The 144,179-nt window shown below is 43.6% G+C and overlaps 2 protein-coding genes and 1 long non-coding RNA gene across 4 annotated transcripts; 1 reads left to right on the top strand and 2 right to left on the bottom strand.

Annotated features, from left to right (window-relative positions):
* Nucleotides 1–148: 148 nt before the first annotated feature.
* CRTAC1 (cartilage acidic protein 1) lies at nucleotides 149–47,254 on the bottom strand. Of its 2 annotated transcripts, XM_020812020.3 has the most exons (16): nucleotides 46,366–47,248; nucleotides 39,366–39,568; nucleotides 26,979–27,175; nucleotides 22,569–22,699; nucleotides 21,776–21,932; nucleotides 20,744–20,878; nucleotides 19,981–20,126; nucleotides 19,070–19,206; nucleotides 18,307–18,389; nucleotides 17,522–17,622; nucleotides 17,217–17,385; nucleotides 16,112–16,260; nucleotides 8,532–8,574; nucleotides 8,146–8,289; nucleotides 883–1,008; nucleotides 149–497 (listed from the first exon to the last, which is right to left on the bottom strand). In XM_020812020.3, the coding sequence occupies exons 1-16, from the start codon at nucleotides 46,420–46,422 to the stop codon at nucleotides 367–369; spliced, it is 2,109 nt and encodes a 702-aa protein (XP_020667679.3). In that variant the 5' UTR covers nucleotides 46,423–47,248; the 3' UTR covers nucleotides 149–366. The 2 variants fall into 2 exon arrangements, with proteins under 2 accessions (XP_020667679.3, XP_020667680.3); XM_020812021.3 differs by lacking the exons at nucleotides 149–497; nucleotides 883–1,008 and adding an exon at nucleotides 6,770–7,442 and having other exon boundaries at nucleotides 46,366–47,254.
* A 45,922-nt stretch (nucleotides 47,255–93,176) lies between these two features.
* LOC140705990 (uncharacterized) lies at nucleotides 93,177–95,468 on the bottom strand. The gene is made up of 2 exons (XR_012085660.2): nucleotides 95,276–95,468; nucleotides 93,177–94,634 (listed from the first exon to the last, which is right to left on the bottom strand). It is a non-coding gene; the product is annotated as an uncharacterized LOC140705990 (long non-coding RNA).
* An 88-nt stretch (nucleotides 95,469–95,556) lies between these two features.
* On the top strand, nucleotides 95,557–137,092 carry R3HCC1L (R3H domain and coiled-coil containing 1 like). Its single transcript, XM_078389402.1, has 7 exons — nucleotides 95,557–117,589; nucleotides 118,105–119,954; nucleotides 129,885–130,060; nucleotides 130,517–130,587; nucleotides 131,005–131,100; nucleotides 132,331–132,471; nucleotides 136,514–137,092. Exons 1-7 carry the CDS (start codon nucleotides 117,553–117,555, stop codon nucleotides 136,567–136,569), a joined length of 2,427 nt encoding a protein of 808 aa, XP_078245528.1. The 5' UTR covers nucleotides 95,557–117,552; the 3' UTR covers nucleotides 136,570–137,092.
* Nucleotides 137,093–144,179: the final 7,087 nt, after the last annotated feature.

Raw genomic sequence — 144,179 nt, 5'->3', positions numbered from 1 at the left:
AGGTTGCTTCATCTACTCTTTAAGCTTAGAAAGATAACTCAGCAACATGTCAGAGAACTCTAAATCATGCTGCGTTGTCAGGAAGGAGAGAAAAAAAACTACACAATAGGAGATAGTTTCAACCATAAAATCTTCAAAATATATCATGGAATGAACAAGTAAGAGTTTTATTTTGGATTCAGGTCAGAAAGGTGCAAAGAAGAAGATCCCAGTTTTTCAAACAGACTCTGGCAGCAATCATCAGGGCAAGGCGGAATCCTGGTACTGTTTACGTCCCATATATGAGCTGGTACATACAGACCAGTGTCTACTATGCACTCTAGAGGTAAGCTAATGTTCACTATGAAGCAGGAAAACAGCCACTGATCAGTCCTGCAGGCAGCGTCGTCCATCTGGTCCCAAAGAGAAGCCTTGCTGGCAGTGGCAATGGAAAGAGCCTAGCTCATTGTGGCAGATTTGATCGCATGGGGCTGGTCTCTCTCTACACTCATCCACATCTGAAAAACAGAAGAAGGGAAAACAGTATATCACCCAGTGAGAGCAGCAGGTAGGGACTTAAGATGTTTCCATCCCAGCAAAAGAAACTAAATCTCTTCCAAATCATTTCTCTTCCTTAATGATTTTTTTTAAAAGTATGCCTAGCAATACCTCTCCCGCCTTACGTACTGTTCTCTGGAACAAATGGTCACTCTTGCCCAGTTCCATTACCATGCAAGAAGCAGTTACCAACCTGCTCCATCATATGTGTCAACCAAGGGAAATACATGGAGATGATATGGATTTTCACATTGAGGAAGTGCTTAGCTACTTAATCCAACTCTTCTCTTGCAGAGTTTCAGGAACACCAATTCCTGCCCTACTTAACAGATAGTGGCTACTTACCCAGACACTTATTGGCATCACGGCGATCAGTCATGAAACCAGGGGGGCAGTTGCAGGAATGCCCACCTTGAGTGTTGACACAGATGTGGCTGCAGCTATGCAGGCCAGAGGCACATTCGTCTATGTCTGGGCAAAGAGGAGGAAAGGTTAGATAATCACAATGAGCAGAAGGCAAGATCTTACAAAGAGGCATATGGCCACCTTCAGTCTATGGTCTGCAATGGCCACACTGCCCCATGTGGGAAATCTGGTTAGATTGCCAGTCCTGCCTTGAAAAACTAAGACAGTAATAATACATACTCACCTAATTTAGGTAGCATACCCCTACCAATTCTAGCCCCCCCCCAATTCCCTTTCTTTGAGCAGAGTGAAAATGGCAGTCTTGCTTATTCCTTCCAAAAGTTATGGCTACGCATGATACCACAAGACTTCTACTTGTTAGTCTCACTCCTATTGCAATAGTTGGATTTTTACTTTCCCTCCCTCCCATCTTACCACCTCTCCTAGTGCAGACCCTGTAGTTCAGGGGTTGGGAATCTGTGTGGCCTTCCAGTTAAGGGTGGACTACAGCTCCCATTGGCCATGCTGACTTGCACTGATAAAAGTTTGGGTGGGGCAGGACAACATCTGTACCTCTACTGTGTAATTTTTTTTTACATTCCCTATGCTGGGTGTTGAAGCTTACAATTAGGGACATGAATTTGGATTTCACTGAACAATGCCATATTCAGATAGTTCCAAATATATCTGAATCCAAATTTGATAGTTCTGAATACCTGTAATAATAATTCTAAATATTTAAATTCACATTTACTTCTATAAATTAGAAAGCAAAAGGCTAGGTTTCTGCTTGTAGGAGGTGAAAGTGAACTATTTCTCAGCCATCCTAGATTGATTTCTTGAGAAATGAAATTTAAAGGCAGTTTGGCAGCAAGGGTATTGGGGCAATGCCTCCTGACGGGGGTTGCCATGGGTTTCCCAAGGTTGTGGGGAGCTGGAGTGAGAGCAAATATCTACTACCCACTGCTTAATTTGGGGGGTCCAAGAGGGTTGCTAGAATGAACTCCTCCTTATTTCATAAGGAGGAAAACCTGTAGTGGAGTAGGTCCTTTAGCTTGTTGGTCAGAACCACCACTTCAAGCTGGAGAAAATGCTGTTCTCCCTCTGTGGAATTGCCCATCAACCTAGCTTGTCCCTTCTGTGTGCCCTCCATCATGCCAGCCAAGCCCAGGAACATTGGGATCTCCTGGCTAAGAATGGCTGTCTCCTCACTAAGGACCTGTGTTGCACTCCCAAAGCTTCAGAGGACATAACACAACTCGAACATCATGTCCCACTCTTCTCTGCCCAGAGGAGCAGCCGTAATAATAGAAGTCTCTAGTGCCAGATCAGGGAGTGTCCTTTGCTTCTCCAGCACTCATTCAAGGAGGCAAAAAGTGGAATTCCATCAAGTTGTTACACTCTGGATTAGGTGAGGCAGTGCCCACTCCCCAGTGCATGCTGTCCTCTGCTTCCCCAAAACTGCTGGCATTTCCTGCTGATACTCTCATTGTTCTGGATTCAATCAGTTCAGTCATTTCCTAATACCAAGGCACTGCTGACTGTTGGTGTACACTTGGCAAAATCACTGGGAAGGTGTCAGAGGAGACAGGGAAATTCATTTAAAATGTTTTGCCGGTATGTGTATTTTCAAAGGGGGAAATAATGATAATGTGGTACTCCTAATAACGGAATTCCAGATATCTGAAAATTCCAAATTTTAAAATTCTGAATCCAAAGTGCTGTAATTTGGAATTCGAAATCTGAGATTTGGTGCTGACAAACCAGTAGGCAACCGGGAACTGTTCTGATTCTGTTTCTGCCCTCTAGAGGGCACTGGCACCATACTTGATCGTTGTTGCCATCTCTTTTGGAGTGTAGAAGAAACAAACCAGAGCTTGGTTGCGACTCTAATGCCAGGTTCTGCTCTTAACTCTAGCTGGTCAAGGGGCATGCCTCCTTATTTTTCATTTATGATGTTCCCCTTCAACCTGCAAAAAACTACTGGCCAGATGTTTGCAAATACTTTATCTGTAGGCATTGCTACATTTCTGCCAGGATGAAGTAAACCCCCTTTCTCACGAACAGCTCTGTTATCTCAAAGTATGTAGACAGTGCCATCCAGACATGTAGCCTATGCACACATGCACCACCCACATACACACTTACATTATGTGATAAACATATGCAACACCTTTTTTGAAGCCATACATGCATTCATACTTGTGGCTCATAGTTCTGTGGCACACACATACACACCATACTTGTACAGCACACACACATACTTGCTATATAGTATTTTCTTATTTGGTTCTTGGAGAAGCTATTCATGAGTACAGATACAGTCCACTTCTCACCTGGTAAGACTTCACTGCATGTGTTATCCAACAGGAATTATATGGATAGGAACACAGATAGGAAAAGATCAGAGAGGATGAGAATCTTCACTGTTTGTACTGATGGGAGCAAAGTGCATCCTATATGTCCCTTTTGAAAACTACCCTATAGACACACTGAATTTCCCTGAAGAAATGGAATGTGGACCTTGGCATTGGGGGTAGGTATAATGTAGAGGTTGCTTGTCCAATTTTTATCAAAGCAACAAGAAATAATGGGTTAAACCAAATCATTTGTCCCAATTAGAGTAAATCAGCTGAACGAACAAATGAGACTCTGGTAAGTCAACACATATGTAAGTCTTATTGGTTCAATGAATTTATTCTGTTTCACCAGCAATTGGAATTTAGTCTATCTAATGTGTTTATCCATAACTTGGAAAAATTGTTTTTGTGGAATTTTGGCCTTGCTGGCTGTAGGATTATGGGAACTATAGTCAAAAAGAATCCCTCCCCACAACCTCTGATTTTAGCATCAGTGTAAACATTCATTTTCCTCTTGGCGAAGTGGGCTTAGAAGCACAGGGTAACTAACTTTGTTCACACTGTATGAACCTATCTGTTCCTTTTGTACAGCTTAACCAGCTGTAGAGAGAAAGCACCTCTGGTTCTCAGGATACAGGTTTCACTACAGGGTGAAGATGATTCCGTTTTCCAGCAGGATGTGAGGAGGTTGCAGATGATGTCAAAAACATGAGATAATGTTTACAGAAATGGAAAGTTATAAGGAATGAAATCCTCTAGAGCCATCTTTTTCAACCTGGTGGCTGTGCTGTCAATGGATGATAAGAACTGTAGACCAGCAGAGCTAGAGGTTACCTAGGTTGAAGAAGGCTAATAGAGAGGTACACCAAAGGAGGTTGCAACATTTTGATTTGACTCTGTGTCATACTGTGTTTCAGCTAAAAGTCTAACAGAGCAAACAAATCTGCTCTCCACTAAAATACAATGGCTAAATATAAGATGCTGTTTTATAAGTATCCATGGAATGAAATCCTGCCACGATCTCTAGAAGAGGTAGACACAATGGCCTTAGGGAAAAGGGAACCAGACAGCACGAGAATCATCACTGTGTGTCTCAGAAATAGCCAGCTTTCATCTGGAAAGAATGGTTCCTTCTTTAAAGTTCTGAGTTTCTTCTCCTTACTTATCATCAGAAAATGTTTTATTTTAGTTTTTAAATGATGGACTCTCTCTCTCTCTCTCATCCCCCCAATCTTGGAATTAATCAGAATCCTGGACCAAGCCCCCCCCCCTTAGGAGAATAGCTCAGCTTTTTAAATTGTATTTTCAAATCTATTTCAGACCCTATCGTGCTCCAATTGTTTCACTAGTAATGTGGTACAATCCAGTCCTCCTTCAAGGCACCTATTTCTCAGTCAGCCCACAGCTGTCTTCCCAATCACCTTCTTTCCTGAAACTATGCTCGTTGCTACTCCAGTAACATGGACAGGGAAGACAGGGAGATCTAACTCCCTCCCCAACTTTTTCCGGCATACTGCCATAGGTGCATGTCTGAGTGAAGGCACACTAGGCACACTGGGAAATATTACTTCCCAGAACCAATGGCATGGATGGATAGCTCTGGGAAAATCACATTCCCAGTGCTCCTGATATGGCACACAGTGTGCCTGACATAGAGAGGGAAGAACAGATATCCCTTTCCTTCTCTGCACTGTGGAAGCACAAAAAGGTAAGGATGAGGGGAAGGACTTTGAAATATCATGAGTGAATGGGAAAGAGGCTTTAAAGGAGAGTTTAAGTCACTTTCTGGCTTGGATTTTATCTAAACCAAAGGGGAAACTCCAAGATTGTAACACCTTGCATTACAATATAAGCACAGTACTTTTTAGGTCAAATCTCAGATTACCTCTGCCAGTATAGCCACTGGTCATGCCAGGTAAAGTATTTTGAAAAATGTAGCCCAAAAGGTAACTCTAGATATGAGCCCATTTGGATTCGTATTCCAAGCTCACTGCTACTAAATTTACTTATATGTTTATTATAAGTTTATTATATTCCCCATGGGAAAATCTGTTAGGTCCTTTCTCTAAACTCAGGGACCAACAGATCATATTTGGGTTTGGAATCAACTCTCAATGTTTGGTCGCTGCAGAAATTTAACTTGTATTTCACCTGTCTTTTCTTAAAAGTTTGCCAGAAATCATATGCTTGAGCCTCCAGGGTTCCCTTCACTTTACATGTTACACAGTAGCCATTTTTTCATTGTTGTCCAACACAATTTTGGAAGGGAAATGCATGCCTGCCAACACAACATGGAAAAAATGGCTAATTGTAACTCCTTGATATACACCCATTGTGAATTTACAAACAAGCATGTCTCTTCAAAGTTATCTCCTTCATTCAGTACTAAACTTATGGCCATATTGGGAATGTACTTGTAATGTGATGTATACAGCACTTCTGACCATGAGTTCCCAAGTATCTCTGGTGTGGAGCATTTTTTTTACTCCTACTGTGTGCTTGTAATGCACCATGATGACTTTCTGAATCATGTGGTTAAGTGTTATATTAAAACTAATTGGATATCAAAGGAATTGTTCTAGTCCACCCCGTGGTCTCTAAAGCACATGATTCCACTTTTGCAAGGAGTGGTGAAAAGCAAATAAGCAAAATGCAGACATCTTACAAAACGGAGCGTTCTCTAATCAGTAATGCCATCAAAGCTGGACTTTTACTCAGAAGTCTAGAGCCCAGATAGAAAATAGAGCAAGCGAGCCACCAAAGAGGGCAGGACTAGCTTACTATATTTGGAAGGTAAGCTATATATCTTCCCTCCAAAGAGACAAGGACTCCTAAGACCATTTGTCCAGAGTTGAAAACCACCAAATTTTTCAGGTATGAGTACTAAGCAAAGTAAGTGATAGTAGACATTTTAAATAACATTCATCTTGGCGATGGACAAACAAGGTGGAAGGTGACTCTAGAGCCAAAGATGGACAGAACCAGTGCAATAGTCTTCCTTTCATTCTGGTTGGTCAGGAATGAGCAGGAGATGTTCGGTCCTACTGTCACAGAGCACAGGCCAATAGAACTCTCATCCTGCACAATTCTAACCAACCAGAGAGAAGAGGGCAGTTTCTGATAGCAGTGGAATGAAGTGGGGTGGTGGTGGTGAAATATAAAGTATCACTTCAGTAATGTTGGAGGTAGCAGTGGACAATGGAAATCATAGTCACGTGCATACATAAGCAGACAACCTGCCTGCTCCTGATGCACTACTACCTTCCTGGGTAGTTGTTTCATGGAAATATTCTCAACTCTCTGTCCTCCTAGTGCTCTGGATAATCATTGCTCCTATAAAGTTACAAGTCTTTTCCCTAAAGAAAACTGGCACCCAGCTTGGCTTGCTTCATTTCAACCCACACGAACACAAGCTGTTGTCCCTCCACAACCCCATCTATAGTCCAAGCATAGCTGCAAGCAGGTGCTTATAGACAGTGTACAGTTTATTGGGTGTGTGGGAGGGTGATTCTCCAGCTGAAAGACAGAGGGGGTTCAAACAGCAGACACATACTGGTAAAACAAGATCAGAGATGAATCCTGGTCCAGTCAGGCTGGAGGAAAAGTGGAAGGAAGGAAAGCACAGGCCAAACCAGCAGGCACAGGGTAGCTGAATTGATTTCAACCAAGCAAGCAATTATCAGTGGGAGCCACCATCTTGGTCAAAGGTGAGCTCCCAGGAACGTGGCAGACACAATGAGAAGACAAAGCATTGGTGGAACTTCTGTCCTGTTTGTTTTCTCAGAAAACATGCAAGGGATGTGTGACTAGTAACAGTGTCATCAATCAGACTGTGTAGTGCCCTTCACAAAGATGGTTGCCCCTGGGCTATGTAGTGCCCTTTCCAAAGATGGCTGCCTCCCACCTCAGTCCATGTTCCCAGGCACCACTATGAGAAGTTTGCATGAGAGGAAGTGGAGGGAAGGAGTACAGGGAAGGCCAGTTCATCCATAAAGGCTGCTTCTTATTTTATTGGCAAGGATTAAAGTGCATAGGAGTGAAAGCAGAGTCCGAGGCAAAGTGGGAGGAGAGGGGTGGAGGGCAGAATGGGGCCCAACCAGCTCCCTGAAGAAGGATATCCTCCAAAAAAGGCCACTTGAGCTGCACAGAAAGGGAAAGAAGAGAGAGGCAGAGAGAAAAAGAAGATAAGTTATGTACTGGCAATTGACAAGACAGAGTTCTTCAGCAAAAATGTCTGAGAAAATATTTCTGGGAACTGGAGAAATGGAATAACAGTATGTTTGCATATTCCACACACATAGCCCACTTTGTTACAACATTGTGTGTCTCCTTGTGTACATTAAAATAATATATATACTTAGGATTCTGGGGGAGGGGGGCAATGCCTGTCTCGTGCTTCTGCCTCCAAATAACCTTTCCTTCTTCTCCAACTTTTGCTCTCCTGTCACTGCTTTGCAGCTGTTTGATATTAATGATTTAAATGTTTGCAGACCCAAATCTGATGTAAGATACCTTTTCTGATCCAGAGATATATTGTTTCTCTTCTCATCTACTGCTGTATCCTTCTCGTATATAAACCTGTGGCTAAATTCAGGACCTCACTAGCTACTTTTCATTTATTTTACCCTTGCTCTTCCCTCTCATTTGATGATGTAAATACACCCATACCCAAAGATATTCCCTGCCCCATTAAAGCTAAACTTTCCCTTGTGTGACCCAGGAAGTGCATGCACTCCAACACATAAGAAGTACATGCATTTTCATTAGTTGATATTATGGAGCAACCCCAAACTCAACCTCTGTGAGGAATTAAGGTCTTTGCTATGCCCAACCCATCACTCACCAACACAAGCTGTGCCATCCTCATTGGGCTCAAAGCCCCGGCTGCAGCGCTTGTTGCTGCGGCAACGGTATCCACCATATGTGTTGATGCAGACGGGCCTGCCCCTTGGACAGACAAAGGGAAATTCTGCACACTCATCCATATCTAAAGAGAGAGAGAGAGAGAGCTCAACAAAGGTTCAGAAAAGCTCAGAAGAACACAGAATCTAATGACAAATAGATTACTAGCACCACAGTTGGTGTGGTGTTTTATCCTCAGAATAGAGCCATTGCTATGGTCACTGAACATCAGAAAGCTGACATTCTACTACAGTATGCCCTGTTGGGAGCAGAGGAAAATTGCACCCCTGCTACCATTCACTGATCTGCCCCTACTAGATGACTCACCAACACATCGCCCATTCTCGTGCTGAGAGAATCCTTGGCCACACTGTGAAATAAAGGAAAACATTTTGTCATATGCGCTCAATTTCCTCTCAGGCTTGTCTCTTCCCTTTGTGTATTCTGCTCTGAGATGCTGTTTCAGAGAGTTGAGCACTCTGCATGGCTGCAGTTTCTGTGTAACAGCTAATATGTACCTCCCAGTTTTGAGTATCTTTGTTATAGAATCAATTCTGAAAAGTGTACAGGAAGTTTCTTCATCCCATCTTTACTAGCCTTCCACAAGCAGATGAAGACCTTTATCTTCAGGCAGGCTTTTCCTCAGTGACTGACTCGTCAGCCTGGGAAAGCAGCCCATCTAGGAGAAGGAAAACTCCCATTTCAAACCTCCACTGCCTTGTGGCTATATCCACTGATGGAAAAGGCTTCAGGAGTTAACCTCGAGGCAAAATCCGGAGCCGGAGTCCCGGAGGCAGTTTGTGCCATTCTGCCAACTCCTGCGATGTCGCTGGAACCAATTGTATTGGCTCTTGCCTTTCCATTTGACTACTTCAGCGACGTGGAGAGATTTGCTGCTTGAGTAACAGCCTATCCTCCATATTTTTCTTCCTAGGCTTTGTGCTCTGGAGAGGACACTCCAGCTTCTCATACAGTGTGGAAAGAACATGGAAAGGGATTGCCACTCTCGAATTGGCCTTCTCAGCCACACTAGATGCTGTTCCAAGTCCTCCATACAGAGCACGTTACCATACTCTCTCGAGACTGAAGGATGCCTAACATGGGGTCTGTCTAGGAGACAATAAACAGGATGGCTTATACTTTGTTGCTTCTAAAACTATTTTTTGTAATACTTCTACATAACATTTTAATATAATGTTATTAACTCTTCTTTAATATTTGGATAATTTGCTATTTTTAGCTTTTAATATTGTGTTTCTAATGACATAAGCTGCCACAGGTCATTTTTAGAAGGAAGGCAGTGTAAAAATATTTTAAATAAATTTATGTTTCATTATTTGAAAGCTACCAGGAATTTGGGCAGGACATTCAGCATTCAAAAGATCCCACTATTTCTCTAATCATTTTCCAAGGCCTTAGTTTATCTGCCCCTGTGCACCTGTTTCTTCTCAGTATTTTGTGGTGAGTAAATTCACTGCTTTACAATCAATGCATCAACGAAAAAAGATATGTGTTCCAAAATTCTAAGATCATTGATTAAAAAGACTGCATGTTTTCTTGGAACTCCATAATGTTTGGCCAGTATTTGTATCTGTCCTTCCTAACCATTTCATCACAACCGCGACTATATATGAACAACATCCAAAATCTTACACAATTTATCTTAATATATCATGCAAAAATGTGGTGGTAACATTCAAAGTGCAGATGTTTATCATAATAGTGTTGACCTATATTAATAAACTAGTTCTAGCAGTTTACCTCTCCATCAGGTGCAAAATTATTTGGGTCAGTTGTAAAACTAAGAGGTGTTAATTGCCTTTTCAACTTCACCTCCAGTTGCTTGGAAAATCCCTCCCTCTCCCCTCACTGGGAGGGTTATAGTTAACCTAGAAAAAGCCAGAAAACCAGGGAGGAGGGCAGCCAATGACACATCATTTCTGCAGTTTTCAAAGTGGCAAGCCACATTAATCCATGAGAGCATGTCAGACAAGAAAAAAACAAAATGAAAGCATAACTATATGAATATTTGCCATGCATTCTCCCTGTTATGTCTGAAGTTGTGGACCCTGTCCACAAAAGCTCACATTAAAATAGTCTTTAAAGTGCCACAATGTTTTTGTCTTCTTTATCTTTTTTTGCTTTGTTTTGTTTCTTGTTTGATATACTAGCATTTCTGGCAATCAAGGCATGCTGGTGATTACAATCACACACACACACACACACACACACACACACACACACACACACACACACACACACACACACACACACACACACACACACACACACACACACACACACACACACACACACAGAGAGAGAGAGAGAGAGAGAGAGATCCTGCAGCAAATCTGTTACAGAAATGAAGCAAACACAAGTGCCCCAATGCTGCAGGACTAAATGGACACATACGAATCTCATGGCCAAGGGTAAAAGGCTATAGTGACATTGTGCCACTTGTCTCTCAGGAAAACAGAAAGGCAAGGGAAGATCAGGCTAGTTCTGAGAGAAGGAGCAGTTGAAGAGAACTTGTTCCCTACACTACCAGAAAGAAACCTGTGCTCCAGTTGCCAGTTACCCTGTGACTGCAGAAGTGATGGGAAACACACCCTGAGCAATGCCATCAGCGAGAGGAATGGAGCTGTTCAGTTTCATCACATCTATTGAAGACCAACATTAATAGAAATACACTAGGTGCTTTGCCCTAAGATTGTCAAACCATCTCCCTACTCTAGTTTCCTTCTCTTCCCCTTTCTCTTCTATGTCTTTTAAGTTTGGAAGTAGAACCTCTCTTTCTCTCTCCCTCTATTGTTGAGTAATACTTTGGGTGACAATATTTGCTTGAAAACTGGGGCAGAATTACAGTATAATATAATGAACACAATTTGTTATCCTTTTTGGAACTAGTGGGGCATGTTGTCGCAGACTTAAACACCCCTTCCCCCAATTTCCCTGCCCTCCTTTCTTCCAGTTATTGCTAATTAACTACTCTTATATCATTCCTTACTTGCTAATAAGTGTATTCTCTGCTCTTTCTGCCTATGGACGTGCTATTCAGTCTCCTAAAATGCTAGAGCATTTGACAGTGTAACCTCTTCTGTTTCTACTGAGAGTGACATTGATGGCTGTGATAGAATTATAGTAATACTGCACCTGAACCACACAGATCCAGGCCCAGGTGTTCTGCTACGGCACCCCTGTGCAGGTGGCCTTCCCCATTCACTTCAATGGAAAGGGAAATTTTACACATGTAAAATGGAGGCATATACAGAAACTTTGGCCCTAAGGAACATTAATCATTAGCTTTCCTTTATAATACTGTGTATAGATGTAGTTACTGATTTGGGCTATAGAATCAGAAGTTGATTTAGAAAAATACAAGCTACTTCCCAGGCTCTACTTTTTACATCTCTGCAATAATCTGTGCTACTTTAGTTATGTCAGGATATTTAAGTAACTGAAAGTCTCAAAGCTCAAAACTGGTCATTTTGAAATTTCATGCTCGTATCCACCTTTACTGGATCTCTACCTCAACAATGTTTACTTGTATATAAACCTGTGGCTAATCATTTCACTTTATGTGCCCGAGGAAGTGGACTGTAATCTACAAAAGCTCTCAGTGAAAAATTGATTCAACTTTAAGGTGCTATAACAGTTTTGTTATATTTTTGTTTTGTGTTCACCACACATTGAACTAAAGAAGTATGTGGGGTGCTCCATGTGAGTCAAAGACTCTGTATATATGTTAGAATACCCACATCAGATTTATCAATATATGTCAAAGGAAAGTAATCAGTCACATCAAATTACACATTTGCCAAATGAGCTTCATTTTCATGGGGCAACACCAAATCTTTCTAATGTTTGCAACATTTTCCATTGAACATTACTGAGGTTTCACAACTCATTGTTCATAGAGTGCAGAGGCTATATAATTAAAATAACTTCTTTTCACTTTTTTGGCAATGCCGTTTGTAAATGTTTCCAACTTTTTATTGCTGAACTCCACTGTTGACAGAAGAAGCACTAGAACAGTAGAAGGACAGACAAATTCTGTACTTTGTAATAGACAGCAGTGCTAGAACGAAACCCAGCAATAATGTTGTAGTCAGAGTTGAAAAAGCAGTGCTGCAGAACTTTTTGGCTCTGACAGCTTGGCCATTCTTTTCCTCCCATCACTGCATCTCTAATGCTGAATGTCACTATGCTGGCAGAAGCACATTCAGTAATGACATCACTTCGGTCATTATCTAACACCAAGGCCCCTTTTCAAGTATTTTATGGTTTCTCATCAGTTTTAACACAGTACATGGAGGCCCAAAGTAGATAAACTGCATCATTACATGAGGACAGCTTTGAAGGAGGTTCAGAAGATGAGGGACTGGTTGGGACCTTATTGACTCCGTCTGTCTGTCCTTGCTTTAAAAATATTTTGATTGTACCCACACCCTTCCTAGAAATATCCTGCAGCTACATATACATGACACACAGTAACATTCAGAGCTCAGTATCTGACCAAGCTGAACACATGGGCATCATTTATTTTAAAATTACACATGGACTGAGTTTGTGGTTGCATGCCTCTCATTTCTTTCCAAACCATCTTAAGTATCATAGTCTTTTTCACTGGCTTTTCTCATTTTTTTATTCTCCCATTTTTGTTTTCATGTACCTAATGAATGTCTTCCTTCTGTCTTTTATAAGCTCTGCAGACAGGAACCTTAATTTTACATTTTTGCAATTTATATACTTGCTAGTACACAGAGAAATGTTTAGGAATACAAGATTTTGAGAGTGGAGAACAGATAAAATCATACCTGCTTTTTTCACCTAGATTTTCTGCCATGATATATAATACTAGAAGGCTGCTAGTTCCAAACCTGAGAATTTTATAACTAATTGGGAGAAAGGGACATGCCACTCTAAAAATGGGGAAAGCATCCCCTTAGTTCTTCTAATTCCTATCCAAGGTACTTGCCATGCATGCCAAGAGCTTGAGAAGGGCAATGGTCTCTCTTTCTCTGCCTTGTGTTTTCTCAGGATTTGGTTTCTGCTACCTCACAGCCTTCTCCATCTTAGACTTACTCATAACCATAGAGCTTATTGATAGACTCACACATTCTAACTGACCTCTGTGTTCTCTTCCCTTTGATCTGTTCCTTGCGCTCTTTCTGTATACTCAGCTGCCATCAATGTTGTCTAAGATCAACTATCCCTGTTATTTTTTAAAAACTGCAATTTCCTATGAATTTACAAGCATATATACTTCTACACACACACACACACACACACACACACACACACACACACACACACACACACACACAAAGATAGAGATTGCTCATACTAAAGTATGATTCAGCTACTCATCTTGTCAACCTTTCCTCTGTACAGGAAATGTGTACATTTATCTCTCTCTCTCCCCCCACTCTTTCCCCCCTCTCCCACCTCAACTGTAATCCGTATGTTTTAATTGCTCCTGACTACCAAACATTCATGGGCTCATTGTAGTAGGGTTTGGTTGGGGATGGGGGTGACCCTTTTTGTTTTCTTGTGTGGGAGTTGCATTCCTGCCAGCTTGGGATTCTGTTATCTTGTTTTCAGTGGCACTGTTTTGTCTCTCTCTTTTTAGTATGGGGGTGTATTGAGTTGATGATTATTAGAAAAAATGATGCCTCTTGACATTTCTTATGCAGGAAATACAGCGCAACCTGACTATTAGCTTTACTAAGACATTCCTGGAAAAGGCCCTGATGCTGGGAAAGTGTGAGGGCAAGAGGAGAAGGGTACGACAGAGGACGAGATGGTTGGACAGTGTCACCAAAGCTACCAACATGAATTTGACCAAACTCCAGGAGGCAGTGGAAAACAGGAGGGCCTGGCGTGCTCTGGTCCATGGGATCATGAAGAGTCGGACATGACTTAATGACTAAACAACAAAACTAAGACAACAAAAGGCTAAGTCTGTATGTTTCTTTTCTTCATAAAGAAAAGAGAAAGAAATGTGGTCAGAAATAATAAAAGAGAGTTTGTGGAGGGGTGTCCATCCAAATCACATGGGTGTCAGGGGGGTACTTGCTTCCCATAGACTCCTGAATAAATTTATTTAGTTTAATCTACACAGACAGTGTTACATCCAGCTGGGCCTGTTCTGTGGAACCATCAGAGTTTTTTTTTTTCCACACAAAAACCACACAGTTCTTAAAAATGTCTTGTGGCAAAATTGAGAATTTAAATTCCTGTGAACTGGGACAGGGGAGGAAGAAGGAGAGATACATATTATACTGAGCAATATTTAAGCCTGTCTCCACATTTGTCCCGGTATTTTGAAAAACATTTTCTTGCAGCTGTTCAGAACGTTTACCTTTTTGTCTTTTGGAGTCCTCTCCCTCCCTTTTCAATAAACCATGAAAATCTTTTCAGGCAGCTGTTTGGATCTTTGACTGAGTGGGTTAATGGTACTAAAACCAATCCTTGCCTTAACCATCTCCTGGGATTTTTGCAATGTTTGTGTGTGGGACTGGCGGCAGCTACCTTGCAAGGCTGATGTGCTAGGTCTCAGTGAGTAGTCTTGGAAATTTTTCTTTTGTGTTGAACTCCCTGGAGCACCTCTAAGCCTAGGAGACAAGACAAGGGAATGTATACAATTCCAGTCAAACTTCCATAGTCTTCACCGCATCTGACTCTTTCTGGGTGCTCCCACTTGAGCAGGAGCAGGAGCAATGTGGCTGAGTGGCTGTAAAGATGCAAACATTGTTTTCTGTTAGCTGCTGTAGCTGATTTTGAAAATGTATGTCTGGGTTCCTAGAACCGCAAACCTGACCAAGCATTACCATTTGTCTCTGCCAAAACTACTCTCTACAGACCCCACTGCTGAAGTTTAGAGTACAGTGGTGCCTCAACTTACGACCATCCTGATTTGTGACCAAATCGAGTTATGACCAGCCACGGTCGCAAAATTTTGCTTTGATTTGTGACCAGAGCATTGAGATACAGTATGATCAGAAAAAAGGTGAGGGAAAAGGCAGGGAATTTAAACTACTAGCCGTTGGTCGGCGAAGAGACTGTTCCTTTGTAGCTCCTTCGCCCCAGCAGTTAGAGAGTGTGCATTGTGAGAGAGGCTTTGGACTGCCTGGTACTGCTTTTATTTTTGCTTTTTGACTTTCTTTTTAAAAACAAAGATACTGCCTGTTCTGGGTGAGTACTGGGGTTTTGCAGCATGGGTTTGGGCTGGGGGGTTATGTTTCTGTGCTTCGATGGGTCTTGGAGTGGGTTTCTTAATGGGTTTTAGTGGATTTTTTCTCCTTAATCACAATTCTGATGGGTCTTGCAGTGTGTTTTGTAGTCCCTGCTGGAATGGGTTTGTTTGATTCGGGGGGGGGGGTTATGTTTCTGTGCTTTGATGGGTCTTGCAGTATGTTTTTTAGTGTGTTTTTAGTGGGGTGGGGGGGTTCGGCCGGAACAGATTAATCGCGTTTCAATGTATTCCTATGGGAAATGGTGCTTTGAGTTACAAACAACTTGAGTTACGACCATCATTCCAGAATGGATTAAGTTTGCAACTCAAGGCACCATTGTATGGAGATCCTTTTCTTGACAAGTCTAATAAAGTTGCCAGTATTGCGATAATAGCAATTATACTTTTTAATACATAGCCAGTGTGTTTGTTCATGGGGGGGGGGTTTGCCTTCTCTCCATCACTCCACAAATTTTTTTGTTATAGTGTTCTGCATTAATGTGGTCATATTTCAAGTTTTGGGGATTTATATTCACTGGGGACTTTTAAATGTTAAGGATCAAACACACAGCAGTGCCTCATGCTTGCAAACCATTATGTTGTTGCCCCCTCCAAAATTCTTGCAGACCCCTTTGTTTAAATGGGTGGCTAGCAAACTAGGACTGACCTCAAGAGGAAGCATAACAGGGGATGACCCTGGAGTGTCCTGAGGATAGGGGATTTCCAGCACAGAATTGGTCTCAGTGTTCACAACAGCGCGGCTGACGAATTTGCCATCTGGCCAGGTCACCTCCAGGCTGCTAGGCTCATCCTGTCCTGCAAGGAAGAAAGGCAAGGAAGAGCTGATCTTAGGCAAGGCAAGGATTGCAGTTACTCAGTCGTTTTGCCAAATACTAGCCTAAGCTTCCCTCTCCTGCTTCCCACTATTAAAAATCTGTCTTAATAGAGCTGAAGGAGTTTCAGATGTGATGCCATGTTCTTCTGTCGCCCACTCTGTGCCAGCATGAGCCAAACTCCCAGGGATAAGTCCATCCCGACTTCCTAAACCACATCGCTTCTCTCCTCACAGCCCACTCAAACCTGGGCATGCCCCACTAAGCTAAGCCACCTCAAGGTTGTGGAAGAGTAATGAGGTGTGCAGCTATAGCAGCACCTTTTTTAGTAACAGCTGGAGGGGGCAACCAGGGTCCCTCTGCAATGCATGCTTTTTTCTCTAGGAATGAAAACTACTGAAGGCACCCCTGATAAACATTATTATATAAGGAAAGATGAACAGAATTCCCAAATACTTTGAAAGACAATGTCTCAAAACTGAGCATATACAGTATACTGTATGCTTGGTTTAAAATATTGTTGGTTTGTAGAATTTCAAGAATCCACGAATCCACAGATTCAATCAAATAAAGAGAGCAAAACGTTTTGGATGAAAAAGAGTCAAATTTGAGTTAATGAGATATCAGAATCAAAGTTTTGTGTGTTGCTTGCAATGAACTCTCCAGTGACTGGCAGGCAAACTTTGAAGAAAGGTGTTTACAACTTCCAGAATCCCCAGTTACCAAGCTGGTTGCAGGATTCTCGGGGTCCAGGAGAAAAGAACATAACATTTCTAAGATCTGGTAGGTCATGGGAGACTGTGACAGACAAGAGAAGGCCCACAAAATCTGGGAGCTGTGTTTTATTGGAATGGTTTAGAGGATGGTTGGGACAAGAAAATACCTGGGAGAAGATGCTATTCTGCTTTTCAAGCCCTACTTCCCTTCCTTTGCACTCACCCAGGCCAAAATGGGCCACAGGTTCCATCTCACACAAGTACCCAGACCCTCCATCAATGATACGCAGATGGGCACCACTGTACCGCGTGAACAATACGACTTTAGCACCACGAGCAAATGCCCCAAAGCGTGTACGTGGAATCACTCGCAGCCAGTTGTTGCCAGCACCCTGTGGAGACAGACAGACTCAGCCAGGCATAAGGTGGGCATGAAGCTGAAGAAAATTAGATGGAGGGGACCATGCTTGCAGATATATGAGTTGGGATTGATACACATTATGTGGAAGAGTACTCTTTTGAACTTACTTCATTGACTTTGAAGACAGAGAGAGGCTGTGCCATGGACTCGCCATGTGACAGGATCAGATCCAGCCTGCCATCACCATCAAAATCCACCACTGCACCACCTAGAATGACACAACTGCAGTAGGTCAAAGTCTCCTTCAACATCTTGGTCCTGATAGGACCATATTCCCCCACTAAAGTCATTACTGGCATAACATGCAGAATGAGACAGTCGAGGAGTATGATCTTTTTTTCATTTTTATCTCCACTCTGACTTGCCTACAGCAGCCTTTGGCTGTCTCGCCATGTGGCAGTTTACACCACAGGCTGCTGCTGTTTCTGGAGCTGAATTCTTTATCACTCACAGCATCTTTCACCCTTTCTACCACTGGTGCTCAACAGTTCAGCCTCTGAGCTGCAGACGGGCATTATAGACAAAGACCTTCTTTCCTTGCGTTGGTGGTATAGTTGTTAGCAAATTGGACTGGGAGTTGGGAGATTCAGGTTCAAGTGCCCACAGCACCATGAAACTCACTGGGTTCCTTCCTTCCTCTTTTTTTTTTAATGAGAGAGATACCTTATGGAAAACAGATGGAGTAGCTGCATAACGCCTTTCAGTCGTTAGCCATAGGAGTCCTCTGTTCAAAAGCTTCCTGGCAGAGAACAGGTCATCAGTTGAAAGTTACATTTGGCCCAAGTTCTAACCCTCCATCTGCTTCAGTGATTTCATCTCTAACACATCAGTTCTCCTCTTGTTAAGCGAAGCCATGAAATCACACTCCATAACAGGCACCTCAGGCACTTACCTGTGCCACGCCCTTCAGGCTCTGTAGCATCACCAGGATTCAGTTCCTCAATGGCTGGGTCCGCATGTTCTCGACGGGTGACCCTGAAGCAGAAAGGGGCTATAGGAGGGACGAGTGGATGCCCTCTGTTCCTACGCAAGTTCCCTCAGTGGGGTTGTCCTCTTAATGGAAGAGACACTGCCCTCCATGTCCACACATGGAGCTTTCTTTTGCCCATGCACACCTTTCCAAGAAGGGGCCCTGCCTGCCTGCAGAATGACAGGTCTTTGTGTGGACTCCCCAGTGTTGCCACATGCTGCTACTATCACTTTATTAGCCTGAGAAATGTAAGTGGCTCTGCTTAATGAGCCATTGATTGCCTACAATTAATGGGAACCGTGCATAAGTGCTAATTAGTAAAAGCCAAAACCTCCAGGGATGTGGTCTCGACAGAACAGACTGCCTGTGGCAGAAGCAATGCTGGAAGGGGTTCCATCATAGAAATATCAGCTGGCTGAAGAAGGGACAGACCTGAAGAGGACACCCCCCCCAAACCACTTCATTCCTGCAGACTACAGCACAGGGGAGTAAATGGCATTATATTCTAAGTCAAGGATCCAATCCTCCCTCCACCCATACTCCCAGGGAGACATGCAGGACTTCCCAAATATATGGTGGATTTACCCAGACTCTGATGTGGGTAGCCCTTGCTGCAGTGCCCAGGGCCTAGAAGGGTGGGGAGCCCACTGCCCCAGTCTCTGGTGGCCACGTGGCTCTCACCCACCGGAAGAGGCGGTTGGCGGACGAGCCGCGATAGGCGATGTTGTTGAAGAAGACCTCCAATTCCTGGTCATTGTCAAAGTCTGCAGCGATGACGGTGCGGACAGGTGATGGCATGGACAGTTTGGGCGTGGCAATGTCCTGGGGGAAGGACGGGGATTAGTGGGGCAGGCCTTGGGCAGGAGCAGGGCCAAGAGGAAGTTCAGGTCTGGAATTGGGATTAGCTAGTATAAGTATTTGTGGAGCTTGGCTGAGAAGAGGCGGAAGGTGAAAACAGTGCTTCAGGGTGCGACAGGCCACAGAGTACACTCTTTTGCAAGGGCAGCTCTTGGGGTGGCTGGGATACAGAACAAAGTGAGGAAAAGCCTGTCAGATCTATACTGCAAAAATAATATGGAACATTCTAGAGCTGTGGGCTTGAATTAGAAGACAATAATTTTGAACAAGGAAAATGCGGCAACCCATCTGGAGATAAGAGACAGACAGGTCTCTTTGGTGACAGAATTAGATCTATGCATCCAGCAGTCTTCCACAGGGCAAAAACAAAAGAAACGAAAGCTTATTAATTACCAGTAAAGCCGCCTTAAGAAGTGCAGAAGATTTGATTATCTTACAGCAAGGTTTCACATCTTCACTCATTCCAAATTAGCTTGTTTGGCAATTGGTCATGGAAAGATGAAAAAAAAGGAGCTTCGTTTACATGCTCATGGTACGAACAGGGCAGCTTTGGAGAATGCACCTCTGGATCTATGTTGTTTTCGCACATGTGGATTGCAAAGCTGTAACCTCCTCTGTTTCTGCCCTGAGGTTACCACACACAACTGCTGGACCCCTACAGGCCACTCCCTTTCTCATAGCCCAGCATATCCTGGCAGTATGCTACTTTGGGTCCTACCACCTTGCACTGGCACTTACCCGGAAGCGGGTGCGGCCACCTGCAGTCATCTGCAGGTAAAGCCGGTGTGGTCCATTCCAGTTGCCATAGATTATATCAACTTTACCATCACGGTTAAAATCTGCCACTGCTACACCACGGCCATGCTGGTAGGGATCATCCAAGCCTGCACAGGATAGTGAAACAGGTGTTTGTGTGAGCCTGATGTATTGAACTGAGCCTTCCCTTTTGCTGATGTGGGACTCGAAGGAACTGGGCTTCATGAACTGGCAGAGGAGACTAGAGGGTTGTTGCATAGCTTTCTTTGCACAAACCAAGTGCAGCTATCAGGGCAAAGCAGGTATTAGAGAGAGACCTGCCAAGTGTGAGGGATCCCAGAGATAGCTAGTTGAGATAGCAGCATTTATAGAACGGCTGGAGAACTATTGCAGCACCCCTCTCCCTCCCATTCTGCCTCTTTTCCTCCTCTAGCCATACTCTTTCTGTTTTCTGGCTGATGGAAAACAAGTGGTCCCAAAAAGAATAGGTGTCGTCATCAGCACTTCAGTGATGGATATCATCCTGACACTTTGTTAAATTCCAGTGATCAGCCAGACACTGAACTACCAATGGCAGAGCCTGCGTGCATTGATACTCTCCCCCTCCCTCTCCCCCCCCCCCACGCAGGCAGGGATGGAAAACCCTCAGGATCCCACTTGGAGTAACACGTGCCCAGCAGCTACATGGCAATTTTTCTCCTCCCATCCATCGTTTCAGTCATCCTTACCTGGACCACATACTCACCAGTGCTGGGAGCTACATCTATGAAGGTACCATCACCCTGGTTCTGGAAGAGGAAGTTGGCGCCATTCTCATTGTCACAAAAGATGTCAGAGGCTGCTTCACTGAGGATGGGCCCCACAACTACGCCCCGACCTCCTGAAAAGAGGAACAGTGAAAGCTGCAGAACCAACTCATCAGCGGCTTCTAGTGAGGGCAGGGACAGTACCTGGGATGGCTTTTGGGTCACTGTTTTAGAGCAAATGATACCTCCACCAGGTTGTTTAGCTTCCCAATTCCCTCCTTTCTCTCCCCACGGTTAGCTGAGCTGGAATGACCCTAAATTTCACAGTGTCATTAGGGCTTACTCTATCAGCAGTCAAGTTAACTCAATTATTACAAAATGGGTTAATGACAATTCAATGCCATATAGACTGAGAGCAAGACTAAGACCACCAGGTGTCCTCACAGTGCTTGTGGGACTAAACATAGAGACAGATTCAGTATTAGCATGGGATAAGTCCCTTTTACCAAAAGTCTGGTGTCTGACAACTGCAATTCAACTAACGGCTACCCTTTTATTTTTCTCAATGCCCTGGGTCTTCTTAGTCCAGGATACAAGATTTAAAAAAAACAACAACACAATGTGTAAAGTTACCATACATGGCACCTGCCAGTGGAAGGAGCAATGGGTTTGTGGTGGCCGCTCTTTTGTTTTTGCCTCAGTGCACCATACTGATGAAACACCTGGAGTATTTTGAGAGGGATTCAAAATGGTGGATGTAGGAAGTTGCCAACTAAAGGAGTTTGACCACATTTTGTATTGCTTGAGGGGAAATAATCTTACCCTTCTGCTATTCTACAACATCAGCCCCTACACAAACTTTAGGGGAGCACCCTCTTTAGTGGAACCATGAAGAGGAATGTCAATCCTGGATTTGAGCTTCATTAGCAGTTTCCTCATTAGCAGGCACTCAGATAAGCCCTGCTTGATACCTTCACCCCCACCCCTTGCAGTGGGATGGCCTCCAGAGCAACAACCCTTCACCTTCACACCTGTGAATTTGTTGACTCCAGCTTCAGCAGCCACATCATTCAGTGCCACGATGCCACGTTCTGGGTCACTGGCAGCAGTGTCCATCTCGATGAGGGCATGTGGGCCAACTCTCCCATTGGCATAGTTAGCTATGTAGATGGCATAGCGGCCTGATCCCTGTAGGAAGGAAATGAGGTGTGTGCTAGTAAATAGCCTCCCCGCTCAGTATGTGGGCTGCCAGAAGCAGGGCTTGGACTGAGGTGCGTCTGGGAAAGGAAACTCAGTGGCAGATAGCAGACTGTAAAACCAGCATAGCTCAGACTGGTTTTTTTAACTCCCCCCCCCCCCGGCTTGCCATGGGCTTTCTTTCCCAAGAAAGATACCCATCATTTATGCCCCTGGCTTGCCTCAGACTTGTTTGCCAACCACTACCCTGCCCCCATTGTTCTCCCATGGCATCCTGATTTAGCAATAATCGTTTGAAAACAAACCACGCAAGGTAGAAGGAGAAGAAAGCGCAGGTGACAGGGGCATAAATCACCCAGACAGGTGGTGTTTATCAGCAGCACGGCACCCGCCTGGCACGGCAGCCCCTGATGGGAGTCCTGACAGCTGTGGGGGAGGGGTAGACTATGTCCACTGAGGAGTCTGGTGGACAGCGAGGCCCTCCAAACCTCTTTTCTTTCCTCATATTCTTTGCTTTGGTGACGTCTCTTTAGTTCCCAACTAGACACCTTCCTCAAGTCAGGCAGAAACCCACTGTCCTGAGATAACAGCCCTAGTTGCCCCATCCCCTCCAATGTAGGCACTCACCGTCCTGTCCACACATGCAACAGAGCGTCCAGCAAATCGACTTGCCACACCCCGATTCACCTCATCGCTCAGGATGTCCTCCCAACGTCCGCTGCGAAACTTGAACAGTTTATCTGTATAGGTGGCTACACCTGGGCGAAAGGGTGATATGCCATCAGGGACTTCACAGCAATGTATTGGAAAATAACCCTAACCATGTCTTTGGGCAGCGGTCCCTCACTAAGTCTCAAAGAACTGTAGGTGGCTGAGTGCAGGGATGTGGCATAAACCCGTTCCTAAGAAGCAACTTCATTCATTCATTCATATACAGTATATATAAGCACTACGGCACCCATGCTGGATCACGGGATCTAGTCTTGCTAGATCAGATAGCATATCAGATCTAGGAGATCTATATCAGATCCTTCTGTGTTGCCACTCTCTGGCACTCTCCTATATACATCTGGATGCCCAAGTTTGGGGACCACTGCTTTAGGAGATAGATGGACTTCAGCTCCCAGAAATCCTGGCCAGCAGAGATTATGGTCCAAGTTTTAGTCCAAGAAAATCTGGAGGCCCAAGGTTGGGGACCACTGTCATAAAGAATTCAAGGTGACTTTCAGTATTAAGAGAAACAAAGTTAAACGCTAAATAATAAATTGCTACAATATTTTAAAAGTGTTAAATGGATATATTAAAACTCATAAATAAGAGCAATATTAAAAGCTCAAGTAAAATAATAGAATAAAATTATCCCTTTAAAAAATCCCGTTGGTCAACCAGTCATTTAAAGGAAAGCCTGCCTGAAGAGAAAGGTCTTGGTTCACTTATGGAAGGACAGTAAAAAGGAGGCCAACCTGGCCTACCATAGAAGAGAGTTTCAGAGCCAGGGAGTGGCAACACAGAAGGCTCTCTTACGTGTCCCCACCAAATGTGCCTATGAGGATGGTGGGACCAGGAGAAAGGCCTTTCCTTATGATCTTAGCACCCAGGTAAGCTCACAAAAGGAGATGACGTATTTAGAAAGCCATTTAAAGCTTTATAGGTAAAACCAGCACTTTGAATTGTGCCCAGAAAGAAACTGGTAGCAGTGGGGGTGCCAAAGAGGGGTGTTTTGATCCCTGTAACCAGTCACAGTTAACAATCTGGCTGCAGCTCTTTGGACCAGCTGGAGTTTCCAAACGCTTTCCAAAGGCAGCCATATGTAGAGCACATTATAGTAATCCAGCTGTGATGCAACTAGGGCATGTGTCACCATGGCTAGATCAGACCTCTCAAGCAACAGGCACAACTGGCAACCTAGTTTAACTGTCCATAGGAACTCCTGGCCACTGCTGGAACCTGGGCATTCAAGGTTAGAGATGAATCCAGGAGCGCCCCTTAGGCTGTGCACCTGTGTTTTCAGAGGGAAAGTAACCCCATCCAGCACAGGCTGACTCCCTGTTCCTTGATCTGTCTTTTGGCTAACCAGGAGCACCTCTGTCTTGTCTTGATTAAGTTTCAATTCATTTACTCTCATCCAGTCCATTACTAGCAGCAGACCATGATCTAGAATTGGTATAGCTTCCTCGGGTTTAGACAGCAAGGAGAGATAAGAGTTGGACGTCATCTGCACACTGGTGACACCAAACCCCAAAACTCCAGACAACCTCTCCCAGCGGTTTCATGTAGATGTTAAATACTGTAGGGCAGCCATTCTCAACGGGTGTCATATGGCCCCCTGGGGGTCCCTGGCACATTTCTTTTATATTGTGTTTATGGCCATAGACCAAAAAAGGTTGAGAAAGGCTGGCACAGGGAACAAAACAGAACCCTGAGGGACACAACAGTTCAACAGCCAGGATGCTGAATGATATTTCCCCCAGCACCACCCTCTGAGTTCTTCCTTCCAGGAAGGGCAGGAGCCACTGTAGAAGTCCCATCCCAGAGAGACAGTCTAGAAGGATACCATGGTCAATGGCATCGAAAGCCACTGAGAGGTCCAGCAGAACTTACAGGGACACACTCTAGGGCTTCAACAGAATTACTCGCTAAGGTGACAAGAAATTCCCCAAGAGATATCAGGAAACCATTTTGATGCATCAGCCGCCTGGGGCAGACCATATCATAGAATTACAGTATAGAAAAGTGAAGTTGGAAGGGCTGTATAAGGCCATCAAGTCCAACCCCCTGCTCAATGCAGGAATACAATCAAAGCATATTTGCCAGATGATTATCCAAGTTTTTCTTGAATGCCCCCAGTGTTGAAACACTCATCAACTCCTGAGGTAACTGGTTCCACTGTCATACTGCTCTAATAGATAACATTTGGGACAGACCCATGGTCATCATGTAGGACATGAAGTCCTGAGCCACTTCTGACAAAGCTGCCTGGGCATGGATGTTGAAGTCCCCTGGCACAACAATTTGAAACTACTCCAACCCAACCCACTAGACCAGCTCAGCTAGCTCAGGAAGGGAGACTGCTGAGCAGCGGGGTGGGCAGCATCCACATAGAACAACCTAAATGTATGTGCTTCCAGCTTGTAACCTCACTGCTTTCTCACTTGGATGCAGTCCACACTGCTGACAGGCACCTGTTTGTTATCAACGCTTCCTTTAGCCCTTCTCCTATGCTGAATCGCTAGCCAGCACTGCAGGACTGTGACCGGGACTCACTCTACTACGATGAATGCAGCAAACCCAGAAAAGCTTAAGGGCTGGTAAGGGAGGCCCAGAAGAATGAACTCATTAAGGTAAAATGTGCCAGAGCAGTGCGGAGCCATGTACATCATAAAGGGAAAAGGGAAAATCAATGGCAGGCACTGGCTAGGTCCCGACGCCAGAAGTAATGTGAATGGCTGATTTAGGGAGCAGGAGCCTTTGGCAGCTGCAGAGCAGTAATTAGGTGTGTCAGGAAGACAGATAAGTGGAGCCAAGAGCAGGTCAATGGTGCAGGTGAGCGGTCTAGCCCAACTCAGGATGGATGCATGGGCGGTGGGGATACAGCACCCTTTTCTAAGCGGGTTGCCCCAGGACCCATAAATGGTGGTTTACAGTAAAGGTATTTAGGTATGGTGGGGAAAAAAGCAATTGCTACTTCCAGAGACATCCCAATCTCCACAATTCTAGGCCACAAATCCAGCATGCAACCCAGACAGCAAGTGATAATGATTGGTATATGGCCAGAGATCATTAAGCTGCATTCCCCAATGATTCCCACATGTACCTGCGAAATCACCCAAGGAAAGAATTCTATTAGCTAGAGAGCAATTCTGTTCTGTCTCTATAAAGAAGGGATTAAACTCTGGGACGAGGCTTCTGGTATAGACCTTTGAGCTAGTGACACATCTTCTTTGTTCATAAGGCCTTAGCCTTGGAATTAAAGCACCTTCCCAAAGGAAAAAAATAGTTTGGAAAAGTTACTTTTTGGACTACAACTCCCAGAATACCTGCAGATTTGGGGAGTTGTGTTTTTTAAAAGTAGCTTTCCTGAACTTTGGGGAAGTATGATACCTGTATCCATAGATGATGGAAAAGAGTGGGAGAACATGAGGAAAGTGGTGGTGGTGGTAATCATTACTTTCTACCTTGTTTATCCTAATCCTGTTTGCCTCAGAGAATGTCTCCTTGCCCCCATGGGCATGTATCCTTCCCAGGAGTTCCACAGTTCCCTGTGCTGCAGTCCTCCTGGCAACTAGAGATGTGGCAAAGCCCTGAGTCAGCAGCCATGTCCTTCTCCCTCCCCCCCCCTCCCCTAAGCATCCCTTCTGCTGCCAGAGAATCGACAAAATCACTCAACTGGGAAATTAACTGTAGCCTTGGAACATCCCATCCTGGTAGCCAGTGAAGGTCAAAGAATAAGAATCAGTGGTTCAGGGCTAACTGGTAAAGAAGCCCCAAAGCAAACCAGGTGACAGTACAGAGCCTTTGCTGTTGGCACATCATACAAGAAAGGAGCCCAAGAGGGGAGGCCATTGGTCATTCCCTCCGCCCTATGACCCTTTGTGCCTCACTCTCAGGCTTTTTGGCAGGGTATTGTAGGTGGCATACATAAATGCTGAGAACAACTTGATGTTGGTCAGATTGTTACAACAGGATGATTTTTCAGAGGGATAGCAGAGTTGCAGAAACCCTTTAAAAATCCAGTGTTTGCCCTTCAATGAATACATTTGAGCTGGTGGCTCAGACCTTTAAGTTTGATGAAGATCTGGGAAATCTATGTCCCTGCAAATGTTGACTCCATTTGCCATCAATCCCAGATATCCTGGCCAATGCTGATGAATTATGGGAGTAGTCATTCATTAAAATCTCACAGTCCATGGGTTTTCAAACCCTGTTTTAATGGGTATTGTAAGATGGAAGTAAGGTTCACAGGGTAACATGTGAACAGTATGATATCTCAGTTTGGCTTTGGGTGGCAAGTTGAATGTTGGTGGCTTTGATACATACCAGAAAAGGCATTATTAGTGTTGAGAAAGTAGATCTCTTCCCGGCCATCTCCATCAATGTCACAGGCTGTCACACCAATTGCATTGCCTTGGCGATCCCGCAATGCATAGTAAGGGGAGCTACGCTCATTCACTGCAAGATTCACCAGCCGACCCCGCACTTTGTCATATTTCAGCACCAGATTGGGACCATTGTACCTGGAGGAGCAGAGACAAGGAAATATGTTATGGCATAGTTCAGGGCACCGTTCCTTCCTATCATGTATTTTCCAGAGCTACCTTTTAAGGGCTGTAATCTCTAAACCTTTCCCAGACAGTATGGGGATTACAGAAACTGTGCCCCAAGAAAGTAACTTTATTAAATCCCGGTCTTTTCCACAAAAGTGCTCTCCTTCATTTCTACTTGTGTACATTTTTAAATGAAGTAGCAAAGAGAATTTCCTCTATCTGTTGTTCTTGGAGTGGAGGGAGAGCTCTTAAACAGAAGGAAGTACTTGAAGTCAAATAGAGAAGAAATATTTTGAGTACTTATACCTTCGCTGCATTTGTATTCTACTCTCACATCTTCAACGTCTGAGTGGGAGCTGAACCTACTATTTCACATTAAGCACTATAACTACCAAAAAAAAAATCATATATAGAAACATGGTATCATGGATTTTCTAAGTCAGACAGAGATTAAGATTGATTCCTACAATGGAACACAATCCCTAATATGAGTCAGAGAAGAGCTTACAGTGCCGCTTGTACATTCATCCTGTCTAACCCCCTGCAACCCCAATATTAAGAAGTCAGTTCTTGATAAGATGGCCACTGCTCCATTGCAAAAAAGAAGGACTGTCACCCAAAAGAAGGACATGGAAGATGAGGAACACCATGAAGATCGACATTCCTCACAAAAAAGGAGGACATTTTTATCTTAAATGTGCATGTGCTAATTTCAACTAATATATGCAAATATAAATCACAATTAGATATTGTTACTAAAATTGAAGTGGAAATACATTACTGCTCACCATATAGTACAGGATTGTGATGGGGTAAACACTTTGGAGCAAAGGACTGAGATAAATATGGGGTGCAAATTAAATAAATAAAGCATAGTGTCTAATAATTCTCTGAAATACCCTGTGCCTTAATTTTTCAGCAGCTTATTGAAAATGAATATACATAGAAAGAAAATGAACAGAAATCACTGCATTTTTGTTGAAATATCTGGCTAGAAAACAACCAGTTAAGGAGAACGGTCTGACGGGTAGTTTCAAAAGATTCATACCTGGGCCTGACCACACACTTGATGTTCATCTAAGAGTAGACTTGCCATGCCATATCTTGCCTGCCATTCATCAACAGTTATATCAGTGTGTGTTATTTGCTTCTTCTTTTTACAAAATGACCCAACAACCAAAACATTTTACTTTAAAAAAAATGAGAGAGGACTGATTAGATACATTTACTATCAAAGCCTCTACTTTCCCTGTTCAGCCAGGGAAACTCATGGGTGTGTGTGTGTAGCGTGGTCACTTGTGTGTGTGTGTTTAGTCGTTTAGTCGTGTCCGACTCTTCGTGACCCCATGGACCAGAGCACGCCAGGCCCTCCTGTCTTCTACTGCCTCCCGGAGTTGTGTCAGGTTCATGTTGGTTGCTTCGCAGACACTGTCCAGCCATCTCATCCTTGGTCGTCCCCTTCTCCTCTTGCCATCACACCTTCCTAACATCAAGGTTTTTTCCAAGGACTCTTTTCTTCTCATGAGATGGCCAAAGTACTGGAGCCTCAGCTTCAGGATCTGTCCTTCAAGTGAGCATTCAGGGTTGATTTCCTTTAGAACTGATAGGTTTGTTCTCCTTGCAGTCCAGGGGATTCTCAAGAGCCTCCTCCAGCACCACAATTCAAAGGCATCAATTCTTCGGCGGTCTGCTTTCTTTATGGTCCAGCTCTCACTTCCATACATCACGACAGGAAAAACCATAGCTTTGACTATTCGGACTTTTGTTGGCAAGGTGATGTCTCTGCTTTTCAAGATGCTGTCAAGATTAGTCATCGCTTTCCTCCCGAGAAGAAGGCGCCTTTTAATTTCAGGGCTGCTGTCTCCATCTGCAGTGATCATGGAGCCCAGGAAGATAAAATTTGACACTGCCTCCATATCTTCCCCTTCTATTTCCCAGGAGGTGATGGGACCAGTGGCCATGATCTTAGTTTTTTTGATGTTGAGTTTCAGACCGTTTTTTGCACTCTCCTCTTTCACTCTCATTACAAGGTTCTTTAATTCCTCCTCACTTTCTGCCATCAGAGTGGTATCATCTGCATATCGGAGGTTGTTGATATTTCTTCCGGCAATCTTAATTCCGGCTTGGGTTTCTTCCAGTCCAGCCTTCCGCATGATGTATTCTGCATATAAGTTAAATAAGCTGGGGGACAATATACAGCCTTGCCGTACTCCTTTCCCAATTTTGAACCACTCAGTTGTTCCATGACCAGTTCTAACTGTTGCTTCCTGTCCCACATATAGGTTTCTCAGGAGACAGATAAAGTGGTCAGGCACTCCCATTTCTTTAAGAACTTGCCATAGTTTGCTGTGGTCCACACAGTCAAAGGCTTTCGCATAGTCAATGAGTGGTCACTTGTACATCACAAGAATGGAGGCTCTAGTTCTAGAGAACTAGATTAATCCCAGTCAAAACTTGGGAATGTTACTTTTTTAGACTTCAGCTATCCAGCTGAATTCTGGGAGTTGTAGTCCACAAGAGTTAACTTTTCCAAGCTCTAATCTCTCTCAAAACATCCCAAGGGACATTCCACAAAAACAGTATGCCTGATTATGAGAGTCAGGATTACATAAAGTATAGAGGAAGCTTTGTTTTGTTTTTCATTTCTGATCTGATCATAGGGAAATGCTGCAGACTTTGAAAGAAAAGAAACCTTTATCGTTTCAGGCAGCAAGCCAAACTGTAATTTTGAGTGTTTAGTCTAGCAGTATCTTAGCCTTTCACTTTGTTTCATTGTGCAACTTATACTAAATCTTCCTCCTCTATCCATCTTATTCTCAATAAACTTGATTCATTGGAATAGATATGGCTAAGGAATAAAGATTTGGAAGCAAGCTGGGAGGCAGACTTCTATTTCTAATTCTTTCCTTTCTCTCTGAAGGTCTCTGAAATAATGGGAAGAACAAATAGGTCTCCCCAGCTAGTAAAAGTCAATTGGTAAATATCTCAGTGATGTTGGTTTGTCACACTGATCATCTGTTGCCAAAGATCTAGGTGCCTGCAAGACTCAGATTCAAGTCTGTGGGATTGGTCCGGACCACTTGGAGTTGGCAGTGAAAGTGAGTGGCAGGTCCTTTTAGTACAGGGATGGCAAAGGTTTAAATCTTTCGGGGTATCAGGACAAGGGTACTGCCTTACTCAGCATCTGCTCCTTTTACAAATAACTAATTGCTTCCTTTCAACTAAGGCCTTCAAGCATCAAAGTTACCGAATTCTGATTGCTTGATCAAGAGATTATCTTTTAAACATCAATCCATGTTAACATTTACACAATGCAAAATTGCAGAAATGCCTGAGCAGTTTCATCTGGCAGCTAATGATGTGTGGCTCTAACATGGCTTGCATGGGGTTTGCTAAGAATGAAAATACATAGTTTAGAGGAAAAATTAATACAGTAGAGGAGAACAAGGTCAGGAAGGGAGGTCCTTGCAGCTAAGAATAATTACAAAACTTAATCAAACCTTGAGGACAATATTAAAAAGTCAAAGAGAAAAAATGGTATTCAAGGTAATGCATCTGTATCCAAATAGAATCAGAACTGAGGTTTGATCACAGTTTTAAAAAGTGACCTTTTTGGGTGATACATCCCCAAATCCTATAGATAACATGGCTATACTGGCTGGGGATTCAATGAGACATCCTTCAAAAAACATAACTTCATAGCTTTGAAATACTGTGACAGGATTTGTTAAAATCCCAGAAAGACTGATAGAATGTGGATTTTGAAAACCTTATGATTTACACAATGGGGCAACTACCCACCTATCATGATAGCCTGACCATGTCAAGTGTTCACAGCACTGTGACTGTCAGATTTGCCCACTTCCTCATCTATAATCACAACACAACGGAGGTAAATGCTCCTTTGTATGGGTAAACAATTTTATAGAGTCTTATTTCTGTACTGTATTTTTGTGGTTTTGTGGAAATGCACCACATTAAAAAAAAAAACCAAACACAGTATCAGCAAGGCTGAAGTAGAGGTCATGTTTGGAAAGCCTGCTGCTCCTGATCCAGAGTTTCCAGATCTGAGCAGGTAGTTTGCTGGAGAAGATGCTTTGTTCTCTTTTCTTATGAGCCAGACTTGGATTCCAAAAAATCCTGAAAGCAGATTAACATGCTCTTAAAGTACCTTCAAGACTAACAGGCTTTACCTGCCATAAGGTTTTTTTAGACTGAAGGAGGGGGGGGGCTGCAGTCCACAAAAGCTGATGTCAAATAAGTCTTCAAGGCACAAGAAGGCACTTTGTTGGTTTTGTTGTGACAAATTAACTATCGGTGGCCTCTCTGGAAAAAGTAGATCAAAGCCATGAAGTCTGACCAGGGAGCTCAGCATGTGGATGTTGCTGCTTTGGCTTGCATGGTTCCAGAGTTTCTTTTAAGGAGGACAATAGCATTTCTCTTGGCTAAGGGCTTTTCCAACAGGGCTGAGACAAGGCTTTTTCTGCTGCCCGGATAAATGTGCCAACTCTAGAGATAAAGTTAGTGCCTGCAGCTTTAAGAGCTCCAGGGCACCGAAACAGTATCGAAAGAGTAGATTGTTTTATTCCTAATGCTAGTCAAGTTAGAGCAGAGGACTGCAGGCTGCTGCATACTTTTCCATGCTGCTCTTGGCTCTTATAACTACAGTTCAGAGTTTGGCAAAGTCATTTTTATCACTACTCCCAGAATTCCTGGTCAACATGGCCATCCTGACTGGGGATTCTGGGGGGTAAGAGTCCGTAAAATAACTTTCCCATGCTGTATTATCATTATAGTCTGCATCAAAGCAAGCGACCCTGAGCTGCAACAGCATTCCTTGTACAATATAGGTGCATGTATTTTGAGAATATGTAAAGGTGTTCTTTCTCCCCCTTTCCTCAATTATGGAACTTTTCTAATGTTCCTAATACATAAGAGCTTATAGCACTGCTTCTCATCTTAGGGCGCTCTGCTTGACTTGACTCAGCAAGAGCCATGCCCTGGCTTTTGATAAACAAGTTACACAAGCATCAGTCCTACAGTTATGAAACATCCCGTCTCTGTTTGTAGTTATAACTTGGCATGGAAGTGAGGCAGAAAATTGCCTGGACTGCCCCCCCCTCCCATTCCAGTGGAGTGGTTATCTCCAAGCTACCAAGAAAATTTCCACAGTTTTCCCCCACCAACCTGGCCCTTCAGATGTCCAGTCTCAGGCCAGAAGGGTCAATGGCTTGTGTGTGTGTCTTGGGATTAGGAGCTAAATATTCTAGTGTTGCATGGTTCATGTCTTCATTGTGTGTTGGAAAAACGCATGTGTGTTGGAAAAACACATGTAGCATTGTTATAGCGGCTTTAAGCATGAATACTACAGGAGTTTATTTATTTATTTATTTGATTTATATCCCGCCCATCTGGTCTGGTCGACCAGTTGGGAATGGTGTCTTAGCCTAGGACTCAGGAGACCTGAGTGTAAATCCCCACATGGCCACTGAAACATACTGGGGGGTAAACCATTTCTTGAACCTTTCACATGCCTTGAAAACCCTATTAAGGTTGTTGTAAGTCAGAAGTAACTTGTTGGCTCCGAACAACAATAACTATAGAAATAATTTTGCAAGACTGGTGGGTGCAAGAAAGTCACTATGGAAGAGCTTGGAAAAGTTGTTTTTGTGCAAGAGCTCCTAAGGTCTTCCAGACACCATGGCCTAAGCTGTGCTAAGTGAGGGATTCTGGAAATCATAGTCCAAAAAGTGTGACTTTTCCAAAGTCTGGGCTGCAGTTATTGTGGGTCCCAAACTATATCTGAACTGTCGTTATCACGTGCCTTCAAGTCAGAACAGACTTATAGTGACCCTAATAGGGCTTTCAAGGTAAGTGAGAAATTTGAGGAGTGGTTTTACCAATTCTGTGAGTTCCAAGGGCTGGGTAAGGATTCAAACTCAAGCCTCCGGAGTCCTGTTCCATCGCTCTGTCCACTACACTGGGTATCTAAATGTGACTTGGGAGTGTGGAAAAGGCAGACAATATGATTCTGAGGCTGCCGTAGCTGAAACAAACGTTCTAGGAAACAGGACCCAACTGCTGTATTCAGCACTGTTCAAGACACTGCCTAAGAACTGGGGTGTTACTAATGTTTCACTTGTAATAAGAACATTGACAAATTGGTGACAGTCTAGGAAAGAGTGATGGAGTTGCAGGGTCTGGATGGAATGCAAGTCCATGAAGAAAGGTCAGGAGAATTATGGGACAAGGATGGATGGATGGGTGGATTTAGATGAAACTCAAGAACAGGTGAATGAGCAAGTTTGCTCAGTATTGATACAAAAATGCCCCTTCGCTTGAAGATTAGGTAGCAGGGATGAGTTGAACCTTATTGTTTCTTACTGGGCAACTATATTATATGCCGACCATTCCTAAACTACCACAATTCAGATGTGTTAGACTGCAACTCCCATTATCGTCAGCCAGTGTACTGCTATAGATGGCACTATAAAGAAGTCTACCAATCCCTGCAACCCATGATTTGTAGCAACGTTTGTGCCATCAGGCCCACATTCTGCAAAATAATATCTAGTCGATGCTTTAATGTGGGATGGGGAATGTATGATCTTCCAGATGGTGTTGGGACTTCAGTTCTCATCAGCTGTAACTAATGCAACTGATGGTGAAGCCTGATGAGGATTGCCATTGACATTAGGAAAGAAAAAAAAACAATGCTCTACTCTAGTTTAATGAATGTTCATATTACTAGCAATGGAACTTGTAGATCCTCACAGCCTCTGTCTCTCACATGAGATGTGGGGCCCAGCTTTCTGTCTCATGGTGTTAATGCATTGGTTCTAGCAACTTTCTCCAGAAAGCCCAGAGTGTTCTTTTTTCCAGCAGAGAGTTTTGACACCAGAACATCCTCCCCAGCTTAGTGGCCTCAAGAGGTTCAGACTATAAATGCCATCACTCTTAGCCACTGGCTGCTGTAGCTGGGATTGATGGGAGTTAGGGTACAAAAAGACCAGGACATGATTTAGAAAATAGGTGACGGTCTATATTTGACAACACAAGAACAGCCATTGCAGTGTCTGCCATTTCTCTCACTACCTATAGCATATCCGGATTGTGGGTTATGTGTACCTCTGAGCATGAACTGTTCTTGTATGTGCATATATATCACATATCGTTGCTTGTGTGCCCTCTCTCCCAACAATACACCCAGGTACCTAGTCCTGGTTGTGCACAGATGGGCATTCCCTATGTGCCCCAAATTGCCCAATGTATGTTCTACACCCCACCTCTGAAGATAAAAATATGCTTCTCCAATTTGACTCAGAGTCAATGTCAGTTAGGTCTCAAGATGGGCTCTTTAAGCTGCTGGGTAGGTTTTGACTCCATCCTCTTTCACTCCCACCCTTTCTTTTGGAAGGATCTGCACATTGGGAACACAGGGAGCACACAGCGGAATGCCTTGCTCACTCCTGTGCCCTTTCCAAACCATGAATACTGCCAATAATGAGCTAGGGCACTCCTTCGCTTTACAGCCAATTAACACAATGTCAAGGTGCACATTGAGGCCTGTCAGCACAGTGAGAGAATGTGGAGAGGGAAAAGCTGCTATTCCTTTCAAAAGCATCCAGGTGGTAGCCTGGGCTAGAGTGCTTCATCAGAATGTTTTCCTCAGGTCACATAGGGTCACCAGGTCTTAGACTTTGGCCCTGAGACTCGGGTTTCGGAATCCATTCTTGGGGTCTCAGATTTTAGCCTGAAATGACAGGAAATAGAAAGCTGCTGATCTGACCATTTTCATCTGCTTGGGGGTATTGGTTCATCACGATACACTGCAGATCACACACAGGTATACTAATAGGTCCCTTTGAAGTACTGTTTCATAGGCCCACAAATTCATCATTGTGTCTTCACTTTGTCTATCTGTCTCACACACACACACACACACAAACACACACACACACCATTTTGCAATGGTTGTTGAAGTGACTTGTCTCCCTATAACACTGTGTAACACATCCTTAGGTCTCAGGTTTTGGCCCTGAAATTTCAGAGGGTGTGGAGCTGCTGACCTGGCAACCCTACACAGATTTTGGCTTGCCTTTTGCTTCCCTGAGATCAGGGTTGTTGGAGCAGGGCGATGTGCTACTCTAGGTACTGCTGGATTGCAGCTCCCACCAGCTCCAAGAAGCATAGCAGATGGTGAAGAATAATGGTTGAATCAGCCCAATCACCTTTGTAAAGCCACATGTATCCCATCCCTGCTCTAAATATCTCCTTCACTCTGTCTGTAGCTGAGATGCTGAGCCCAAACAACTGCTGAGAAAGGAGGGAGATCTCAACAGTTTGGATTCTGAAGGTGGCAGCCACTTTGTAAGGATTTGGGTAGAAGCTCTAGCCTGAGAGAATGCATGAAAAAAATTACATTTTGGACTACAACTTCCATAATCCCACAGGCAGCATGGTCAATGGCCATGGTGAGGGTGTGGTTATTTAGAACCTACACGCCAACAAGGAAAAAAAAAGTAAAGTTTCCAGGCTCTAGACCAGTGGTTCCCCACCACCGGTTCCCAGATTTTTTTGGACAACATCTCCTAGAAATCCTGGCTAGCACAGCTAGTGATGAAGGCTTCTGGGAGTTTTACTCCAAGAACCACTGCTCTAGATTGAAAAGGCAGATTGAAGAAGGACAACATCCACAAGTCTGAATAGTGGATGCAACTATGAAGATGGCAACAGAGTTGCAAAGGAAAAAGTGACTTCTGGAAGGAGCAGAGATGTCCAGCGCTCCGTCTTGCCCGGTAACTTTCGATTCCTTTCAGTCGGTGACACCCGACGCTGTGGACAAGGTGCTTGATCGCTGCCGGGCCACCACCTCCTCCCTTGACCCTTGCCCAGCCTGGCTAATCAAAGCAGCCAGGCTGATAACAAAAGAATGGGCCACAGCAATAATAAATGGGTCTTTCCTTGAGGGAAGATTTCCATCTGCCCTCAAGGAGACACTCATTAGGCCCATAAGAAAGAAACCTAATTTGGCGGCGGATGAAATTGGCAATTATACGCCCGTTGCCAATGTTTCTTTCACGAGCAAAGTGGTTGAGAGGGTGGTGGCTGACCAGCTTCAGGCCCACTTGGATGAAACAGACACCCTGGATCAGTTTCAGTTGTAAATAAATAAATAAATAAATAAATAAATAAATAAATAAATAAATAAATAAATAAATAAATAAATAGTGCTAGCTTAATAGGAATACAATCAGCTTCACCCAGGCTGTTCCAAGGGTTGCTAATCCTCAAGCCACAGAGGACGGAGAAGAGAAAGGGCTTGCTTAGACTGCAAAGATGTTTGACAGATCAGGGAATGCAGTTCAACATTAGGACAGGTAATCTGGAACATTCAGCATGAGATCGCTCCTCTTCTTTCTGATGTTCAGTCTGTGAGTGCAGTTGCTTATGTAGGCAAAACAGCAAGAGCTGGGACAACCCAAGATATTTTGCTGCCTGAAGCAAAAGTCACAATGGCATCTCCTACTCTGTCCCACATACAAAAGTTGCCTTTTGTGGGAACTGTACCTTCTTTAAGACTGCCCATGAGAGAAGCTGTGTTTCGTTGTATGGGTATACTATGTATATACTGCACTTTCAATAACAATAATTTTTTTTTATTTGATTTGATATATATACATTAAAAACATGCCCCTTAGGAAAAATTGTTGTGTGTTTCAGTAACACCAAGATTGGTTCAGGGAGAATGAATAATGTTAAGTGGCCATGAAATGCTGCCTATGGGGCAGGAATGGGGGTGAGAGCAGAACCGGAACAAGATGGAAATAAGGTGGCTCGAATCAGGCCCCACAGCAAGCTATGGTACAACATTTTTTTGCCATCCACACTGTCTGTTAATGAATATCTAGGACTATTTTAAATGCAATGACATAGATCTATACTATACTATATATATATATATATAGCTGCTTGGACTGCACTGAAAAGCAAAGGAGCTCTCCACCGAGCAAAACATATTACCCAAAAAAGAAGAAGAAAAGAATAGAGCTGTTCATTCTTGGAATGTATCCATAATGGACAAAGAATTCTGCAGTCAGTACTGAATAAGTAGGCAAGTACAGTTGTGCCCCGCCTAACGATTGCCTCGCTTAACGAGGAAATTGCTTTATGATGAGGTTTTGCGATCGCAATTGAGATCGCAAAATGATGGTCTAAATGGGGGAATTTCGCTTAGCGATGATGATTTATGACGATCAAAAACAGCTGATCGTTGGGTTTCAAAATGGCCACTGGCTGAAGAAAATGCCCCCCCCGCTGTGCTTAGGAATGGATTCCTCGCTGCACAGGCATGGAAAATGGCCGCCCCTATGGAGGATCTTCACTGGATGGTGAGTTTTCAGCCTATTAGAGTGCATTAAACCACTGGTTCTTAACCTTGGGTTACTCAGGAGTTTTGGACTGCAACTCCCAGAAGCCTTCACCACCAACTGTGTTGGCTGGGGTTTCTGGGAGTTGCAGTTCAAAAACATCCGAGTAACAAAGGTTAAGAACCACTGCATTAAATGGGTTTTAATGCGTTTCAACACTGGCCATGTGACCACGGAAAGATTGTCTTCGGACAAACGCTGGCTCTATGGCTTGAAGAGCGGGATGAGCACCGCCCCCTAGAGTCGGACACGACTGGACAAAAATTGTCAAGAGGAACCTTTACCTTTTACCTTTAATGGGCTTCTTTATTTCGTTTGACGATGTTTTCGCTCTACAGTGATTTTGCTGGAACGAATTAACATTGTCAGGCGAGGCACCACTGTAACATGTTTTAGGTTAGAGAGATCTGTGAGTTGATTCACTCCAGAAGCAACTCAGGAATGAGCATCCAGAACAGCTAAATACAGCTGTTTAATTGTTAACCATGACGTCATAGATACAATTGATGAAAGATATTGCGGCGTGTTTTGTAGCAATCCACAATGTCACTACGGACAGCCAAAGTGCCTATCAACCCAGTGGAGATGAAACAGAAAATTTCATTACTCCTTAAGCTGGAGGCAGTTCTTGGACTACATTTCATAGAATTCCCTGGCCAGCAATGTCTCCTCTCCATGCTGGTAAGGGGATTGAGGGAGATACAGTCCCAGAAAGGACAGTTCTCAAGCTCTGACAGGGAGTCTTACATCCCAAGTTTTACAACCAGGTTTATTCCTCTGTTTTGCTTTGCTAGGGATGAGGAAAACAGAATGCGTAACAAGGATTGCAGGGTGGCGGAGGCTATAAAGAGTTGAGATTTCTTGGAGAAACGAACTTGGCTGAGGATGTGAATGTGATCCAGCTCTCCTGAAATTGCTAGACATAAAAAGTTCTCAGTGGATATATGCTCGTTGCAGCTTAGTGCAATTCAGAAATGTTTTATGGGCAGGACAAGCTATGCAAGTTCTGGCCAAGTATAAAGGGACAGCTCCTTCTAGCATCCATTTACTAGGTCACGACTTGAGAATGGCCAAGGTGGGGGGAACAAGAGTGGGCTCAAGTGGCTGGCAGCAGAAACCGTTTGTCAGAGGAGTGACTTAGGGAGACAGTTAAGTTGTAAGCTTTGAGCACGATGGTGCTGAAGAGATGTTTACTGAGAATGAACATTCCTATCTCCCTCTGAGTCTTTGCACTCCCATTACTTTTGGTTTATTATGGAGGCTACACTCTGGCCACAGCAAGTTGTAACATACAAACACCTACTTCCTTTCCTGTAAAATAACTCAGAAAGACACTTGTTTTCTTTCACCAACTGTACCCCTCCCCCTGGCAAATCCTACCTCTAGACTGGTACTTCGAAATACTCAACAAAGATGGAAAATCCCTGGCCCATAGCCTATAGAGGGTCCTATTGCAGCCCCTTGTCTTTTTGTACTAGGGACCCACTAACATGGGGTAAAGGTGTTGCCCTGCCCATGATGTCCATGGCATGGCCCTACCCTCTGGCATTATGTAGCCCACAGAGGGCTCTAAGAGGGAATCTGCTCCTCCCCATAAAAGCTTCCCTCCCCACCCTTAGATTACAGCATCTAACTAGTTGATTTCCCACCCAAATAAAACACCCTCTTTGCAGGCAATTATTCCATTTCCCATATAGCTGGCAATACCCAGTATTGTCCATAGTACCCACCCAGCTACGACAATCTCGAAGTCTCCGTCCTGGTCCACATCAGTCACAGCCACACCATAATTGAGCTGAGTTGGGTTGCTGTCATAGTCAGGGGGGAGGATTCGATCCGTCACCGCTGTGAACATGGGTTCACTACGTTGGGATCCTTCACCAGGCCAAGCCAGAACCAAGCTCCACAACAGCAGCCATCGCAGCCTTGGCACCTATAAACAGAGAGGCATGGGGCTATGTCAGTCATGATATTCTCCCCCATCTGTCTTAGCATCTGGAGAATTCCTCCATTTCCATACATGAATCCTGCGTCCCATTCCTTTCTCCATATCAATTCCTGATGAGATATTCCCATATGTGATAGGGCTCTGTGGGGGAAGATCCTTTCAACTCTTTTCATTTAGGTATAGAAGAGAATAGAGTTTGGAAAGGTTGTTATATTGGGTTATGTAATCCCCTCCTCTCAAAAAAGGAATATCCCAGGTCTTGGAAGAGAACACTTCTAATTTGGGTCTGGTCTCAGATGCCATAAGCATTTCAGAATTTCCCCAGATCTCCATCTGTGACAGATTGTAGATCTAGAAAAAAAAAATCTCTGCCTTTTGTCCATTTCACTGTTACTTACCTATACAAATAGTTTTTGGCAATGATCTGATACAGCCCAGACCTATGGCCAGGCTGGGCCATAGTCTGTTGGGTTTTGAGAGTTGAGGCTTGCAGGAATGTGAGATCTGTGGCAGGTTTGAACTGGTGCCCAAAGCAAAAATGAACAGACCCTAAGGCTGATGCAAAATATCGAGGTTTTGTGACCCAAAGTGAATTCAGCTGTCTCACAGAATTTACATTGGGATGCAAAACCAGTCTTAGAGCTCCATGTTCCAGCAGAATTAAAACAAAAGGACACTGGATTAGACCTCATATTTACCCTTCACTTCTCAGAACTTTGATAGGGAGGGGGAGGAGATCCCTAGCAGACAGTCCTTCAAGCAGAACGACCCCTCTTTCCCCTTTGACTACATCAAATGGAAGCAGATGACTCCTTCCCTGAGCTGGAAGGCAGGAGGGGAGAGCAGCTATAAAACAGCATTAGACAACTAGAGCACAGCTTTTGTTCATTTTGAAGCTCTGTCATCACAATAGAAGATAGCATCTGTAGCCTTTTGGGTTGTGATCATGAAGTAAAATAGACACTAGCAGAAAGCCAACATACAAAATTAAGCAGGGGCAGGATAGATAGGGATTTAGAATATTTAGGAAAGTGAATAGACCATCCCTACCCTGACACTATCAGTGGGACGAGACTGCACCACTCTCACTGCAATATTGTTATAAGGATTCCAGGTCTGCTGATCTAAAATCACCATGCTAGCTAGATTCAGAGCTCAGAAAAATTACTCTTCTTGGACTATAACCCCATGAATTCCCAGTCAGCATGATCAACTCTGGCTGGTGGCTTCTGGGAGCTATAGTCCAAACCCTGTACCTTTCATAAGCATTGACTAGATTGAAGCAAGAGTCCTTCCAATTCAACCTTCTGCTTCCAGAGGTAGCCAGCCATATGCTGTGAGACCACCGCAAGCATGGCATTATGTTAACACCTATGCCCTGTAGTTTGAATCCATCAATCAGAGGTACACTGTACTTAATCAAGGCAGCTCCATATGGAGTATCAAAGTAGGTAAACATTATTATTTCGTTTCACTTTATCCTTAAGACAAAGAAGGTGTTGAGCTGGCAGTGGACTTCTTAAACAGCTGCCACAAGAAGGACATGAGACAAAGACACATTGCAGTCTTTGTAAAGTATCCACACTTTTTACTGTATACATCCAGACCTCCAGTTAAGTGAGTAAGGATATTCTACATTAACGCTGACTAAAGGCTTTGAACAACCCAAGATATTTTGCCACCTGAGACAAACAACATGAGTGCTGTCCACCTCCGGTTCTACATGAAGTAATAAACTGAATAGGAACTGAATCTTGCTTCAGCAGTTAAATTTGTAATTGGATAAGGCTCTCTGCTAGACCTGAGGACATCAGGCTAGTTCAGGAGATGGAGGACAGGCTCACGTATCTCTATTCTCCCAGAAAAAGGAAATATCTGGATAGCTGCTCTACAACATCTGCTGCCTGAGCTGGCTGCCTTACTTGACCTAATGATGTGGCCAGATCAGTCAGAGCCGTCAAGGTTAGTCCTTTCAGCAGGAGACCGCAACCACAAGAATGCACACTGAACCTTCCTATCGGATAATCCATCAGACATTTACCACAAGGAGAGGAAGGGCAAACAAGGCACTCTGCAGCAGAGGACCTCTTTCTAGTCCAAAGTCTAGTTTGGCAAATCTTTCAGATCAGGTCAGGTCCACCTTCATACAGTTGAAGGTACACTGTTTACAATGAGATTAGATAGCCCATATAACTTGTTAAGACCCCCCCCCCACACAACCCATTTATACACACCACCGTGATGGTCAAAGTCTAGAGGCAAAGCTGGCAAAGACCAACAGGAGAAGCTAACCTCCATGGTAGCAATGGGACTGTGTTCTCCATCACATTGGGGGGCTGTGTTCTCCTGAAGGCAGCAAAAGAGCTCAGGAGTTGCCAGGCTGGCTTCAGGGTGGGCACAGCTCTCTCCATCAAAGGAGAATTGCTGGGATTGGGCACTGTGACACCCGCCCTCCAGCCTGAAGCAACCACCTAAAGGTGGGGCCAGCCTCAGCAAAGGAGGCACTTCATTATTCTGTTAGCGCTTACACATGGGAACTCTTACATTTTATATTAGGCAGCATCTCTTTTTTCCTGAGACTGTCAGCTTAGAATATTCTTATCATCAGTACTATAGGTTAGAATCAATACTGTCTTTAAAGTCTCTGGGGAAGAGTGGAGGGGGAGTGAATCCCACACTCTCATCATGCTTTATCTATCTTGATAGTATGAATAAATGGTAGTCAGAGCACATTATGGCGTATGTGATCTGTCTTGTGAACATTCTTGCAGAGAAACTCTTGTTAGCTCTGCTATTGGCCTTCTGAGATTGCCCAAGCCTCTTGTAGCAGGACCTTGAGTTCTCAACTCCAACAAACAGATCTACTGCTAACTTTTCAATCCACCCCATTAAGGCTCTGTTGTGGTATATCCAAGGAATCATTTCTGCAAGGTTCCAGTCTGTTCCACAACAATTTATCCCATTTGACTCCAAGAAGATACAACGGTGTACTAGCAGCCTTGGAAGTATCTCAATGACCCATACTGGTTACATGTATACGGCACCAGAATCAGATGCATCCCCAATTTATTCTCCTCCTGGCATAACGCCACCCAGACACTGCTAGCTTTAAAACTGGCCTGAATCACCATATGCTCAGAATTACTCTCTGTAGGTAGAATCGGTGGTGTTTATTCAATTCATCATGTTTTATGGTAGAGCTGGGGGCAATGTGGATTTTGCCATATAGCCAGAAGGGCTGTATAACGGACACCACTGAGCTAAAAGCTTCACTGAGATTACTGCATTCCTGATAATGTAGAAGGGGAGCTTCTGTTTCAGATGACTGTGCTCACAGTCATGATGCACCCTGCTAGGGACCATCCTGTTCCATCCTGTTTTGGAAACAAAACAGAACTTGAAACAGCTAACTTTTGGACTACAATTTCCAAAATCTTTAGTCATGGTGACTGCAGAATTATGGGATCTGTATTCCCCCACCCCCCCAAAAAACACCACTTCTTAAGATTTGCTCATCTCTAGCCCCTTATCTTGGAAACAGTCTCCAGAGGATATTTGTCAGGCAATAGATTCCTCTAGGTCTGGGGATTATGCAGAAAGTGCAAGAATAGAATGCATCTTCCATGTGTTCTGCCACAGCAAAGCAATCCATCAACGAGAGCAAGCAGTTTGGTTGCCAGTATCATCTTCCAGTTTAGACCCAGATTAACTTGTCATTATACAAGCTTCCACAAAGAGAGAATGGTAACAGGTGCCTGGTGACAAAGATGGTATATTCCAGCACTGGGCTCTCAGTGTTTGGCTGAGGCTAATTAAACTCATACATCAGTGAGCATTCCTAGATAGATCATTAGGGAAATGGTCATTTATTAAGATGCCTTTCTAAACACACATACACATTCAGAGCTAACACCTGTGCATAGGCAGTTAAGCAGACAGATACACGGCTGAGCCTTGTAACCTTTGTTTTTCTACCTGGAGACTCTCAGCTTTCCCAACAGAACTTGGATGACCTGACTTCTACACTCCTGCCACTATTATGTCTACTCCAAGTTTGCTTAACATATGATAATGGCATCACGGAGGAAATTTTTCCATGTAGAAATTTTGTGTGGTGATGGAAACTGGTGTGGCCCATACACATGGGGTTCCCTTTCCCATAATGTGGATGAATCATTAAGCTACTACTGGATAGCAGCTGAGGAAAATCACACAACAAAAAACAAAAACACATGTGTATTGAAATTACAAATTGCAACTTACATCTCTCCTGCCCTGAAATTCCTATATGAAAACCACTATTTGGCAAGAATCGTGCAAAGGGAAAGACAGAAAGAATATTTATTACTTCATTTGTCTAACTGATTATCTTGAAACTCAGAGAAGGAGCAAAATTGGTAACAGAAGACAAAAGTTAATGATTCAGGGTATTAGGTAGTTGCTTCTATTTCTGGCATCCCATTCTCTATTTCTTTGGCCACATGCAGCAGAAGCCTGGCCCCTCTGAGCCGCCTGGCCTCTGTAGGCTGGTGAGAGGAAAGAGAACAAAAATCTGCCATGAGTTTGGACAGAATAAAGGAACATTTCCAAAAGCAGAGAGTGTCTTTTCCATGCTTGGGCTGGCCATGTATAAAACTTCATCTGCTCATAATGGGATTGTTTGACCTTTTTCTGTGTCTCTTCTGGTCAATGGGGAATAGAAAGTGGACCAGACATTCCCAGGCTCCGAATCCACTTTGTTTTTGCATCAGATTAAGCTCAGAACCAAGTCAGGCAGTATGGCAAATGCCCGCTCAGACTCTACAGTACAGATTTGCTTTTCAAGATGCCCTTGGCAGCTGGCGAAAAACAGCAGCAACCATTGGTCGCCATCTTTTTCCAGAGATAGGCATTGATGGAGGTTCCCTCCATGACTTTGTGTCCTACACACTACTACTACTTATTGCAACAGTCAGCCACATCTTAGGCAAAGAATCCATTGTGGAGGAGGATGCTCATTCTGCCCTGCACTGCAGCCAATTTGCCCCAAGCAGCAAGCTGGGTGGTAGATGGATCCCTTTCCTCCATATGTTGTGTAATGTGCCTGAGTCCAGTTTTTGCGAATCAAAAGTTATCATGGTGATAAGATGTCAGGTCCCAAGCAGCTGAAAACCATTTTAAAGCAGTGGCCCTGGTTCACACATTTGTGCAAAGAGTAAGGCCCCGGGGCTTGGGCAATGTTAGCAGCCATGTTTTTCTATGTCCTTCATGTGCCTGAAGGGTGTGGTTGATTACGCTGCAACATGTACCCATCTACGCAGCAACAGTGAAAACAGATACATATAGTTCTGCCTCAAGGGGCAGATATTGCTAGAGTTTTAAAGGGAATTAGCGGGTCCATTTGGGGAACAAGAGGCTTCCTCTATATGCAGGGCTACAATAATCCCTGAGCTTGGAAATGTATCTTTATTGAACTTTAGCACCCAGGAACTGGGGTGTCCTGGGAAGCTACTGTTCAAAAGGTCACTTTTTCAAGCTTTGGAAACACAGCTTCGATAACAGCCCTTGTGGTACCACCATTTCCAACATAAGATGCATCCCTCTAAGCAACCTCACAGGGGGATTTCTTCTGCACTAATGAGGACTAGTGACACTACTAGCTCTCAGTGCCATATCCAAATGCATTCTCATTTCTTGCTCAGTGACATCACAACAGTGCAGCCAATGAACTGCAGTAATATCAAAATAAGCTGGAAATATCCTCCGATGTAGAGCCACCATATTATCTTCCAAAGTAACGCTATGGCAAGCAGTGCAGGTGCAAAGGGATCCAGCAAGTCAGGATCACGGGATCATCACATGAGGGTTTGAATCCTGCTCACACCTCTCAGGTTTACTTCTGGCTCTGGTTCTATGCATCCCTCCACCTACCACCCAACCCCGCAGAGTTCCTACTGAGAAAAAAAAGCTACTGTCCTGGGCCGCACTGCCGTCTTTCTTCAGCCCACAAACATCAGCCCTTCACCTGCATTAATGCTGCAGGATGTTGGGTCTCTCTTCCCTGCAAAAAAACTCACAGGGCTCCGAACCACAGGGCTTTGTGGCAGCAGCTACAGGACCCACTGAGTTCTACTTTTAACTTGGTGCCACTGTGTTTGTGCCCCACTGCAGGGGGGGGCAGCCAGCACAAAGCTGGGGCACAGCCAGAAGCACCAGCAGCAGCGGGTGCAGTCTGGAGACCGGCAGTCACCTAAACAGCAAACAGACCTTGGTACCCTTGGGATGCCTCTGCTTGCTGCTGACTGCCGTGGGGTGAGCCCTCAGAGGTGGTGGTGGTGGTGGGGACAGGCGCCTTCCTCAGGCGAGAGAGAGCTGGAAGACAGCGGCGATGGGCAGAGCGCCACTGTCCAGCGGAGAGGCGCCCTCCACAACTCCCTCCCGGCCCCTATTTCTCAGCACAATCCAAGCGCAGCAGGGTGCTCCCTCGGCTCCCGCTTCCTTCCAGCATCCTTCTCCTTCCCCATTTCTTCCGGTCCCCAAGCATCCTCGCACCGCCCCTCCCCGCTCGCTTCACCATCCTAACCCGCGCTTTCTTCTCCATCTGCACAAGTTCCGCCTGCCTGGATCTCAAGATGTCACTTAGGAAGAGGAAGAAGAGGGCAAGTCGTCCTCCTGGGTCCGGGTCCCCTCTCCGTCTCCTTCGCCAACTTTCCGTCTCCACCCAAAAGTCTCCACTTCTTTGGGAAACTTTGCCGCGTCGGACGTTCGCAGTTCGACGGGGGGGGGGGTCAGCTTTTACTCACCGGGCAGGTAGGATGCCAGGGGAGCTCCATGCCTGCCAGCTGGCCGCCACGCAGCATCCCGGGCTGGCCGGCGACCGGGCCGCTCAGATCCCGTGCGGACGCCCGGGGCTGCTGGCGCGGCTGCTCGTTCCGATCTTGGCGTCCTCTCCTTCTCTCTCTGTCTCTGCGTGTAAGTAGTAGCCGCGTGGAAGCCGCTCTCTCCAGCCCGGGCAAGTCCGGCGAAGCGAGCGCCTCTTTAAGTAAAGCCTTGTGTCCCAGAGGCGGCCAATCAGTGCAGCCTGAGCAGAACCGGGCACCCAATGGCAAAGCCGGGAGGTGGAGCCCCCCTGGCACTGATTTACTACCTGGAATTGCAGGGGAAGCGCGGCCAGGCAGCGCCGATCAATACGGAGCCAAACTGTGACGGGCGGGGATGTTGGGCGTGTATCAGAGAAGGGTGTGCAGGAGAAGAAGAAGAATGAGGAGGAGGAGGAGGAGAAGAGCGCCAGCAGGCTTCAAGAGCACGGCCGGTAACCTTCACGAGGAAACAGACTTTTCTCTGGCCAGGAGGGGGTCCACCACTCGATCAAGCCTAGCCAGCTGCCCGGGCGACACGGCGAAGGCACAAAGGAGAAGCGAGCGCAGGGCACGACGATCCGTCTCTCCCCACCCCAACACACCCACCCGGCCAAGACCCACACGACCGCCCCGCTTCTCCTGCGCCTCCCAGCTCACTAACTGATCCAGGAGCCGGGCAGGCGATAAGCACCCGTTCCGTCCTGGTCTTGTTTTCTGTGGCGTGGAGAGCAGCGCCGGCAGCGCCGGGAAGAAGAGGAAAGCGCCCCGTCTGTCCGGCGGGAGGAGGAGCGGAAGGCCACCGCCTCGGGGGTCGTGGGAGCGCGGTGGGCGTGAGACCGAGGGAGCCAGAGGCAGGCCCGAATGGGTCCGCGAATCGCGGTGGTCGCCTTGGGGGCGCAGCAGTAGCTCCTCCCCCTCTCCATCCAGGCACCACCCCCGCCCTTCCTCACTCGCCCCTGTGCCCAAAATCCCCCCCCCCGGGTAGGCGCCCCACATTTGTCTCGTTGCCTCATCGCCGGTGGAGGATGCGACGAGGGGGTAAAGGTGGGCGTCAACCCGGAAGATTTTTGGCACAAGGGAAAGCGGGAAGAGTCTTTGGCGGGGGGGGGGAACCTCAGAAACACCGCGCCTTCACCCCCCCATCCCTTAAGGCAACCACTCCCGCCTCCCACGAGAGCTTGACCTGGCGCGTTGACTGCTCCACCAGCCTGATTCGAGGCGGGGAGAGGACGGGCAGGGATACCACTCCGATCCTTTCTGTCTAGGAAATGGGAGAGTATTGTGTGGGTGTGGAAGATGGAGCAAAGTTGGCCAGCGGGTTCTAGCAGGAGCCCCCCCCCTTCCCTGCTTGATTGACCGTTATATCTCTTCCCCCCCCCCCCCGTCCCCTCATATTCTGCCTCTGGCTGGTCAAAATCTTTCTTTAGGGAAAGGATGGGTTGCCAGCATCAAACTCTATGTGAAATCCACTTCACTGGCCCAACAGGGCATCGCAGCTGGGACATGGGGTACCTTCTCTGGGCATACCTGTTTGGGGCAGTTCTGTACCAGCCATGTTCATGGTGTCATATGGGACGAGCCATCTTGAAGGTTATAGGGAAATTTGCTCTCTCTCTCTCTCTCTCTCTCTCTCTCTCTCTCTCTCTCTCTCTCTCTCTCTCTCTCTCTCTGTGTGTGTGTGTGTGTGTGTGTTTAGGAAGAGACTTACAGAAAACCTCTGACTTATAAGGATTCATTTTATAAACCCTTGCTTTTGCAACTGTTCCAATATTAGCTTATTCCTCTCCTTCGAAATTCACTTATATGACCACACAGACAGTTGTAAACATGAGCATTTAGATTACCAAGCATATGATAGCAAGAGGGCAGATGAGGGGTGGAAGTTGGAGGGGAATGCCCACCTGGCAAGCTAAACAGAGAAGGCTGAGGCAGGAAAAGAGGGAAAATAGCATCAGTCTCATTTATTTGTTATTGTTACGTGCCATCAAGTCACATCCCACTTATAATGATCATAATCTGGTTTTGAAGACAAGTGAGTTATTTAAGGAGTAGTGTCAAGTCCCCATTGCCTGAGTTCATTTATAAAGCATGGAAATTCTCACGGAACGAAACGCCTGTTTTAGCACTGAGCTTAATGGGAAAATAGAATTTGACTTGCAGCAGGTCACTTTACTGCTGTTGTCAGGGAACCAGTTAGGCGGTAAGTGTTAGGCTGCTGTATTCAGGAGCCATCCCAACTGGATGTAGACAGGTCACTCTTTGTGGTGTAGCAGCTGGAGGGTAGGGCACTCGCACTTGGGAGGTGCAAATTCAAATCTCCACTGAACTGTGCTGGAGGCATTCAACAGAAGATTGGACAGCCATCTGCTTTGATTTGAATTCCTGCACTGAGCAGGGACTTGACCTCGAAGGCCTTATAGGCCCATTCTAACTCCATTATTTTATGACTCTACAATTCTGGATGACCTTTGGCCGAGTCATTCTTCCTCCCAGCCTGACCAATAACAATGTTACTGTGAAGATAAAATAAGGAGAAAGAAAGTCATGTATGCTACCTCGAGCTACCTGGAGGAAAAACACAGATACAAATGTATAACAACAACAACGATGATGACAATGACAATGGATGATGATGATGATGATGATGGAGCAGCCTGACTAGGATATCCACTAGTCTTAGAAGACTTTATAGTTGTATAAAGTAACAAAGATGTTACTTTGACTTATGATAGTGAATAAATAAATGGGACTTGTTAGTCAACACTGACATAAATCTTACTGATTTCAGTTAGTCTGTACCAGTTGGCATCACACTTGGATTTAACTTTGAAATTTTACTTTGTTCTTATTGTTCTATGATTTTCCCCACCAGCAAATCTGGTGGAAAATGTGTGCGTTGCAGACTACCAAAGATGCAATATATTTAAAATATAATGATGCAAAGATGGGGGTTTTGTAACCAAGAGTTCTTGGACTGCTTGGCTTGGTGCAGATTTGGGCAGGAGGACCACTAAACTCACATTTTGCAGTGGAACGAGCACATTTCCCTTTCCCCAGTATCTACGGGACAGATTTATGGGTTGATACATCCCAGTATCTTTGGATTGCCTCCTACAACTGATTAAGATGACATTTCTCAACCTAGGTTCTAGGAATTGTTTCCTAGGGCCAAATACAGTCATGATTCTTGGAGATAGTCCTGGATTTCTCCAATTTTTGACTGAAATATATGATGCCGAAGAGTGTAGCAGCTGTAGATTAACCTTGAATTTTTTTCTGCTGTTGGCTCGCACTTTGGGGAGGAGAATCGGAGGCATTCCAGAACATTTCCAGTGTAGTTGTTCCTGCTGTATGGGAACAAGATTAGTGGCCCAAATCACCTGCCAAATAGGTGAAGTTTTATAATGCCTTTCTTATCCAGATGGCAGCTGTAAGACCCACAGGAGCAAGGCAAAACCTAGGAGAGAAAGAGATATAACCAATGGAACATTTCAAAGTAAGCATTTAGATTACTTTGACAACTTTGCAAAGATGCAGATTATAGCTAGTATATGGTTTTATGTATGGTTTTATGTCCATCTTTTCCAACTTTCATGTAAGAGCAAAAGTGGAGGAATGCCTCTGGGGAGGAAGAATACAAAGCGCAGAAGACAAGGATATGGAAGAATGTGACACAGAGAAACAGAATTATAAAGAGATATACTTTGGAGTTACAGAATCAATAGCAGGTCCCATCCATGACTGGAGTCACTGAAATAAGCCAGGAGTCCAAAGCCCTCTCCACAGAGAGCAGTTCTGAGCCACTGGCTCACAGACAACAGACCCAAGCTATCTCCATGGATGGTCTCTCTGAGCTGCTGGAAAAGGGGCAGCAAACAGCAGAAAATGTATATATGAAGGATACTGCAAATGGAAGGATTCCTGCCACTTCCTAGAGGAGGAGGAGATGTGTGGTTGAAATAGTGGACTGCTTACTGATGGGGCAGATGTGCAACTTACAGACATGACAGAACATCTTGAGGGTGTGCTTTCTCCCTGATGTGAAAATCCATCACCTGATAGAGAAGTTGCTAAGACTCATCAAGTACAATGACCACCATCTCTTCCTTCTGATACATGTGGGGACAAATGATGCTATAGACATGGCCTTCAGCATGTTTCAACTGACTGTGAGTTTCTGGGTAGGAAGGACCTTGGGCATAGGTGGTTTTTTTCTATCCTTCCTTCAACAGTTATGGCCCAGGAAAAGAGAGAAAAATGCTGAAAGTTAGCAACTGGTCTGAAATCCTGTTGCTCAGCTTAGTACGTCATAGAGTAGGACCATTAAATTAGTGGGATTCAGCAAGCCAACTCTCCATAAGTTCCATTAATTCAATAGCACTACTCTGGTACAATTTATACACTAAGGAACAGGATTTCAGCCATGGTATTGTCAAGAAAGGTTTGGCTTCTTGGACCACCAATGAGTAGAGCATAGGAAACAATCAATATGAGCTCCAGCTCTTAATATGGGAAGGCAAATACGATGTAACTGGTGTTACTGAAACCTAATGGGATGATACTCATGACTGGAATGTAGTGGTAGAAGGGTATAACTTATTTTAAAGGAAAAGCCTAAACAGGAAGTGAGAGATTGATCACTAAAGAAGAGTACAAATGTAGCAAATATTTGTAGAGATAACATTAAGAAGGCTAAAGGTGAATAGGAGCTCAGACCTGCAAAGGAGATTAGAAACAAAAAGGGGAAGCTATTCAAAAAGCAAGAGGAAGAACAAGGAAACAGTCAGTCTTCTGTGTGGAGTAGGTAGAAAAATACTAATGACCAACAGAGAGAAGGCAGAACTGCTGAATATCACCATTGTCTCTATCTTCTCCCAAAAGAAAAGCAGTGCTCAACCTCATGCACGTAGAATAAATTGGAAGGCAGGGGGCTGTTGCCAAAGAGAGGTAAAGAAGTGATACAGGAACATCTAGCTACCTTAAATGAATTCAGATCTCTTGAGCCAGAGGAACTGCATCCAAGGTTACTAAAGGAACTTGCAGATACAGTTGAAGAGCACCTGCCTATAATGTTTAAGAATTTTTGGAAAACAGGTGTGGACCTGAAAGGCTGGAAGTGAGCAAATGTCATCATCACCTTCAAATCGTTGGGGGTGAAGATAAGAAGGTCCAAGCAACTACTGACTGGTCAGCTTTTTCTGGAACAGATATTGAGCTTATTGGGGGTAATGATAACCTCCTACTTTTCTAATGTCATTAGGATAATGAAGTTGCTAAGTTGTGCTTTTGTTCCAGTCACATGTAACTTGAGAAACTGTGTTAAAATGGTTTGTGCATTGTAATCTCTCCCTCCTGCCGCCCCCCACCCCATGTATCTGTGTAGGGGAAAAGCAAGCATTCTCTAATGTTTCAAGTATAGTACAAGTGCTGAATATTTGCATCACAGGGATATTGATCAGGTGGGCAACATGTGAGTGTTTGAATAAATGCAGTGGAAATTGTAATATATCATGTATCTCTAAAGCAAACAGGTATTGGAAACCTTTATGTGAAATGTACCTACTGCCCTTCTCTATACTCCAGTTTCATTTCCAAATCAGTCCAGGCCACAGCAGTGTCAGTCCTTGCCAATGCTAATTTGCATGAATTTGTTTCTGCTCTTGCATTGCATATTATGCAAATTTACAATAAGCTGTGCCTAGCAGTGATTCTGCCCAGAAAAACAGTTCCTTCATTTTAATCACAGACACAATTACTGGTCTTAAAAAAAACACAATAATTTCCCACGAGATGATCCATTCTGATACTTGATCAAAGCAGATGACCAGTGAGGCAGGGGAAATGGCTATGTTAAGTCTGGTGCAAAGAAAATACTAACATGTTTTGTGTACCTTAAAGATTAAAGACTAGGGTATTCATGTTCATGGATTAGAGTTAGTCCACTTCATCAGAAACATGAAAACAGAGGGGAAAAAAGTAGGCAGTGATATCAAGGAGCAATGAAATGAGATTTCATTACCATTTGATTCCACTGTTTACATGCTTTACTATATTGACATTGCTTTCACTCTCTCTGTATTTTTACATGAAGACCAAGTGAGAACATTTCATATATGCAATAAAGAAGACACTAATCCAGAAAAAACACCCAAGAATCTTAGTCTTGAAGATGTCTGAAAATCCTTTGTGAATGAGTTCTGTATATATTTTTAATTTACTAATGTTTATAAACCTGCAACATTGTATTTCCCCAAAGGAAAACTATACAGATTTGATTTGAGTGGATTGTCGCCTGGGCAGAATGTACATGGAATGCTCACATCCTTGGAAGTGGCTCTTGACAAGGTTGGAGAAAACTGAAGCAAACATGAAAACTATACTCAAGCAGAAGTACTGTTATAATTTATATCCAATAGGTGGCCAAACGTAAACACTTAACTTCTCATGTTTTCTATGCGTATAACCTGAATTGCAAACCTAATGGCCCATTCTGTTTTAGCAGAGCTGCTACAGAAGGGAATAGTTTCCCAATATGTCAAGACAGCTGCATTTAGGGAACAAATTTATGAGCTCCTTTCTCTCAGCTAAGTATATTAAAGCACAAGCACAGTGATGGCTCTTCTTTCTCTTGGGAAAATTAGAGCAGCTTCATATAAGATGAGGCTTTCTAGAGAGAAATAGAAGTTGTGATATGTTCACAAAATTTTTCCCCAGGTTCTGCAGCCCTGCATCTCATCATGGGAGCCCCCGTCATGTCCCCAACAACACGTTAATCCAGATATCCTGACTCTCCATGTCCATATGCCTGGGCCATGAAGGGCAGTCACATTTCTAGCTGCTCATTCCTCAGTTTACTCAGGGTTTGCCACACTTACAATGGTTAAAAGGAAAGCAATTGTTGCCAGCTACATGACATAAAGCTAAAGAATTGGAAGCCTGGCCTTTTTTTGTGAGCACTTGATGTATTTTGATCACCTGATAGGGGCTACTATTATTTTGTGATGGTTCTGCCCACACTGCTTTGGTTTGGTTTCTGTCATGTGTGATTGCCCGTATCATTGTTTTTAAATACCTTTGCTATCAAATACAGAGCTGCATCAGATCTGTGCTGGTTCCTACCCTCCCCCTTTGGCTTCTGATGACTCTAAACTGAAAAAGACACCTTTTCCCACCTGCTGTCCCTGACTGCTTACAGATGCACCCGTAGCCAGCATGGTGTTGGGGTTTTGTGTTTTTGATCCAAGGTAGTGGAGGGGGTGTGAAGAGAAAGACAGACATCAAATATTTTGAGTATTAGAGGGTAAATGTCAGGAATGCACTAACGCAGGGGACTGGCAGGGGTAGGCAGGTAGGCAATGACACATTGGCATGAAAGCATTTGCTAGAAAAGCTGCAGCAGCAATGTTTCCACTTCTTGATAGAGAGAGGGAAAGAGAGAGAGAGAGAGAGAGAGGGCCTGGGGCACTCTCCTCTTTTTAAAATAATCTCTCCATTTCCTGGTTTTGGGAGGAAAGAAGAAGCTGTAGCAGCTCCTCAGAGTTTTTGGAGCAAGGGGAGAGTGTCTCTGGCAGGAGGGCATTAAAAGAGAGGCGGGGTGAGGAAAAGAAGGGAGCAAATCAAACAAAATCCCATCCAAAAAGAAAGCAAAGGCTGAGGGTGGGGAGAGGGAAGGGATGCTAAGACTGTGGTTTCAAGCATTTCCAGTTGTAATATGAATTCAACATGGTGTCATCTGTTCGTACTTTTTTTAAGGGAAGCGGTTCCGTTGGGAAGAGGCCAGTGTTGATAGAGTAATGATCCAGGTGAAATTGTTCATGATTGAAAGGTACAGTGTGGACTCCTGCAACAAGATAATGAAACATCTCCATGTAAACAGCCAAAGTGATTTCAGTTGCAGAAACTGCCAGTGGTATGGTTTAGAAAGCTCCCAATCAACCCAAATAAACCTGTGATATTTTGCAGTATAATCAAGTCCTCAAGCTGTCTGTCCAGATCTGCCCAAGTTTATTATGTCTGTTAAGATCTCAATCGCTCCTTTCAGAAGGCCATGGGAAAGGGGATGAGTTGGCTACTATTGGTTGGAAATAGTGATGGACCATTTGGATTTCATTAAGAACTACCCTAAATCCTCCACCCCATAATTTGGGAGTTGTCTGATCTTCATCTCAGACTCCATGACTCTTGCTTACCAAATCAGAAATAAATTTTACACGTTCCTGTGCCAGATTATTATAGAAATCAGACAGTGGTTATGTGTCACTTCAAACCCTAGTACTAATTTTAAAGATACTTGAACAAAAGAGGGGGCATCCTGTCTCCAAGAATCCCTCTTTTGCCCTTTGTAAATTACTCCACTCCTGGCATTACCTATCACATTTCTGAGTCTGGCTGGCTGAGGTTTGGGGGGGGGGAGGGGGCAGGGAATGATGGACGATGCCCTGGATGCCTCCTGCTCAGGTTATGTCCGCACATTCTCAGTGCAGAAGAATAAACAGTGCTAATGATATTGGCAGCTTATACTAAATTGGGAGGTGTCAAAACAGCAGAGGGAACAGGTTGATGACAGGGAAAGTTGCAAATGTGGGAGGGGCAGTATGTGATTTGGCAAGGCACAGAGCTGTGTGTGTGTGTGTGTGTGTGTGCGCGCGCGCGTGCGTGCCTGCGTGCCTGCAGTCCAGGTAGCAGCAAACAATAGGCAGGATATTAGACAGGAGCTGATAGTGAGAAACAGCAATGAAAGGACATGTACGTATATGTGTGTGTCTGTGTGTCTCTTTTTGTGTTTGGTGTGTTCATGTTTTGTGCTCCACCTTCAGTCCAAATGTGACAAACAAGTACGTATAAATACTACATACATTGTCACTGTAAGAAGCTTTGCATCCTCTAAGAAATCACACAGACATACAGACACCCCTCATGAAATGGCAGATCTGAGCAAGGACCTCTCAAAGACAGACAGGTTATTTCTCTCACATCATCACAGCTACTGTGAAGTTTAAACTTATGTTAAAAAATGCAGGCGTGGTTGGTTTTTTTAAAAAAATAACTGCCTTCAGTTATTTTTTTTAAAAGTACAGTATTTCAAAATGGTTTGATCGAAATGTCTAATGTTTATCACAAAGATTTGCTTTCTCTGTCCTGCCAGACTTAATAGTGTGAAGATACCCAGAGACAGGCTTCAAACTGGGCAGTTCTATGGAACCAAGAGGACGTTCAGACAGCTTGAGCTGAAAAACAACCAGCAATGTACAAAGCTGAAGTTGGTCAGTAGTTCCCAAGTCCTTGTGAAAAATTTCAAAACGCTGCCCAATCAGTAAACTCATCAAGAGCTAACACTTAAGAATAAGTCACACAAGAGTCTGGATGGGCACAAGTTCTTCTGACACCATGGTGTAGTGGTTAAAATTGCAGGGAAAGCCTCTACTCACAATCTGAGTTTGATCCCCAATGGGTTTTATGTGAGCAGCTCAAGGTTGACTTAGCCTTTTGTCCTTCCGAGGTGGGTAAAATGAGCACCCAGATCACTCAGCGGGGCGAGTTATTGTTTGCATAATTAAGTTGTAAATTGCCCAGAGATTGCTCCAAGCACTATGAGGTAGTATATAAGCTGAAACAACAACACATTTCAGCAATTGAGGGGGAAATCGCTTGCCAAAGTTCTCCCTTCTCGAACACTATTATAAACTCAGGAGTTCCATCTGTTATTCATGCCCCCAGTTCAACTCAAGCTCCCTTACCTTTTACCCTTCCTGCCCCTTTTTTTCGGTAACATCCCTCTCCAGTGTTCCCTTGGTGGGTTATACCCCAGAGACCTATTTGGACTCTTCCTGTCGCCAGGACATTGCTCAAAATGTGAATTATTCATTCTCACTAAAAGCCCTTTTTGCTGCCTTGCTGTTCTCAAGCATTTGCTATTGCAGTGTAACCCGAGCTACTGCCACACGGTCCCCTTCAATGCGGTCACCTCCCCACCTGCTGCTCACATACTACATGAGGTAGGGAGGGGGGATGCTGGGGATTTCAGACCAGGCACCAAAGTACCCATTTGCCCAGTCTACCTCGCAGGAATATGAGATGGGAAAAGTAAACGCACTGGCAGGGACGACATTCTCCCTTCACAAACCCAAGACATATCGTTGACGTTTCTCTTATAGTAGACATGACGGGTCCCATCCTGAGGGAACTTTTTCAAAGCAATTGGAATGTCTTATCTTGTGGATAAAGAGAAGAGCAATAACCAATGTATAGTTAGCCCCTGCACAGATACCATCATGTTATACCAGGCCTGCGATGTCAGCAGCTAGAACATGACAAAACAGGATCCAGCATTTTGGAATATTTTCTGCTACAGGCCACCTCTCAGTTGAAGCTAGACTCAAACAATTAACTTTCTTCATGTGGTGAATGCCTATTGGAATCCAAGAAATATTAATGAGGAAGAATAGGCGATGGTAGAAGGATAAAGGACAGCAGAATTAATCTACCAATACCCACTTTATAATGTCTGTTTCCAGTTTCTGGTGCAGGAATGGGGAATTATTTCAATTCTGGGAGCTGGATTGCTTTTTTGGACCCGGCTAGTGGAAATGGCAATGCCACTGGTTTGGGCTCCTGCTTCATCAATGAGTTTGTTGATACTGAAATATTCAGACGGGAAGGCAAGGTGAGATGATGCTTGAGACAGTAGATGCCAGACACTGGAATCCCAGGGCTAACTCATGCTTCTGAAACAGAACTGGTATAGGGCAGTGGGTATTCCCCCTATGATACAATCTGTGATAGGCCCCAAAGAGAAAACTTTTGTCATACAGCTAACCCAGGGAGGATTAAATGCCAATAGAATGGCATATACATTGACACCCTGTACCATAACTGCCATTCCCCACATTTGGTACCTGATGCCTAGATGCACCAAGGAATCTTGGCCAAAGAAATTTGTGTTGGGATCAGGGACAGATGGTATCATATTTGGGAGGGCTGGCAGCCTTTGAAAAGTACACTTTGACTGGGTGGAAATATGTTTTCAAAGGTGCAAACTGAGCCTGCATTTTCAGCAGTTTTCTAAATGCAGGTCTCACTGGAAAGCAATGTCCGCAGCCTCCTTTGAAATGTTAGCATTACCTGTAGCAATTAAATCAGAAATGCAGAGCTGCAGGTAGGTTCCAAAAATTATTGTAGAATGGCATGATCAGGAGACATACAAACAGTGGAGAGAGCAGGAAGGGAGGGACCTGACCAGCTTCCCCCTACTGACCCTCATGAAAGATTGATTAGCACCAAATGGATCTTGCTGATTAATCAGTCCCAATCATTGTATATCAGGAGTGTTTGGGTTCCAAATGGATGTCACCTGATATCACAGCCCCTCCCAGTCAGAGCCGGTGCACACTGATAAGGAACATCTTTCTACCATGCTATGGATTAAAAGGAGCAATTCGGCTTGGGCAGTGCCAAACTCTCGGCAGAGTATTGTAACCAACCAAGCTCCCCCCCCCCCCGCCACCTAGAGAATCTAAAGCTCTGTTCCTTACAATTTGCAAGGGAAAGAAGGCTCTGGATTAATTTGCAGTCAAACACCAAGCATTGAGTTGTTGCTGCTTCTGCTGTGTGCCAACTTATGGTGACATTGTGAATGAGTTGCCTCCCAAATGTTCTATGATCAACAGTCCAGCAAACTCGAGGCCATGGATTACTTCAATGAATCAATCCATCTTGTATCTGATCTTGCTCTTTTTCTGCTGCCTTTAACTTTTCCTAGTATTATTGTCTTTTCCAGAGAGCCTTCTTATGACATGTCCAAACTATGGCAGCTCATTTTTGTTTCTAGGGAGAGAGAGTTCAGGCTTGATTTGATCTACAACTCGCTTGTTTATCTTTCTGGTGGCCCATGGTATCTGCAAAGCTCTCCTCCAGCATCGTATTTCAAACAAATTGAGAGTTCCCCCCCCCCCAATCAACTTTCTTCATTAGGGAGTTTTCACATCCATACACAGTAACAGGGAATATAATAATGTGGGTGTCTTGGACTTTGTCTTCAGTGAATCATCCTTACAGTGGGGCCAAAATAATAGTCTCCAGAAAAACTGGAATAAATCCGCAGTGGCTTATGTCAGAACACACAATAACAAGTCATACAAAAGTTCAAAATGGCATCTAACTGGTACTTTTCTGCTCCAATTTTTACAAATACACTGCCATTTCGGACAGTAGAGAACTGCCTCCTTTCCCTTCCACTTCTCTGCCTGCCCCTTCCCCGTTTCCTCCACTTGTCGCTCCCTTGGCCCTCCCTTCACCACCATTGTGTCTTCAAATGTGTTTTCCTTTGCGCTTCCATGTGCACATGCAGAGGACCAGTTCCTTTTCTTTCTTTTTATAAAAAAACCTATATTTAAAATCACACAACTGAGGATGTGCATAAAAACCTCTTTTTTAAATAATAAAAGTGGGAGGAGGAGCAGGGCATGATGTCCCTGTCATATGACCTTGTTCCCAGCTCCCCCACCCCGACATGCCCACAACCACCACAGGATGCCAGATGAGAAGAAAGAAAAAAGCGCTGAAATTTGGTGACATGTTACAAGTGAGGTTTCACCTGTTCGCAGCTAATCCACAGCAGATACATTCTTCCAGGTTTATTACAAGAAGGTAGTTCTAGCCTGGATTATTTTTTCCCCTAGTTTCTTCATAGCTTCCTTTTAAAAAAACATCTGATTAGCACTGAGAATGAGTGCATTACCTAAAATATTTTGCTATCTGAGGTGAATGACAAAATGCGTTCTTGCAAACGTTTCTGTTTTTGGACTGCAACTTCCAGAATCTCTAGGAAGAGGAGGAAATGTCCAAATAGTAATACAGAACCTAACAACACAGGAGGATGACTCATATTTCCACACAGGTTGCCTCCATTTCCCTTGAAGAGAACAAGCTAACTGAAATTTACAGGGAACATACAGCTCTGTTCTCCAACAACTTTCTGCCACTCCCCGTCTCCCAGGATCTGCCACCTGAACAAACAGGTTCTTCTGTCTAATACAGAGTTGCCCAGGCTTGTTCCAGTGTCTCAGCCAAATTGCCTGTGTAGCTGGAAGATGAGCAATCCCACATTTCTTTGTTGCCTCCCCACCATCTCGCTTTCCACATCTGGTCACCTACAAAGTCCTACAAAGTGTTGTGATGACTGTCACTTCAAATGCTCTGGAAAAAAGTTGGTTCCAGGACATTATTATTATCTTTCCTAGAGCTTTGGAAAGTTGTTGTTGTTGTTCTTTAATTAAAGTTCTAGTCAGCAAAACCAGTGAAAGTGAGTATGTTTACTGGGGGTTCTGAGAACTGTGGTCAAAAATAACTTTTTCAAGTTGTGATTTCTCCAGCCCAGCTGTAGAAGAGGTTTGTTTGGAAACAGAAAACCTGAATCCAGAGAAGCTAAGCACATCCTTTTGTGTTGTTCCACACAGCTGCTCTTCCCGTCTGCTCATGTGCCAGGAGCTCTGTGGTTAACCCTTTCTGCAGCAAGGTCAAAAGCACAATTTGAATTTACTTGGCAGCATCACGTTTGCATCCATCCAGACGCTCTGGGGATGTACCAAGCGTGATGTTACTTGGAGACGCTGACAAGTGAGCCTTGCTCACGGATTCTGTTCAAGCTCTGCCCAGTTGGTACCAACCCCAGGAGTCTCAACAGGTAGCTCTTGGCTGAAGAGAAAAATGGAGCTAAACCATAGGCATAGCTTGCACTAGAAGGAGATGAATAGCTCTTTATATCTAAAGTGAATTTTTAAAAATGCCACAGTAAACATCTTATGCTCTAATGAAATTCTCCTGTAATGGGAACAGAATGCTGGTCTTCTTCAAAAGCCAATTTCCAGCAATGGTAACCCCAGTTTCACAGGAAGGCTTGGTCTATGTCACCGAAAACTCTCTCTACATAACACGATTATTTAAAGTGGCTCCGCCTAACATTTAGTCTTGTAGCAATAGTCTTGTGACAAAGATCTGTTCTACCTTCTCTTCCTTTGTCAAATGCCATGATCATTAATGTGGTAACCACGATAAAAATTGGATATATCTTTTGGTTAAAACAAATACCTGGCATTAGTGAAACCTACATCCTCTCCACAATCCTTGGTTGTAATTAGTTTTAATTGTCCTCTTGCTGCACATGGACTAGCTTGCCACTGCCAAATCAGAACCCTTTTTTTACAATAAAAGATTTGTGTTAACAGGAAAAAGAGAAAGAGGATATTGCAGGTGCAGGATTTAAAATTCAGCCACAAGATCTGAGATATCTGGAAACAAAGGTCTGAGCTCAAGTTTGAAACAATGGGATTTATTGCCCCAGAAAGCCAAAAGCAGTTATATTGGCTTGGCAGTGAGAATGGTATCCTGCTCAACTACTGTGTGTTATCATAGGACTTCCTGTATATATATGAGTCTGGGATACTGGCAGATAAAATAGGACTGTGAGCTATCTAAAATTTTTCAACAGTTCAGCAGGGAAAAACACCAAATTCAACTGCCTGAAGATCTTCCCCCCCCCCCCGAAAAGGAAGGGAGTTATGTAAGTCCATGCTTCATGTACAAGTGCTCTGATCTGACGTATGTTCTGCTATTAAGTCAGTTCTTTAAAAACCCAGCCTAAACCAAAGTTAATCTAAAACAAAAGTCAAGATCTTCACCAGGAACTCCAAACTTCATTTACCTCCCTAAAATAATCATATAAATTTGGATAATTTATTTCTTTCACATATAACTGGCTAATATGAGATGTAGCTCTATAGAGTATCTTTCCTGACTTCTCCCCCTCAATCCCCCTTTCCCCCCAGGGCTAAGGAGCAGTGTACCAACTGCAGGTGCATGGGTAAAGGAGAGCCGGTAGGGATGCATGGGTATGAGCAACATGACCGGTGATGCTGAGAGAGATGGAAGGCACAGACTTCATTTCTCTGCAAAAGAGAGCCAAAATTTCCTGCAGATTTTTTTTGGTACAGTAATTATCCTCTTTAATTTTTATTGCATTCTGCATTAATATTACAATTGATTCAATTGCTTCAGTACTTATAATGTATTGTGTTGTTATTGTATAGAATGATTGCTTTTATTTCTATCCCAGTTTTCTCCCACAATTGGGACCCAAGACAGCATATAAAATTGTTTCGTTATTTTGTACACTGCCTTGTAGGTTCCAATTATGGGAGAAAACTGGGATAGAAATAAATAAATGAAAATTATACTTACCAGGGGTAAAAGGCATGCATATCAGGAATTCAAACTGCTCTGCTTTTGATGCAGAATTTCACAAGCAAAGTTGTGTATGGTGAAAACAACTGTCCATTCTGTGGCACCTTGAAGACTATCAGATTTATTGTGGCTTGAATTTTCACAGCATAGAGCTTACTTCATCAGATGATGAAAGATGGCGCTGGCGCTGGGCGACTAGCGTTTTCTCTCGCCGCTCCAGTTCGCCGCTTGGGACTTCTTCTTTCTTCTTCTCTCTTCTTTTCCACTTTCTTTTTTTTTTTCCTTCTCCTTTCTTGTCCCCCCTCTTTTTCCCCTGTTTGCCTGGAGCCGGTGTCTCCCGACGGTGCTAAAACTTACCGGGAGAGTTGCGGAGAGTCGCGGAGCGTGGGACTGAGGCTGGCTGGACCCTGGAGGTGAGGCGGCTGTGGCTCGAGACGCGCTGTGGAGGTGTGGAGTCGCGGGGGTCCGCAGCCGGCTTGTTGCTGGGGGGTCCGGGAGCCAGGAGGTCCTGCTGTTCTCCCCGACGGGGCTGGTCTTGGGGAGTGATTGGAGCGAACGGAGTCAAGTGGAGTCCGAGCCCTGAATACAGCGGTCCGTGGCTGGAGGTTCTTTGCGCAGCCCTGCTTGGCCCTGGAGGATTTGGTGCAGTTTCCTTGCGGGGGACTGATTGACTGGTGACCGGAGGCCGGCGGGATCCCCGACGAGTGGATGGAGCGGGGGGATCGGAGCCGACCAGAGCCAGGAGAGCGTAACGTTGTCCTGGGAGCCTGGGGGAACTGCGGGATCGCCAGGACGCCGGAGCTCCTGCGAGCCGGCGCCATGTTGGTGGCCCTTTCCTCTGTTTTCGGCTACCCCGCTTGTTGCTGTTTCTTATCTAACAAAGGTGTTCCCCAAATTGACTTTCCAAAGTTGGGAACGGCAGGGACTAAGCCTTTACCATCTTGGCTTTTGACGCTTTTGCCCAGGCTCGGAACTAATATCAACGTGGGCTCAGAACTAACAACCAAGATCTGTGAGCCTCTCCCCATGAGTAAGAACTATAAATTAGCCCCACCATTGAGTCTAACAACAAGGCTACAGGGTAGAAGAGTGCAATCTTCGAGCACATGTGGGGGATAACTGTGTTATTCTGTCATTAGTATTTTTTTTCCCCATTTTATTGTATTATTTTTGATTATTTTATTTCATTTTATTTTAATTATTACTAAGTTTGATTTGTTGTTATATGTGTGTTTTTTTTTTTTAAATGGTGTATTTAGTTAGTCTTTGTATTGTAAAAATTTTGATTTGTTAAATTGTATTAAGTTATTAGTTTTTCTCTTTCCTTTTCTTCTATTTTTCTTTTCGTCATGGAATGGAGGGCCTGCCTTCCCAGCGAGGGGCCACAAAACATCTCTGTGATTACGGGTAGAGGGCGATATGGCTTTGGCTCCGTCCCTACTCGTGTTAGAAGAACTATGAACAGATGTTTAAAGGCTGTTCCTTGTTCTGAGACGGAGACCAACCCCCAGTACCGAGGTAGCCAGACTAGCCAGCCCTCTACTCTACGCCTGGTGTTGTTGAATGCCAGGTCTGTATCTAATAAAACCCAGCTAATTTACGATCTTATTCTGGAGGAAGATGCAGACCTGGCTTGCATAACCGAAACATGGATTGGCGGAGAGGGGGGTCCCCCCCTAGCTCTCATTTGCCCGCCCGGTTATGCTGTCCAACACCAGGGTAGACTAGAGGGACGGGGAGGGGGAGTAGCTATCGTTTACAAGTCTACCCTAGAGGTAGTTAGGCGCTCCTCGGTGGTAAAGCCGGGTCTTGAGGCCCTCCACGTGTGGATTGGGGCTAGGGACGGAATTGGGATCTTGCTGGGTTACCGTGCTCCCCGCGACCCAGCCATTTCCCTTCCGGAGCTGGTGGACTTTGTCTCTGCGGCATTGCTGGGTTCCCCGAGACTATTGGTCCTGGGGGACTTCAACATGCATGCGGGGGCAGAGGCTTCCGGACCAGCTCTTGAGTTCCTGGAGACCATGGCCTTCTTGAACATGTCCCAGCATGTCAACGGCCCTACACACGTGGGCGGCCACACACTAGACCTGGTTTTTTCCACCAACGGGAGTGAGAGTGGTCCGATGGTGACTGACCTCGAGTTGGTTCCCTTGTCATGGTCGGATCACCACCTAATAAAATGTGTCACCAAGATGGCTCTCCCCCCTCGCAGGGAGCAGGGACCTATTGTCATGGTCCGCCCTCGAAGGCTACTGGATCCAATTGGATTCCAGGATGCCATGAGAGGAGTTACGGCTGACCTGGCTGGCGCTCCTGTCGAGGCACTGGTTGACGGCTGGTTCACTGCCGCGGCTAGTGCCGTAGACACGATCGCGCCTAAACGCCCTCTCCGCCGCAGAGATCGCCCGGCGCCCTGGTTTAACCAGGATCTCCGGGCGTCGAAGCGGGTCAGGAGACGGCTAGAGCGCAAATGGAGAAAGGACCCGACGGGTTTCAATCGTATAGCTGTTAAGGTCGCTACTAACCTTTACCAGGCTAAGGTAAAGGCTGCCAGTCGAACTTACCTCGCTAACCAGATAAGCGAGGCGTCTAACCAGCAGGCGGAATTATTCCGTATAGTACGCGACCTATCCGGAATTGGCCCGGGTGATAGGCCTCCCCCTAGTTTTACACCGGACCAATTTGCAGCATTTTTTAAATCTAAAGTGGAGGCCATCCGCCGGGACCTCGCTCCTTTTTTGAATACAGTGAGTCGAGTTGAGATGTCCAGCGCTCCGTCTTGTCCGGTGATTTTTGATACCTTTCAGCCTGTTTCGTCCGATACTGTCGCCAGGACGCTTGACCGCTGTCGTGCCACCACCTCCTCCTTGGATCCTTGCCCAGCCTGGCTAATCAAAGCAGCCAGGCCTTCAACAACGGAATGGGCTACTGTAATAATTAATCGGTCTTTCCTTGAGGGCAGATTTCCCTCTGCCCTCAAGGAAACACTCATTAGGCCCATTAGAAAGAAACCTAGTTTGGCGGCGGACGAAATTGGCAATTATAGGCCCGTCGCCAATGTTTCTTTCTTAAGCAAGGTAGTCGAGAGGGTGGTGGCCGATCAGCTTCAGGCGTTCCTGGATGAAACAGATGCCCTGGATCCATTCCAGTCGGGCTTCAGGCCGCGCCACGGAACAGAAACGGCATTGGTCGCCCTGTGTGATGACCTATTGAGGGAGGCCGACAGGGGCAAAATGTCTCTGCTGGTCCTCCTCGATATCTCAGCGGCCTTTGATACCATTGACCACGGTATCCTCCTGGGGAGGCTCACCGAGTTGGGAATAGGTGGCCAGGCTTTCGCCTGGCTCCGTTCCTTCTTGGAGGACCGCCCCCAGAGAGTACAGCTTGGGGAGAATGTCTCGGCCCCGTGGAGCCTCAATTGTGGGGTCCCACAGGGGTCGATCATCTCCCCAATGCTGTTTAACATCTATATGAGGCCGCTGGGGCGGGTCATCAGGGGGTGTGGAGCGATGTGCCATCAATATGCGGATGACACGCAGCTCTACATCTCCTTTTTTCCAACTGCAGGAGATGCCGTTCTGTCCCTTCAGCGTTGCCTGGGGACCGTATTGGAATGGATGCAGGAGAACGGGCTGAGGCTGAACCCGGACAAGACGGAGGTACTAAGGGTGGGCGCTCCCACAGTTGGGGACTTGGGAAACTCCCTCACTTTTGGGGGTGTGACTCTGCCCGCCAGGGATGGGGTCCGCAGCTTGGGGATCCATCTGGACCCGGCGCTCACTATGGAATCTCAGGTGGCGTCTGTGGTCCGTACCGCTTTTTTCCATCTCAGGCGGATAGCCCAGCTGCGACCCTACCTTGATGTGGGGGCGCTTACTACCTTGGTGCATGCGCTCGTAATCTCAAGATTAGACCACTGTAATGCGCTCTACGTGGGGCTACCTTTGAGGTTGCTGCGGAAACTACAGGTGGTGCAGAATGCTGCGGCCAGATTACTTAGTGGAGTGAGAAGATTCCAACATATCTCGCCCACTCTGGCCGCACTGCATTGGCTGCCCATCCGATTCCGCATCGACTTCAAAGTGTTGATGCTTACCTATAAAGCCCTAAACGGTTTAGGACCTCGATACTTGGTGGAACGCCTTCTCCCACCAAGATCTACCCGTGTCACTCGTGCGAGCCAGGAGGTGAGGCTGAGGAGCCTAACGCCGAGAGAGGCCCGGAAGGAGAAGACCAGAAATCGGGCCTTCTCGGCGGTGGCTCCTCGTCTCTGGAACAACTTACCTCCTGAGATTCGCGCGGCTCCCTCGCTGGACATTTTTAAGAAACAACTAAAAACATTGATGTATAGGCAGGCTTTCCCAACAGAAAACTCCTGACGATTTTTCCTTTCTTATATCTTTCTTTGATTTCTATCTTAGTCTAGGTGTAATGTTTTAAAACTATATTGTTTCTTTTATTGTAAGCCGCCTAGAGTGGGCTAATATGTCCAGATAGGCGGGATAGAAATAAAATAAATAAATAAATAAATAAATAAATAAAGATGCAACACTGCAGATGATAAACATCTCTCGATATTGAAGACATGATCCTAGGCAGAAAAACCTTAGGTTGCAGTTTCCAGTACTGCTGCTGCTGTTGATGTGATTCTTGTGCCTTTTTCTATGGAGAGGACAAAGAAGTGCTGTTGTTGATATGAGGCTTATGGTGCAAAGAGGCAAGAGAGTCTGCTTTTCTATCCTTCATTTACATGGAAGATATGTTCCATCTCCCGACAATGGAGAAATGAAATATAAGGATTTGTGAGATGTCTCCTGTTTCAAGAAATGACCTTAATTTCAAAGGATTGTCCCTTTTTGAAGCAGAACTGTTGCATATATTTCAGTGGCTATTCCTTCTTTCACACTGCTATTTAAGTCTGTAAAACTTTGCACAATTAACATCACAACTTCATATAGATCCCATTTTGGATAATTCCTATCTGACCATCTTCTTGTGTCTGCGCCCTCTCCAGATGCAGGGTCTCCTACTGTGCTGTGGGGTGACAGCTGGCCATGAAAGGACTTCTCAAACAAGCACTGTGAGATGCTGACAGCTCCTTTGTCTCTGCCGCTCACCCTTTCACCCACCAGGTCCCTGAGGTCTCTCCAACTGCAGTTACAGATCAACAGACAAGAGGAGAGAGGCAACCTGCAGCTCCAGAAGCCATATCAATGCTGAAGCAAGTGCCATGAGTTGAACAGAAAGTCTTCCGCATTGTGGGGAATCATTCAATCTAGAAAAACAACATAAAGAAAGGGCACTGTATGCCCCACAAGAGACAGACAAGGGAGACATCATGTGGCCTCCCCTGGGGAGGAACCTTCAAGGGACTCATCAGTTGGGATCTGTTTATGAGTCAAGCACAGAAGGTTTCACTGTTAGCAGACCTTGTGGTAGGAAACTGAAGGGAATGCATTTGCTCTGCAGACAATTGGACTTCCATTGCCTCCTCAGAGCTAGGCCCATCCTAAGCCTCTTGAGCTGTATGTGTGACCAAGGAGAAACCATTTGGTTTCATTTTATCATTCCTTAAAGTTAGATACTGCTCTTTATTAGCTGTGGGTCCGATGGCAATTTTTAGAGTTTATATTTTAATTGCATTTTAATTGTTTTGACTTTTTATTGTATTTTAAATGTTGTAAGCCGCCCAGAGACCTTTGGGTAGTGTGGGCGGCATATAAATACATACATACATACATACATACATACATACATACATACATACATACATACATACATACATACATACATACATACATACATACATACATACATACATACATACATACATACATAAATAAATAAATAAATAAATAAATAAATAAATAATCCCAGAGGGTTTTAATAAGTAATATTAATTGAAAAAATGTGTTTGTAGTGCTCTTCCCCATATACTAACACATACTCTCAGGGAAGCTAGATTTGCTCAGAGCAGACGCTGATGTATCTCCTCAATCATGGGTGGATATATGTCAACCTTGCGTAATTCAGTTTTTCTTTTTGTGGAACCTCAATATGGACCAGCTAGGCCCAACTAGAAAACAACGGCTTAGAACAGTGGAGAGATCAGGTGTAAATCTATAGTTAAAGAAAAGGACAATACATGTTTGAGGAATCAAGGAACAGAACAAGAGTGCGCCTCAGCAGTGCCTTCACACAAACATCTAGTCTTTGTCCCCCTACCATCAGTAGGTTTTTCAATAGCCTCAGGGTTGTTATTGTTAAATAGTTGGAATGAGAAATCTTTGGTGATCTATCAAACCAGAGATCTGTCAGTAAAATCCCACTCTGTTTTCTGCCTGCTCCAAATTTTTTAAAACACAGATTTTTTTTAACTGTACAAATTCCCTGTCAGACTCCCTTGGGCACACACATCCTGAAAATTCAAGCACAAATATTCAAAATGAGCGGTTGCTTTGGTGTCTTTTACGTTGCAGCCAATGAGACTTGCACATTTTCAGTACTGATGATGCTTAAGAAGAGGAGATTCTGGGCAAAGAGAATGTTTTGTTTCAATATGGTTTGGGCAGTTTGAGTCAAGCCAAACACTTCTTAACCCTTATATCATTTGTGTTACATGACACTACCTGTTGTTCAAGTTCTTAATAAACAGGTATGCATAACTTATCTATCTTTCCCACTGTTCTCCAACTGCACATCTCTCAGTTTGCAAGAGCACAATTGTTTTCCAACTATGCATTTTGTGTCCAACTTCATGTTTTAAAAAAACCCTGTCCACACCCCAATCTTGATGTCATGTATAGTAGCAAGAAGTAGCAGGACATGGTACAGGTCAGATACTATAGCACCTGGGAAAGCTTCTTAAGTGGGCCACTTGCTTTGACAATTTCTGAAGTCCAATCCTGTGTTTCTTTTATGGTACAGTATCCTTCTACTAGAAAGGTACAATTTTTTTTTACCGCTACTTCTATAATCCCCCAGTCAATATAGCTGGTATTTGTAGAGGTGTAGTCCTAAAATATAACATTTTCAAATCTTGCCTCATTCTTCTTCATAAAGTGGGAAGGTTAAGGAACATACCTTTGGCCTAACTTTTCCTACTTCTTCAAGGTGAGGAAACAAGGCAGCCCATGGCTACCAATGTTGGCTCAGGCTCATGATCTCAGGTTTGGGAATGCAGGTTTGGATACGGGGAGGGGGGGAATTCCTGAGGTTGTGAATCTTTTGCTTTTTAGGCACAGGAGTCCTAGTCTTTCTTGGCACCACTGATTCCTCAGCTCTTGACCCAGATTCAACCTTTAAACCTTAAATCTACAACTATATGCATGCTTTCTTAACACATGCCATTTGAAACCAGTGGGAATGATTTCTGAATAAATATACTTAGGATCAAGATTGCATAAGGGATACAATGTCCCAGTTAAGGTAACTCTTGGTGCAACTGTCAGTTTAACACAACCCTGTCTTCTCAGTGGATGAATCTGGTCAAGCTTACGGAGAGAGTGAGCAATTCCTAGAACTTGGGAAAGTTGTGCTATGAACTACAGCTTCCAGATTGCTGTCGGCAATGTTTTATGCCATTTCTGAAATGCCAGTACCAATGCTGAAGAGCAAATTGTGCAATTCCAGGGGGGGAAAAAGGACAAGAGGGAGGGTCTGTGGTGTCATTCTGCATTAAATGAATCATTTAGCTTTAGGAATGTTTAAGTTCACTCCAGACTGCTTATCCTCCTTTGTGTCTGGATACTGATTAAGGCTGAAAATTCTCTGGACTTCTGTGGAAACAGAGGAATGTTTTTGAGTAAGTGCAGATCAGGAAGGAGAAGAGGCTGTGGAATGACAAGGAAAGGACCTATACAACCATGGTTTTATTGGGGTCACTGTTGCCCCACATTTGTCTTCTCAGGTCTCTGAATGCTGAGGTGATGGGTGGCGTCTTCCTTACTTAGAAACTTGGATTGCTTCTGCTTCTGCTTCTGCTTCTGCTGCTGCTGCTGCTATGGAAACAGCTGCTAAAGACAGGGTGATCTCCATTGTTGGACTGACAGACGAAGAAGACCCAAAATTCAGTTTGACTTGTTCATGACTGCTGGGGGCCTGAGATGTATTAGCTGAGACTAATACACGTAATCATCCTGCATAGTGATAGTGAGGTGACATTTATTCCCAGGAGAGACACGAGAATACACTTCATGAGGGCTATGGATGAACTATCTGGGCTGGCTCAACTAGGCTGGTTTCAGAGTTTCAGGAATGGTCCCCATCCCATGGTGTTGTAGAGCCAGTGTTTGCAAAATCAAAGTGCTGAGACTGTGATTAGCAGAAATGATGATGTCATCTATCAACTTCCCCTTTCTTCTTGGGTGACCTGTAATCCCTCATAGTAGTAGCGGGTAGGGAATGTATTTTCTTGAGAACAGTGTGTCATTCTGAGTTACCCTGATTATAATGGGGAGTATTTTGTGGTAACTTGGTTTCAATGTGCCAGTAAGATGTTACTGTTTCAAAAGGCCTCCTGGTGGAAATGGAAAGTGCTGACATAAATTGGATCAAGACCAATACATCTGACTGCATTTTTGGACTCACCTTATGGACATTGTGATGGGTACTATCACAATGAGCTCCTGAAACATTTACCATTGCATCATTGGTCCCCTGTTAGGCATCCTAATGCACAATAGCAGCAGCATTTCGGAGCACAGCTGACCTAGCCCTTCTTAGCCCCTTCCTTAACTCCTGCTATGTTGGACCCTGTTTGTGCCTGATCTTGAACTACGTTTCATCCTGCCTTCATGTGATATTGCCTGAATCACCTACTCCTTCCTAGATCACTCTGCCAACCTGGACCCTATTTCACCCTATTTTTGGGTTTTCCTTGTCTGAATTATCTGCTTCCTGCTTAGATCCTGCCAGATTAGTCTTTGGATAGTCTGGACTTTGCTCTTGCAAGCTGCTGTATCTGAAAAAGGACAGGGGTGGGGTGGAGGCCATTGCATTTGATTTGGATGATTTGGACAGGGAGAAGAAGTAGGATTTGATGAAAGGCATGGGAGGAGTGAGATTAGAAATTCAAAGTCCTAGACCAGTTTGTTGCTGCTGTATTAACAGTAGAGATAGAACAAGCCCTCCCTCAGATCCTATGAAATGACAAAGTTACGTACAGTGTATACAGGGAACCCAACTGGGTTAGGCAGAAAAAGAGTTGGTACAACATTTATGATGTCCTGAAACATGACAGGGGTTCAGCTTACTTTAGACTGGTTGGAATAGCAACACACATTTAAGTACAGTACTGTTTGTCAAATTATATTCAGTTGCCCCTCAGACACAAAAAGCAATCTGGCACAAGGATAAGCCCTTTCCAGCCTATTTCTCATCTATGCAAGGTAAACACTGGTAATAACTGTCCTTGTGCAGGTGGCACAAGAATTATGCTGCTTGAGACAAAGGATAAGCCAGTATCCCCTAACCATGCAATGCATTCTAAACTGACTGGGCTTGCTACTTCATCACAATCAATGCAACAGAATCTGCCACCATACTGGAAGGTTGCAATCCAGTTTAGGGGCTGCACGACTGGCTACATGAAACACTGCTGTCTTCTCTAGCACCTTGCCACATTTTGATACTTGAGGCAGCTGCCTCCCTTTGCCCAATGTTAGGGCTATCCATGGTCTTCTGCACTTGGTATCTCTTGCCTACATGAATCACAACTCATATATCTGGGAAAAGTGGGAAAAGAGTGGTATAATATACCAGATGGGCGGGATATAAATAAATAAATAAATAAATAAATAAATAAATAAATAAATAAATAAATAAATAAATAAATAAATAAAAAATAAAATAAAATAAAATAAAATAAAATAAAATAAAATAAAATAAAATAAATATATCTGAACAGCTAGTGGCAGAAGAAAGAAAGTGCTAGGTTTGCAACACATGTCCAGAGAGCTACCCTGGAGGTAGCTATTCATGACTAGTGCAATTGTGACACTTCTTAAAATGTCCAAGCTTCTCCCAAAAATATGACTGGCCATGAATTCACTGTAGCTCAGCAACAGCTAGACATAGAACAACCCCATGTTCCTTATTTGTCAAATCTCGCTGATTTAGCAGGAAGAGCAAGCATATGAAAAGAGAAAATACTGTATGGCAGAGAGGTATTTTTGTAGGCAGAGAGATATTTTTTGTAGGACACAGCTACTAGTCATGCTGGCAGAGAATACTGGAAAATGTAGTTTAAAAAAGGAACTTTTCCCAGATTTGCCAGTGGTGAAAGGAATGTTTAAGGAAAGAATAAAGAGCTATATCACAGGGATGAAGAATAAGAGAGACAAGAATAAAACTAAGTTTGAATCTAAAGCTTCCCAGATGCAAGACTGTTGGATAATGAAAGACCTCAGCCTTTCCAAAGCATCAATATGCTGAAAGGTAGCTTAGGTGCTTCATGTTCATTTTATGTGTTCCACATTCTGCTTGTATATTTCACTTAACTTTGCTATATATGTGCAGTAAATTAATCTGCTCCATTCTTTTTGGACACAAATCGCAATCCAGTTAATCCACCAGTGAACTGACCTGGGCAGGTCAACCTGCAGGGATGTATGCGTGTGCCCTCTGAATGGAGACAACAAGTTTATCTGTAGCAGTTTTTATTAATGCATACAGGAATACTATTAACGGAGACAGGAATTCTAAAACACAGAAGCATATATATGTTATGGACATTATCTTGAAATGTGTTCATCCAATACATTATAGACATGATTAGTTTCTCACAAAAGTTACAGGGTTTCCTCTCCCTCCTGACTTCTTTTGCATAAATTATCAACTTTGACATAAGATAAATAATCCACATTTCTTGTACAAAATAGATATTACTTGTAATGACTTGGGGGCATCCCTAAACTTATCCTGCCTATTCTTTAAGATCAGTTATAGAAGAAAATTGTGTGCCTGGTGGAACAACCAGTTAGGGGACAGGCATGAGGGACAGGGTCTTCCCATTGGTGGCCCTATGGTTGTTTAGTGTCTGAAAAGATTAAATTTACCTCCTTCAGTGTAGGTTTTCATGTGGCCTTTAAAGCATACCTTTTCCAAACTGCACTTCCGCAATGTCTTTTTGATGGTGTAATTTTGAACTAGTTTTCAAAATGTTGAAATCTAAAGATTAAGTGAGTCCTATGAAGCCTAAATATGAATTGTTTATATCATTTGATAATCTGTTTTACCTATCATCTCTTCTGTGTATGCTGTTTTCTGAAGTGTACCTATGAAAGATGGTCAATCAATCAATCAATCAATCAATCAATCAATCAATCAATCAATCAATCAATCAAGTTTGTGTTTTTCCACCCAGTGCAAAGCAATGTAGTTGGAAGCTTGTTATACATTTCCTCAAGCTGTGGTGGAATCAGTAAAGATATAAGATGCTTCAAGCTTCAGGCAGATGAAAAGAGACCTGTGCAGAATTTCCTGGCACCCAGAGCTATTGGTATGGGATTTCTTCAGACATGAAGGGTGGAACAAGTGTGCTCTTGTTTGTGCACATTTGGGGATCGGCAAGCAAAACCATGGAACCTGATATGAGTTGAGAGATGTAACAGAAGCCTTCAACAATTGGATAGGGAACTTCTAGCTTTCCATATGTTTTAAACGTCACCCTTCATAATAGGTCATACAAGAAGGAGTATCTGAGGGCTGACATCCAAAACACCTTAAGGGCTAAATGTTCCCCACTCGATTTAAACATTTCAGTGAGGGTGTTAAAACTCTTAGGATAGGTTTAGTTTTTCAGTGCATAGAACTGCTCATGCAGGTCAGAAACGAATGCCCCAAGCACTCAGGCTTGGGACACAAAATCCATCAAAAGCCAAGTGCTCACAAGGCCTGTTTTTCATAAAAATCTCATATCGCATCATTCAGGTTTCATTAGAGAATAAGAGATGCAGTTTTGATCACCATAAGGCACTGGGAAGAGGAGGAGTGGCCAAAGACCAGGAGCCCTTTTAAGCAGGGGGTACCCTCAGTCAATAGAACAAAGCATAGTGGGAGCAAGCAAGACAAGGTGGGAGCACAAGGCTGTCTAAACTTGCTGTGCCTTGTAGAGGACCTGCGCTCCCTGTCACTCCCTTTGCATCCTGATGCCATAAATCATTTTCTAATTTATAACATGAATAATTGATTTTGCCATGGCAGCCTCAGCGATAAATCACCTGTGTGCACATGCATAAGAAAATAATAATAATAATCCTATGGTGGGACTGGGGCTCCCTCTATTGATTACCTGTGCAGAGGGTCACTTCCCCCCTCCCCACAATTCATGCTCTAACTCTTCTTCCGCTAGGCAGCTGGCAGATGTAAGGGGAGACTGCACTGCACAAGAGCAAGCTGGAAGCCAGGAACTCTTTAGGCTGTCCGTGGAATGAGCCAGAGAACAATGCTAGAGGACACGCTGGATTACGAGATAGTGGCCTCCAAGTGGAATGGTGGTAAGGACTGATTGATAATGAGGAGCAGCAGCTGCACTTTACTAGAATTTTCCAGAACCAGTGTCCCTCTCACTTTTTGTCTGGCATCTCCTTCTCTTTCTTTCTCTCCCTTTCTCATGCCTTCTTCTTTCCTTCTATGGCCTTCTCCTTTCTGCCTCCAAAAATAGCTACCAGGGTTGGAACAAATTGCTCCAGAGGTTCTGAACTAATCTCTTGAATAAGGCTTTTCAAATCTGGCCCAGGGTTGCATGGAATTAGGCCAAGTACAGGTTGCCCATCCCTGCTTTATAGGGTCAAAATCACAGTAGTTACTCTGGCTTAATTATGAGTGGTTCTTGTAAAAGGAGAAATGTCCAGGTAAGAAATCATACCACCCCAAATATTTTGTGGTTTCGAGATGAGGACCCATAAACTGAAGCTGAACCCTGGCCAAGTGGAGCTTTATGGACTGGGAGTTCCCAAATCCAGGCACTGGGTAAGCTACCTGCCCCTGATGGAGCTGCTCTTATCTTTGAAAGAGCAGGTGTTTGGGATTGCTTCTGAATTCTTCTTTGCCACTAGAGACTCAAGCAGCCTCAAATGACTCAGAGTGCTTTTGGTCAGCTCTGATTGGCTCACCAGCAAAAACTGTTCATGTACAGGAATAACCAAATTACAATTATTCACTGGTGATTTCGTGTCTAGATTACTGACTTGCATTGTACATGGGGCTGTCCTTGAAAATGACATGGAAGCTATGCAGAGGGCAGTGGCTAGACTGTTGTTTGGATCAGCATATAGAAATTGTATTATTTTGATTAAGTAATAATGATAATGATAATGATAATGATAATGATAATGATAATGATAATGATAATAATAATAATAATAATAATAATAATAATAATAATAATAATAATAATAATAATAATAATAATAATAATAATAATAATAATAATAAAATATAAGGAAATGTTCTAGCTGCCAGTATGTTTCCAAATGTGAGATGAAAATCTTAGTGATGACTTTGAAAGCCCTAAACAACTTGGGACCTCAATATTTGAGGAAGAGCCTGTCACTGTAGGTGCTAGCCTATGCATTAAGGCCAGCTGATGTTGCTCTCCTCTGTGTCATGCTACGGAGATCAATACATTATGAGGTGATGTGAAAGCTTTCTCAGTTGTGGCACCTCAGTTCTGGGATGCCCTTGCCTTGGAGACCTGGCTGGCACCAATGCTTGCTTTGTTTTGGGTCCAGGTTAAGATCTTACTATTTACTTGGGCCTATTCAACCATTGGGATGCCCAGAGTGGAACAGTGGATAGAATCATGGACTAGGACTCAGGAGACCTGGGTTTGATTCTCTGCCTCTGTCATTGGAAACTCACTAGGAAGGTGGAGCTGGTAAAACTACTCCTTTAATTATCTTGAAATGCCTATTAGGATTGGTTGCTGTAGGTTTTTCAGGCTGTTTGGCCGTGTTCTGGAGGTTTTTCTTTCCCTAACGTTCTGCCAGTCTCTGTGGCCGGCATCTTCAGAGGACAGGAGCAAGAACTCTGTCTGTGTTCTAAAATTAGGATTGCTGTAAATTAATTCTGACTTGATGGCACATAACAACAAGCTCAACCATTGAATCGAATGAGGTGACTGCCTCAGATAGCCCGTTTTGGGAGTCAGAAAAGAGCAGCAGGCAACTAGATATTTAAGTTGCTGTTATTCTAGCTTTGCATCCAAATATGAAGTTATTGTGGAGATGCCTTGCCAAAACACCTAGTTTTGGGTACTCTGTATCTTGACATGGTTTGGGGAGGATGGCATTTGGTTTTCTCCTTCAGGGAGTAAAATATCCTCTACGTGTTGTGCCATTTTCTCAAGCTTTTGGGTCTTGTTGACTATCTTCAATTTAAGATTTATTATTGATGATTTTATACTGTATTGGTGTTTATGGTTTTATGTAGGGCAGCTGTTGTTTGTGGTTTAGTGCTGAATTTTTAAAACTGGTTGTAAGAGATATTGATAAATAACAGATGATAAACAATTTAGTAAATAGATTGTCAAGTGAATGAATACTCATTTATGATGGAAACATATGCTGTACATGATCAGCGATGTCAGTATCCTTTTCCAGTGCTTAAGAGATGGCTTTCCATACAAAAATGAGGCCAAGCAGGATAATGTACAATGAAGGAATTCTATTCACTACCCTTATTACCTGAAATCTTTCCTGACCCTAAAAAATGACAAAACGTCTAAGTGAATCTTCCTACATCAACCAAAGAACTATATCAATCTCTATAGTCATTGCAAAGTTAAAGGTGGTTCACTAGTAGTTTTTAATCTCTGGAGAAAAAAAGTGTGGGCGCAAAGAAATAGACACACACATACAAAGCAAAAACAAAAAAAAATGGGAAGGGAAAAAAAAAGAAAATAAGAGCACATGGAACCACCTCATGCTTCAAGAAGCCTAGGTTAAGATCCTTGAAGAAGAACTGTGTGAAAAATACACTGTAAATGGCATATTTTATTGATTTCATTAGAACCTTCTTCCGTGCATGTGCGCTTAAAAGGCGGTAGTTATGGACAGTTGCCTCATTGACTGCTTCTGTCTTTTTACACATTTTCCTATCTGCCTTGCAGCAGTCGACTGTGGCAGGTTCCACAGACAATTATGCACGAGCTAGCTGCTAATGCCTTTTGATCAATTTCAGTAACTTTTTGTGTAAGAAGAGATAACCTCGCCTGTTGCATTGTGCTATATAGGCTTTTCAAAGTACCCTATGAATATTTTCTACAGAACTACCGTATCTCCAAATGTTCTGAGTAAGACAGCTCCATCATGCATTCTAGTGGACAAGTTTTAAAAGGGTGAATGTCAGATTCCTTTTTTGGGTGTGGATGTGCTTCCGGTGTCTTTGCTGTCTGGGAATGCTGCCTTGGCTACTCCCAATGGAATTGCTTGGAACATTTAGTCATCCCCCAACATTTATTCATTAACACTTACTAAAGCTTGGCTTTCCAAGAATTATACCTATGATAATGGACAGAAGTGCCAAGCATTAATAAAACATAGCAACCAAGGTGTGCTAAGGTGTGTGTGTGTGTTTGTTTGTGTTTGTGTGGTGGTTTGTGTTTTTGTGCATGTGGTCACAATGGCTAGGGGTTTATCAAAGTTGAAGTCCAAAAATTAACTTTCCGCACTCTCTCTGTCAGCAGCGTGGCTCTGCCACATTTGTGCATAAAGCTGAAGGCTGGGGGAAGGGGAATTTTTTAATAAGGTATACACAAAAGAGGACAGTCACAGCTTCCCGTCTCCTGTTTTATTCAGCATGTTCCACTAGTTTAGGTAAGTGTCATCATCACTGCCGTGTTCCCTGGTGGTTCACATTTGATATTGAATCTGAATCTGAAAGAGAAGTTACTGCTGAGAATGACTGAGAATGTGGAGACAAGCAGAAAAGGAGTAGCCTTGAACTCTCATCACTTGCCTGAACCTTTTGTTAGAAATATTAGACACCACTCCATAGGAACACTCCCTGCTTTATACATCAGTGGAGCAGACTGGTAAAAAAAAACCAATCATGCTTTCTGTTGTCCCATCTTGTTTAGTCCACGTTGTGTGATATCGCCTATCCAAATTATAGCAAAGCCCCCCAAGGCAGGAAAATGGATATTTAAAGCACTGCACAGCAGGAAGTGGTAGAGCCTTCTTCCACAAGTGTTTTCCCCCCCTCCCTGCTTAGAGTAAATCAGGCTGACTCCCTAGGTCCTTCCCATCTCTCCAACTTGATTTTTGCACTTCAGTACGCTAACCTGTCCATTTAGGTGTAATTATATCTCACCTCTCAGGGCAATTATAAGCAAACAACTGATGGCTGGCAACATCATGATCACATACTGTAAAGATTGCTGGGAAGGCTAAGAAGACAGAGATTTTGGGGAGAAGAAACTTCTCCCACTACTAAAAGACATGTTAATTTGGAACTTTTGGAGAACTATCAAACCAAACTGGCTTGCTTTGGAGAGGAAATGTAGCATAGTGGCAGAGCACATGCTTGCCGTACCAACAACCGCAGTTTCAATCCTAGACATCTCTATTTAGGGCACGAGGCCTTCTGCCAATCTATGTCAACAATATTGGGCTAGGTGGGAAATGGTTTGACTCAGTATAAGCAATTTCCCTATTTCTAGATTCCAATTTAAACTTCAAGGCAGTCTGTATAGAACTGGATCTGCAATGGAACCAGAGGTGAAATCCTCTGGAGAGTGCCTTCTCCTTAATTTCTAATATTGGGGAATAAGAATCTTTTGGAGCATTAATGCTGTAGATCCTCAGCCTATATGCCCGAGTAAAATGAGTGTGTGTTGCAGAAATCTTATGAGTCTCTCATTACCTGTGTCAAAAAAATGGTGTTGGAATCCACAGAATTTCCTGCCCCTCAAAAATAGGATGTAGGTGACTAACCTCTCCTTACATGTTCCATGTGGCATTATTGCTGGAGACAAATGGATTTTTGAGAAAGGATGGTGGACAAGAGGAAGCAGGAAAACTGTTTCAGAAGAAAAGCAAGGATGGGTGTGAAGAGCTTAACTCCCCACATCCAACCCCCTCCACTTATGTTGCAGTTTTAAACACACACAGCCCTTATTTCCTAACCTGTTGGGAGGTGGCAGCTGCTGCTATCACTTCTTGTATGGGTTGGCCTTGAGGTTCAACTTCTGTTCAGCCATTCACGTCTCTGTGCCTGAAAGCACCACCATGTATGGGACTCTGTAATTACCTGGCACTTGCCCCACTTCTTTGCCTTCCAGCCCACCTCTTCCCCACAGCACCCTTGCCTGCGGAGTCTTAGAAGGTTGAAGTGGTGCCAGTTCAGCCCTGCCGGAAAGTAATAAAGCAGAAGAGCAAAAGAGGGAATCCATATGCCTTTAATATGCGACATTAAAAGGTAATGGGAAAATCAATCCCAGCAACAGCAGGTTTCCCTCCATGGCAAGTACAACAAAGGCGCCAATGGTATTTGTTTGGCCCTGCCAAGGGAGTGAGAGGTGTCAGGTGCTGCATGCTTCAAACTGTGCCACAACTGTGTGTCTGACAACTAGCTGGATGTGTTTGTGTGCTACCAGCTCTCATTTAAAAATGTGAATAATGGAAGCATTTTACACAGAGAACAAATATGTTGCTATTTAGCATTCTTCTTGGATGCTGGTTTTTTTTTTTTTTTTGCATATAGCATCGCCTGTTAACAACCACTAATTGCACCGCACTGTCCTGAAGAATAGCTGAGAGAACAAGACCAGTTAGTTGCTTCTGCCATTTTGGACGAAAAAAGTTCCTAAGCTCTAAGCACAAGATGCTGGGATTGCTGTAGTGCTGGTCAAAGGTAGGATACCCAGCTTTGATTTTATCCTATAAACCCAGCCTGGTCACAGGGGACTCCATTCCAGCAGTTGCCTTTTGGAACCTGCTGTGAAAGACACTTGCAGGTAACAACAGTACTGTAAAGGGTGAGGGTGATCCATGGCCCTGTGTGGACCTCATTCCAGCTCCCACAGACACTAGATGCCTGCTTGTTGTTGTTTGAACTTATATACTGCCCAGTAGTGCTAAAGCACTCTCTGGACAGTTCACAACATAGCTATGCAAACACCACTTTGCCTCCTTGAGCTGGCTATCTGAATCTGTCAGGATCAAACTCAGATCATGAACAGAAGCACTGTTGAGCTATATATAAGGTGTATAATTTTAGCTAAAATCATCTGGCAACAGATGGAAAGGGTGGGGAAAGGGAAATGTAAACCACACCCCATGGATTTGGGATTGTCTTCAAAAGAGTCTTCTCCACTACATCTGCCCTCCAGACATGTTGGCTTGATAACTCTCCCCACCCCTGGATCACATGGCAGATGCCAGGTGTGAATGATGACAATTGTAGCCCAACACATCTGGAGGGTACCAGGGTGGAGAAGGCTGCTTCAGGGGAAATAGTGTTGGCAGCACAAACCCCAAACATTGCAGAGTTTATTTTATAGGTCTTGACAGAGTCTGCAGTAGGATCAAGCTGGGGGCTAGAATCTGCAATTTTGAACAGGGATAGCTGAAATATGTGTATATGTGGGTATGTGTGTGTGTATGCATACACACACATTTGTGCCTGTGCCCTGGTGTATGTGTGTGTGTGCAAATGCAAGACTGAGTTATTATGAGTTGAAAAAGCATTCATATCCCTAGAGTGAAGGGCAGGAGTTATCGCTGTTATTACATCCTCTCCGTGCTAGAGAAATGGACGCTTATCAATTCCATCAGTAAAACTTTCCTGCTTAGTAAATTAAACACACAGAACAGAATGGCACACCAGCCAGTATCACCTGGACTCATTCCTGCCAAAATGCAAGACAGGGCACCTGGTGCCTGTGACTGAGTGCCCAATGCAAAGCTTTCTTTTTGTCTTTTTTACTTGCATGTGTTTTGTGCATTCACTATGATGTTGGGACTGCCAGATTGGCAACTCATAAGAAGCCACTGAATGGCTCATAATGATAGTGCCTTTGTTGCATTGCCTAATAATTTGCTCCAAAGCAGCCTGTCACCCTTCCCAGAGTGAATTAATTCTGAAGGGATCGGAAGCATCCTCCCCCCTCTCCTCTCCCCTCTCCCCTCATTCACTGCCAAACTTGTATTATGTATAACATGTTGCCAAAGAAGTAGTAGTGGCTCAGAAGCAATACCTTGGCTAGTGCCTTCCCACAGAGCCAGGGAAAAATCATTTAGGCAAGGATCCTGGGGAACAGGTGGAAGTGAAAAGACAAGGTGTGGCTGCCTGAAAGCATCAAATGGTGGTGGATGCATACTGCATACTCAGGGCTGTGATAACTGCTTTTTCATTACTTGAGAGACAGATTAATCAAATAATAATTAACTTTACTGCCTGCAGGCAAACTAATAGACAAGCATCTTCTTCTCACTGGCCCTTAGCCTTGAATGATCCTGTCCAGGAGGGGAAACCTAGACACTGGGTTGCTGCGTGTTGTTCTTACGCTGTCCCCAACCTTTTCAATACGGGCACAGCAAGGTCCCAGAGGGACACAACAGCTGGCGCTACTGCCTTTAATGAGCATTTCTACCTTTCACAGAAGGAAGGAATAATCTCTTAGCTGTATGTTTGAATGTACATGAATGTGTGCACATTTTTTTAAAAAATCCTTCCTCCTGCAAATTGTTATGACTGAATAATGAAAAACAACTCCTTCTCTCATCAAGCCCACTACAAACCAGGCTACTTAAAATCCATCAAAATGCTGTTTTATTCTGATTAATCCAGATCTGTCTTATTGGGGTATGTCTTCTGTTGCTGGGGAGCGATAGGTAGGCGTGGCATGCACTGTGCTTGCTGATCAGGGAAGGGAGTGTTCTAATGGCTACAGTGTTCAAACAAGGATGATAGCTTGTATGTTTCTCACAATTTACAGTGCTTATCTTTTGCATGTGGCTTTAGTCTTAGGGACATGGAGAAAATATCAAGTGAAAAACATATGCTGAAGCCATGTCAGCATGGCGCTACCTTCAGCCCTCATTCTGTATCTTACAAAGTAGGGGTGGGCAAAAGGTAGGTTTGGTTCTACTGGGTGGTTTTCTGAACACTTTGCAATGAATCTCCAATGGCTTCCATTTCTCAGGGTTTTTTTTAAAGAACTGCAAATACAAATTCAATTTTTAAAAAGTTAATGGCTGACTTTGTAATAACTACTTTCCTTTTATCCGCAGGGCTCCCCATCTACAAAATATGACTACAAGTTGACTGCTTATTCTGCTTCCTGTGAGAACATATGGTAGAATTCTTGGTCTCTAGTATCTTAAGATGTAGATTTGTACATGCAACCTCATGGTTATAGGGAACTGGTTACCCCATGGGATCTGAGACTGCTGCTTCCCCACTCTTATCTCAGTCTAGGTTGTGTACTTGTCTCTAAGTGGTGGACCTTTGGTTTCTGGTTGGACAAAAAACAAATAAGATCCCATAAGGCTGAAGTCTGCCCATCCCTGTGTAAAGTAACAGAGGTTCCTAGATGCCCAGATAGGTGAAGAATTTGTTCATACTGGTTTCAAACTGAAACAGGTCTTCTTAGGATCCTGTGTATTGGATGGACTATCAGAGGTAGACACCACCACCAGTATTGTTGGAGACATATCCTGTTTCCCTGAAAATAAGACCTAACTTGAAAATAAGCTGTAGTATGATTTTTCAGCATGCTTGTAATATAAGCCCTACACCCAAAATAATCTCCAGTTAAGTGAAACTCCGCCCTCCACCACTGTGCCCCAACTAGAATATGACATGACTGTATTTGAATCAATGTAGATTGTTGTACATTTTTTAAAAATCCCCTAAAAATAAGCCCTAATGTGTTTTTTTGCAGCAAAAATTAATATAATACCCTGTCTTATTTTCAGGGAAACACAGCATATCTTTGCCCACAATCTTCCTTCCTCAGTTTGTCACCCATTCCCATCTCGTCTTGTCAGCACCTTGAAGAAAAAGGTTGGAACAGACACATTGTGCTGAAGGCAAATCAACAATGAGCCATTTCCTTAAAGAATGATGTTGCTGGATGCACATTTACTTAATATGAACCCAAACCAAGTAATAATAGGACTATGTCTTGTGGCATAAGACCATCATGATTTAGGGACCAGAATGGAAGGGAGGACAGGCAGGGAGAAATGATAATATTGGCACAGGGATCATTGCAATTGATTTAGGCACTTAACTCCTTTCACTAAGCCATATTAACCCTAATAGTGTAGTTAGCAGTTCTGTTGATTCAAATAAACAAACCCATTCTAGCAGTTTTCATCACCGCTAGAAACAGGCTTTTCATGAAGCTAATGGGTCCCACTAGCCCATTCATGACCTCACTCCAAAATACTTTGAGGTAAAGCCAAGATTCCAGGAGAGGGAATCCTGTTTGTCTGTTGTGAGAAAACAACAAAAAGTGTCATGGTACCAACTAACAAGTTTTATTTGACATAAGTTTCAATAAGGACTACAACCTTTTTTATCAGACACAAGCCCACAAGCTCACTTCATCAAGTTATAATAGAGGTAGCTCACAATAATAAATTGTTGCAATAGACTTAAAATTGCAACTATCTGGAGAAGCTTCAGGGGCTGGCAGATGACATTGTGATGTCTACTTCAATTCTTTGAGCTTTGACTCCAGGACAACCAGAGTTTAGAAATAATGCATTAATTTAACACAGTAACATTACAATTAACACTTTTTTTATTAAATGGGAGGAGAAGCCAAACAGATACATCTAAAGATACACTACTGATTTAAAATTAATGTGCTTAATATTTTATAATGACTTTCAAAATGTTGTTTTCTTTAGTCTAGATGAATTCCTTTAATGTGAAATAACTATTTTGACATCAATGTCAATGCATTATTCCTAATTGTGCATACAGCCCTCACCACTTTCCACAACTAACACAACTTCCCTTGCATCACAGACTCTAGCTGAGTAGTGAGGAGCATGTTGATATCCAAATGTTGTTGGACTACAATTCCCATTATCCCTCGCCATTTTACATACTGGCTAAAGTTGCTGAGCATTGGAATCTAATAATATTTAGAATGCCATACATTTCTCTCCGCTCCAATATGAGCTGCAAGTTATCTGTAAAGAGATAACACACACCTAGAGCTGATTTTTTTTGCAAATCTATATCCCACCTTTAAACCACACATGACTTGGTTCCAATTATGGTAAATTAAAATTACTTTATTGATGATAGAGAAGATAATTGAATAAGATAAGGAAGAAACAAGATTAAGTTGTGCTGCAAAATGAAATAAAAATTGAGTCTTTGCCTAGTATACAGATGCTGTAATTATTTTCTAGTGTGGCGGCCTATAGGAATGGTGGATGCTGGGATATTTCTTAAGGTAGATGCTCACCTTGAACCTGTTCCATTAGTGAGAAGAATGCCAAGGTTTTCTCTTGGGCTTTACTTTCGCCCAAATATCCTCTCTGTATTTCCAAATGCGACCAAATCACACAGCTTTTCAGCCCCATGGGAGAACCACAGCTGGCACAAAGGACCCTCCAAGGGCCAATAGTTCTAACCACTAGCTCTCAAAAGTTCTCAGAGTCTTTAAGAGTAACTTTTCCAAGCTTTGCCTCTAGGTGTCAAGATTCTGAACTTGCATGTTGAAATGCAAGTGAGTTTCTCTTTGAATGTTACTAGCTTTCTCATCACATCCTTGCAATGATGCACATCCCATACTCTGAATGCTTAAGGGTGCAGTGGCAGAAAAGAGTATAAAAACAACAGCACTTCTGTGAAGCATAGCCCCCCCAGTGCAATCCAGTCCACCTCATTTCCCCCGCTTTCATTAAGCAACATGTCAAAGCCTATCGCAGGAAATCAAAAGGGTCATTTATGGAAACTGAAGGAAATGGGGGAAGGATAAACAGATGTGGCATTAACATGCCGAAAAAGAAATGAAGGGATCTCTAGATTCCTTTAGTTCAAAGATGCAACATCTTGTGACATACAACCTTCAATCAAGATGGAAACGTTCCTCCTTGTAGACTCTGGGGGTGAACAGACAATCTTATAGCCCATTATTTGATTTACTCTTGATATGGTTTTGTTAAACACACACACACACACACACACACACACACACACACACACACACAGAGAGAGAGAGAGAGAGAGAGAGAGAGAGAGAGAGAAGTTATCACAGTCCATGGAATGATAGCTATGACAAAAGGTGCAGAAAGGGGCAGGGTTGGGGGTGTCAATAATCAAAAGGGGGAGAAAATGGAGTGATCTGAAGTGCTGTCTGGATCCTTCTCATGGGAGAAGAAGTCTCCTGTGTGAATGGAATGATATTTCAACTGTAAAATAAAATAGATTGCACCAAAGGTAAGAGCCTTTTAAACATGTCCTGGATTTCTCCAAATTCTGCAGTCCAGTCACACCGTCTATTACATTCATCATACCATTTAAAGGTAGGTCCCTGATACCCTGAAACCTTGATTTTATTCCAGTTCAAACCTCATGGAAACCACACCTAACCCTCCTCAATGTCTACCATTAACAGCATTCAGTTATGTGACATGTCTGTTCATCACTCATGGGCAAATACTGGTTACATTTAGTCCTTTCATATGTATGCTGACTTCCTGTACAATTTGACTTCATTGCTTTTCCTGCCAGCTAGTAAAGCAGAAAGTAATGGGATGAGTGGTAAGGAGGGACTAATAGATAGGGAGTTTGTAAGAAATGCCTGGTTTATCCCAATCCCTTTTGTCCTTTCCCAAGAAATATTAACCATTTGATACTGGACAAGAACAAAACAAAACAAAAGCAAGCAACAAACAAGCAAGAAGAAAACAATTGTGGTAACTTAAAGACTAATCGCTGGATTTAATGTGAGCTTTTGTGTATCAAGTCCACTTCCTCAGACATACGTGGACTTGATACACAAAAGCTCACATTATAATATAGCAGGTAATCTTTAAGGTGCTACAGTGTTTTTATTTTGTTTTTTATTTTGCTTTGTTCTGTTTCTTGTCTATAATACTTGCACAAACTAATACAGCTACCACTTTGAAAACCACATCCACTACTATTAATTCTTCAAGGTTTTCCACTGCTTCTTCCATCTTTTTTCTTATTCTGGAGAATGCATCAAAGAGGAAAAGATGAGTAGCTGCATGATACCTTCTAATTACTAATTACTGTACTAGTAAAAGGAACTCCACATTGGCAAAATTCAGTGGTGTCTGGACCTCCTATAAAATTTTGTGAAAGTGACAGAATGATTACACAATAAAAACCTAATCTAGAAGCGCTGAAGGTTAGCTCCCACTTGTGATGATCCCACAATTTCCTATGAACAATCTTATGCTTTTTCAACCATTAAAAATGCCATAGCTGCTCAATGCATTTTCCTTAATAGCATTAGGAACTTCTGTCTGGAAACACTCCTTGTCTCTCAATTTTATGCTCTCTTTTCTGAGCAAATGTTTCAAACTTCATTCCAGTTGGTGGCCCTTCAGGCTTCTAATAAAAACCAAAGTCCTGCATACTGAAACTCTACCCACTCCAGCTTTAAAATGTCATAAGATTCTGTACTTTCGTTGGAGAAGGAAGGAATATTTTTAAGATAGTAAAAGATAAACATTTGTGCTTTTCAACAATTGAGAGGCAATTGCAAGTGGAGAAGAACTTACAGAGAAGTTCTGTGATGCCTGTTGACAGGGTGACATTTAAATGGGAAAACAACAGTCATCCGGGGCTTGATCCTGCATAAGCAGGCCAGCCAGGCTTGCATTACTGGGACTCGATTGGGCGACGCTGAGGGTTTTAATCTCACTCAGCGTTGTCCACTAGGGTTCTGTGCAGCAGCAGGCAAGACCTGAGTGGCATGGAGATGGCGTTCTGCTGGTCTATCATGATCCCACCTCCTTCACCATGTGTCACATCCCCCAGTTTTCCAGGACTGAATGCATGTGTCTGAAAGTGGGAGCCTGGGACAGAATAGGGGTTCTGTTGGTGTACCATCCAGCCCACTGTTCAACTGTCTCTCTTCCTGAGTTAGCTGAGCTGGTCTCATGGGTGGGGTTGGAATCCCCTTGGCTTGCTGTGCTGGGGGACTTCAACATCCATGTCAAGACAGCATTATCAGGGGTGACTCAGGACTTCATGTCCTCCATGAAAACCGTAAGACTGCCCCAAATGATATCTGGCCCCACCTATGCTACAAGGCACACGTTAGACCTGGTTTCCTGTAGATGTTGGTGATCTAGGTGTGGAGGAACTTTCTGCAGTTCCATTGTCATGGACAGATAATTACCTGATGGGGTTTAGACTCACTGGAACACAGAACCTCTGCAGGACTGCCACACCAGTCAAGACTGTCTGTCCCAGGAGGCAGATGGATCCAAATGGTTTCCTGACACCTTATGGGGAGTTTCCTGTCACCTTGGCAAGTGATTCTGTTAAAGCCCTGGTTGACCTCTAGAACGGGGAAATGTCCTGAAATTGCCCTCAAGCATCTCTTCCCATGAAGTCGAGGCAAAATCACCCTGGTTTTCTAGGGAGATGGTGGTGATGGAACAAGTGGGATGGAGACTAGAGCAACAACAGAAGAAAACTTGGAGTGAATCCAACCAAACATAGGCTAGGGTCCATGGCAGTGGTGGTGATGAAGGAATTGTGTGTTGTAAGCTGCCTAGAGTGGTCACAACTGACTAGATAGGTGGGGTATAAATAAATAAATAAATAAATAAATAAATAAATAAATAAATAAATAAATAAATAAATAAATAAATAAATAAATGAATGAATGAATGAATGAATGAATGAATAAATGAATAAATGAATAAATAAATAAATAAATAAATAAATAAATAAATAAATAAATAAATAAATAAATAAATAAATAAATGGTTCTCCCCTGCCACCATTGTATCTAACTGAACATTTTCAAGTGGTCAAGGGCCTATTACATGCTGGTCCACAGGAAGAGACTTCAGGTCACATTATCACTCACTGTGAAGAATTTGCATAGTACTTTGCAGGCAAAATCACTTGGATCCACTTTGACTTGGAGGCTGTAGTTGACTCAGGTCCCATGGCCCCTGCTAGTCCTGTGTTAATGGATAAGTTTTCATTTTTGCAGCCTGATGATGTGGAGAGGACACTTGGACAGGTGAAGGCTGCCACATGTCTGCTGGACCCTTGCTCTTCCTGACTTCTAAATGCTGCCAGAGAAGGACTGGCTGAGTGGGTAGGAGGAGTGAATGTCTCCTTTCAGCAGGGCAGGATCCCAGGAAGTAATAAGACCATTGCAGAAAAAGCCCTCCTCAGATCTCACAGTACTGAATAATTACCAGCCTGACTCTAACATTCCATTCTTGGACAAGGTGCTAGAGTGAGTTGTATTTTCTCAGCTACAGGGGTTCCTGGATGAGATGGATTGTCTAGATCCATTCCATCTGACTTCAGGCCTAGTTATGGGATGGAGACTGCTTTGGTTGCCTTGGTGGATGACCTATGCTGAGAACTGGACAGGGGGGATGTGTCCCTATAGGTTCTGGTAGACCTTTTGGTGGCTTTCAATACCATCATCCAAGGTAACCTTTTGGGATGGGACTTGGAGGCACTGTTTTATGGTGCCTCCAGTCCTTTCTAGAGGGGAGAACTCAGACGTTGGTGCAGGGAGACTCCTGTTCATCATCCTGGCATTTGGCCTGTGGTTTCCCTCAGGGTTCTGTTTCGTCCCCCACAATATTTAACATCTACATGAAACTGATGGAACAGGCTGTTTGGAGCATGCGGACAACACCCAATTCCATATCTCCTTTCCATCTAAACCAGGGGAAGCTATTTCAATTCTAAATCAGTGTTTTGCATCAGTAACAGACTGGATGAGAATGAATAAACTGAAACTCAACCCAGACAAGGTAGAGTTGCTCCTGGTCAGTCAAAACGCAGATCAGAGGATAGGGATCCAGCTTGTGTTGGATGGGGCTACACTCCTCCTGGAAATACAGGTTGTAAGCTTGGGCGTGTTTCTGGATTTGTCACTGAACTTGAATGCCCAGGTTTCAACAGTGATCTGGAGTGCATTTTCTCAATTAAAACTAGTGTGCCAGCTGTGTTTATTCCTGGAGAGGTCTGATCTGACCACAGTGACATATGACTTAGTTACATCTCAGTTGGATTACTGGAATACACTCTACATGGTGCTGCTTTTGCAAGGTATTTGGAAACATCCACAGTACAAAATGCTGCAGCTAGATTGTTAGCTGGGTTGGTTACAATTATAACATAGCTGCCACTGCCCCCTACCCCACCCCCCACCCTGATTACAGCAGCTTCATTGGCTCACGGTCTGTTTCTGGGCTCAATTCAAAGGGCTGGTTTTAGACTATAAAGCCCCAAATGGCTAGGATGCAAGCTATCTCAAACACTCCATCTTCCTTTCTCTTAAGGCAGGCTTTTTTAAAGTGACTGGCTGTCTAAGAGAGTTTTTTTTAATAATCGGACTGTTCTGTTGTTTTATTACTTAATGTGTTTTATTACTATTTTTAATATTGTATTTGTTATTATATTTATTATATTCAGTGTTATATTTCCCCTAATTCTAATAGTATATATGTTTAATTGTAATAATTTATTGTTTTTAGCTTTTAATATTGTTTCTTTTTAATGATGTAAGCTGTCTTGGGTCCTTTTAAAGAAAAAGGTGGGAAATAAGCAAAAGAAAGAAAGAAAGAAAGAAAGAAAGAAAGAAAGAAAGAAAGAAAGAAAGAAAGAAAGAAAGAAAGAAAGAAAGAAAGAAAGAAAGAAAGAAAGAAAGGTGGATCCAGAATCAGATTTCAAAATGTATTCTATTACCCTCCATCATCACAACAACCCAAACACATTTTGTTTAGCTCTTCTGCTGCATCTGGCATTGGAGATAATGCCTTCTGGATGGGCATCTAATTCTGGCAGAGACACTGGGATGTGGGTGAAACAGACACCTTCAAAGCCATGTTTTAGCCTGCTAGGAAGTAGGAGTCAATGAAGCATGGTTTTATATGACTTCTACTCTCCACAACCTCCTTTTTGTGTTGTTTCTTAAGATTTCAGATGGTCGGTCTTCTTTCCTGAAATAAGCTCTCTGGATGAGATTCAGCCACAAGGATGGACACCAGAGCTGGCCACTGACTGGGAGGCAGAAATTCTGAGGGGAATGTAAAATGTAATTAGGATACTGTTAGGGTTTATATTAGTTACATTAATATTCTACCTTCCCTCCAAGAAACTTGCATTAGCATGCATAGCTCTCCTTCCTGTCTCTTTACTTGTGATGTACCGTAGGTCAGGCTTCGGAACGACTACTAGTTCAAGACCACTCTTTGAATTGCATGGTTCCATTGGGACTTGAACCACAATCTCCAAATTCTCAATCTCCAAACTCATCCAAACTCACTGGTATTGCTAGTGTAGTTTACCAATATTCTCAGGCAGAGATATTTTGCCGTCTCTGTTACCTGATAGCATTAAATTGAATGATACTTAAACCTTAGGAACACACACACACACAAACTAATTTGCTCTACAACAGACTTACAGATTACACTATGAGAATCAGAATCCTGGGAAATATGAGTGACAATGAACTAAGTTCAAGATCAATTGTTGTAGAAGCTGAGGCTGTGAACAAGCTTAGGCAACCCCCTTCCCTGTGCCCCCTTGACCTGAATTACTATTTAATTTGCTACATTTATAGTACACTGATCTGGTTGCATATGAAGTATGTCCAATTAATTGGTGTATTATGTTAAAATAAGCGCAAAAATGTTGTTTTTAAAGTAACTAGTGAGGGAGACAATGGACACAGCCATATCAAATGGGGTATCCTGTTCTTTTTTGTTTTTCCAAGAGTGGCTACTTGTAGATGTTGACCTTCGATTACATCCTCCTAGATCACTTTGCTTTCTTTAAGGAAATATTTTTGTTCTTTGTTCTTCTTCTGCAGTGGTAGGAAGGCTGTGAGGGTGTCTCCATGTTGATCTTCAGCATACATCCTTACATGCACAGAAGCTAAGTCCTGGTCCTTCTGTATTCTAGTCTAGGTTTTTATCCTGAATAGAATTCTTGGAACAATAGTAAGTTTTTTTTTTATTTTACATAACCATAAACATCCAAAGTGAATACTCTTAATTCATAGTCATTGTCATGATGATGGAGAGGAGAGAGGTGGTACAACTTTTAAAAAGTTAACAGCCAGAAAGGCCATGAAGAAGGGAGGAGTTAGGAGGGTAGAAAACGGACAATGGGTTATGTGAATGTGATTGAGACTGGACAAAATGGATTATATTCTGTTCTGGATTTCGTTGCATGATGCTGGTATGAGCATGTAGCTTGAAGGAGAGAGGATGTAAATAAAGGAGAAAGAAGAGGTGGGGGCTAGCCCACCATAGCCCACTATAGCCCACCTTAGCTTTAGCTTTTTAGTGTCTATTATTTTAAATGGGAAATAGTTATCTTATTTAACTGCAGTGGTTTTTGAATATGTTTCTTGATGCTAATGCTTATGCAACATAAACTGATTTCTAATGAAGCTCTTTTTTTAAAAAAATAAAAATTAATTATAAAAATCCTTACAGATGACTGGTCTCTTGAACAGCAGGGTGTGGCTAAATCCAGAAAGGGAGAGGGCACAAATTAGCTATCATTCAAGAGTCCTACCTAACTGAGCTGTTGTGAATTCTAAGGAATCACAAAGCCCATGTGCATGTACTTGCAAAGTACTAAGCAAGTGTTTAGTGTTCTTTTTAGGTCAGACTTGTTCAAAGGGCTTATGCTATGCACTGCTGAGGTCTTGGGACTTGCCCCAGTGCAAAGGTGGTAGATAAGTGCCGGTGAAACTCTCTGACCGAATGCCCAGTGGCCCTTTAGGGGGTTCGGTGCATCACAGGTTTACCCTGTGATGCACCCTGTGATGCATCATCAGCTCAGCTTACTCGCCTTCTGCACCCTGCTAACATAATTAACACAAATTCTTACAGATTATGGGCCCAGTTTTTGTACTTTCAGGCTGAATCTGTGAAGCCTTACAAGGCGGGACAAAGGCTAAATTCAAGAAGAGGCATGAGCAAAACGGGGTTCCATCCCCTGAGACTCTGGATAGGATGGAGGCCTGACAAGGCAAAATAAATTAGCATTAAGCATCAGGCAGTGTATCGTGTATTGATATGAAGTTCACATCTAGCAACAGCACAAGAGATAAAAGATGGCTTGTGACTGGACTGGGGAGGCATCCTGTGAAATTTTGAAATGGGTCCTTCTGGTCTTCAAGCAATCCTGACAAGAGATAGAAAAATTGTCACAAGATCAGAGGGGAAATGAACAGAGGAGGTGGAAACCTTGGCGACACAACACCTGGCTATTGCATTATAGGTATGAGCATGAGAGATATACTTTATGGTTAAAGGGAAAATGCCAGCATGTAATTTGTCTGTAGCAGGTGTGGTGGGCAACTGTAGCACTCCAGATATTTGAGGACTCCAACTCCCATGATCCATCTCCATTAGCCATACTGACTAAGACTGACTCCTGGATCAAACTGAATCTGAAAGCCACCATTGTTCTCCTTTGTCCTATAGGAAAAGGAGTTGCCACCCATGAGCATTCCCATTTATTCCAGATTTCAACAATTCCAGGTGTGATCAGACAGTTGGAAAGTCATGCATCCAATCGCACCAGAAAGGGTCGCTTTGCTGGAAGCAATCTCTCCTAAAGCAATAAATTCATCTGCCAGGTAATTGCTAAAGCCCAGCACAGCCCAAATAAGTATTAGTTCTACAGCTGGACCAAGAAGGGCCAGCTTGGGCATGAGCTGGGGTCAGGCTGGAGCAGCTCACACCAGACTATTCCACAAGTGGTCCAAAATGTTACTTCTTTCTCCATGTGGTCCCACCTTCTGATTCAACGCCATCAGCCTGTGGGCAGGTGTCACCATAACAGTCAAGTCAGAGATGGGGAAAGTTACTTTTTTGACTATAACAAAAAGTAACTTTCTCAGGTTCTTATTCCCTCTGTGCACTAGAAAGAATTTGTAACTTCCAAAGCTTTTAACTTTGTCAGATTAAAGGCAGAAATTTTCTACCCAGAGTTTTAACCAAAGCTGGATCCTGACAGTCCCATAAATCTTGGCTGAGTGCATCTATCCAGCTGCCCTCCCTATTGGTTCTTGCTTTCCTCAAAACATGTGCATTTTCTATGTTTGTCAATGTCTTGTTATCAGCATCAGCCTTCCAGCTTTGGCAGTTCTCAAGAGATTCTGTTGGTTGGTGATTTTCTGACACTGCAATGTGGCATTGCCATTCTTCAGTAACACATGAACACGCTCACCAGAATCAGATAAGCGGCATCAAATAGAGGCATTCAGACTGAAGAGAAAGAAGAAGTAGAAGGGTAGCCTCTGCCTCTTGGACTGAATAGCTGGGGACTTAACAACCCAAATGGGACAATCTTTTATGACCCAGATTTCAATCACTGAAGCCATCATAAAGCTGTCTGGTCCATGTTTCTGTCAGGAACCAAACCGCCAGCCTCTTTCAAAGCAGGCTGCAGATTTCCTAATACAGTGTGTCTAGTCAAGAGGAGATGTTCCCCACAAGGACTCTATAAGAAAGCCTAGATTTGACTGAGACAGAAGCAGGGCTTCTCAATCCCATTTTATGATGGCCAGTTAAACTTTAAATCATATGATATATCCAAAGCTTTATTACAGAGAAGTGCCTCAAACCAATCCACAGCTCTGAGCTGCTCTGAGGAAAAACTGCACAGGACACTTGCTCCAAAGGCTAGATCCTGCAAGATTCCCCTCATTCCCACTTATTTCAGTCTTTTCGGTCCTTATATGTCACAGGTAATTCAGGGATTTTAGGGGGCCTAAGAGGCTGGCTTACATTGAGTCATACCACTGACCCATCTAGCTCAGTTTTGTTTATAGGCACTGGTTGTGGCTCTTTGTGATTTCTATTTTGCCTTTTAAAAAAAACCCTGAGATGCTAACGACTGAGCTGAAATCTTTTTAATGCAGAGGGCTGACAATTACTTTATTATCATCATACAACACTTGATCTTGCCTGATTTTAGAAACTAAGTGTTAGGTATAGTTAGTACTTGCACGGGAGATCACCAGAGCACATTGTGAATCTCCATGAAGGGCAAGGAAAAACCCCTCCCTAACTCCAAAGAGCTGCTGCTCATCTCTCTCTCTGTGTGTGTGTGTGTGTGTGTGTGTGCGCGCGCGCGCACGCACACACACACACACACAGATGCGTACACATGCAACTCTTTGCCTATCAAGATAGAGAAGGGCAATTAGATCTACAGTGCCTGGGCTGAAACCTGTCACCTTGACCTGTTGTAGAACTTGTTTTAAATGAGAAAGCCTGGCCCGCACATCATACCTTGATTTGGAGGAATTTTTAATGCTTCTGCCCCACCTCATTTCTCTAACGCCCAGTTTAATGAAGACTTCTAATAGAACTTAAGTCTGAGAGACCGTGGTAGTTTAATAATGGTATATCCCATGGTTAATTTGGGACTGTGTACAAAGATCACATAGCTTTTCTTTTTTTCATTCCATTTAAGTATGCAGCCTTAGACAGTTGCACACTTTCATTTACCATCAGCACAATGTTACTTATCAGCACAACAACTAGAAAGCACAACATTCTGTTTTGTGAGGATATTGGAATATATGACACATCTCAGGCATTGGTTCCTTTCATAGCCAACAAATGTCAATTTCAGCAGAAGTCTTCAAACATGACATCCTTCTGTTACTCCTGGTCCTCTTATTATATTCATTCATTCCCCACAAATCTGTGAGACATATAGAGCTGGTGCCCGGGGTAGTGAAGGAGGGTGCTGATGGCAGAATATGAGTACTGTATAGCAGAAACTACAACCTAAAAAGAAATGCAGAACAGCACCAAAATTCATTTCTTGAAAGAAGGGGAACAGATTTATCCTATATGTCAGGTTTCTGAAAGGAAAATAACATATGCATATTTCCCTCCTAAACATTTTTCCACTGAAGTCTCGTTGATAGAGTTAAAGCACGAGTTCTATCACCAAAAATGAACGGAAGTGAGTTCATGGGTAAGTGCTCTTTTGTATAGATTGATTGATGATAGTAAAGAAAACTAGTGTGAAATATGTTATTTCTTCAAGCAATCATACATCATGGGGGAACAAGCAGAAGCAAGTCATTTACTGGGAGGCGGAAGAGGAAGTTACACCACACACTCCTCTTCAGGCTGCGCTTGTGTTTAATTTGCAATATGAAATGTCAAAAGGCCACAGCTGCCTACGGCATTTAGGACAGGGAATTTTGTCTCTGGTTTATATCTGGAATCTTCCTTTCCGTTTCAGGGACGGCAAAGAACGCATTTGAGCATGTGCAGAGTGACTTTCCCCAGTCGCTGAGTAAACCCACGCCAGATTGACAGCCCAAAAGGACTCACGGAACTGTTTTACCTACAAGGTCATCTCAGCAAATGTTACTTTTTTTTTGGACGACAACTCCCAGAACCCCTCTGCTCAGTACCATATTGCTTGGCCCGCTGCACGAATCCCAAGGAACCGTTTCCTGGGCGGCTTAAGTAACGCCCTGCTTCAAGCGCAGTGGACTGGTAAACGGGGCTTGAAGGGACGTGAGACCAGTTAAGAAGACTCAGCAGCGCCACTTTCCCCAAACTACATTTCCCAGCGGCCTCCGCAACGAAGAGGAGCGGTGAGACAAGAAGAGGACGGAAGTAGAAAAGACGGAAGCAGCTGAGACAGCGCGAGTGTGTTCTGTGCCCGGTAACTGATTCCCCCCCCCCCCCAGCTCCATGTTGGGTCTCTTAAAAAGCCTTTACGGAATCCCTTGTTTCTCTACCTTTGGTCCACGACCCCTGTTCTGGGACTTGTCCTTCCCCCCATTCCCTTTTCTCTCTTGCCTGCCTTTCCCCTCACCCTCCTCCCATAGTGGAGAAGGTCATACTGCCCCTGCTAGTCTCTGTCTGGTCATTGGGTCATATTCGAGCAACAGATGGAAAGAAATAGATTTATGAATAGAAGGATATCGGGGCTATTGTATGGTATAATTTTATGTACTACTTAGCTTTACTATATTTAGTGCAGGTATATGCAATAAAACTTTATACTTTAATGTATTGTGATAAGAACTTTTTCCTGATAGTTCTACAGTCATTAGAAAGATCTGCCCTGTTTTTCACATTAGGGTGAGATAGTGTTGGGGTTGAGTTGTAGTTTTAGTTGAAGAGAATGCAGCCCACCTCATAGTGTATAAATATGTAACAAGCAGGCACATAGTGAGGCATTTTCCCTCCAGATGGTATCTCTGTTGCATTTTACTGCTGCATTTTACTATTTTGTTTTCCTGCCATCCCTGTCTCAATAGTTTTGTTGTGGGAAAAGTGTGACTTTGCCACATTTCTTGGTAATTCTTACTTATTCCCCTTGGTCCAATTCTGGACCAAATTAATTCTTGGGAAGTGAGTGTTCTGTGAAATAGGGCTACTAGCATAAAAATTCTGATTGGATAATGTCTGTAACATTGCTAATATAGAAATCATCCACAGCCTAATTGAGGATGATGAAAGTTGTAGGCCAACACAGCTGGAGGACAGCAAGTTAGAGCACATCTTTCTTTTTTCTCTAATTTTTATACCATTTTATAAATACAGATTTTACTATCCTGCTTTATTTGAAAGGTGGCATGTTTCAGTCTAGAGAGCTGATGAAATATAGAAGTTTTTTTTTCCTGAAGCCTGTTTGCTTTTCCTCCCCTTACTGTGCTATCAGTGGCATCTATATCCTGCCTTTCCCCTCAGACAAGGCTGAGCCTGATGGGAATGGCAGCGTGCATGTTTATTCAGTGGTGCTTTTGCTGTATGGTTGCTAGCTTGTATGCAGCTCTGAGGAAAAGCAGAGAAGGGTGTGGGGAATGATATTTTAGAAAGACCATTATTACTCTGTGTGTTCTAAATGGCAATCTTGACATGACTCCTAGAACAGATTGCACAGCTCCATTCTGGACTAAATGGTAAAGCAGCTTCAAATGTGGGTGCTCTTTGTTATATAGTCCAGCTATGTTTGCATGAGATGACTGTATGGGCAGTGTTCATTGCATGCATGAATAATGTTATATATTGTGTTTCTTATGCTTTCATTTATGGAGAGAACTATGACAGTACCTCATTTAGCAAATGTGCAAAAGCTTCCAGGGTTTGCTTTTGCTTCTTTTGTTTTATTTTTTGCAGTGATTGTAAAAGATATTCATGTCTTGGCATATTTTTTGGCTGATTGTGTTCTCTTTATTTTAAATCAAGAATCTGTAGCAACTTGGAATATGAAAATAAAAGTTTAAGGCAAAGGTTTTCAGTAGTGACAGTGAGGTGACATTTCTCACACCCATAGCTTCAGTATACTAGTTTAGTAGCTAGAAGGTCCTGAAAGTTGGAGTCCAAAACAACTGGAGGATTCTCGATTGAGGAAGGCTATTCTATATCTTTTAACTGTCCTTTTTAGTGGACAGATGGTAATTGACCACTAAGAGATCTTGGTCAATTTGCAAGAAAGCACAGGTAGCCCCTTAAGTATGTTGGCTCAATTTTAAGGGCTTTATAGGTCACAGTTAGCTTGGTGCCTAGAAGCCAGTGTGTAATGGCTGCAGATGGCAGAGTGTATTGTATACTCTGTACATAGCGAAATATGCTCTTTGTGGCCTGTCACTATGTTCATCTCTACTTGAATCCTCTGAATAGCTTTTGGAGGCAGGACAATGTGACAGAGGATACTGCAGTAGTTTAGCTCTAAGTAGGCTCCCCCCCCAGTAATCTGTATTGTTTGATCTTACTAGTTGTGACCATCCATCTGCCACCCTATTTCTTTGAACTATTATACATCTGGATACACTTACTTTGCATAAGAATAATAAAACAATTTAGGTTCTGCTTTGCATCCTCTTTTCTTGGGATGGCATTCACTCTGTAGTTAGAAATGCCCTTTTTTGTTACAGGTAAACTTAGGCATATTCATAGTAGTCCTCTGTAAGGTACTGCAGCAGAGCGATGTTAAAATCCATTGCTCACAAATTTCTTTCTTTTACATGTCCAAAGTCCACCCTATGTGTATATGACAGTAATTTGAGAATCTCGATTTCTTCTTCTTCTCCTACCCATCTGTAATAGTTAGTCTTGAGTACTGAATTTAAAAAGCCGGCATCCTACTGGAAGATATTGTGAGGAAGACTTTCAAAAATGCATAACAAAGCATTCAGTGAATGCAGAGCTCCTCAGAATAAGATATTCAGGGCATTTGTTTATAGGGACCAAGCCTTCAGAAAGCAAAGTTAATGAAACAACAGTATGCTACTAGGCAGATTACTACATGCACTATAGATACAGCAAATGGCTATATGGAGGAACTACATTAGCATGCACAGCCATAAGTTCTTTTTGGGGAAATCCATAGTAAAAAGTATATATTTTAAGGCCCTTGTTGAGGTGTATCAGGTTTGAACCAACAGTTGAGGAAACCTGTTACTTTTATTTCACTAGCTCTGTGAGTTTTAGTTGTAGTCACTAACTGAACAGCCTTGGGGCAAGACCGTCAAATAACATGTAAGATTAAAAGTAGGCATATTTGGGTAAGTCTGGGTCTTAATGTAACCTGATCCCAAACCTTTTACAGCTTCAAAGCTGAACAGCACAGTTTTAAACTGGGTATGAAACATGCTGGTTATTTGTTCAGTTACCTCAACAGTTTTGTTACATGATAATTAGGCTTCTTTTACAGATCAAATGATCTTAACCTCTGCTGACCTACATACAAAGAGAGATCTTCCTGGCACACTTCCCACTGCTTACATAGATTGATTTATGAAAGGATGTATAGGCTGCTTGAGCTTGGAAAAGTTCTTTTTCAACTACCCCCTGAATTCTCCAGCCACTACGGACACTGCTTTTTGGCCATGCTAGCTGAGGGAGCAGTAGTACAAGAAAGTAAATTTTCCAAATAGTGTTGTCCCATCCTTCTAGTCCATACACACTGTTCAGAGCAGTGTTTCTCAACTTGGGGGTCACAACCACTCAAGAGGGTCACAAAGTGTTTTCTGGAGAGTGGGAAGTTGCAGGTGTTGTAGCTATTGTTAAGTAATTTCTTCCTTGACCATTTGGAGCAGGATATTAAAGTTAGTGTGTGTGTGTACGTATGAGAAATGTGCCCTTTGGGGGTGAAAGAAACCTTTACTTTCTGAGAAGGGATGACTTTACCCAATTAAAAATGCAAACGTGGCTGGGGGGGTGTCACAGATCATTTGGTTATTATAAAAAGGGCTCGTGGCTCGAAAAAGGTTAGGAACCACAGATTCAGAGTAACTGAGCAACTAAAGCTAATTATAAAATGCAGCAGCATTCTGTAAAAATAACCGTATGATAAAATAGAGGTATATTTGGCAGGTGAACAAAGATGTCAGGTAGGAGATTACCTAATGATACTGTAAACCTAAGTCCTGCTGCAATAGAGAAGTTGTTCCCATCCAATGAATGCTGCAAGAATTTTGGCTGGCCATTGTGTTTTCATTCTCAGGGAACTGGTGGGGGGGGGATTAAGTTGCTTTTGAGGATGGCCATTAATGTCCTCTCTGCTAGGTGAGCCTTTTTCCTGTCCATCTTGGGCTTTGCAAATTTATCGGAGCAGCAGATGTGCACTCCTTTGGGTGCAATGGATGAACCATGGTGACTGCAGGGACTTTATTGAATTACAAAGAGATTCTGTTTGTCAGAGCCCCTGGAGGGAGAAAGTTATATAGTGTCCCCCAGCAGCATTGTGCTACACCTCCCTCTTCTGCTGGCACATTCACAGTCTCTGGCACTTTGTGCCTCATAAAACATATATCCCTTCATTCCCAGCCGCCAGGCTGTGTTTTTCACTGTCTCCTGCCAGCGCATGCCATAACTGCTGTTCTTCATCATGGTATTTCAGCCTCCATACCTTGTTCATGTATTGCTGCTGGGTGACCAGCTGGGTGATAGGTCACTTCCTAACAAGAAGACTATTTTTCCCCCTTGGGATTTAGAAGTAGAAAGAAATTGGGTAGTCTTTTAGTAAGCAGGGCCAGGGGCTTTGGGGCATAAAAGTGGCTTTGCTTTTAACAGTTTTCCTTAGTGAGAATGGGCAAAGTTGTGAAATTCACAGAGCTATAGAGCTGTTAGACAAACATAAATGGCAGCACCAATGCCTCAACTGTGTGAAAAATTACACAGTTAATTAAGAAAGACAGTGGTTCTCCCAATCTGGTGTGATACTGTTCTGGAACTTAGATCTTCCTGTAGTCCCCAATAGCGACAGAAACCATTGTGTCTCCCAGAGCAATATTTGTAGCCTTTTCATAATTTCATTTTAAGACTATGACTTTATGACTCCAACGTAGTCAGCCTTCTCCCACATCTTCTGCTCCTGACCCAACCTGCTATTTATATCTTGCTTGATTAAGATTAGTGGTAACTTTAGGAGCTTAGACTCTTTGTTTTTTTTAACTTGGCTACTGATTCATAGAGGGGCTACTGACTTGGGAGGTTAGAGGTCTGTCAGTCACAGGGAATATTACTTCCTTTAGTCCCAGTCTGTTTGAATCATCTGGGTGTGCCATACGTGTTTTGGTCAGGTTGTTTTAAGCAAGATTGGTCGTCTTGATCATGGGTGCATCCTGTCTGCCACTTTCCCCCCTTCGTTTTCTCTAGGGTGTGTGATGTCTCTGCAGCCTGAAATAGCATCAGCTCTTTCATCACTGTCAGCTCATCTTCAATTTGCTCTCATCCTGTGTCTCTTTCCAGGTTTCTGTCCCTGTTCAGTGTCTGCATTTCCCATCTCCGCAAGCAGTGCCTTACCCAGCTGAATTGTGTTTTATTTCTGGCCTCAGTCACTTCCTTTGAATTATCTCCTTGTTCTCTCAGCTCTTTGCTGCAAATTCCCCTTTAGTGTCATCTACAAATGTAATTGCCAGGCATTTGGAAATAAAATTTGTGGAAAGTTTCCCTGAAGTTTGGTCACATTGGAATTTTAATACTGTTTCTTCCATTTGGTATCTTTTGATGACAATTCTGACAGAGTCAGTCTTGTTCTCTTTTAATCCTGGTGCCCTGATCACTCAGGACCCCATCATTGTCTGGATATGTGCAGTCTTATATTCGTTCTTTCTTGGTTTGGATCTTTGTTTAATACTGATGCTAGGGTTAGCCTCAGACATGTTCAAACGTGCACAGCTTTCTTCTACTGGAATTCTGCCCACCCAAAAGAAGAAGTTTCCATTCGGGGGAGCAAGAAATAAGGTGATTGACTGTCTCTTGTTAAGATCCTCTCACTGACTCAAATCTTGTCCTGTAACAATAGCTATGGCTCTTGAATCCAGGTTCCAGTAAATTAATTGCTTTAATTTGTGTTGGAATATATGTAAGGTTCTAGTTTTTGACATATGCATGTATGTAGCAGCATTTTCACAAGGTCATTCCTCTATTTTTTTTCTTTTTTGTTCAAGGCAGATTTAAATAATCTTATTCCTGTTGGACTCCTTGGATAATTTCATCTCTGTTCTTATTTATTGATGTGCTCTCTAGCAGGGCCACTGCCCTTGATATATCTGTACAATCCTGCCTAATTCCCTTAGTCCTTTTGGTCAGGCATTAATTCACTTTTCTCCATTGTTGTCTTGTCTTTTTCCATGCACTTTTAACAGAAAAGCATTGACTTTAAACCCCATTTTAGGGTTGAACTGGTGTTAGTAATAGTGCTCATTCAGAGGATGTGAAATGGGAAGTGAATGTACTACTTTCTCTATTGTGTCTTTTTTAATTTTTGAAGGTGTTATCTTTGCATGTTTAGAATTGCTTCAAGGAGTGCAATTGATTTCCTATTCTTTGTGTGGGTTTGCATGTTCCAGTGGGAAACAAGGATAGAGGGCAAGAGATTTTTGGAAAATACAAGGGCTATAGAATCGTATAGCCTTAACTGTTGGCAGTGAGGAGGAGTGTAGTAGGGTCAGAATAGATGTCAAACTGTATGAGTTTAAAAGGTGATGGAAAATCAGAGCAGGTGTGTGATTTGGATTTCCTGCTACCCAGCCGGCTGGTTTCAACGCTACTTCCTGGCTTTATGACAAGTGTTCCTAAAGTGCAAGGTAGCATGACAGAACCCCGAGGCAACTTTTTTCCCCAGCTTCTCGTTGGCAGGCTGCTTCTTGCTGGGAGCCAGCTCAATCTTGCTGCAAAATGGGTAGCTTTTCACTCTTTTTCTGCAAGAGCAAATCTAATGATGTTATATTTATAGGTTTCCTTTGGATCATTGTGTGTGGCTTTGGCCCCTCCTACCACAGAAGGATAGACTGAATCTAGTCCAACATACGAAGAAAGATTGGAAAGGGATGACTGTGGTTTGATGCCCAGCTTACTCCTGTGGTGTATGCTGAAGACAAGAGGAGATAATGTTGTACTTCAGCAATTTCTGGTGCATGTGGATGGAGTCGCTAGCTGCTTCTTTATTGGTTCCTAAATTTTGCGTGGTGGTAGTATTGGCCTACCAATGGATGTGAGTAGCCAACAATGTTTGCGCAGAAGAGGTGGCTTCAATACTTCTTTAGAACCAGCATTCCTTTCTTTGTGTGCAACAGAGCTATAGATCCAATGACTCTTCAGATGTTGGGCTGCAGCTTCTCTCATATCGGGCCATTGGCTAACCTGGCTTGTGTTGATGAGTATTGGAGTCTAGTGTTATCTGGAGCAACATTGGTTCCTTTTCTGTGCTGTGCAGCAGTGAAAATCTCAGTGTTAGGACTGATGTCCATGCATATAGTCATGAACATTTGCATCTTCAAGAACAGGAGGGCAAAGAAGGACAATAATTTTTTAAAAATATTGTGTTTATTTCTATAGAAATAAATATAGGCATAATTAATATAATTTGTGTAGAACCTTCCATTTCTTTTGCTACTGTACTCCCATTGCCATGTTGTGGGGAGGAGACATTCTCATTGTGTGCCTGGCGATTAAATGAGTGGAGCCATCCAAAGGGCTTTCTAATTTGGGCTGTTTGGAGTCTCCTTGCACCTCTCTCTTTTTATTGGCATTATTATTTTGTAAGAAGTGCCTATCCTGCAGCGGCCCATAAAGAGTGACAATGTGCATGTGTAAGTGCTGAGTGACACCTGGCACTGTCCCTCAAGGGCACTTTGCTACTCCCCAAGCACCAATCAGGAGCTGCTCCCGCTTAGAGAAAGAGGGGCAGTGGAGGCAAACAGGCTGATGAGTTCTGGTCACTGCTGAGCTTGGGGGAAGTGGCAGCTACATCCCTGGGGCCAAGAATGAAGTTGGAGTAACTGCTTCCTTGCTTGGTGCTTGGGGAGAAGGGATAACTGGTGCTACCTTCTCTTTGTGGCTCAGCCCTAGGGATTGCCTCTTCTCTCCTGTGATCAAGGCTCTAAAGGTTAAATATTCTATTGATGGAATTATGGATTGAGTGGAATTGGAAACCACAAAGACTAAAAATACAGTTTGCTGCCAGGAAACAATACCAGCTGCTGGGAGCTCATGGGGTGCCACTTCAGTCTTTACAACTAGCAGTTAAGCTGGTGCTGATATAGTGGAGAGCTTTGTGCTCTAGGGATACTCTGACATCTCAGTAGGCTCTCCCTATAACCCAATTAGAAGACAAGTATTCTGTCTTGGACCCAAGGGGGGGCACAGTTCCCAAGATTCTGGTTCCTGCTGCCAGCACCAGGGCTTTAGTAACATGTTTCAGTAGTGGGTTGGGGAATGGGGGAGAGGGAATTCCTGTATTGCTGGGTTTCCCTTACTTCTTCTCTCTATAGGTTCAGAAGTACATTCAGGAGTTGTCAGTAGCTTTTCCAGTCAGCCATGTTGCACGGCCTGCTTGCATCTCAGATTCTGTCAGTACCTGTGTTGCTAGGAGAGTGAACGCTTTGTATTCTGTTGCCACTGAATTCCTTGAAGAAAGAGTAGAGGTGATGGTCAGAGGGATAGAAGGGGGGAAAAAAGGATGAAAAGGAGGGTGCGCCTAATGAGCATGGATAGAGATCTGAATGGTAAGAAAACGAAAAAGCAGGGTCCTGAATGCCTGACAAGGAAGTGAGAACCATGGCAGCAGACACATGTGGAGTAGGGAGAAAGAGAACCTGCAAGACTTTAAGTATGTAGTACAGAAAAGCAAGATTGTTATTGGAAGCACAGAAAGAAAGGAGAAGGGAGGGAGGCAAGCTGCAGAAAAAAAGGAGCTAATGAAGAATGCTCTACAAAGAAAGCATAGTTAAAATGGCAATTCCAGCAGTTCCAGTACAGGCCTTCGAAGTCATTAAAAGTGGCTGTCAGGTAATTTGACTTGTGCACTCCTGCCCTAGGGGCTGTCTGCCTGAGTGCCAGCTTCGAGCTTTCACTTTTGGCTTTATCACCTTCCCAGTTTGGAAGCTACCTTGTTGCTTGTGCAGTTTTTAGTTGCTGTGGCCTGCAGTGTGGATTAAGGCTTTAGTGCAGAACTTAGAGCAGGAAGTTGTGTTGCTCAGTGTAGTGTGAAAAGGAGACACGCCAAGGCACACTGATTCAACCCTCTGAGCATGAAATGGGTTGGTGCCGAGGCGTGGCGAGGGGAGGGGGCGTCTGATGGAGTGTGTAATAGACTGCGGATGCAAGAGAGATACAAGATCCTGAAAAATGAAATTTGTGGGCTGCAGTACCTCTCCCCGCCCTAAAAAAACAAAACAAAACGAAATTCTGCAGTACAGTAGCTACAGCCTCCTTAAGTTTAATAAGGGCAAGCGGGAAAAGAAGATTCCTATGAATCTGAACAAGAACATAGGAAGAGGACTTTTGAGTCAGATCAAAACCCTATCCTGTCCAGGATTTTTTTTTTCCATACAGCATCAAACTAGGTAGTCATGGGAAGCCTGCAAACATAGTTCTTGTGTTCTCCAGCAGCTGACATATAGTGGTATATTGCTTCTGCCACCAGCCACTAAAAACAGCATTCTTGATATGTTAGTCCAATCTGCTCTTGAAGCCTTCCGTTGTCAGCTATAACCATATCTAGTAGTAGCAGTGTCCACAGTTTAATTATGCATCAGTCCGAATCTAAGATGTAGCCAAGCAGATGCTCCTGGGAAGCCCACAAGCAGTGCTTAAAGGGCACAGACCTATCCCACTCTTTGCTCATCAGCAGCTGGTCTACAAAGCCACAGTGCCTCGTGGCACTTTTGTGGCTAGTACTTCTTAGCTGCCCATGCCTTCCTGAATGTGTCTGACTTCTTTTTAAAGTAATCAGAACCATTGACCATCAGCACATTTTGTAACACTTAATTCCATGTCAGGTATGTGCTACGTATGTAACTAAGAAGGTTCCTTCTTGCTGCTGATAATTAGCTGGATTGTGTACTCTAAGAGTTCTAGTGCTGTGAGAGGGAAAAACAATTTTCCGTTTACTTCCTGTACACTCTTCATTGTTTTAGAATGCTTGTATCATGCCTCTTAGTTATCATCTTTCCAAACCAAAACATCCTCAGTACTTTTATGTTTTTCTCATAGGGAAAATGTTCTGCCTTTGATCCCTTTGCTTGCCCTTCTTTATGCAGCTTTAATTCTGCAGCATAATTTCTGTTGTGGGTTAAACTGGTCTGTGCCGTTTTGCCAAATTGTGAGCTGGATTCTATTTGACCTCCAAGGTAAGTGTAAAGCTGTCTTTTACACAACAGACACAGATGCTTTGTGTATGTTAGGAATGTGGATGCTCATTTTGTCATCATAGATGAGGATGAGGAATTGCTTCATTTTTCTCCTCAGCAACGAGGATGATAGTGAATTTGTAGGTGCTGATGATACTGGTTTTCTAGCAGCAAGAATGAAGGTTTTTTGGAAATTGTCGAGGGTTGTTGTTGCTTTTTATTTGTAGAATTGCACAATTTGCACAGAATTGCATGGTTCATTTAAGTTGTGCTGTTTGCATAAGGTTTGGAGGATTTCTGTTATGTTTCTTAGAAGTTTAAGAACCTGAATTGCATAGAATTGGGTGTTTATGTCTTGAATTAGTAAATCTTTTTGTCAGTCTTGTGTTTCCTTAATGTGTGTGGTTTGCTTTTGCTTCTCTTTGCTTTTCAAGGTGAGAGGTCACTAATTTTGCAGAAAAATATAACAGCAAATAATGGAGACCTTTCAAATTCCACATCAATATGTCTTGTTCATTCAAGATAGCCTAAATAAACAAGAACAAAGAATTTATCTACTATTATTTATATCTATACTGTATACTGGTTTTGCACTAATGTTCCTATGCAAGACGTGGGCATTTTTGTGTGTGTAATTACAGTGGTGCATCGACTTATGAACTTAATCCATCCCAGAAGATGTTCGCAAGTTGAAATGTTCTTAAGTCGAATCAGCATTTTCCACTGAAATGCATTGAAACCCGATTAATCCATTCCGGCTGTTTTTTGTTTGTATGTAGAGGCGCCGGTTGTAAGTTGAAGCATTAGTTCCCATAGGAATTAATGCAAAACCAATTAATCTGTCCTCTACCATTAGGGGGATAATTTTTTTAAACCTAAGATGACTTAGGTTTAAAAAGGGCAGGAAAGGAGAGAGGGAACAATGGGGGAAAGAGGAAAGAAAGAAGGTCATCACTGGGGCACACAGACCCCCTCAGACAAAGGTTTGTGCTTTTAAGAAGAAAAAGAGATAAGACAGAGAGAGAGGAAGACAATGGGTGGGGGAGAGAGTTTGGAATCTAAAACACATTTAAACCCACACATGCTAAACCTACACATTTTACACCAACGCATTTTAAACCAAACCAAGCACCCTTTAAACCCACCCACCAACACCTTTTAAAACAAAAGAGAGGTCACTTAGCTTTCGGTGTCTTCTGGAGGACATCACAGTGACTTCTAGCTGGAGGACAGGCAGATGGGTAGTGAGATGGTCATCACTGTGAGGTAGAGGTTCCCTTCTTTGGGTCATCTTCTCCACGGGTTCCCTGTCGCTCTCTCTTGGTTGCAGGCTCCATCTTGGTGAAAAAATTGTCCAATTTCATCTGCTTCATCCTGCGCTGCTTGAAAACTTCTGCAGCATCATGGTCAGAACTTGCAGCCTCCCCATGTCTTATCACACGGTGGATGCCACTTCTCTTTTGGAACTTTTGAAACCACCCCCTGCTGGCTTTGAATTCTTCTTGCACTGCACTTCCGGAAGGGTTTCTTTCCATTAAATCACTGTGCAGCTTCTTCACTTTTCACAAATCATGGCTTCACTGATGCTTTCCCCTTTCAGCTGTTTCTCATTGATCCACACCAGTAAAAGTTTTTCCACCTCTTCCATCAGGGGTGTCCTGTGCTTTGTTAGGATTGTGACCTTTTGCCACATCAATGTCTTTCAAGACACCTTTCTTCTTTAATATGGTGGAGATGGTTGACTTTGCCATTTTGTATTCAGCGGCCAGTTCAATCGCATGCATGCCATCTTCATGCTTTTTGATGATGTCCTTTTTCATTTCAATGAACATGATCTTCTTCTTCCCTTTGCTCTGCTCTTTCTTTGGAGCCATGAGTACTGTTCAGCACACTACGGTACACAAATCCTAGAAGCCACATACCTCTTGCTGGATTTATTTATTTTATTTATTTTATTTATTTTATTTAACTTATATACCGCCCACTCTACCCAAAGGTTTCTGGGTGGCTTACAATAATTAAAATTCAATTAAAATACAATAAAAGATAAAATGATTAAAATACAATTAAAATTGCCATCAGGACCCACAGTTGATGTTATTTCAATTAAAAGCCTTCTGGAACAGGAAGGTTTTGACCTGGCGCTGAAATGTCATCAACGTCGGCGCCAGACGAATTTCAGTTGGGAGGGCATTCCATAGTCTGGGGGCAGCTGTCGAAAAGGCCCTTTGTCTACAAGCCATCCCTCTTACCTCCTTGAGGGATTGCTGCCTTGTCGTGGTGAAGGGGCTTGAGTAACTCAGAGAAGCTATGGGCTATGCCCTGCAGGGACACCCAAGACGGACAGGTCATAGTGGAGAGTTCCGACTAAACGCAATCCACCTGGAGTAGGAATTGGCAAGGCCTCCAGTATCTTTGCCGAGAATGCCCCATGATCAGAAACAAAAGACTAAAAGATATGACGCTGAAAGATGGGCCCCTCAGGTCGAAAGGCATCCAACATGCTACTGAGGAAGAGCGGAGGACAAGTAGAAGCAGCTCCCGAGCTAATGAAGTGGTTGGGCCAAAGCCGAAAGGACGCTTAGCTAAAGGCTGCATTCCCCATCCCTAAATATCTGGGGCAGACTGAAGCAGATTGAAGTGCATCTTAAGTGAAAGGAAAGTATGCTGCTGCAAAGAAAAATACTGCATAGGAACCTGGAATGTAAGATCCATGAACCTTGGTAAGCTGGATGTGGTCAAACAGGAGATGGCAAGAATAAATATTGACATCCTGGGCATCAGTGAACTAAAATGGACGGGAATGGGCAAATTCAATTCAGATGATTATCGTATCTACTATTGTGGGCAAGAATCCCATAGAAGGAAAGGATTAGCCCTCATAGTCAACAAAAGAGTGGGAAAAGCTATAATGGGATATAATCTCAAAAATGATGGAATGATTTCAATATGAATCCAAGGCAGACCTATCAACATCACAATAATCCAAGTTTATGCACCAACCACCAATCCTAAGGAGACTGAAACTGACCAATTCTACAAAGACTTAGAATACAGTGGTGCCTCGCTTAGCGACGTTAATCCATGCAGGAAAAAACGTTGCTAAGTGATTTCATCGCTAAACGGAATTAAAAAGCCCATAGAAACGCAATAAAATGCCATTAATGCGTTCCTATGGGCTTCAGAACTAACCATAAGTGAAAAACCTCCATGGGGCAGCCATTTTCGGTGCCTCTAAAGCGAGGACACACAGCGGACGACCATTTTGTTTACCCGGTGGCCATTTTGAAACCGCCGATCAGCTGGCCGAAAATTGGGGCTTTGCGATGATTGTTTCCCCGCGATCATCCCAAAGCGAATTTCCCCCATAAGGACCATCGCTAAGCGATCGCTTAAACTCCGTCGCTAAGCGATTTCATTGCTCAACGGAGCGATCGCTAAGCGAGGCACCACTGTACCTTCTAGAACAGACACCAAAGAAAGATGTTCTTCTCATTATAGGGGATTGGAATGCTAAAGTTGTAGAGACAAGAGATAAAAGGAATAACAGGTAGGTTTGGCAGAATACATCATGCGAAAGGCTGGATTGGAGGACTCCCAAGCTGGAATTAAGATTGCTGGAAGAAATATCAACAACCTCCGATATGCAGATACCACTCTGATGGCAGAAAGTGAGGTGGAATTAAAGAACCTCTTGATGAGGGTGAAAGAGGAGAGTGCAAAAAACGGTCTGAAGCTCAATATCAAGAAAACTAAGATGATGGCTACTCGTCCCATCACCTCCTGGCATATAGAAGGGGAAGATATGGAGGCAGTGAAAGATTTTACTTTCTTGGGCTCCATGATAACTGCAGATGGTGACAGTAGCCACAAAATTAAAAGACGTCTGCTTCTTGGGAGGAAAGTGATGACAAACCTCAACAGCATTTTAAAAAGCAGAGACATCTCCTTGTCAACAAAAGTACACATAGTCAAAGCTATGGTTTTTCCTGTAGTGATGTATGGAAGTGAGAGCTGGACCATAAAGAAAGCTGACCGTCAAAGAATTGATGCTTTTGAATTGTGGTGGAGGAGGCTCTTGAGCATCCCCTGGACTGCAAGGAGAACAGACCTATGCATTCTAAAGGAAATCAACCCTGAGTGCTCACTGAAAGGACAGATCCTGAAGCTGAGGCTCCAGTACTTTGGCCATCTCATGAGAAGAGAAGACTCCCTGGAAAAAAACCTGATGTTAGGAAAGTGTGAAGGCAAGAAGAGAAGGGGACAACAGAGGATGAGATGGTTGGACAGTGTCTCCGAAGCTACCAACATGAATTTGACCCAACTCTGGGAGGCAGTGGAAGACAGGAGGGCCTGGCGTCCATGGTCCATGGGGTCACAAAGAGTCAGACATGACTTAACGACTAAAAAACAAGTTGCCACAAAATCCAGCCACCATTATTCCAGCAAACAGACCCCCCTCAGCATGGGGGGGACTTTAAGAGACAGAGAAGGCAAGGCCCCCTCAAAACTTGAGTCTAAACTCCATTTTAGAGCACACCGGCCAGCACAGACCCTTGCAGAAAGGGTCTGCAAGGCCCATCAGAGCACAGAAACATACCCCCCCACCTAGCCGAAATCCAAAATAAAAAAAATAAAAATACAGTATTTACTGTAGTACAGTACCAGGCAGTCTGAAGTCTCTCTCCGTATCCACTTTCTCTAACCGCTGTGGTGAGCAAGGTAGCAGACAAGCAGCCTCTTCGCTGGCCAACAGTTACCTGAAAGTTCAATTTTCCCGCTTTCCCCACAGCTTTTTTCTGTTCGTAAGTCGAAGTTCTGGTCACAAATCTAAGCAAAATTTTGCGCCCGGAGCTGTTAGTAAGTCAAAATGTTCGTAGGTAGAGGCGTTCGTAAGTTGAGGCACCACTGTATGTTTAGGAACCATGCCTGATCCAGGATTTATAGATGTGTTAGTATCTTAGTTATGTGCTATCCACACTTCAGACAGACCAGTGTATGCATGGCACTTGTATTTGCCATGTAAAGCATAGACTTTCTCTAAAGGATGCGACAAGGAGAGTCAGAGGTTGTTGAAAAGACTGCAAATTCTAACATCAATTGGGGTTTAATGGGAATTGTGACTGACTGTGGTTCTTTAGACCATGGCACAGTGCAGGTTGTGCTGTTTCATGATGACAGACTGTGGCAGAGTTGTCTTACCATAGATGAAGGATGGCTTTCTAGTCTGAAGAGCAGGATATGAAGGAGGAGGGAATAAGTGGACAGATAAGTCATTCTCAGGGAGGTTTACAATCCGCAGTGCCTGTTTTGGCTACTAGTAAAAGTTTGAGTTCTTTACAGGAATGGCTGTTTCATTCTATGGAGTGCACACTGGTGAAACAATTCCTGTCAGGATAGCTATATTCTCCAGACTCCAATCCAAGGCTGTAACTGCCTGACCGCTTGATTGCCTGAACAGATTCAGTAATTAAGCTGGCATCATATGACAGAAAATACCTCATAGATATAAAGCATACGTATGTGATCAGTCATTTCAGGATAGTTGAAGAATGGGATGAGGGTGAGGTGGGACTGATTCCTACAGGTAGCAAACTGACAGTGAAATATATTGACAGGTTCAGTGCTCCTTTTTCTCAGTGCAGTAAAGCTGTGCATTTTTATGAAAAAAAAATAGAAATTAAAAACACAGAATTAACATTTGGCATCTGATTAATTGCTTTGGCAGTGTGGTGTGTCTGGTGAAGTGTTGATTGTCCCTGGTTTACACACTGAAAGAGTCTCCAGCATTGATCAGAATACCCACATCAGCTCCAGAGCTTTAAACTATGTATTGTATTCTTTGAAGATTTTGTTTGCTGACTTCCTGGTACTGAGAGTTGAGCTCTCAGATGCACTGCGGTCACATCTTTTCTTTATCTCTATGATCATCAGGGCTAAAAAGCATTGAACAGAACCTGAGACCCCCTTTGTTTCAGCAACTGTGACTGCAAAGAAGCATTGAAATCAGCCAGTGTCAGCAGCCCTAAGATAGTAAATGTCCCCCAATTCACTTTGTTGGACCCTGGCTTGCTTACACTGCTGATAAAATTTCTGTTCTGAAAGCTGCCATTATGTTTTGAGAAGTGATTCTCCCTCAAGAGCAGATATAAATTAAGAGGAGACAGCATCAGATTTTTAGGAAACAAACCCCACCCCATTCTTGGGAGAAAGAGAGACGGAGACAGTTTTCACCATCCCTTTCATTGGCCAGCAGGCTTGAGCTCTAGAGTGAATTGTAGCATTCGCAGAACGAAAAGCTCGGTGTAACAAGAAAAAGTGGCTTTATTGGATACTGCTGAGAGGAGCACAAGCAGTGACTTCAGTTGGCAATAGAGTAGTTTTGGGGTGGATTTTGAGAAGTATTGGTAGCTTGAAGAAAAGCTTCAGTGGAAAAAAGGAACGGCAGAATTTTCATCCCTTGAAGGTTTTAACAAAAGGCAGAACAATTATCTATCACAGGTGACTAGTTAAGGGAATTGTTTTCTGCAAGGGGAGTTGATGTATGTTGTGTCTGTATTTGCCAGTACTGCAAAAAGCAAGGGGGGGGAAGCATGGTGGAATACGGATGGGTGGGCTGCACGGAGGAGGTCAGTTAAGGGGGAGGTAGAGCACTGGAGTTGATGACTGGATATGCAGAAAGAACTTACTGTCCTTATCTGTCAAATAGGCTGGCCCTGCAGCTAATGAGGGATCAAGGTGAGGCCTTCTTGAAGTTGGACTATAACTCTGATCATCTTTCAGTGTTCACTGTGCTCCAGAGGGCTGTTAGTAGTTGTGGTCCAACATTTGGCGGACTGCACATTCCCCACCCCTGTTTTAGGTTGGTAATAATTGTGTTTTCCACCAGGTTTGCGTTAGTTGTGCAGACATGTTGCAGGGAGCAGGCCTTTGGCTTTCTGAGCACCTATCCTGAGAATTCAGTTTGTAGTACTCTTGGTCCTATGGGATGTTGCTTATTGGGTCTTAAAGGAGAAACTTAAAATGACAGTTGTTCTGGCAGTGTAGAGCAGTGTAGTACCCAGTTTGCATTTGCCACATAGATGGTGTCTGAAATTTTTATTTGTTGCATTTATATCTTGCCTTGCCCTCAGTCTCCTCTGCTTTACCCTCACAACAGCCCTCTGGTGTGGATTAGACTGACGGAAGCTATCCACAATTCATCCAGTACATTCAGGAGGGATAGACCCTAGATTCCTCAGGTCCCAGTCCAACATCATACTAGCCCCCCTCCCCTGGTACTGATGAGCCACATTCTTCCTTGCTGTTGTCCCCTGCAAAGCTATAGCTGAGTTTGCTGCTGTAACAGACCCCTTGAGCTCTCAGTTTGCTGAACACAATGCCTTGCTCGCAGTGGGTGTGGCTGTTTAGAAAGGAATAAATTGGACTTGTGCTGAAAAATGACTTCTCTGGACTAAAGCTGTCTTAATGATACGTTCTCTTCTCACTGAGTCAATAAAGATGAAGGGGACCATTCTGCTGTTGAAATTAGCTTATTGGAGAATGGAAAAGATCCAGCAGCTCTGTCTGCCTCTTGGTTAGGAAACAGATTGTAGATTCTTTAGTCTGTGTGAAAAGTTTACCGTGTGCTCCAAGGGATGCTTTCTTAACACCTTGTCTCCCCATTTGGCCTCTATCTTAGGCTGCAAGGCAGAGGGCATTTTGCTACCTATCCAGGGAGTCTTCACTTTTTTTCTTGTTCTGTTTTCAGAAATATTAGCTGAGCTCTGGTGAGATACTGGTGAGAAGAGCACAACCAGTGACTTCAGCCACAGTTTTGGAGTCTGTAGAAAAGAATCACGTCCACTGTCCTTTTCACAGTGTCCATCAGCTTCATCTGTGTCTGGTGAGAGTTTCTCCACAAGTTGCAAGTGCAGAGTAGACAACTGACTCTTTATCTACTGTTCTGGTTCCCACCTAGTGTTAAAGCAGAGGACAGGAGGGTCATTTCTCGGACTAGGTAAAGCAAGAGAGCCCCAGATTTAGAATACCAGATGGAATAAATTGTTCCATATCCATGACATGTTCTAACCGTCAGCCCATGGTGAAGTCTTACTAGAGTGGATGCTTAGCTATGATATAGCACTACGAAATAAAGTGCCTCCTGATTATTGCTGTACTCCAAGTTATATATGTTGTGAAGCCTAGTCCCTCAATCCATTAGGGAAGGGTTGGAAAGTGTACCTGTCTAAACATTACTGGACTTCAGTAACAACTCCTGTTAGCCCTATCCAATGTAGTGAAGCATGATGGGAACTGTAATTGAGCAACATTTTGAGGGCTGCATTCCCCATCCCTAAATATCTGGGGCAGACTGAAGCAGATTGAAGTGCATCTTAAGTCTGCCTCCCAGTTGAGCTGATTGCACTATCTTTCCTTTGCCCATCTTGCACTTTCTGTGAGGTTTTTTTGTGGCTCCTTTGCAGCAGACCTGCCCTCCAGACTCTGTGGTTTGTGGACACTCTGCTTGCTGTAGAAAGGTCTGTTTTCAGTTCAAATCAGGAGAGGGAAGAGGAGAGAGAGGAGTGAGATGAGGAAGGCAAACGCAGCCTAATGCACCGGAGGTGCCTCGGAAATGAGAACCTTGGATGAATTCCTGGCCCTATTGATTGGTATACAGTTTATGCATCCTGACATTCATAATCTTGGGCTGCTGCTGATGGTCTAGATTAATGGGCCCAGGGGCTGTCCATCCGTCACTTCCCATTAATTACTAGAGAGGTGTTTTTCCAGTGATTTACCTGACAGTGGGCCATGATGAATACCCCTAAACAGAGTGGGCAGTGATTAATCATGTGGCCACACCCTTCCCCAACTCTTCCTTTCCCCCCAACCACAGGACAGACCCCCGAGCCATCTGTCTCCATAAATGTGGCCTGATGCATATTTATAGAGGCCTGGGGCCTGGCAGATAGCAGCCTTGCTGTTGGTGCCAAAGCTTATGAGAAATAAATCTCCCTGGCAAGTGGGGGCTGCAAGTACCTGGGGCCTTGGGGTGGTGGTTAGGCTTGAAGACAGTGTGCGGTCTGGGGTTTGAAGGGAAGGGTCAACAGGCTTTGAACAAGAGGAAGAGAATGTGGCTTAGCAGGCTTGAGCAGTCAGAGCACTTAGATTATTGGGCGGTGAGCTCAAAGGTGAGAAGGCCCAATGCTGAATCCTCCTTAGAGTGCTCTGGCATCCATTGGAGGAGGATATAGTCTCTTGTGGATGAGGGAGAGGTAGACTACACATTTTTTCCTAGCCCTGGATCAACAGAAGTTTGAAATTTTAATATCTAGGAGCCTGGATTCCCTTTGTTTCCTCAGCTACACTCCTAATTTGTTGCATTCATCTGTAGTTATTTCCTCATTTGCAGAATGCAACTGAGATCCTTCACCAAGATGCAGTGATTCCAGTGTGCCTTGCGCAAGCTGTAAGTGTATAGCACTGGCTCACACTAGCTATAAGGCACATCACCTATTCTGGCAGAAGGCAAGCCTGTGTTTTGGCTTCTGCTTTCTTAGAGTCCTGATGTGTAGAGCATGTGACAAGTAGGCTTGAGTCTGACAGAGGCAGAATTCTGGAGATTCCTGTTTTAACGGGCATTTAAGCTGTCCACAGTGAGCTCAGTTTGCCCTGTCCTTTACTTGGCAGCTCATGCTGTTGATCTAATGCAGGTGAGATCAAGGAGTATCCTGTGTCTTGTGATGAGTCTCCCCCCAATGCCTCTACATGTTTCTGGTCATCTCTGTATTTTATGGACCCTAGCATTGATGATAGAGAAGGGCAGATGTAGTAATTAAGATCCCTTTTTTTCTTGAATGTAATTTACTGAGTGGGTGCCTCCACTCTTGCTTCTCTCAGTACTCTTGCCATCTTCCTGAGTAAGTAAGTTCCTTCACTGTCTGTAGGCATTTGAATCCCCACATGCATGCAGTGTGCTTTGTTGGCAGTAAGAGCTCTATACTGTAGAATCTGGCATCGGATCCAGTGTAACAGTCACTGACTAATCCGCAGTGCACACAACTATTCTGCTTCTCTCTTTCTCAGCCTAAAGCAGAGACAAGGAATACAAGGCCTTCAGATGTTTTAGGGATACAAATTCCATCATCACTTACCATGGACTATGCTATCTTGGCTGATAGGAATTGTAGTCTAACAACATCTGGAAGGCTACATGTTTCCTACTCCAAGGCTGAAAGATGTATTGTTTTCTAGGAATCAGGGACAAATTAAATGTTGCACTGAGCATACCACATGGTTGCAACTCAAGATGTTTTGTGACACTGACTGTCCATGTCATGCTATAAGCATTGTTCTGCCTGGTGAGTTTCTCAGTTGCAGTAAGAAGAGGTTTGGGACTTGAACCCCCGCCACACCCCCAGGGACAGGAATAGTTATATGAGAAAGATAATGTTTCACCTTCACCTATCCTCTCATGAAAGCTTCAGGAGATTATAGTTTTCCCAGGAAAGGATAAGTGACAGCACAGAGTCTAGCCTTTTATACACATATGGTATGCCCAGTGCAATATCTTCTGCTCCTGCTTTATTAATGTATGAATGTTAATTTAATGCCATGTATGCTACATTTGTTTATATATACCTAACAAAAGATATGGGCTTTTAGTACATATGTATACCTTTTCCTTTTTTGTTTATGTTTCCATTTCATAAAAAGCTGCCTCCAGGGTTTAGGGGAAACTTTTGGCAAAACACCATGAGTGCCCCTTGTAAAATTAGGAGCAGCTTTATGTCTGGTCATACAGCTTATACATCTGGTCCACTGTTCTCTCTGACCAGCAGTGACTGTCCAAAATCTCAGACAGAGGTCTTCTACATCAACTGCTGTAATTTTCTTTTTTTAAGTGGAGTTGGAAGGATTTAATCTGAGTCCTTCTGCAACCAAAGCATGCACTATAGCCATTTCGCTCTGGGTTATAGTTTCTCTCTAGGGATGCACCTACCTATTTTCCTGGGTGAGACTTCTCTTGGATCTGAACTCAGAATCAATGACACTCCCTTCCAAATATCAATTGCTAAAACAACATCTAGGAGTCTAGTGATGCCTTAAAGATGAACACATTTTATTTAGGATAAGCTTTTGTAGGATGCACTCCATTATATCAGATGCACAGAATGTTGTTTTATTTAGCAGTGTCTGTTTTCTCCTGCCCTGGTAGTGAGATACAGGAAAGAAATTTTTCCTAGTCTAGGCTGGATATGAAGTGTAAGCTAAAAACAGCTTTTTTTATTTTGATTTTTTGTTGTACTTTTTGCTAAACTGTACTTGCTCCTTCGGTCTGCCTGAAATGCAAAAGTCCTTTATTTATTGAAGATTAAGATCTGCGTAGTTATTAAAATGTGGAATGAGTTGGAGGGGTGTCTTCAATTTTAGGGAGTGTAATCTTTTTTTATATTTCCTATGCATCTTGAACAGCTTTCGGGTGATGGTGAGCAATACAATGCTCTCCACAGAATAGAGGCAAAATTTATAAAGGAGGTTGGTTGGAGTTTGAAACAGCTTGGATCAGGAGGATACTAAAGTTGTGGTGAATGACCAAGTGGAACCTTGATTATACCAGTGTATGGAAATAGTAGCATAGCCTTGAATCTAGCATAAGAAGATGAAACATAGTGTTCAGAAGCTCTTTTGCATCCAGAGTAAAATTACTGGGGCTTGAGTGTAAATACCCTCCTCTCTTGGGAGAGAGTGTTTAGGGACAGAAAAGGAAAGCTACAAAGTGCTACGGGGTCATCAAAGCCTATCAGAGATGTACAAGTAATTTAATGATCCAAAAGAATAATCTAGGCATTTCATTTGAACATTTTTATTCTGAAGAATGCAAGAGTTATTGTAAAGACAGAATGCTTTACTAGACAGAGCTGCCTCATTTTTAGAAGTTCCATGCTGCTGTGTAATCCATTATCAAATCACTGTGGTATCATTTTGTCTCAGATAGGCTTCCAAAATATTTGGTTGCAATATTCCTCATTGGGTTTTTTTTCCATTTTTGTTTGTTATTTAAAGCATGTTGATAGTTCTCATGGTTGCAAAGAGAAAAAATATTGACAAAAATGAGTAGGAAAGGGGAGCGGAAATATTCCACAGCAGGTAATATTCAATCATCCAGATCACTGCTTCTTTGGCACTGGCTATAATACCTTCATCCCTTACTCACTTTCTATCTCCCTGCTTCTCCCCTCCCCCCATCCCAGGCCACTGCTGTGCTGTTTCATTTTTAATTAAAAACAAACAGAAACGGCCATTGAAAATTTGAATCTGAAAACCAGAATAAAGGAGAGCAAAACAGCAGTACCCTGGCTGTAAAATGTGTGTTTCTTTGCCATAGAATGTGTATAGCCACGGTTACTTGTGATGCTGTTATAGCTGCACACAATAGCTGCATTAGCCCCTGTCCTTTACTCAGAAGAACTTACTCTGTTGTTTCTGCCTCTGCTTTCCTCTGATTCAATAGTTCTAGCTTGGAGGAGGTGCCATCGGGGACACGGTCTTTCCCATGCTTAGCTAACTCCACACTGATTGTGCTTTAGTTTTCAGATTCCCCCCACATATTGGGTCATTCATTCTTTGGGCTGCCTTGGACTGATTGCTTTCCTCTCTTTCAGGTTCTGGCAACATTATGCAGCCAGATACCGAGAGGACCCGGCTGCGGCCCAAGAAACCAGATATGGCACTTTATGTCCCCAGAGCTCGACGTGACATGGCAGCTTCAACAACCAGTACCTCAGTCACCGCTAGACATGGGTGGGAGGAAAGCCATAAGTCCACAGGGAGGAAAAGCATTAAAGGATGTGAGCCAAGGCAGAGTCTTAATGCCAGGAGAGACAAGCTTCATGGCAGTCAGGGAGGAGCCGGCTCACCTAGAAAAGAGAAAGGAGCTTCATCCCAAAAGCAGGGCCACAGTGATGAGTTTTGCCAAAGCAACCCAAAGTCAAAGACTCAGAAAGAAGTGAAGTTGCAGTCCCCAAAAGAACTTGAATCACATAGTTTGCTCCTGACCTCTGGCTTCCTCGATCCAATTCTTATGCCACTGCCCAGCAATAAAGAAGAGACCTCTCCAGAGTATTGCACTGCACCTTCCTCTAACTCCCTGGAGAAGATGGCTGACCTACAACTTCAGTCAGGGCTGGATGATGCAGATTGTACTTGTGAACAAGAGTGTCTGGTTCCATCAGCAAGGCAGAATACTTTTTCTTTGCAAAGGAGCAAGCAGGCAGGAGCACTCCTCCCAGACCAGGTAGGGCTGAGTGAAGGAGATATGCAGATATGCAGCAACAAGAGGCCTTTGGGTCAGAGGGAGCTGAGTGAAGGCAGTGTGTTTGATAGCAACGGAAGTGACACCGAGAGTGTAGGCAGAGATGATTCGGAACCATGTAGGATAAATGAGGACAGTGTGCCTGAAAATGCAGGCAGTGGGGTTTGGGGTAGCATAGAGAGACAAAAAACTAGCACATCAGTATGTTCAGATGAGGGGATGTCAAATCTAAGAGACAGCAATAATTACAATATGCAGGAATATGTTGACAATAGTATCATAGTTTTCCCAGAAGTAGTTGAAAGTAATCAATATCAGTATAAAGATGAGAGTAACTCTAATCAACCAGAGAAGAATGGCAATAGCATGTTAGGAAATGTTCTCAAACAAGTTGCAGAACAGACAGGGCCAGAAGATGACAGTGAGTCCAATGACGCTAGTGTGGACATTTCTGCTCAGGCAGAAGTGAGTGAGTATAGCACATCAGAGCATCAGGAGGACTCTGAGACTTGCATATCCATTCATGCAGTTGAACATTTGTCTAATCTGATTGGAGTGAGCTTAGAGAACGAGACTAAGTACAGGAGTGAGAGCATTTTGATTCGAACAGCAACAGGTAGCCTAAATGAGAAGCCATACAAGAACTTCCCAGGTCATTTAGTGGTGGATGCAGACTGTAACTCTTCAAATAGGTCCTGTGGGTGGATGGACAATCTGTCCAACTGTGGCATCCAAATAGTGGAAGATGAAAGGGGGCAGGTGTGCATTAGTGAACATGAGAAAGAAGGCAGCTTTTCTCATCATATTTGTCAGTGTGGAATTGATGACTCTGAGGCTGCAATGCCCCCAGGAGAAACCAGATTGGGTTTAAGAGGGCAACACACTGGGTATAGAGGCAATGCAGAAGCAAACAGTTACTCCAAAGAGGCTACTAGACAGTTATGGGATTATGCCTCAGAGAATATGACCTGTTGTCCAGAGAGCACTCTGGACACAATAGGATTAGGTGGCACCTCTGTGGAAGAGTCATCCAAGGCAGAAGGAGAAGCTGGACAGAATGTGCCATCAAGTTGGGAGGAGCCCACTAGAACCACCATTGGTCCTACAACACACAGTGGGGATAACAGCATGGCAGAGGAGAGCTGGGATGCTCTGTTTAATGATGATGGTGATTGCCTGGATCCTCACTTGCTGGAGAAGGTGAGTATTCATACACATCTTTTCTAGAGCTGAGGGCCATAAGACATAAAGGTTGCAGCTGCATGTCTGGTGGGGTTTGGGGTTCATGTCACACAGCCCAGTTTGGTGCTAATCCATTTTTTACTGCAGCTAGCTTCATCTGGATCTAAATTCAACTTCTTCTGTAATGTTTCTGTTCTGTGATTGTGCTCCTTGTCTTTCTGAATTTTTTTTCACACTGCGAGTTATAGATCTGGGCTTCCTTTTTACTTTTTTTACTGAAAAAGATATCAAAGCTCTATTTTCATAGTAAACTGAAAATGGTTCAGGATGCATTTATTCTGATACAGCTTCTAGATTTTATTATTGCTGCAGCAATACTTGCATTGGGGGATGTGAAGAAGAGAGAGGCCATACAAGGACAGGACTATTGGTCACTGACAGATGCAGGAAGCAAAAGGAAACAACAAAATCAGATAAGTCCCCTATACTGCATACTTCATCAGTAAAAAACGTTGGCCATATTCCATAGAGTTTTTTGAGGATTTAACAGAGGTTGTACCTTATTGCTTTAGAAATTTCTCTATAATCATGGCAGCTGGTAGCTTGCTTGATTAAAGTTACAGTATGATGTTGGGATGCTGAAACAGCTTTCCTCTGATTTTTTGATTTTGTGCTAGACTGATTTCTGTAGTCTTTAATAACAATGAATGCAGGATCACAAGCACCCTGCAGTCATGTCAGTGGAAGGCTCAAAGGAAAACGTTGGCCCCCAGGCTCTGTGGTTAGACTGTGGAACTCTCCAGCCTAATGGCTGAAGAATCATTAAAGAAAGAGAAGCAGAGGAGTTGACTAAGAAATCTCAAAACCTACAGCAGGCTGAGCTCCAGAAGGATTCCTAAACTCAGCATGGCTATGCCTCTGCGACACAAATGAAGAATATACTCCATTGACAGCATATAAAATGTATGCAATAAAGTGGGCGGAAGTGCTACACATGATAGCTATGTTGCTGTGGAGGAGAGCCATCATGATGACCGCCAAGCGTGGAGAGATATACCGTGAAGTTTCATGGAAATGGCAGGTTTTTAATTGGCTCTGGCTTGTTAGTGGAGTGCCCTGTAAAGAGAGTGCTTGAACATATTGCGGTGAGGAGCTCAGCATGGGGATCATGCAGCCCTGCCTTTTTCCGTTTACGAGGAGGAGAGCTTTGTGTCGGCTGGATGGCTGAGAGCTCCTTATTAAAGCTTAAATCAATACCATAAACCCTGTACTTTTAGAGTGACACAAAGGTACCTAAAGTAACAAAGTATTGTAATATTGCTGGAAGTGCATCTAGGCCTGCTCAGGAGTCAGGGTTGATCTCAGTGGATTCAGTTTGCTAATAGCTCCTGTGAACCATTGAAATTAACTAAGCAGGCTCATTATCAAGAGTTTGATCATAAACCATCCTAAATTCTTGGTAATGGAAGCTGTTAAAACTCCATGGGGGCAGCTTTTACAGGAAGTGGCTTTGGGTTCACTGCCGCTTGTTCTAGTCAGTAATGATACAGAAATTAACCCCCACCCACCCCTCTTAAGGAAGATAACCTTCTAGTTGAAACTCAGGCCAGGTCATGCACTTGGCCCAAGGGGACTATATGTCATTCCCCTGCCTTAAACAGAAATGGCAATGTATGAAGCAGAACTTGTAGAAGGCAGCAGCGGGAAGTAAAATACCCCCCCCCCCAAGGTTGTAGCTTTACATTGTGCCTCCCTGCAAATGTGGGGCCTGTTCTTCCTCTGTGCAGTGCTGATGTTTTCTAGCAAGGAACACAAGATCATCCACTGGTTCCCAGATACATATAATCAGAGGGAACAATTGGAAGAATTCCTTGCCTGTTTCACACACTTTTTGAAACTGTAACAGCTAAGGTTAAAGGGTAAACAACAGAAAAAAAATCCATGCTGAAAGACAACAGGAAAATAGAAGGTGGTACCATGACGTGGTGGCGCTGCGGGCTAAACCGCAGAAGCCTGTGCTGCAGGGTCAGAAGAGCAGCAGTCGTAAGATCGAATCCACGAGACAGAGTGAGCTCCTGTTGCTTTGTCCCACCTCCTTGCCAACCTAGCAGTTCGAAAGCATGTAAATGTGAGTAGATAAATAAGTAACACCTCAGTGGGAAGGTAAAACAGTGTTCCTTAGTCACACTGGCCACGTGACAACGGAAACTGTCTTCGGACAAGTGCTGGCTCTACGGACACGACTGGACTAAAAATGTCAAGGGGAACATTTACCTTTACCTTTACCATGACAGTTTAGCTTTTCAAGGTTAGGACTGTACCTGTCCTGTTCCAAATGGTTGGCTTGGTTCTCTGCTATACTAGTGTTTTCAGTGGAAGAGCAGTTGTGCAGCAACTTACCGGTAAATAAGTACTGTAGAAGCTATGTGGTTTGGAACAGTCTAGTCACAAGGGGCTTCCACTTCTCACCCCAGAAGTTGGGTACATGGATTCTGTTCTAGTGCAGATCTGACTTATTTGCAGAACTATGAATCCTGTGCTATGCAAGAATTTTGCTTGGAGAAACCAAGTCTCTTGCCTTTGTTTGTCAGAGAACCGATACCAGTAAACCGTACGCATTGAAAAGCACTAATTTTAGAAAGTCAGGGATAATTTCCTTTCAATTATATCTCACATAACCACTTGGAGGAAGGTGCAGCCGACCAGATTGTGAGAGTGATGCATTATCTGTGGTCCTAAGAAACAGGGGCGGGGGAAGAGGCTCTTAGTTAACAGAAGTGGGGGAAAGCTATAGGGTAATCCCAGTGGCTTGAGCACAATGTACAGTTTTTCTCAGCTTCCAAGTAACAGTATCTCTGTAACAGTGCTCCATTTGAGAAGACCCTTACATATTCTCTTGCTGTGGTGGTGTCAAAGTAGGCAAGATTTTTTATTTTAAATAATTGGGATATAATCTTGTTTGGAGCCCATAAACAGAACAAAAAAGAATGTAGTGTCATGCTTCTCTATGGGAAATAATATGTCATAGAGGAATCTGCAAAGGCATTGGTTTATGGCAACCTTCTCCAGCTTGGAATCTTCCAGATGTTGCATTACAATTCCTATCATTCCCAGCCATGCTTGTTAGAGTTGATCAGAGTTGTAGTTCAATACTTCCGAAGGATACCAGATTGGGGAAGGAATGTTTCAAGTTGTATGCAAACAAGCAGTCTTGTCATAGTGTCCAGAATACTATTGGCTAGTTATGCCAGCATAAGTGCAGTGGAGTGAATTACAGTAACAAACTATTGCTGTGTAACAAGTTGCCTCTTGTGTCTCTCCTGTCCACCTGCTTAGCAACTGACACACAGTGATGAGGGATACAAGTAGCAATATGTTTATTAGTAGGAGTATGCCCCAGCAATTTCCACCTTTGTACATGTGCCAATCTAACTAACCAGTAGGATTTTGGCCAGTGTTTCATTTCAGCATTGTTATTGTCCTTCACTGTCCTGAAGCAGATCCTTAAGAATTTTCCTTATATTGTACATATACCCATCAAGTATGGCATATATATAGTTATGCATCTACCTCCTAGAACTGTGATGTGGATATCTCTTGTTTTACTTTATGGACAGTGAACTATGTGTGATTGGACAGAATTTGTGTAAGTAAATTAATTCAATCTGATTTTGTTAGTTTGGGTATCCAATATACACTGCAAAGGAGAAGACTTTGAATCAAGCTAGTTGGGAAATAAGTGGGCTCTAAATTCATGAAATACTGTGTGGTACTGTCTTGTAAGAGAAGTTAGCAATAGCTTAAGAGTGTCCTGGTTAATAGATGCAATGCTTGGACTTTCACCTTAAGGGAGAAAAACACTATGAAAAAGAAAAGCTAGGACAATAGTCAGGAAGAGGGACAGGGCAAGAGTTTTGTCAAGGCCAATTATACTAAGCTTGTATCCTTTTAATGAGGTACAAGATTTTGTGTGGATAAAACAGGACTTGGATTTCAAATGGTGACAGATCCAGAGATGTGGTGAGGACTGTACTTCCTCATCCTGGTGTGGAAATCAGCCTCAGAAGATGCAAAACTCTCTCTCTCTCTCTCTCTCTCTCTCTCTCTCTCGGTGGGGAACAGAAGGCTTTTCTGTCCTGCGGTAAAATGCATGCTGTTTGTTGTATATTACTATAGGAGTTCCTGCCGTAGGTTAAAATCCTGCTCTTTTTACTGTGAATGTACCCAGAGTTTGGGTATCAGAGGAACTTCAGGTGCTATAGAAAACTGAATAGTGAAAATTCACTATTGTGTTACATTCAAATATGCACTTATCCATATCTTCTTGCTTGTGTTTTTAAAAAAAAGATTAAAATGGAGAAAAGGCAGCAATCCTTCGAAAACAACTTGTGTCTAAGTTAAACAGGGTCTGGCCTGTTACTTGCCCTCATGAAAACCTAGTCTAGCTCCTTGCATCAAGGTCAGTGTAACTTACTTTGTTGGCTGAAGCCTGTGTATTCAGATGATTGTGTATGCAAAAGTAGCATTTTTGGGGAGAGTGATTTGGTTTGTACATCAAGGGAGGTGCTTTGCATTGGGTTTATGACTTGTGGCTCAATGGGGTGTTAGAGATGTGTTTACATAAGAATGAATTGGAGCAGTACTACTCTTCTTCGTGTGTCTAAGTGTATCTTGGGGCTTAATAGAGCTCTTCATATTTGCTTGAGGCTGAAGGAAGTGTTCTGTGCACATTTTCTGTGATAAATTTGAGTATGATGTATGTTTGTGAATTGATTTCTAGTGGCATAGCTTGCTGGTGTTTCCTCTCTACCTAGAAATTGCTGCCATGATTTGCTCTACTGGGTCTTGCCTATTTGGAGAGAGCCACATGGACCTATTCCCTTAACACAGTCTATGTGAGTCACACCTGTTTTCTTAGAATAGTGGATAGCTGAGGCTTTGCTCAGGAGCTGGTATGCTTCATCCTCATGTTCCTAAAGACCTAGATTTTCTTTCATTTTGCAAAATGAAAAGTCAAAAGTGATTATCAAAAGGCCATATAATCCATGACATAGTCTATTTTAGCCATTTTAGAAAACAACTTCTTTCTTCTCACTCAGAATAAGATAAAATTTCCCAAGTCAGAACAAAAAAATGTTAATTTGTAGCCAGTAATAATAATAATCTAGAAATAATGTTTCTAGAACAACAAATGTTCTTACTTGAGTGCTCTCTGTCCCCAAGGAACATGGCTGTCCTTTCAGGCTAACATCTAGAAACAGCACAATGCATTTTTCCATATGAAAAATATGTCATCATTGAAAGTACTGTGTCTTGGTTGGAGATAATTTTGAGCAAAATCTGCTTATTTTTCCTCTTGAAAATATTGTAGCTAGTCAGCCCTGTGTGTAACGTGTTTCCCTGAAAATAAGACAGGGTCTTACATTAATTTTTGCTCCAAAAATGTATTAGGGCTTTTTTTCAGGGGATGTTTTATTTTTTCATGTGCAACAATCTACATTTATTCAAATACAGTCATGTCATTGTCTTGCTGCAGAATGGTGGAGGGTGGGGTTCCACTTAACTGGGGCTTATTTTGGGGGTAGGGCTTATATTATGAGCATCCTGAACAATCATACTAGGGCTTATTTTCAGGTTAGGTCTTATTTTTGAGGAAACAGGGTATGTATAGGGTGTGTTGACTGTGTTTGCGGTTTCAGAGTTGCATATATATGCCTTTACATGAGATGCTTGTACTTGCATGAGAATGAGGATTCTCCAAACCCTGACGTCATATTTCCCTCCCCACACCATATTTTGTTGTCTGTATCCTCGATCTCAAAAGCCAAGAAAGCGAGCAGGAGTCAGTGCTGTGCCCTGCTTGCTTGGAAAGTGCACTCCATCATGGGTAAATCTTTGGAGAGCGTTGAGCTGTGGCAGACAGTCTTCATTTCCTGTGTCCTCTTGCTCCTTGCTGCCTGTGCCTCCGCTGGCAGAACCTTTCCCAGCACAGGACAAGCAATATCTGGGAAGGAGACTGTGAACAGGAGGCTGAGACTGTGTTAATGCAGCATTAGGGTGCATAGTTCCTGTAAGCAGCCTAAGACAGGAAACTCCAGCTTCTAATGGACTTACACTCTCAGTGACATGCAAAACATTTCAGACATGTTTGTAATAATACGAGACAATGCATCTGCTCCACAGCCTGATGCAGGCATGCACCAGGTAGCTGCATAGCACGCTGGCTTTGACCAAGGCTCTAAAACTGTACAGAGACAAAGCCCCCTCTCCCCACCTTCCTGAAACTGTTGTTGACAAATTCCAGTTCTTTCACTTCATTTTGTTACCCATTGTGCTCAGCAAGCAACCCCTTTGCTGCACTCATTGGTTTGTGGAGGACAGGGCTACTCATGCAGCTTGCACTCCGCGGGCTCTGATAGTCTGACATGCTACGTGGTGTTACGAGCATGCTGCTCCCTCAAATCTTTCTTAGGCTTGATCCTGCTGGGACCTAGTATTGTTGTTTGGTTTCCAAATGCTCCAGTTTGTGTGACTAGGCTTCTTTTAAATCCACTGAGGCACATATCTGTTTGTGCTGTAGTTACATCATTTCCTCGCTGATTTGCTGGCTTAATCTTAAATGCTCCAGCCCATCCACAAATTCACCTTCCTGGTGAAATCATCTGAATTACTGTTTTTATTGACTGAAGTGGCTGGAATTTATAGACTTTTCCTATATAGCTGTGGCTTCTGTTGGTACAGGTACTCAGGGAAGCAGACAGGAGCCTGCCTGAGTTATAGACTCCCTTGCCAACAGGACGCGTGCTGATCTGTGCAGCTTAGAGACCCAGTGTGAGTATTCTGTTAGCAAATCACCAGCAGCTGGGTCTTGCATCCAGCTATCAATCTCTCTGCATCCATGCCTGACTTGGATGCTTAGAGGCTGAAGGTTCAAACAAGCCATCCCTTTAAAGGGGATGGTGAATGGTCAGGGGAAGACAAGTCAATTCTGGGATCATTGCCCATTAGGACATCATCTTATAAATCTGGGGAGAATATTAAAGCTTTGTTGGCAGGTACTCGGCCAACATTGGATGGCGTACCCAGAGGCCTTGGTTCCTTTTGCTGTAGGGGACAAAGTCAGCTTTGAGTCCTCTGTGGGGAGAAAAACAGCATAGCTCCATGTTTAGGCATCTGGTTGCAGAGCCAGAGGCTGGGGGTTCGGATCCCCACTGTGCTTCCTTGAAAGGGGCTGGACTCAATGATCCATAGGGTAACTTCCAGCTCTGTGGTTCTAAGATTATATTATAAATGGCATAAGTAAATAATAAATAAAACTTCTATTTGGGAAACTAAACAGGACAGGGTAGGAAATGTATTACCCCTGGCAACTTTTTAAGTGGATGGCCATGTTAGTCTATTTCCTCAAAAATAACAAAGAGTCTTGTGACATCTTAAAGATTATTACGTTTTACTTGACATAAGTTTCCACAGACTGTAGCCCACTTCTTTAGATGCATGACTGAATGATTATTGAAATATTTTTGTACTATTACATAGCAGGGACAGCCAAGCAAAGCGCGTGTGAGGAGCAGTTTCCCTTCTGGGGTCCACCAAAAGCTGTTTCTTTTCTGAATTATTTTAAAGCAAAGTGATTAAATGTTCATTTCAGGTTACACACAAGTATATGCATCCACTTTAAATGTTAGTTATCACTAAAGCAAAGCTGAACCTCTTTGGTGCTAGAGGAGACTTGATGCCCCAGGAAACTGCAAGGAGGTTTCCACTTCTGGAGGCTTTCAGCAATGGCAGTGTTCTACTTCTTGACCCAAAAAAAAAAAAACTGTAAGGGAGGCATGGCAGAATAAAAATGCCCTGACTACCTATCTAACCAAGAACAGAAGATGAACCAGTTTGGTCTCTCCTTGGAGGAAGTTCCCTAACTTGGGTAACTGTAGCAGACATTGCCCTTGAAAAGCACCTGTCCTAAATCTCAGTCATTTACATCTTCCTTGGCAGTGAAATGCCATTTAGGACCTCCAGAGACATCCATAACTGATAGGCCTGGTTCAGGTGGGAAGAGGTGACCCTTCAGCCATCCCGACCCTGTTTGGGGGCTCTTTAGATAATGTAAATTATCCAAGGTGTAATCAACACCTTGGAATTAGGAGGAATTAAAGAACCTCTTGATGAGGGTGAAAGAGGAGAGTGCAAAAATGGTCTGAAGCACTAAGATCCTGGCCACTGGTTCCATCACCACCTGGCAAACAGAAGGGGAAGATATGGAGGTAGTGACAGATTTTACTTTCTTGGGCTCCATGATCACTGCAGATGGTGACAGATGCCACGAAATTAAAAGACGCCTGCTTCTTGGGAGGAAAGCAATGAAAAACCTAAACAACATCTTAAAAAGAAGAGACATCACCTTGCTGACAAAGGTCCGCATAGTCAAAGCTATGGTTTTTCCAGTAGTGATGTATGGAAGTGAGAGCTGGACCATAAAGAAGGCTGACTGCCAAAGAATTGATGCCTTTGAATTGTGGTGCTGGAGGAGACTCTTGAGAGTGCCCTGGACTGCCAAGAGAACAAACCTATTCATTTTACGGAAATCAATCCAGAGTGCTCACTGGAAGGACAGATCCTGACGCTGAGGCTCCAATACTTTGGCTATCTCATGAGAAGAGAAGACTCCCTGGAAAAGACCCTGATGTTGGGAAAGTGTGAAGGCAAGAGGAGAAGGGGACGACAGAGGATGAGATGGTTGGACAGTGCCATTGAAGCCATTGACCCAACTTCGGGAGGCAGTGGAAGACAGGAGGGCCTGGCGTGCTCTGGTCCATGGGGTCACGAAGAGTCAGATATGACTTAATGACTAAACAACAACAACAACAACAACAAAGAGCACCCTGATTTAGAACTAAAAACAGATCAGAAATCAGTGCAAGTTTAGAAGACTGGTATGATGTGGTCACCGAAAGTGGATACCAGACATTATTGTGCCTGCAGCATTTTACATCCATTATAGCTTCTGAATACTCCTCAAGGGAAACTGCATATAGAATACATTGCAGTAATAACAGAATAAATCATTTCCCTTAGGAGCTCTTAGTAAGGTTAGCCTACCTTGTCTCCCATTGGCAGTATAAATGTTCACACTATTGTTTGAATGAAGAGCCACTATACTTCAGGGTCCCCTGTCATCTCCTGAGCCTTTCTTTAAATCCCCCAACCCTCTCAATGTCAGCAGCTGTTCTGTTATATCGTTTGGAGTATTCTCTATTTTGGAGTCTGTTGGCACAGCAGCTACCCCAAGAAGGACTTGTTTGCAGGTTTGCTCCGCATGCCATTACTTTTCCCAGCTTGACTCCCCTGTCTCTAGCCCTCTCCTTTCTTTCATCTACTTCACTTCTACTAGCTCTACTCATAATAGCCAGGGGTGCTGCCACACCTGTTCTGTAAGCTGTGTTTTGCAGATGCCTTGGGAATTGAAGTGATTCTGCACAATGTTAAAAAGACAAGGTTCCTGTTTGCTAAGAGCAAGGACTCACACTAGCTTCTTCCCTTGGAAACCACGAGAGAGACCTAATGAAACAGCAGATGGAAAGGGTTAACGGGGAAAGCATGCAAGCAGCAGGAGGCACCTGATCGATAACTTCCCATCTCCTGTGGGCCATCAATCCTTCTCTGGAGCAGAAGCCCTCGGTTCCATCAATCAGGCTGAGCACCCGCTCCTAGGCTGCCAAAAGGCCCAGGGGCTGGGATGCACTGAGGTGCTTGCCAGTCAGAAGCTGTGCATGCCTGTTATGGTGCAATATGGGGAAGGGTAGAGAGAGGGTCAGGTTAGGGATCCAGTCCCTAAGGTGGCACCACAGAACTCATGGTACCCTGCATTATGTTGGAGAAAAGGGTAAGAGGAGGACTTTCCCAATGTGCGTCAGGTTCATGGTTATTCTCTTTTCTCTCTTACAGTTGTCGGTCCGCAGCCCAGTTACCACAACATCACAGGAGCCAAGATTTGACTATTACAACTATTCTCCAGCAGATCTGGACCTAAGTGATTCTGAGCTGCCACATGTCATTGAGATCTATGACTTTCCACCAGAATTCCGCACAGAAGATTTGATGCTCATCTTCTGCAGCTACCAGTGAGCAGTTTGTCCACACTCTTCCTCACCCATACCATCTCCTTTTGTGCTTCTTTGGGGCGAGGGTGACAGTAAAGTGCATGACAGGTGGCTTTATTTTGGGGTTTCTCGTCTGTAGTTGTACTTAGCTCAGGTGTTGAGGTGCACGAGATTCACAGACTGTCACCACCCTCTGCTTCAGAGGTGGTTTCCTGGCTCAAGCCACTGAAGGACAGACTTTCTCCGAGGTGGCTGTCTTTGGATTGGCATTGCTGTTGCCCACTGTGACAAGAATAATACTAGACATCCTTGCAGTGAGAAGTTCAGAGTGAATGCACAGTGCCAATGAGGTCTTGACCTGCACCCTTCTTGTACTCCTCTCAGGAATGCGCAATTACTTTTGCTTCTCATGCTCTTTCCCTTTCTCTCTCTCTACCATCCAAATACTATAACATCCCCAACTTTCTCTCTTACCAGGAAGAAAGGCTTTGACATTAAATGGGTGGATGACACACATGCCCTCGGCATCTTTTCCAGCCCTATCACAGGTATGATCTGCTTTGGAGAATGTCTTGGCTGTGTGCATGCTGAAGAGAGGATGGGGTCTCTTTGGTACGTGGTGGGGACTTAGGCCTATATATTCACGAAGGCTTTCACGGCCGGAATCTAATGGTTGTTCTGGGTTTTTCGGGCTCTTTGGCCGTGTTCTGAAGGTTGTTCTTCCTAACGTTTCGCCAGTCTCTGTGGCCAGCATCTTCAGAGGACAGGTTGCTGTCCTCTGAAGATGCCGGCCACAGAGACTGGCAAAACGTTAGGAAGAACAACCTTCAGAACACGGCCAAAGAGCCCAAAAAACCCAGAACAACCAGTTATGCCTATGTTCAATGTTCTTTGAGCAGGGAGTCACAAGGCCCTGTATCTGCTAATTCCCTTTCAAACTTAAAAAGTCCATTTTCTTCCCACAGCCTGCGATGCTCTCAGCACCAAGCATCTGATGGTGAAAACCCGTCCACTGTCGCAGGCAACTCGATCAACAAAGACTAAAGCTCGAGCCTATGCTGGTGAGACCAAAAGGGACCCAGGGTTAATCTCCTTCATTCTTTCCTAGCCTGACAACTTCCAGATGGGTTGGGTTACAATGGCTTTGCTAGCAGGAGATAGTGGGATACCAGTTTAGAGGCAATGAAGCTTAGAAAGTCTACCATGCAGGACATCAACCAGCCATTAACTCATATCTGTACAGCATGTTTTCCTGCAGATTTTAACAGAGTTCTTCATTATGGGTAGTGATTATTCTAAGGCTGCAATCCTGTCCACTCACATAGACCTCCCTGCACTTGTCTACATTTGACTTCTTATATATGGCATGTAATGCGATCACTAGCCAGAAAAACTGTGCAAGTTTCTGCTCTGCTGAAATTCTCCTTACATTGGACTTCCCAAATCCAACAACTGCCTGCTGGATGAAACAACTGCCATTACTGGTGGTAAATGTGTCCCATTAGTAGTGAACAGTCCTGTTTCTAGTATTAGTGCATGCCAGTCACAATGTTGGTTGCACAGCCATTCAGCCTGCTGGCTTCTCAATTTCATGCCAGGTAATATTTAGGCGGTTGAAAAGTCTATGGCATTATCCATGCCACACAGCCTTTTTGTAGGGCTGTGAAGAAGGGAGGGGAGACTGTGTGTGCAGCAGGATTCAGTGCCCTAAGTTAGTCAATAGTGGAGGTTGCTAACACTTGTGTATATTCTGTTTGCTCAGTGGCTTTCTCTTCTGGCTATTGTTGTAGTGTATCTTGAGTTCCATGGTGAAATGTATCAAAGATACTCTCAGTCTTTTCCACTGTCCTACTATGAATGTGGCACAGGATGGGATCCAGGTCACGGCTGGACCTATCTTCCTGTGCCACTTAGCAGCCTCTGGTATCATTTCAGGCTACACAGATTTTGAGGAAGGACTCACATTCTGGATTGAATGCCTGAATCCTCCTGCCTTCCTCTTCCAGCATTGAGAACAGGAACTTTATGCTAACTCTGACTGCTGAGGTAGTTGTTGTACTTTCACAAAATCATAGAATAATGGAGTTGGAAGGGGTTTATAACATCACTGAATCCACCCCCCTGCTCTATGCAGGAATCCAAATCAAAGAATATCTGACAGATGGCTGTCTAATTGTCTCTTGAATGGCTCCAGTGTGCGCCCACAACCTTTCAAGGTAATTGGTTCCATTGTCATACTGCTCTAACAATTAGGAAGTTTTTTCCTGATATTTCATTGCTCCTTCCTCCAGAATTTCTGCAGCCGGCCAAAGAACGCCCAGAGACATCAGCTACCCTGGCCAGGAGGCTGGTGGCAGGAGCCCTTGGGATGCGGAGCAAACAGAGCAAAGAAGAACGGGAAGCGGAGCGCAAGCAGTTGCAAGCAGCCCGAGGTGAGCAAGGAGGTGGGACAACACTGCAGGGTAATTTTGGGATGGGAAGAAAGGAGCTGATGTTGTATAATTCAGGCAGTGAGAAGACAGGTGAGGGTTGCTGGGGGATTTCTCTGCATGTCAACCTCTGCCTGTCCTGCTCTCAGTTACTGCTCACATTCTAAGAGTCCCTGGGGAGTGTGCCTGGCCTAGCTCTTGGCTTCAGAGCAGGATGACAAGTCAGCTGGGCCCAGCCATGCCCCCTCGCTGCTGTCACACAGCCAACTCTTTCTGTCTGGGACCTAGAGGGAGGCTCCTGAGCAGCCAGTGGATTCCACTGTATATCTGGGTCAGCAGAGGCACCATGTGTGCCCCTCCGGCGCATGCAGGGACATTCTGCTAGCGGGGGGCATTCTAGCCCCCTCACCCCATGGCATCCAGTCTTTTCCATGTTCTTATTGGCAGAAATGGAAAGATACCTGCTGGTTGAAGAATTCTAGGAGGTGTGGGCCAAAAAGGAAATCTTTTTCTGAGCTCTGTTGCTGTTAAGGCACAGCAGCAGTGCAAGGAATGTATTCTGCACTGCTGCACAGTGTGTAAAGCAAGAGGATCTTGCTCAGCCAAGAGTAGTGTTTCCTCTCTCCTCCAGCATGCTCCAAGGCACAGGAAGGCTACAGAGAGGTGGCCCCTCCTTGGTCATCCTGCCGTCCCTTGCTTCTTGTATCTACTATATGTCCCTGTCTCTTTGTGGTGTGATGGCAGCTGGCTCTCTGCCTGCCCTTCAGCTACGCCAGCCAGATAACAGTGATGGAGCATGCCGGCCCAGCTGGGGCATGCACAGCTTCACCATACTTGTTTGGAAAGAGTAATTAGACCAGGGAAGTCTTTGTACATTCCCAGCCTGTCTTTCCTTTGGTGGAGGAGAGAGGACTGTACTGGTCAGCAAGAATTGGCTAGAGCAGGACAGCTTGGAGGCATTTGGGAATGCAAGTTCTTGTCCTGCCTCTGAACTGCACGTAGCAGCATCCCTCTGAAACAGGGAAGGTAACAGGGACTTGTATCTCTGGTGCCACCTAGTCCTTTATTCTCCTCATCTTCTCACATTTATAGGATATCTTCAGAACAATTTGCCTAGTTTAGCTCCCAATCTCACTTGGGTGGTTTTCCCAGATTGAAATTTACACACCTGTATATATATGGAAAATGAACCATACCCATGATGAACTGAGATGTCTGACTCCATAAAACTATTTGGCATACGTGTAGCAGCAGATGGAATGAAGGAGCTAGGATCACAGTCTAGGCTCAAAGAGTAGAAGTGTTAGAGAATAAACAATTGGATTGAATTAGCAAAGAAGGGATACAAAAGGTTTAATTGTTTATGAAAGTTAGAAGCAAATACATTCTCTCAAATAAATGTGCAAAAGCTGTGCATTATTGATTATGTTCCCCCTTTACAGCCTCTGTAGCTGTCTTACATGTATAGAAAACTGTACTTATTGATTAGTTACATTTATCTCCCACCTTTCCTTTGATGAGTTCACAACTCTCCTTTTCCGCACTCTGTCCTCACAATAACCCTGGGATGTGAAATAGGCTAACAGGGTGGGGCTGGCCCAAGGTCACCCTCATGGGTTTCATAGCTCATTGGGGACTAGCTGTAAACACTCAACCCAGCACTCTAACCGGTGCACCACTGCAACCCCAGCCACAACAGAAGCTTGCTGACTCAGGGGTGCAGAGAGAGTTTCTGAAGACCCACTATCCTATCTCATGCTGGAGCATACAGAGGAGCTGGAATCTCGAGCTCTTTGCTCGTCTTCAGTTTACCCAGAGCAAACACGTTTTGCATTGCAGAAGGCAAAGCAGATTAAAGGAGAGTTGGACAGGGCTTCTGAAGTCTCCCTCCTAAATCAGAGAAGGAAAGGGGCAGAACTGCTGAATCCTTTGTGTTGCTGCAGTAGAGCCTGGAAACAAAGATCAGGGTGAAGAGATTAGAGGTGGGTTAATAGGATCAGCATTCTCAAAAGTCAAGCTAGGTTTTGGCTTTCATTGGCCTTGCTTTTCAGGCTCATGCAGACCCTTCAGGCAGCCCTGAAAACAATGTGCAAGTACGGTAATTAACCATGCAAGTCATTGTAGGTGTCTGTTTTCAACAACCAGCTTTTTGCACATCAAAAATGTGCTGACAGTTGTTTGTCAGTTCAGCTGATAAATTTTCATGTGATTTCTCCCCCCCCCCCATTTCTAACAGTCTTTTCTTCTCCCTGATAATTCTTGTCAATTCAAAACTCCCCCACCTGTTCCTCTTTGCGTTCCACTCCCCCTGCTCCACTTTTTTCCTGTGGAGTGTTCTGAGCAACTCCTTTTATATAGAATGTCTTTAACTCTGTTACCCCCTGCCCAATTGTTCTTTTGAAACTGGAGTATGGATGTTGATTACTCTAGGTCTCTGTGACATTCCCACCATAATCGTAAGTTGTTAAAGATCATTTTTCTCCATAGCTTTAGCTTTTTGAATAGGATTTGCATCCAATAATTGCTGTCTTGTTTCCAGTGTTATTATCGCTGCCCATGATAGTATTGTGAAGACAGCGTGTGAGAATAATTCTTGTGTCAGATTACCCGTTTTCTCTCTGTGTGTATCTGTATATGATTCCCAGGTTATTGGAGCCTCATGGGTTTTTTTCCCCTCTCTCCACCCTTATTCAGCTAGGTCTCTCTCTCTTTTCATATGTCCCTCTTAGTGACTGCACAAAAGTACAGGATTTGTGCTTCCTCTTTTCCTTGACTTTACTGAGGTTGAACGGTGGGGGGGAGGGGCTTTGATACAGCAAGATCAGTTTACAGCTCTGACTTCATGCCCATAAAAGAGGAGGGCACAGGGAGTGGGGTGCTTCCCTGTTTATAAGCTGTATACATTTGTTTTGCCAGCCTGTATAATCCACATGCAATGAAGAGAGTAGGCTTTCCCCAGCCACTCTACCATCCCTTTCAGGAAACAGAAGCCATTGTCTGAAGAGAGGCAGGCTGCTGTGTCAAGGCAACTTCTTCATTTAAGCCAGAACTCTGATTTGGGGGTGCTTCTGGCTCATGCAAGAAAGGCTACCCAGATATAGGAGCTCCCTCTCTTCAGACTATCACTGCCACGTGTTGAAAACAGAAATGGAGGGGATGGGACCTATTGCACTCCCCTCCTTACGTATAGATGACATGTGCTTATAGCATAGCTGAATGGGACTGTACAGAAGGTGGAGGCAACCATGTTTGTCATATAGGAAAACCCAAAAGCCATCTTAAGGCAATCTCTTTATTAGCCCGACCAAAGAAATAGCATAAAAATGTGTACCACTGTCATGATCCCAGGATACCTTCATCAGGTCACATCTGAGGAGCTTAGAAGCTCACACCCTTTTAAATGCTCTTTTCAGTTGGCCTAATAAAAGTATTGCCTTGATATAGAATCTGCATGTTTGCCCAATCACTCTAGGGAAAAAGATCTGTGGAAAACGGCATTCACGGTATGCACGGTACAATTTTGGACGCTAGGTGGTGCTCTAGTCCTGATGTCTGCTCCAAAATACAGAACTGGGAGCCAGGCCCAGCTGCAGGAGGCAGTATAAGTCATGCATAGGAACAGCTCATTTATTTTAATTGTCAGTGCCAACTCTGCAGTCTCCCTGTTCTTCTCTGTTCACTAACGTTTCCTTTGGGTCACCAAGCAGGAGCTCTGATTCTAATGCAGGTGAAATGCACCTCACTGGAATGTTGCAGGAAGGCATTGTGGATGAGAGGAGAGTAAAGGACATATCAACATGGAAGGGGTTTAGCACAGGGCATGTAATTTTTAGTGCCAGTATGGCGGTTGACCACTGTTTGCTGAGGAAAATGGTGTGGCATGCCACAGTGGCAGTGCTTAGGATGCCAAGAAGGAGAGCAGGAGCACACCGGGGTTCTGGTGAAGGTTGGTCACCTCATGCACCTTCTAAGGCCAGCCCTTCCCTGCAGAGACTGACTGTGCCCTGTGAAAGTGTTGCTTCACCTGTCCCTTTTCTGTTCGCAGAGCGGAAGCGCCTGGAGGCCAAGCAGAGGGAAGATGCCTGGGAAGGCCGTGAGTGAGCCAGCATCATCACAGGAGCGGTGACCACATTTATTCATTCAGATGCTGACAGCAACGGGCAGACGCTGTGCTTGTGGCATTTGGGAATTTTGCCACTCCGTTTGGGCTGAGCAGCAAGATATCGGCCCGTTGTGACTGACCCTGAGTAGCCAAGGCTGCTAGAGTGGGATGGCTAGCCCCAGATAGCATCCCTGCTGGGCTTATCTGAGCCCCTGGAAGAGTGGGGTTGGAGATTGGCAGTGTCTGAGCCAGAGGTGCCACCTGGGTAATGATGACTGAAGGCCTGGGTCAGCCCCTGTTCCCTACCAGCATGTGTGCCTTGGAAATGTAACCCAAATACCCATGTACTGTCAGCTTTAGCCATCATGCATCCAGTGCCTATTTGTTGTTGCAGGCAACAAAACACCATGCAAGGTGTTGTGCTTAGTAGGACTGAATGATGGCAGCTATGAGGAACAAGCTCACTAAAGATGGCCAGGTGGACACTGTTGAGTTTTGCTATTAAAGTTTTTTCAGAGTTTTGCCTTGTATTATGTGTATGATACAGGGCATCTTACTTCTTGCAAGTTACTCTGCAAATTATTTTATGACTCAGTGCCGCATAGGTAGCATTTCTATAATAGAGCAGAATTTAAGCCCTTCTTTTCCAGACTCTTCAGAAAGTCTGGATACTGACTGGAGGTCAGGAGGAAGTGCATAAAGCACAGTGATTTTTATTTGATACTTACGTGTGTTCCTCAGTGAGAATCAAGGGGGTGTCCATTACTTTCCTCTCCACTTTGCAACCCTTATGAGAGAATGCAGCTGGCTCAAGATCAGCCAGTGGATTTCATGACTGAGCAGAGATCTGAATCTGGGTCTCTCAAATCCCAACTTAGCACTCAACCACTACACCACACTGACTCTTTCGTAACAGAAACTGTGTGTGTTTGTTTGTTTGTTTATTTGTCATCCTGTGGGGATTCATTAGTAGAATCTTCATACAGCTACATTAAGATAAAGAGCTGGTGTCAAGGCCAAAGTAGCTTCTTGCCTATATGGGATGTGAGAGTGGGTAGCAAAGAAGACTTTGTTGCCAAAAACACAGACCTTGGGCTATGCCACCAGGCTCTTTGTCCTGGTGGGATTCCCCTCCTTGTGGCAGGAAAGGGTTGACAGGAGCCTCCTGCAACACATCTTGCCCACCCTCTGAATTGATGGCTCATAAGTGTTGGATGCGAGGTGCCAGCACAACAATGCTTGCTCTGGCCAATTCGCAGGAAAGTTAGGATTTCCATCGACAGGCACTGGCCTGCTCAGGAATGCTCCCTGAGAAGCAGCAGACAGAGTCTTTTCTGTTCAAGGCAGCTGGGTTAGAGCCGCCTAAGTAGCAGGCAGATTGACCACTTCCTTGTAAACCATCATTGACGGCACACCTTTGCCAAGCTGGGCCGGAGATTCCTGTGGTGAGACACTCCCAGCTGAGTTTAGGGTCAATACATGAGGGTCAGCTTGGCTCTCTGAGATTTGGCTAGAAATCTTTGGCTGTCACTGCTTGATTGTCACTGTATCCCAGCAGGATTTTCCTTCATGAGAGCAGATGCAATGGTGGTCCACATACCAAAACAGCACAGCATATCCCAGACTAGGCTTTGGGTAGGAGCTTGTGATTCATGGGGTATTAGAGAAGAAGGGATAGTGAGAAGGGACTGATGTGGAGCCAGAGTCCTCTTGGCTAGTTCTTCGAGGGGCGGTGGTGTCTAACATAAGGCAGGGTCTGAGGGAGAATAAAGAGCCTGAGAACACACTACATGAGACGTGTTGGATCTGGATGTGAATCCATTCCTGTTTAGTGGTACTTGGGGTCAGGTCAAGGTAGGCCAAGATGCCTGTCAGGGCTGGAATGTGCTGGCAGGCCATGTGTTTTCCGGCTGGCCAGGTTTGCAGGCATCTCCCTGCCTGAAAACAGCTCTCTCTTTATGTCTCTGCTCAGGCAGGGGTGGAGTACATGCCTATGATGTGGGTAGCCTTCTGGAATGGGGACAGATGGGTGCTCATTGCTTTTCCTGGCAATTCTAGCGGCCTGTAACACAGACCCCCCCCTACACCCCCCGTTTGTGTGGCCTGGCCTGTGCAGCCCTCCCAGATGTTCCCTAAAACAAGCTAGGCCTATTTGGGCCAACTGAATACACTAAATACTGATACAGTGTAGCAGCTAAACTGTGTCCCACCCCGTTTATGACTTTTGGCAGCCTGCAGAGATTCTTGGCTTCAAAGGTTAGAAAGGAGAGGAGCAATCCATGCCTTGTGGATAACTTTGGAGAGGAGCAGTTTCCATCAAAGCCTTTAAATGACTCTATTTTGGCTACTTTCCTATTAAATAATAGTGCTGATGTGTCTGTTCAGTTGCTTGTAAGTGTATTCCTTGGATAATGAAGCACTTCTAAGCATGTTTGTTCAGAGACCAGTGTCTCTAATTTTAATGGGACAGACTCTGGTTTAAGGTAGATTTGTAGAATTTGAACCACACGTGCAGGACAGCAGTGAGCCTTATTTAAGGTAGAGGTGATCCACTTTTCATTCTGCAGATGTTTTGTGGGGCATTCTGCTAGGAGGGTCTGGGAATTCTGGTCCCATCACTTATTCAAAGGTTCTTGAGAATAGGATGGATGAACAGTCTGCCCTTGGTGTTACTGCCAAGAATTTCCTGGGCTGCGGGACATTCTTGAAAAGACCGCCAAAGTAAACGGCTTGCGGTTATCCTAGATGCCACCTGTTCCTGGCGATTAGTCCTACAGTGGGCCTTGGCTACACAACCTTCTCGATAAGCCAACATGATTCTAATTGCTGGTCCCTCTTAGAAAGGCTCAGTTGCAACATGGGCCAATAGCAGTTGCAACAGCTGCTTAATGTCTTCACTGTACAGGTTGTTGATAAACTCTAACTCCCCTATCATACTAGCCCATCTTCATCAGTTTAGTACACAGTTACTCATATATGCAAGATAACACATGTTTGTTGAAGTAATATTACACATGGGGAGGTACAGCCTTAAGAGTCACCAAGCCAGCACTGATCAGAGCCTACAGTGGTAGAATGTAAATTGTTGGCAAGGTCAATAGCTTGGAAAATTGTGACCTGGCCAGTGCTGATGAGAGCACAGACTCCAGTTTCCCCTTAATAAAACGACATCTCCCTGTGCATTGAGCCTGAAACACTAACAAATTTTGTGGTATGCCTCCTGTTCACTGGAGAGGAATGTTAATGGTAGATGTGAATCTTCATCAGAAAAAATCTTCTTCCTGAACTTTGAACTCAGCTCTGTTGAGACCAAGACTTGGAAGAATAATTCCGTATCCAGGAAAGCAGCTGATGCAGCCTCAGAAGGTTGAGACCACATCGTTGATGCATCTTCTGACCTTCTCAATTATACAGCCTTCTCCTGACTAAGGCTTCTGGATTCCAACTCCCATCAAACCTATTTTTATGTAGGATAGGAAAGATAGAACTTGTAGTCAAACAAAGTAGAGGGTGTGCTGAGGAAGGTTTTCCTACGCCATAAATAGTCCACTGACTCTTCTGGGTATATTCAAACTATAAAATTTTAAGAAGCAGAAATGACATGCACACTGCAGTAACATTCACCTTCCTACCAGTGCTATGAATTTACTGCTTTTCACAGCCAAACTTAATGTGATGCAGGGCATCAATGTTTAGAATCTCCTGCTATTTTAAAAAAGATATGCTTAGTAATTAGCGGCCCCATATGTTTCCTTTGGAGATAGGAGAAGTAGCAAAAGTAGCCCTCTGGGGGAAGTAGGCTTAGCTCTTTCCCTAGTCTAAATTCTGCACTGCCTAAGCAGCTATTATCTTTGCAGACTAAATTGAAAGATAGGTACAGCATGTACACCTGTCAAACTGTTCCTTACCCCTAGTCCAGTAGCAATGTCAATGTGTATGACTTGGATCAGGAAAGGGGTTAAACACCTTCGTGATAAAGCATCACTTGTCCCATCTTCAAAGCAGTCATTTGGGAATGCTAATTACTATAGTACAAAAATCCAGGAGATCTTAATCATGAATCTCCTGTGCCATGTCTAGTTGAGAATATGTTTTGGATCTTTGCCCACCTATTAATGAGTCCCAGTAATTCATTGCTCTGGACTTCAGTTTGGTCTCTAGAGCCTTTCTGTACAATCAGTTTATTGCACAATAAATGTGCATTTCTTGTTCACCTCTTGTACAAAACCTTCACATGATTTCTCAAGGTTGCACTTCTGTTGGACAAGAAACAGCATTTCCTAAGCTTTCAAGACACAGTTGTTACCAGAGTCCCCACCCAAACCATTCTGTTGCAGTTGTTTTGTGGGATGTGTGTGAATAACCTTGCAGATAACTGCTGGGACTTTTTGTGAGGTTCAGTGTGAACAAAATGATCCCTCTTTTCCACACAGCCACAGTTTTGCAGAAAAGTAGGCTATGAACCTTTGAAGATGAATGTGTTAGACAGTAGCTTCTAAGTGATCTCATGAATTCCAGGCATATACATGGATGTCAGCGTGAAGTTAAATGAAGGAGCAAAAGCCAAAGGAGCCCTTTCATGTGACAGAAGCATCCAAAAGGAGATATTATTTTGCTTTGTTGATTACAATACCCTCCATGTAATCAGCCAATGTTTGGGAAAGTTACTTTTCTAGAATAACTTTCAAGGTGTCTTGCATTGCAAAATGTTAGAGGACAGGCCCTTGCGTAAAAGAGTTTGCAGTCAACTGTTCCCACTACGAAGATAGTGGTGGGTGGAAGCAGCAAAAAGAAGGGTAAATAGGAAACCAAAATGTGGCTACTTCTGTTTTGTCGGCTCAGCCTTGGTTACAGACCCATGTGAATAGCAAAACATGGAAACTAGCTGTTTTCTATCAAAGGCCAGGTGGGTTTGTTAATTTAAAAAAATAATAATCTCAAACTAAAATTAGTTCCTCATGTACGTACTAGATGAAAACACTAATTAAAGTTTATTGAAAGAAGCCTGTAGAAAGGTTGTTTTGAGGCAGAATTTGAAGAAAGCAAGAGAAGTGACATCATAACTTCTAAACATGAGACAGCAAAGGAAAACAGGTGACTTTTGTTGTGGGAAAAGTATGGTTGAGGGTGGGGAAGTCAGCGGAGCAAAGAACACAGAAAAGGATGTACAGTATCTGGTTATTATAAAAATGGATACATAATTGGGCAATACAGCAAAGAGCAAGAGATGCAGGCTGGAAGGTCATGGGAAGATATCCAAAGCATGAAAATGAAATCATCCTGAATCCCCTTTTCTATCTCATTCCAAGCATTCTGCGAAAGGTGACTTGGCTGTTTCTTAGTGTGACTTGAAAGAGAGATGAACAGCTAGAAACATGTCAACAAGAGGTCAGGGGGGGCTGTTGCAGTCTAAACAGCAACATTAACTAATATAAGTGGGCAGATCTAAGCAGTGTGGCAATTAAAGCAGCCACAGTTTAATTTAGGAAGCAGCTAAAAGTGGGAGACCCCACCCTTTGGAAGAGGTACCAAAGGAATGTCAGGTTCCAAAGGAAATGTGACTAAGAAGATGGAGAGGAAGAGATCAAGGAGGGGGAAATGTTATGTATACAAACAGAGTTGAGTAGGAAAGATAATTTTAAAAGCAGGGGAAATACTTTTGAAGTTGTCAGTGATGAAGTAGCTTTCTGCAATGCTTAATAAGGTTTCAGCGATGGGTGGATGTAAATTGGTGGATCAAGAAGAAGAGGCTTGTTGGAAGTAAAAGCAGAAACGTTTTTTAAAAACTGTAGGGAGTAAAATTATTTGAGATTAGCAGAACAGAGTCGGGATATTTTCTTGTTGTTAAGTCGTGTCTGGGGATATAGGAGAATTCAAATACTGTATCAGCTTATATGTACATGCCACCTTTCAACTCAAGGTGACATACAGAATTCTCTTCCTCTCCTCTTTTGTCTTTACAAAGAATGGGTCAGTCCGGGAGTGAGAAGCAAGCACAGTAAGTTTCATATATCAGTGGGGCCTAGAATATGGAGTTCCCACAATCCTGTCCGACACCCTAATCAGTACAGCACTGTACTATCCCATTCCCCATCTTACAGTTTGTTGTGCCTTCCCTCTGTGCTTCCTTTTACTGGAAATGTTTAGCCAATTGATTAGAGGCCATGTTAACACTAAAGCTTTACAAAATGATCATGGGATGGGGGTGGCTCAAACTCTGGATAGTATCACTTTATTATTTAAAAATGTTAGGAAGACATTGAGTTGGGAGGTTGTAGTTGCATAAATGTGGATTTCATGTATAGTTCCTCACCCAGGAAACTGCTGAACGATGACATGACTAGCTGACTATCAGGAGAAAGTGCTAAGAACACTGTGGACTTCCCACATGCTTATAGACGTTCTTCTTGTTTTACATTCCTTGCTGAAAAGCCTTGTATGGTGGCTTTCAAGCTGCATTTTGTTGAACCTTGAGGTTCCTTGATAAAAAGATCAGTGACCGCAGAGATGCTTCCTTGATACAGTACTTGCCTCTGCTGCCGATTTCCTTCTGTAGTTTCAAGTTACAGCAAAGTATAGGATGTGTGCTAGGACAGTGGTGCTCAACTTTGGGCCATCCAGCTGCCTTGGACTTCAGCATCTAGAAGCCCCAGTTGTAATGGCTGGTGGTCAGGGATTCTCACTATGGAAGTCAAAACATCTGGAATGTCAATGGCTGAAAGCTGCTCCTCTCTGGCCCAAGGCTTTGTGCTTCCTCAGGTGAAGGGCAAGATGGCACCAAGTTATGAGAATTGAATCGTGTGACAACCCCAGACCTACTGGAATATGCCACACTTTAATTATGCTGCCACCAACCATTCCCTGTAAGGAGTCACACAGACCAGGAATGGATTTTACTAAACAAAAGAACAAGGTTTATTTAAATAACAAACAGGGTAAATAAAAAGATCAGGTAAATAAGATACTGTAACGTGGCTTAGTCTCAATCATACATACAACAGTTTGGTTCACACAGAACACTTTAAAGTAAAGCACAGACCCTGAACCTATCAGTTCTGGCTACCTATAAAGAAACCTGAACCTATCAGGTATGTACTAACTGACACACAGTTGTACTCAGTCTGACACACAGACTCCCACTCCTCACTCCCCACACCAGCTCCAAACATATATACAGTACAGCTCCTCCCCCTGATGTCCCGCCTTCCACTCCCCATAGGATGGAACTTTCCCTCCAAACCCATGACAGACAGGTAACATCAGTGCTGTATGTGACACCTCCCCTCTTTATAAGTTGTTTTGCAGGGGAAAAGCTAAAGTGCTTTTCTCCAAAAAACAACCAGGATCAAAACACACAAAAACAGTTATACAATAACACAATCCCATACTTACACTCTAGGTTAAACATATCAACTAGGCATTTAAACATTAACATTTACAATACATTAAATTACCTTTATTAATACAAACCAAGACTGATAAAAAAAAAACAGGTACATTTAACTTTTGGTCACCATTTTCATCCTCCTGGCAAAGAACTGCTCCTACCCTGCTGTTAGACGCATCGGTGTATATGATGAACTCCCGGTTGAAGTCTGGAGCACGCAGC

This window comes from Pogona vitticeps, chromosome 3 (genome assembly GCF_051106095.1).
Source record: "Pogona vitticeps strain Pit_001003342236 chromosome 3, PviZW2.1, whole genome shotgun sequence".
Lineage (NCBI taxonomy): Eukaryota > Metazoa > Chordata > Lepidosauria > Squamata > Agamidae > Pogona > Pogona vitticeps.
The sequence above is the reverse complement of the archived record's forward strand: the minus strand, read 5'-3'. Positions and strand labels throughout refer to the sequence as shown.

Coding starts and splice junctions, on each gene's coding strand:
- CRTAC1 (XM_020812020.3), bottom strand. CDS start 46,422: ATGCTGCGTGGCGGCCAGCTGGCAGGCATGGAGCTCCCCTGGCATCCT. Junction 27,176..39,365: donor TTCGAGATTGTCGTAGCTGG/GTGGGTACTATG, acceptor CTGCTCCTCCAG/GTACAATGGTCCCAATCTGG. Junction 18,390..19,069: donor TCCGCCAACCGCCTCTTCCG/GTGGGTGAGAGC, acceptor TTTCTGCTTCAG/GGTCACCCGTCGAGAACATG.
- R3HCC1L (XM_078389402.1), top strand. CDS start 117,553: ATGAGTAGGAAAGGGGAGCGGAAATATTCCACAGCAG. Junction 130,588..131,004: donor CTTTTCCAGCCCTATCACAG/GTATGATCTGCT, acceptor TTCTTCCCACAG/CCTGCGATGCTCTCAGCACC. Junction 131,101..132,330: donor TAAAGCTCGAGCCTATGCTG/GTGAGACCAAAA, acceptor TCCTTCCTCCAG/AATTTCTGCAGCCGGCCAAA.